This window comes from Peromyscus maniculatus, chromosome 8, assembly GCF_049852395.1.
Source record: "Peromyscus maniculatus bairdii isolate BWxNUB_F1_BW_parent chromosome 8, HU_Pman_BW_mat_3.1, whole genome shotgun sequence".
Classification (NCBI taxonomy): Eukaryota; Metazoa; Chordata; class Mammalia; order Rodentia; family Cricetidae; genus Peromyscus; species Peromyscus maniculatus.
In genome coordinates this window covers 56,625,001-56,769,179 of record NC_134859.1, presented here as the reverse complement: position 1 = coordinate 56,769,179, position 144,179 = coordinate 56,625,001, and the positions used below count along the sequence as shown (strand labels likewise).

General features: G+C 41.2%; 1 protein-coding gene and 1 pseudogene across 1 annotated transcript; one reads left to right on the top strand and one right to left on the bottom strand.

Moving 5' to 3' along the window:
- Positions 1–60,397: 60,397 nt before the first annotated feature.
- On the bottom strand, positions 60,398–60,891 carry LOC121831342 (signal transducer CD24 pseudogene; annotated as a pseudogene).
- A 19,099-nt stretch (positions 60,892–79,990) lies between these two features.
- On the top strand, positions 79,991–138,701 carry LOC102906497 (NACHT, LRR and PYD domains-containing protein 1a-like). Its single transcript, XM_076577751.1, is given in 15 exon segments — positions 79,991–80,282; positions 90,459–90,479; positions 94,942–94,953; positions 104,671–106,321; positions 107,215–107,385; positions 108,136–108,306; positions 113,670–113,759; positions 115,554–115,645; positions 116,866–116,965; positions 118,381–118,604; positions 130,026–130,288; positions 130,774–130,914; positions 131,717–131,858; positions 137,634–137,678; positions 138,409–138,701. Coding segments are annotated over 15 exon segments (3,684 nt in total). The 5' UTR covers positions 79,991–80,014.
- Positions 138,702–144,179: the final 5,478 nt, after the last annotated feature.

Genomic DNA, 144,179 nt, shown 5'->3' with positions numbered 1-144,179 from the left:
GTCTTGGGTATGTGGTACATATCCAGAAAATTGTCCATTTTTTTTTTTTTTAGAATTTTCCAATTTTGTGGAGTACAGGCTTTTGAAGTATGAACTTATGACTCTGATATCCTCATTGTCTGTTGTTATGTCTCCCTTTTCATTTCTGATTTTGTTAATTTGGATGCTCCCTCTCTGCTTTTTAGTTAATTTGGATAAGGGCTTGTCTATCTTGTTGATTTTCTCAAAGAACCAACTCTTTGTTTCATTGATTCTTTGTATTGTTCTATTTGTTTCTATTTTATTGATTTCAGCTCTCAATTTGATTATTTCCTGGCATTTATTTCTCCTGGCTGAGTTTGCTTCTTTTTGTTCTACAGATTTCAGGTGTGCTGTTAAGTCACTAGTGTGAGATTTCTACAACTTCTTTATGTGTGCATTTAGTGCTATGAACTTTCCTCTTAGTACTGCTTTCATGGTGTCCTATAAGTTTAGTTATATTGTACATTTCATTTTCATTGAATTCTAGGGAGTCTTTAATTTCTTTCTTTATTTCCTTAACCCATTGGTGATTCAGTTGAGCACTATACAGTTTCCATGAGTTTGTAGGCTTTCTGTTATTTGTGGTGTTGCTTAATTCTAATGTTAGCCATGGTGATCTGATAAAATACAGGAATTATTCCAATTTTTTTTATCTGTTGAGATTTGCTTTGTGATGAATACATGGTTCATTTTAGGGAAGGTCCCATAGGGTGCTAAGGAGAAGATACATTCTTTTTGTGTTTGGGTGGAATGTTCTGTAGATGTCCATTTGTGTCATAACATCTGTTATTTCCCTTATTGCTATCTGGAAGACCTGTCCATTGGTGAGAATGGGATGTTGAAGTCTCCCACTACTAGTGTGTGGGGTCTGATGTGTGATTTAAGCTTTGGTAATGTTTCTTATACATATGTGGTTGCCCCCATATTTGGGGCATAAATGTTCAGAATTGAGACTTCATCTTGATGAATCTTTCCTGTGATGACTATGTAATGTCTTTCTTGCTCTTTTTTTTATTATTAATTTTAGTTTGAAGTCTATTTTGTTAGATATTAGGATACTTACACCAGCTTGCTTCTTAAGTCCATTTGATTGGAGAGTCTTTTTCCAACCCTTTACTCTGAGGTAGTGTCTGTCTTTGAAGTTAATGTGTGTTTCTTGTATGCTGCAGAAGGATGGACCCTGTTTTCATATCCATTCTGTTATCTTGTGTCTGTTCATAGGTGAATTGAGTCCATTGATATTAAGGGATATTAATTACCAGTGATTGTTAATTACTTTTTTTGGTGGTAGTGTGTTTGTGTTTCCCTTTTTGGGATTTGCTAGTGTGGGATTATCTATTGCCTGTGTTTTCATGGGTACATCTAACTTCCTTAGGTTGGATTATTCCTTCTAGTGCTTTCTGTAGGGATGGATTTGTGGATAGGTATTGTTTAAATCTGGTTTTGTCGTGGAATATCTTGTTTACCCTGCGCATGGTTATTGAAAGGTTTGCTGGGCATAGTAGTCTGGGCTGGCATCCATGGTTTCTTAATGTCAGTGCAACATCTGTCCAAGACCTTCTGACTTTCAGAATCTCCATTGAGGAGTCAGATGTTATCCTGATAGGTCTGCCTTTAAAAGTTACTTGGCTTTTTTCCTTTTTTTTATTCTGCATGCTTAGTGGTTTGATTTTTATGTGGTGAGGGAACTTTGGGGGGGTTACAGTCTATTTGGTGTTCTATAAGCTTCTGTATCTTCATAGGCATTTCCTTCTTTACATTAGGAAAGTTTTTTTCTATAATATTGTTGAATATATTTTCTGTGCCTTTGAGCTGATATTCTTCTCCTTCTTCTATCCCTATTGTTCTTAGGTTTGGCCTTTTCATGTTGTCCCTGATTTCCTGGACATTTTGTGTTATGACTTTGTGGCTTTAATGTTTTCTTTGACTGATGAATCTATTCCCTCTATTGTATCTTTGATGCCAGAGGTTCTCTCTTCCATCTCTTGCATTCTGTTGCTTATGCTTGTATATGTAGTTCCTGTTTCTTTATTCATATTTTTCATTACCACCATTCTTTTGGTTTGTTTCTTCTTTATTGCCTCTATTTAAGTTTTCAAGTCTTGAACTGTTTCCTTCACCTGTTTGACAGCTTTTTCATGATTTTCTTGGATTTTTTTAAGGGATTTATTGATTTCTTCCAATTTTTTGTTTGTCTTTTCCTCTTTTACTTTTCTTTAAAGGAATTTTTCATTTCCTCTTTAAAGGCCTATATCATCTTCCTAAAGTTATTCTTAAGGTTGTTTTCTTCTGCTTCTTCTACATTGAGATGTTCAGGTCTTACTGTTGTAGAGCCACTAGGTTCTGATGGTGCATACTGCTCTTTATGTTGTTGAATGTATTTTTGCACTGGCATCTACCCATCCTCCAATCAATGCAAGCAGTGTCTGTGTCTCAGAGAGCTACTTTTGGTCCAGTTAGAACTCTTAGTCCAATTGGAGCTGGCAGAGTCTGTATCTCAGGGAGCCCCTGAGGTCTTGGGTGATGGCTGGGTTTGGGGGCCTGAGTGGGGCTTGTAGATTATAGGGTGGGTCTGTCTGATGGGAGGTAGTAGTGGGCGGGCCTGCCTGCAGGGATCTTTTTTGCTGGCCTGCAACTGGGACTGCCTCTACCAGACTTTCAAATAAGACTTAATACCAATACTCCTCAAATTATTCCACAAAATAGGAACAAAAGAAACATTCCTCAATTCATTTTATCAGGCCACATTTACCATGATACCCAAACTACAAAAAGACTCCACAAAGAAAGAAAATTACAGACCAATTTTCCTTATGAACATAGATGCAAAAATACTTATAAAATACTTGCAAATCAATGCCACAAACACATCAAAAAGATCATCAATGCTGATCAAGTAGGCTTCATTCCAGAGATGTTGATATAGTTCAATATATGAAAATCAAGACAGGTAATCTACCATATAAACAAACTAAAAGACTTAAAAACACACACAAATAGCATGATCATTTTATTAGATACTGAAAAGGCCTTTGATAAAGTCCAATACCCCTTCATTATAAAAGTCCTGGAGATATTAGGGATACAAGGCACATGCCTAAACATAATAAAGGCAGTTTACAGCAAGCCCATAGCCAATATCAACTTAAGTAGAGAGAAAGTCAAAGCAATTTATGGTGATATTTTATTTGTACCAAAGTGTGATTTGTATGTTAATAAATAAAGTTGCCTGGGGGTCAGAGCTAATAGCAAGCCTTAGCAGAAGCTAGGCGGTGGTGGTGCATGCCTTTAATCCTAGGTCTTGAGAGGCAGAGCTAAGCAGATCTTTGTGTGTTCAAGGATACAGCCAGCATGGAGATACATGCCTTTAATCTCAATACCAACCACAGAAGACCTGGAGGTCTGTACAGACAGGCAGTGACTAGGAGGTCATGTGGTTGAGTTCACAACCAATGAGAAGGCAGAACAGAAACACTATAAAAAGACAGACACACCGGAAGTAGGTCTCTTTTGGAGAGGTAGGGCAACAGCAACAGTGAAGGGTAAGGTTTTTAGCTCTTAGCTATTGCTCTGACCTCTTGGCTTTCATCTCTGTATTGGCTCTGTGTTTCTTATTTAATAAGACAGTTGGTTACATCTACAGCAATTCCACCAAAATCAGTAATAAGACTAGGTTACACACTCTCTCCTTACTTAGTCAATAGCTTGAGCAATAAGACAACTGAAAGAGATCAAAAGGATATAAATTGGAAAGGAAGAATTCAAAATATCTTTATTTGTAGATGATATGATAGTATACATAAGTGACCATAAAAATTACACAGGACATCTTCTACAGCTGATAAACACTTTCATCAAAAGAGCTGGATACAAAATTAGTTCACAAAATCAGTAGCCCTCATATCCACTAATATTAATTGGACTGAGAAACAAATCAGGGAAACAACACCTTAGCCTCAAATGATATAAAATACCTTGAGATAACTCTAACCAAGTAAAGACTTGTATGATAAAAATTTCAAGTCTTTGAAGAAAGAAATTGAAGAAGATATCAAAAGATGGAAAGATCACCCACACTCATGGATCAGTAGGATTAACATAGTAAAAATGGTCATCCTACCAAAAGCAATCTACAGATTCAATGCAATCCCCATCAAACTTCCAACACAAACCTTTGAAAGGACAATTCTCAACTTCATATAAAAAAAAAACATCCAGGATAGCTAAAACAATCCTGAAAAATAAAAGAACTGCTAGAGGTCTCACCATTCCCTAGATGAAACTAGGAAAAAAAAATCATCCTGAATGAGGTAACTCAGACCCAGAAAAATAAATACCATATGTATTCACTTATATGTGGATATTACCTGATTAAAAAAGTGATAACCAACTTACAATCTATAGAAAGGTTACAGCTACAGAGAACCACAGTCAGACATCACACATACACAGAGTTCTTGCAACACAGCTATAAATGGAATGTCTCCATCAAATCCCTTCCCTAAGAGCTGGGGGGAACCCTGAAGAATATGAGTTGGAAAGCATGTAAGACCCAGAAGGGATGGAGGACACCAGGAGAACAGGCCTACTGAATTAACTGACCAAGGCTCATGAACTCACTAAGACTAATGCAGCACGCACAGGGCCCATGTGGGTATGCACCACGTCCTCTGCATATATATTATAGCTTTCATTTTAGTATTTTTATGAGACTCCTGGGTATGTGGATGACTGGGTCACTGATTCTTGTGCTTCTATCAGTACTCGTTTTTTCCTTCTGTTAGTTTAATTTGTTCAACTTTGGTGCAATATGATGCTTTTGTTTTATGTTATTATATTTTTTGTTATGTTTGGTTGTTATCTCTTAGAAGGCTGTCCTTTTCTGATGGGAAAAAGAAAAAGATTTTAATCTGGTGGTGGGGTGGAGAGGAACTGAGAAGAGTACAGGAGGGAAAACCATACACAGGGTATACTGTAAGAGAAAAGAATCTATTTTCAATAAAAGGAAAAATATTCAAACACTTAAAAATATTTTCCAACCTCAATCCCTTACCCCATTTTTAAAACATAATTCTGGGTATGTAGATATATAAAATAGTATATAAATCAAACATTTTAACTGAAAATTAACTTAAAGAAATTTATTTTAAACAACTTTTCATTGTAATATAATTTTACCCTATATAGAATCTAAATATTAACAGTTTAAAAGAAAACAGAATCTAGCATAACTCAAGCAAATCCATTGTTACTTCAGAAAGCAACACTATTACATTATTTCCATTTAGTAATATCTGTTCTAATTTTGTATCCTTCTTCCTTCTGGTATAATCTCAAACTGTGACATCTTCCAACACCATATTGACAAAGTCATCAAATCCTAGAAATGTACCAAAAACTTCTTTATCACTCTCCATCACAGTGTCAACTCTTGATCCTATATACTTGTCCATAAGCTCTAGTGGCAGGAACTGCCATGGGTTTGTGGTTCTGTTAGCCGCCATGGCCAAGCAAGAAGTGTGTTTTACCTTAAAAGCATGCATGCAGTGCTTCCTTCCAGATGTGGCAGACATGCTTGATCTGGACACAGCTGGTGAATGACCCAGACCTCTGAATCCTCCTCATCCCTATCTTGCAGCATATCTAACTATGGCTCCCAACATGCCTGACTGCAGCAAAACAAGTGAGTCTTCCCAAGATAGACAGTGCTTACCCAAACAGCAGAGTCCCTGATAATGGCAAGGGCAGACTATACATGAAAATGTAACTAGCAGTGTGAGCCTGGAGTCACCTCTGCTGCTTTCACAGTAGGTGGTGCTAAGAACCAAAGTTTCTAACAGTTCTGGGGCAGACAGAGCCAAAGGTAAGACCTTGGTGAGAGAGGATGGAGTAACTTCTGGGGAGAGGGTCCATGCAATGTCTGTGGTCATCCATTTGCTCTATGAGTAATTGCTAATAAAGTCATTTCTATTCACTAACATGAGTTTAATGAGTCATTCTTTGAGCAGTGGGAAGGTCAGAAGTTAGGAGCAGACATAATTTTACATCTCCCCAGTAAAATCACATACTTGGTCAACAAATATTAGAGCATATGCAAATGGGACTATACAGTAGATGCAAACTAAGTGTGAAAATCTATATAATGAACTACTATTTAAAACGTATATTATTTAAAGTAAATTTAATTGTATTTATTGTTTCTTTTTTGTCTTAAGTCTAGCAGTTCAAGAGGAATTATGATTCTACAGAGAACATGTAGCTAGTGTGTGGTTTTCAAACTTCTGTGAAGTTTTGATGTGAATCTTATCAAAACAGACTAAGATTTATAAATCCAACCATGATGTTTTATGGTAATCATGTATTCTGAAAGTGTTTTCATCTTATAATAACATAGCTTGAAATTATTTTAACGTATGCTTTGAATAACTTAACACATATGTTCTAGACTAAAGCAAACTATTGAATAAAAATGTTTTAGATGCAAAATATTTTAGATGATTAAAATAAAGGGGTTTTTGTTGTTCCAAAGTAAAATGACAAGCAAAAAGCACTCATTGGTGACAAAAGTGTTTATTCATTGACAAAGAGAAAGCTTTGTTCAAGTGCTATTGAAAAGCTGGATACTTACATGTAGAAGAACGATCCTCTCCTCTCACCCTGCAGAGCACTCAACTCTAAATGCACCAAAGATATTAACACAGGACCTGAAACCCTGAATCTGCTAGAGGGAAAGTAAGGAAAACACTTCCTGATGCAGGCAGAGCTAAGGCCTCTCTGAAGAGGACCTTAGTCATCAAGACACAATAGGACAAATTGACAAATGAGACCACATGAAATCTAAAAGGTGTTATTTGGAGCTCATGGATGGAGTCCATGACCATCATGGCTAGGAGCATGGCAGAAAGCAGGCAGGCATGGTGCTGGAGGAGTAGCTGAGAAATTAACCCCTGATCCATGAGCACAAGGCAGAGAGAGGGCTATGTGGGCTTTTGAATCCTCAAAGCCCACCCCCAGTGACACACCTCCTCCAACAAGGACACACTTCAAATCCTTTTCAAAGAGTTGTGCAAACTGAGGACAAACATTCAAATATATGAGCTATGGGGGCCATTCTCACTCAAAACACCACAGGATCTCAGGACAGTGAACATGACTACTCATAAAAAAGGCAAATGCTGCTGAGGATATGGAGAAGGGGGAATTCTTAATTATTGTGGGTGAGAGGTTTAGTGGCATGAGGACATTTGCTCTGATCACAGCATCCTCACAAATGCATACCTGGCATAGCTACAGGCTTATAATCCCAGAGCTCAGGTGGAGGAAACAGGAAATACCCCTAACTGGATGACTAGCTAGACTAGCCAAATCCATAAGCTGTCCAGTCACACACATGCACATACATGTGAGTCCACATGAACATGCATACACACATGTGACTCTACATGCACATGGACTTGCACACACACCACACACTTACAGAAAAAACAAAAACAAAACAAAACAAAAAAACATTAGAAGGAACCAAATATCAGATTTGAGATTTAAGAAATTCCAGGAGTGAGAAAGGACCCAGAGTTTGAGGCCTGAGAGCCACTTCCTGAAATGAAGAGGCTGTGCCCTGGGCAGGCTATGGAGAGGAGAGGGAGTGCAGAGATCCAGAGCACAAATCTGGGGAGATCCAGGAGCTTTTGCTGAACTGGGACCTGTTGGCAAACCTGGGAGGCCCACATTAGTAGATGAGTGAAGCGAGGCTCAGACATGAGTCCTGCACTCAGGAGGCAGGGCCTCTGCAGGCCTGGATGAAGCTCTCAAGCCCGACTCCTCCTCCAGCCCAGGCGTCTGCAGAAACTTCACAACAGGAAATGAGCTGAACAATGTTGAAACTCCACTCTCACAGCTCAGAGGAAGAGCATCTGCACAGGCTCTCTGATGCTTGGCTTCCTGGAGGAGCCAGAGTCTCTTTCACTTTCAAAGAATACATTGACTTGCTGAGGAGCCTTGGCCAGGGACACACATCAGTGGACCTCGTAGAAGATCAGGGTGAGTAGTGGGACCAACAGAGTCCACCAGACTATTTGAGTTGTGGGAAGATGAGTCCTGGCCTGACTGCACTAAGGCATACTGGGGCAGATATGGGTGACCCATCGTGAGAGCCAGAACCCAGGCTCCAGCCTTCCTGGAGAGTCTGCAGGCCAGCTCTGGTGGGAGGGAGGTTGCTGGTTTCGCCTGTATGCTTCATGTGCCTGTTCCTGTCATAGTCTAACCTATACCCTCTTCTCTCCTGTCTGACCCCAACCTGCAAGAATAAGAGTTATTAATAGTGAGGTATTAAGAGGGAGGACCAGTGTTGAGAAAAGAAAGAAGACAAAAGCAATAGCTACAACCAGTAGGTCTTGCATAAAGCAGATCAATTAACCCAAGCAAGTTTATTGAAAGTATAGCAGTGGGGGATAGAGACAGCCAAGGTCAGCAGAGAGCTAAGTCAGACAATGTTGTCAAAGAGAACATAGGTTCCCTCAGACACGGTTGCCTTAGGACTGATAACCACAGTGCAGGGGGAAGAGTCAGGTCCCCAGAAACCACAATCCTGATTCATGTGAGGCACTGCTCCACTCTCAAACCAGTCTTGCCAAGTCCACTTCTGAACAAGGACACAAAACTAATGTTTCTTTTGTCCTATCAAGGCCTCTGAGAAAGTCATAGATCTGTCTGTTTCCCCACACCTGTCCATGTGGCTCTTTGGTTTTCTCTATGTAATTTGTCCTTGCAGATTAGTTGTCTCTGGATTGCCCCCCCCCCACCATGTGATGCCCAGAGACAAGAGATGTCTAAAGATTCCTTTACAGGACCTAGCCTGAACTCTGACTGAGCTCTTGAATCCTCCTCTATGTTGTCTTTCCCCACCTCATCCTCTGTCACAGTAATGGCTAAAGAATTGATCTCCTTTGAGTGAGACACTAGAAAAGGAAGAACATGAAATAGTGAGTGTCTTGTACATTTCATCCCTGCATCCTCTATCCCTGTCTTTCTATCCTCTTATGCTCCTGTCTCTGTAATCCCAACACCCCTTTTCTCCACCCCCAATCCTTCTCCCTTGATTAGCATCCTAAATCCTCCCAGCTGTCCTACTCCATGTCCTGTATCCTTCTATCTTCTTACTTTCCCATCCCTACAGTTCCCCACCCTCCATTCTCCAGATGCCCATCTTCCCACTCCTCCCTCTCCATCACTTTCCATGGCTAGGCCTGAGCCAAGTCTTTGCTGCTGTGGTTCTCCAAAGTAAAAGAGACCTAGGTCTCCTGTCTGCTGCTAGTGATGGAACGGTGTCCTCCTCCAGGAACAGTGCTGCCTCTGCACCAACAAACCGAAGATGGTTGAGAGAGCCAAAGACTTAATGAAGGATGAAAGGACCAAGCAGACACCATAACAGGCTGCTCAGTCTTCTCTCAGAGATCAGGCCTCAATTTCAGTTTCCTGAGACTTGAGCAAGCAGTTTCTGGGAGGGCTACGAACAAAAGAAATAGTCCTTTCAATAGCTCCCTTTCTGCACGTACTCTGACTGCTCAAGGTTCAGCCAGTTGTTTACTGTCTGGGACTCCTCGCCAACTTAGAGGTACCTACATGGGTCAATGTGACTGTGTGAGGCCAGCCAGCCTCCAAGGCAGTTCAAGGACAGGGCCTAGGACTTGTTTAGGCTTGCCCAAAAATGATAACTGTAACCTCCAACCAGTAAATTCAAAGGTTACATACCCTTACCCAATCATATGATGCAAAGGCTTTTACTACCCTGCTTGAAGTTTTTCCCTTTAAAAACCCCTCACCCTAAGAGTTCAGGGCCATCCTCCTCCACCTGCTGTATTGGAGTGCTGGACACTGACCAAGCCCAGGCTTGCTTGTTTTGCATTGGATATCAGCTCTGTGGTGGTCTTGCTCAGGGGTTTTGTGACATGGACACAACAGGAGCAGAATGAAGGAGAAGGAAACCATTTCTCAAGTCCCATTGTTTTATATTCCAGCCCTGTGTCTGTGAACTTGAATAAGTTAAGCTCTCCCTCTAGACCTTGTGTATTGGAGAGAGGTGGTTACTTTGATGCTTGGGAAGAGAAATTAGCAAAGGTGTGGCCTAGGTAAGAGAGAATGAAATAAGATAGTCAGTAGAAGACACTGGCTGAAGCTTAGGCAAGAACCTACTCTCTTCACAGAGTTCGTCTCAAGAGAATAAACCTTTGAGCTTCAGGACCTCCACAGCCCCAGGATTCCTCAGTTTCTACTCATATTTTGAGTTCAACTCTGAATGCCAGTTGAGCTAGGCTCACTGATGACCCCCATGGGTTCCAGTTTCCTCTTGTGTCAAACTTCAGCAGTGCAGAACCCAGAGGGATCATTTCTTGCCTGTGACTCTTAGGACTCCACCGTGCCTCCTCTGCCCTTCCATTTAAGTCCCCCATCCCAAGTCCCCATACAGGTGGTGGCTCACTTTTGAAGAAACATCTCTATGGACTTGAAGTCCCACCCACAGCTCTAAGCTCAACTTACCTTTGCTTTTGAATCCAGACTCCTCAGGCTCCCATTTAACAAGTTTTTTCTTTAAGATCATAAAATGTCTCTAAGAGTCATGGTCTGAGCTCAATAGTTCCAAGGTTTTTGTCTAGCTAAGGGATATATGCTGCATGTGTTTGTGGTTCTAGGAAATGAAGAAGAATGTGCTATGGGAAGGATACAGTGATTGTGTTTGTCAGAGAAGCAGCTGTAGAAGCCAAACAAGCAAGGCTGGGTCCTTCTTGATCACCCTCCTTCCCTTCTCTATAGTCTCATGGGGAGAAAGGCACTGTCACAAGTGTTGCTGGGAAGTGGCCCTGCTCTGGGACCATGAAGTCCACACACCTGTCCTGGTTCTACACTAGTCCTCCGTGGGAGTCTCTATTCCTTTCTGATCCTTAGCTCCCTCATGTGGGGCTCTGAGCTTCTGTCCCACAGGGTTGCAAACTATAATAATAATAGCAACAGAAATAGCATGGGATTGTACTTATATTTATTGAACATTTGTTAAATATTAGACTATTTAATATCCAGTGTGGATGATCACTTAATCTCACAGCCCAAGGAGACAGCTGTTTACCTTCCCATGTCCCAGATTGAGACATCAAGGAGGGCTGTAATCTGCCTCTGCCCAGCTCCACAGTCTAGGCTTGTAACTTAAGTGTTACCAGGTGTTAATTTTGGTAGCTGACTCAAACTCTGTGCTGACTGCTCTTAAATCTCTTTTTTTTTTTTTTTTTTTTTTTTTTTTTATTTTATTTTATTTTTTTTTTATTTTTTTTTTTTTAACCTTTTAATTTATTTTCAATTTTTTTTTTTTTGTGATATATATTTTTTATTTTACAATACCATTCAGTTCTACATATCAGCCATGGGTTCCCCTATTCTCCCCCCTCCCACACCCTCCCCTTACCCCCAGCCCACCCTCCATTTGGCTATTTTTTTTTTCAATAATTGAGTAAAACTGAAATTGATTATATGCCACAGTCATCCTAGGGACCTCCATGCTATATATATAGCCTCTATGGTTCTATGGGTTGTGGTCTGATTGTTCATTTTATATCTAGAATCCACCAATGAGTGAGTACATACCATAACTGTCTTTCTGGGTTTGGGTTACCTCACTCAGGATGATTTTTTCTAGTTCCATCCATTTGCCTGCAAATTTCATGCTTTCATTGTTTTTCTCTGCTGAGTAGTACTCCATTGTGTATATGTACCACATTTTTTTCATCCATTCTTCCGTTGATGGGCATCTAGGTTGTTTCCAGGTTCTGGCTATTACAAATAGTGCTGCTATGAACATAGCTGAGCATGTATCTTTATGGTATGTATCAGCATTCTTTGGGTATATGCCCAAGAGTGGGATGGCTGGGTCTTGAGGTAGTTCGATTCCTAATTTTCTGAGAAACCGCCATACTGATTTCCACAGTGGTTGTACAAGTTTACATTCCCACCAACAGTGGAGGAGTGTTCCCTTTGCTCCACATCCTCTCCAACATTGGTTGTCATTGGTGTTTTTGATCTTAGCCATTCTAACAGGTGTAAGGTGGTATCTCAGAGTCGTTTTGATTTGCATTTCTCTGATGATTAAGGATGTTGAGCATTTCTTTAAATGTCTTTCAGCCATTTGTAGTTCTTGTTTTGTGAATTCTCTGTTTAGCTCTTTAGCCCATTTTTTAATTGGACTGTTCAGTGCTTTGATGTCTAGTTTCTTGAGTTCTTTATATATTGTGGAGATCAATCCTCTGTCAGATGTGGGGTTGGTGAAGATCTTTTCCCAATCTGTTGGCTGTCTTTTTGTCTTATTGACTGTGTCTTTTGCCCTGCAAAAGCTTCTCAGTTTTGAGAGGTCCCATTTATTAATGGTTGTGCTCAGGGTTTGTGCTGTCGGTGTTTTATTTAGGAAATGGTCTCCAGTGCCAATGCGTTCAAGAGTGCTTCCTATCTTCTTTTCTATTAAGTTTAGTGTAACTGGATTTATGTTTAGGTCTTTGATCCACTTGGACTTGAGTTTTGTGCATGGTGACAGATATGGATCTATTTGTAATCTTTTACATATTGACATCCAGTTATGCCAGCACCATTTGTTGAAGATACTTTCTTTGTTCCATTGTATAGTTTTGGCTCCTTTGTCAAAAACCAGGTGTTCATATGTGCATGGATTAATGTCAGGGTCTTCAATTCGATTCCATTGGTCCGTATGTCGGTTTTTATACCAGTACCAAGCTGTTTTTATTACTATAGCTCTATAGTAGAGTTTGAGGTCCGGGATGGTGATGCCTCCAAGGGTTGCTTTATCGTATAGGATTCTTTTAGCTATCCTGGGTCTTTTGTTTTTCCATATAAAGTTGAGTATTTTTCTTTCCAAGTCTGTGAAGAATTGTGTTGGGATTTTGATGGGGATTGCATTGAATCTGTAGATTGCTTTTGGTAAGATTGCCATTTTTACTATGTTAATCCTGCCTATCCATGAGCATGGGAGATCCTTCCATTTTCTGATATCTTCTTCAATTTCTTTCTTTAGAGATTTAAAGTTCTTATCAAAAAGGTCTTTCACTTGTTTAGTTAGTGTTATCCCAAGGTATTTTATATTATTTGTGGCTATTGTAAAGGGTGATGTTTCTCTGACTTCTTTCTCAGCCCTTTTATCATTTGTGTATAGGAGGGCTACTGATTTTTTTGAGTTGATCTTGTATCCTGCCACTTTACTGAAGGAGTTTATCAGCTGTAGAAGTTCCCTGGTAGAGTTTTTGGGGTCACTTATGTATACTATCATATCATCTGCAAATAGTGAAAGTTTGACTTCTTCCTTGCCAATTTGTATCCCTTTGATCTCCTTTTGTTGTCTTATTGCTCTAGCTAGAACTTCTAGTACTATATTGAATAAATATGGGGAGAGTGGACAGCCTTGTCTTGTTCCTGAATTTAGTGGTATCGCTTTGAGTTTCTCTCCATTTAATTTGATGTTTGCTGTTGGCTTGCTATAAATTGCTTTTATTATGTTTAGAAATGTTCCTTGTATTCCTATTCTTTCTAAGACTTTTATCATGAAGGGGTGTTGGATTTTGTCAAAGGCTTTTTCAGCATCTAGGGAGATGATCATGTGGTTTTTTTCTTTTAGTTTGTTTATATGGTGTATTACATTGACTGATTTCCGTATGTTGAACCATCCTTGCATCCCTGGGATGAATCCTACTTGGTCGTGATGGATGATTGTTTTGATGTATTCTTGGATTCGGTTTGCCAATATTTTGTTGAGTATTTTTGCATCAATGTTCATGAGGGAGATTGGTCTGTAGTTCTCTTTCTTTGTTGCATCTTTGTGTGGTTTGGGTATCAGGGTAATTGTAGCCTCATAAAAAGAGTTTGGTAGTGTTCCTTCTGTTTCTATTGTGTGGAACACTTTGAAGAGGATTGGTATTAGTTCTTCTTTGAAAGTCTGGTAGAATTCTGCACTGAAACCATCTGGTCCTGGGCTTTTTTTAGTTGGGAGACTTTTGATGACTGTTTCTATTTCTTTAGGGGTTATTGGTCTATTTAAATGGTTTATCTGGTCTTGATTTAATTTTGGTATTTGGTATTTATCCAGAAAATTGTCCATTTCTTCCTGGTTTTCCATTTTTGTGGAGTACAGGTTTTTGAAGTATGATCTGATGATTCTCTGGATTTCCTCATTGTCTGTTGTTATGTCTCCCTTTTCATTTCTGATTTTGTGAATTTGGGTGTTCTCTCTTTGCTTTTTGATTAATTTGGCTAGTGGTTTGTCTATCTTGTTGATTTTTTCAAAGAACCAACTCTTTGTTTCATTGATTTTTTGTATTGTTCTCTTGTTTTCTATTTCGTTGATTTCAGCCCTCAATTTGATTATTTCCTGGCGTCTATTTCTCCTGGGTGAGTTTGTTTCTTTTTGTTCTAGAGCTTTCAGTTGTGCTGTTAATTCATTGGTATGGGATTGCTCCATCTTCTTTATGTGTGCATTTAGAGCTATGAATTTTCCTCTTAGCACTGCTTTCATAGTGTCCCATAAGTTTGGGTATGTTGTACTTTCATTTTCATTGAATTCTAGGAACTCTTTAATTTCTGTCTTTATTTCTTCCTTGACCCATTGATGTTTCAGGTGGGTATTATTCAGTTTCCATGAGTTTGTGGGTTTTCTATAATTTTTGTTGTTATTGAGTTCTAACTTTAAGGCATGGTGGTCTGATAAGATACAGGAGGTTATTCCAATTTTTTTGTATCTGTTGAGATTTGTTTTGTGTCCAAGCATGTGGTCAATTTTTGAGAAGGTTCCATGGGGTGCTGAGAAGAAGGTATATTCTTTTGTGTTAGGATGGAATATTCTGTAGATATCTGTTAGGTCCATTTGAGTCATAACATCTGTTAGGTCCTTTATTTCTTTGTTAAGTTTCAGTCTGGTAGATCTATCTTTTGGTGAGAGTGGTGTGTTAAAGTCTCCCACTACTAATGTGTGGGGTTTGATGTGCGTTTTAAACTTTAGTAGTGTTTCTTTTATGAATGTGGGTGCTTTTGTATTTGGAGCATAAATGTTTAGAATCGAGACTTCATCTTGGTGGATTTTTCCTGTGATGAATATGTAATGTCCATCCTGGTCTCTTTTGATTGATTTTAGTTTGAAGTCTATTTTATTAGATATTAGGATAGCTACACCAGCTTGTTTCTTAGGTCCATTTGCTTGGAAAACCTTTTCCCAGCCCTTTACTCGGAGGTAGTGTCTGTCTTTGGAGTTAAGGTGTGTTTCTTGTATGCAGCATATGGATGGGTCCTGTTTTCTAATCCATTCTGTTAGCCTGTGTCTTTTTATAGGTGAGTTGAGACCATTGATATTGATGGATATTAATGACCAGTGATTGTTAATTCCTGTTATTTTTTGGTTGTGTTGTGTTGTCCTTCTGTGGTGTATGTTGGTGTAGGATTATCTATTGCTTGATTTTTCATGGATGTGTTTAGCTTCTTTGGGTTGAATTTTCCCTTCTAGTGCTTTCTGTAGGGCTGGGTTTGTGGACAGGTATTGATTAAATCTGGTTTTATCCTGGAATATTTTGTTTACTCCGCCTATGGTGATTAAGAGTTTTGCTGGGTATAATAGTCTGGGTTGGCATCCATGGTCTCTTAGTGTCTGCATGAGGTTTGTCCATGATCTTCTATCTTTCATAGTCTCTATTGAGTAGTCTGGTGTTATTCTGATTGGTTTGCCTTTATATGTTACTTGGTCCTTTTCCTTTGCAGCTCTTAATATTTTTTCTTTATTCTGTGTGTTTAGTGTTTTGATTATTATGTGGCGAGGGGACTTTTTTTTTGGATCCAGCCTATTCGGTGTTCTGTAAGCTTCTTGTATCTTCATAGGTATTTCTTTCTTTAGATTAGGAAAGTTTTCTTCTATGATTTTGTTGAATATATTTTCTGTGCCTTTGAGTTGGTATTCTTCTCCTTCTTCTATCCCTATTATTCTTAGGTTTGGTCTTTTCATGGTGTCCCAAATTTCCTGGACGTTTTGTGTTAGGACTTTTTTGTCTTTAGTGTTTTCTTTGACTGACGAATCTATTTTCTCTATCGTGTCTTCAGTGTCAGAGATTCTCTGTTCCATCTCTTGCAATCGGTTGTTTATGCTTGTTTCTGTAGTTCCTGTTCGTTTTGTCAGGATTTCTATTTCCAGCATTCCCTCAGCATGTGTTTTCTTTATTGTCTCAAATTCATTTTTCAGATCTTGGAATGTTTCTTTCATCTGTTTAATTGCTTTTTCTTGACTTTCTTTGATTTCTTCCCATTTTTTGTTCGTTTTTTCTTCCATTTCTTTAAGGGAGTTTTTTATTTCCTCTTTAATGGAGTTTTTCATTTCCTCTTTAAGGGAAGTTTTTATTTCCTCTTTAAGGGAGTTTTTTATTTCCTCTTTAAGGAAAGTTTTTATTTCCTCTTTAAGGTAGTTTTTCAATTCCTCTTTAAGGAAAGTTTTTATTTCCTCATTGAGGGAATGTTTTATTTCTTCTTTAAGGGCCTCTATCATCTTCTTAATGTCATTTTTAGGGTTGATTTCTTCTGCTTCTTCTGTCATGGTATGTTTAGGTCTTGCAGGTGTAGAATCACTAGGTTCTGATGTTGCCATATAGGTCTTTATGTTGTTGCCTGTATTTTTGCACTGGCGTCTACTCATCTCTTCCTCTGTGAGGTGCAGGTGGTGTCTGTGTCTGAGAGTGCCTCTCTTGTTCTAATTTTTAGTCTTGGTTTAGTAGTGGTTCTTGGTTAAATTGGTGCTATTGGGCTATTTCTTCAGGGGCAGCTGATTTCGATCGGTGAATTATATACTTATGATTCTGGTGATCTGGTTTGGTGTCTGGGTAGCGCCTTCTTCTGTGTTCTCAGGTCACTTTTTGTTCATTTGTCAACTCCTCAGCTGATCTTGTTTCTTCAGACTTTAAACTGTAGGCATCTGAATCCTCCCCAGATGGGTTTCAGCTGAGCAGGGTAGTCTCACCAACACCTCCAAGTTGTTGGGTTTCACAGGATCAGCAGCTGGGCCCTGGGTTGTCCTCAGATGGAGTGTTCAGATTCGTTCTGGTTCTGACCCACGGAGATAGCTTCTTCCCCAGTTGTTGGGGTTAGGGGCGTCCCTGTTCCAAGCTGTGTCTGCTTGTCTCCGTCCCTGGGCCTGTTTACCTCTGCGGTCCTCCGCCGGGCCTGTGGTCCCTGTCAGCTGCCGCTGGTTCTGTCTGCCTCTGGGGGCCGCCACCGGGCCTGAATGTCTCTGTCGGCTGCTGCCGCCGGGCACGTCTACCTCAGCAGGCTGCCGCTGGGTCCGTCTACCTCCACAGGCCGCCGCCACAGGCCTACCTGCGTCTGCTTGTCTCCGCCGCCGGGCCTGTCTACCTCTGTGGACTGCCGCTGGGCCTGAATGTCTCTGCCGGCTGCCGCCGGGTCTGAATATCCCTGTCGGCTGCCGCCGCTGGGCACGTCTACCTCAGCAGGCTGTTGCTGGGCCCGTCTACCTCCGCGGGCCGCCGCCGCAGGCCTACCTGCGTCTGCTTGTCTCTGCCGCTGGGCCTGTCTACCTCTGTGGGCCGCTGCTGGGCCTGAATGTCTCTGCCGGCTGCCGCCGGGCCCGTTTACCTCAGCGGGCCGCTGCTGGGCCCGTCTACCTCTGTGGGCCGCCGCTGGGCCTGAGTGTCTCTGCCAGCTGCCGCCGGGTCTGAATATCCCTGTCGGCTGCCGCTGGGTCCGTCTACCTCCGCGGGCCGCCGCCGCAGGCCTACCTGCGTCTGCTTGTCTCTGCCGCCGGGCCTGTCTACCTCTGTGGGCCGCCGCTGGGCCTGAATGTCTCTGCCGGCTGCCTCCGGGCCTGAATATCCCTGTCGGCTGCCGCCGCTGGGCACGTCTACCTCAGCGGGCTGTTGCTGGGCCCGTCTACCTCCGCGGGCCGCCGCCGCAGGCCTACCTGCGTCTGCTTGTCTCTGCCGCCGGGCCTGTCTACCTCTGTGGGCCGCTGCTGGGCCTGAATGTCTCTGCCGGCTGCCGCCGGGCCTGAATGTCCCTGTTGGCTGCTGCCGCCGGGCCCGTTTACCTCAGCGGGCCGCTGCTGGGCCCGTCTACCTCCACGGGCCCCCGCCACAGGCCTACCTGCGTCTGCTTGTCTCCACCGCCGGGCCTGTCTACCTCTGTGGAACGCCGCTGGGCCTGGATGTCTCTGCCGGCTGCCGCCGGGTCTGAATATCCCTGTCGGCTGCCGCCGCTGGGCCCGTCTACCTCCACGGGCCCCCGCCACAGGCCTACCTGCGTCTGCTTGTCTCTGCCGCCGGGCCTGTCTACCTCTGTGGGCCGCTGCTGGGCCTGAATGTCTCTGCCGGCTGCCGCCGGGCCTGAATGTCCCTGTTGACTCTTAAATCTCTTTTAAAAGCCATCTTATTCCCACTAAAGCTTTTGAGTTCTGTGAACTCTTTTGACAGGAAGTTAGCCTGCCCATGGAAACCCTGGCAGGAGGGCTTAGTGGTAATGAAGGGGTCACAGTAGTAGTGGGTTGGGGTCCTTGTTGTACTTACTTAGCATCAAGTCATTCTCTGCCTGGGATTTGGTCTACTGTAGCTCCAGGTCCATCTGCTTCCTCCTGTTGATCCTTATGCTGAGCCTCCTTTGTGTCATTTGCCTTCTGGGAATGAGCTGTTTCCTTGGTAATAAATAAACTCCTCATATAACTGGCTATGTAGCTAATCCCATACTATTTCACATATTCCTTCTATTGTAACTCCAAGCAGGAGGCTGGTGAATTCTTGTTTTTGCCAGCCATTTCTGTTCCGGGAAAGGGTGTTTAATCAAAATTGATGCAGAACACCTGAAGGACTCCGGGCTCTCCTGGGGATGGAGACCGTGTATCCAGGTGCAGGAGTTTGTGCTTTATAGGGCAGAAGAGGGAACTCTGGGAGGGAAGTTTATCAGTGGATGTGTTCTTTATAGTTTCATGAATGATACCAGCAGATGTTCTGCTTACTGTGTTGGCTTTCCTGTCAGGCAGGCATGCTTATCATTATGCTGAGTTGGGGGTTCTCAGCTTGTCTAACATTTCTTCTTTTATGTCATTGAGGTCATTTATCTGACCCTGAGAACAGATAAAAATAAGGGGGGGGTACAGTCTCTCCTTGGCTGTTTCCTGTGGGAGGGTTATAATGGAGGTGGAGCTAGGCTCTGTGCCTAGAATTTAAGGGGCATGGGTTTGGTTGACTTCATGAACTAGGAAAAGAGTTTTAACTTGTTCTGCTGAAGTGGATCATGTGACTGTTATTATTCAGTCGTGGAGAAAACTTTGAAAACAGTTATTAGACAGGGGGCTATGATGAGTAAGATGAGACTGAAGACAGGGGACCCAGTAAGCTCCTAGCCAGAGCAGCCATTGTCCTAATGTGGACCTAGTGATGGCAGTGATTTGATCCAGGAGGAACTTGTGTAATCTTTTAAAGAACAGGGGAAAATGAAAGTGTGAAGATAAGGAGGAATGGAGAGATGAAGGGGAAGAGCCAGAGTGGAGGGCACAAAAGCCTGTCCTTAGGAAGATGACTGTCACTGACTCTTCGTCTGCTTCTGTTGTGCCCATGTCGCGAAACCCCTGAGCAAGACCACCACAGAGCCAATATCTGATACAAAACACACAGGGCTTTATTGATAACAAGCAAGCCCAGGCTTGGTCGGTGTCCAGCACTCCAACACAGTGAGTGGGTAGAGGACAACAGCCCTGAGCTCTCAGAGTGGGAGGTTTTTAAAGGGAAAAATCACAAGTAGGGTGGTACAAGCCTTTGCATCATATGATTGGGTGAGCGTGAGTAACCTTTGAATTTACTGGTTGGAGGTTATCATTTTTGGGGCAAGCCTGGACAAGTTCCAGGCTTTGTTCTTGAATTACCATGGAGGCTGGCTGGCTTTGTATGTACTGACTGTGGGGGCTGACTCAGTGGCCCAGACTCTGTCCTTGAGTGCGGAGCGTTTACCCACCAACCCCACAGTTCCCCAGAATTTTCTTGAGTGCGAGCAGTAGGAAATATTAGATAGAAGGATTTAGATTGTGGAGATAAACAGATAGAAAATACAGGATAGCCTCAAGAGGGCCTGGAACCTATTCCTATGGGCCCTGACTGTCTCTGCCTCAGGGTATTTATAGAAACGCCAAGGGGTAGAGCAAAAGAATCCCCCCCCACCCCGCACAGCCAACTGCAGACCATCTCAGACACCTGCACTCATAACCATGGTACTAATCACCCTCTCTATGTGGACCTGCTGGGTAAAGCCACAAGGAACCTGAAAACGGGCTCCCACAGGTCCCCTTTCTTAATATATAAAAAATAACTCATTATTAAGAGTTCATAGCAATCTCCATAGCTGTTACACCTCTCAGTATGGGAGAAGAGGATGATAAAGATGGCATTTCTCTTTTGGATTAGGTCCAAGGTAACTACAGCAGTCTTTAGCTGCATCAAGCACTTTCTAAACCAAAAACTTAATGCAACTGCAAATTTAAAGAATCCCTTAGCTTCATCATTACCATTAACAGGTTAACATAAATATTGCTATACATAGTCACAATTCTCCCAATCTTATAACTCAAAGCAAACTCTTAACAGAACCATTTGAATTTACATATATGGTGCTATATATAGTTAACAATTTTCTCAGTCTTACAACTTTAACTCTTAATAGAATCATTTGAATTTTCTTGCTAACAGAACATAGGAAAAACTGATATATTCACATCAAACTCAAATATTTCCTTAACTTCACAAAACCAGGGTGAATTAATATCAATAGGTTAAACATAATTTCTGCAAACATACATTCAACCTTAATTCACTCATAACTCCTCCTTTTCTTTATAATTTTTTAAACAAAATCTTGAACCTAGTTAGAAAAAAAAACAAACTTATACAATTCCTACAAACCCATATTGAAAAGCAATATTCTCAATCTAACCATTAACAATTTGAAAACTTTTAGAAAAACATCCAAAAGCAGTTTCTTTTTTTTTTTAAGATTTATTTATTTATTATGTATACAGTGTTCTGTTTGTATATATGTCTGCACACCAGAAGAGGGCACCAGATCTCATTACAGATGGTTGTGAGTCACCATGTGGTTGCTAGGAATTGAACTCAGGACCTCTGGAAGAGCATTCAGTGCTCTTAACCTCTGAGCCATCACTCCAGCCCCCAAAAGCAGTTTCTTAATAAAACTCTTTATACTTTAAAAGTAGTCTCTGAGTATACCCCATTTACATTTCTTACAAACAAAACATGACATTAATCCATTCAAACAACAATTTTTTAAATTAATTAGACTAAGGAATATTAACTCTTCCTTTTCTTTATAATTTTTTAAGCCTAGCTAGAAAACCCAAACTTTTCTGTTTAAACAGTTCCATTTGTAACATAAAACCAGTTCCACAAGTAATTCCACTTTTACATAAACAGTTCCATAAAACAATTCATGAATCACCAGTTAATAAAGCATATATCCATACAAAAAATTGCATCTTTAGTCTAGGTAGAAACAATAGATTTCTTCATTTAAACAGTTCCATTTTTAACACAAATAATTCCAGAAAACAGTTCCCAGGTCACTACTATAAGTAAATTCAAAATTATCCAATTGCAATGAAATCACTATTGTTCATTTCATTTCTTAAGTCCCATGTAGCTAGAGTTTTCCTGCCATGCCCACAGTCAGGACAAATCTCTCTCCCCCGCCAGTCCCACAGCCACTCAGACCCAACCAAGTAAACAGAGACTTATTTTGCTTCAAACTATATGGCCATGGCAGGCTTCTTGCTAACTGTTCTTATATCTTAAATTAATCCATTTCTATAAATCTATACCTTGCCACGTGGCTCGTGGCTTACCGGTACTTTACATCTCCCTTGTCCTGGCGGCTGCTGCAGGCAGTGAGTCCTTCTGCCTTCTTGATCTTTTATTTCTCCTCTCTGTTAGTCCCGCCTATACTTCCTGCCTAGCCACGGCCAATCAGGTTTTATTTATTGACCAATCAGCACAACACATTTGCCATATAGACAATCCCCCAGGACAGCCAAGTGCAGACCATCTCAGACACCTGCACTCAGGCCCATGGTCGTAATCATCCTCTATGCGGACCTGCTGGGTAAAGCCACTTGGAACCCAAGAATGGGCTCACACAGGACATACAAAACATCCCACAGCAGTCCCAAAATTCAAATCCATTCTGGTACTAGCCTTCCAAATATGAAGAAATTCATAACAAAAATCTTTTTGTAATTTTATCTCATTTTTTTTTTTAAGTTCAAAAAGTTAAAAAAAAAATAAATTCTGGTATCAGGCTTTCACTTCCAAATATGAAGAGACATTTTACAACCAAAACTTTTTGCAGTTAACAATTTAGTTCCAACAACCGTCTCTGCAACTTTTATTCACAAGCCAGAGACCTTTTTAGGTACAGTAATATTTTAAACTGCACTGGTTTTGCTGTTAGCTCAGGTTTTTCTGTGCTGCGTTGATTTTTCATGAATCTCAGCTGCAGATGCCTTGTTCTGGTTCTGGCCTCCACCATTCTTAGCTTCTTAGCAGCTTCTGGTGCTTTTGAAACCATCCAGACAGCCTATTTGCAGTCTACTATGACATTAACTTCTGTGTCTCAAGTTTTTTCGCCATATATATTAAGCATAGACTCACACTTAACATTCACACTTTTTACAAACTCACATATAACATATTAACATCTACTTATTTATACTTCTTTTTTTTTTTTTTTTTTTTTTTGGTTTTTCGAGACAGGGTTTCTCTGTGTAGCTTTGCGCCTTTCCTGAAACTCACTTGGTAGCCCAGGCTGGCCTTGAACTCACAGAGATCCACCTGGCTCTGCCTCCCGAGTGCTGGGATTAAAGGCGTGCGCCACCACCACCCGGCTATTTATACTTCTTAAAGAAACTATAGATCTACTTTAGCAAATATATTTCTTATTTAATTCTTATTTTCAGCTTTTACAACTAGAATCTCTACCTATTTACTTCTTATATTTTTACTTAAACTTATATTTACAAATTATTATTTAAACTTACATTTACAACTAACATCTTTACTTCTTACAAGCTTATTACTACATGTCTTAAGATTACCTTAGATACTTCTTGCAAGCTTATATTCTTAAAGGAACTCTATAGATCTATTTTACAAACTTATATAGGGCTACCATTAGCATATATCTGACTTAGCAGACACCTAAAGATTTTGTAACACAGAGATCTAACAAGACAGAATAATTTCTACAAACTCATATATCTTATTTTCATCTTTTTTTCTATTTCTTACTCTTAATTATTATCACTATCTCTATTAGAAAGATTCTCTTAACTAGACAGGAAGTACGTACATCATTTCTAAAGTTTAGAGTTTATAGTCAGCTTTGCTATACAACACTGGGATTTAGTGAGTGTTGCTATAGAGTTGTGATACTTGTTGCTAGGGGACTGTAACATTCTCAGGAGGAAGCCACACTCCAAAGTTGCCTAGTTCTCTCAGCCATTCTGGAACCAGCAGAGATGCACTGTCAGCAGTAAATGGTTTTTAACTAGAGTCTGTCCCTTCACCCAAACTCATAATAGTTCCCCTAAGTGCTTCAATTCAGACAAACGTTTCTATTACAGCAGCACTTTTGGTTTGTTCTACCAAAAAACTTCACTTCACGCTGAGGGTGAAATTACTGTATTTAACTGCTGTAAAGCTCTTCTCAAAATACTGCACAGCTATTAGGTGATGTAAAGTAATTTTCTAAAAGAGCTAGTAAAGCCAAAAGCAGCACAGCTCTGGACTCTATTTCCTCACTGTTTGCATTAACCAGTGATGAAACCTCAGAAACACTAATCGAGCCACTTTCATTCTGGTTCCTTTATAAGCACATCATTGGAACTGACCTTAATTCCACACTCCTTACCAAACGCTCTGGTAACCACCAAGCTTCATTCTCCTCTTGTGATAAAACACAAACAAGTCCTCAACCCCATATTAACACAGGGTCGGGACCCTTCCATAATCCCGAGCAGGGATCTTTCCATTTCACTTGAGCAAAAGTCGCTTGGGTGCCACTGTACCAAAATCTATCTGTGGCAGACTGCTCATGGATATCCATATTCAAAAGGTTCAGAACAAAAAGAGCATGATTTAATGCATTATGTGTGATTGAGGGTAAATTTCTTTTTTTCTTTTTCTTTTTTTGAAATTGTATTTTAAGACTGCTATGAGCCGTTTCTATGATAACTTGTCCTTCAGTATTATAAGGATTATCTGTTTTATGTATGATTTCCCATTGGGTGCAAAATTGTTGAAATGCCTTACTACTATATCCAGAACCATTATCAGTTTTAATAATTTTTGGTATACCCATATATGAAAATCACTTCAAGCAGTGCATAATTACATGTTTTGTAGCTTCCCCAGGTTGTGCACTAGCCATTAAAAATCCTGAATAAGTGTCAATGGTCACATGTACGTATTTTAATTTGCCGAATTCTGCAATATGAGTAACATCCATTTGCCATAGATGATTAGGAAGAAGACCTCGAGGGTTTACCCCTAAGTGAGGGACAGAAAAATATTTTGGACATACCCCACATCATTTAACTATTTGATGAGCTGCTTCTTTAGTAAGATTGAATTGATTTCTTAAGCTTTTGCTATTTTAATGATGAAGAGCATGTGACTGTTGAACCATTTCCACTTGGGATAATGCTACTATCTTTGTTAACTTATCAGCCATTGAATTACCCTCAGCTAAAGGACCAGGAAGATTGGAGTGAGCTCTAATATGGCCCACAAAGCATGGCCACTTTCTTTAGTGAATAGCATCTTGAATTTGTTGAAACATTTTGACTTGATTGTTGTTAGTTCCAATATTTTCACCAAAACTGTTACTATTCAAAGGAGTCAAGAACATAGATGTTCTTTCATGAATCATATCCTTCATTAGCTTACTTTGAGAAAAAGCATTTTCAGGATTAGTATTTTCACTTCATTAGCTTTAATTCCTGATATTACTAGCAGCTGTGATATTTATTGATTTCTTATAAGGAACTTCCAGGTGAAGCAACTATTTTTTTAAGACAGATTTTCTGAAGTTTCTTTCCCATCTATAAAGCAGTCATTTCTTTTTTGAATGCCTGTTTCCTTCTCTCCCTTACTAGATTTGCAAAGTAATCATTCATTGCCGGCTGTTTGTTCAACAGGCAAAGAACTTTATTTTCCCATAAGTTTCTTAATATCTAAAACAATGTTCAGTGTATAAACTGCTTTCTCAAGAATTTTAAAGTGGCTTGTTTGCTTTTAAAGGTAGCTTTTTGTCATCCAACTACCGTAAAAACTCTGCACAGCTATTAGGGTAAATAAGGCATTTTACCAATGGAGCCCCAAATCGCGAAGCTCCTAGTTCCATATCATTTCAATTTTTCATTGGAACTGACATTTAACAAACTCTTAGATGATTTTCCTCCTCCTTATTCTTTTGAAAGCTGTATTTTATGTTTACCATGAACGTATTTACGAGCTGACAAAAGTGTTTCAGGGCAATTTCGCCATCTTTAGCGGAAAAACTACTTTTCCCAGAATGCATTTCCCTTATATCAGTCCTTTGTTGCAAGCTAGCTTTTGCACTTCATTTCCCATAGTTCTTTTAGGGTCTGAGAGTCAACTGTTTCTCTTTTACTGGACTTGCTTACAAATTCTTGCCCGAGAGGTTTGAACCAAGATTTTTGCTTTTGCAACAGGAGATTTGAACAAGCATTTTAAGTTTTCAATTATGGGATATTGAGAGATTTCTATTCTCTCCTCAGCTGGCTTTAACAGGTGTCTCTCCTTCATTTGCACCTGCCTTGTTACCATGCATTGAGATGGGCATCCCTGATAGCAACTTTCCTTATCCAGTCAGTGAAAAACAAAAACATTTACAACAGCTTTTCCATAGCTCCTTCAGAGAGATTTTCTCCCACTGATTTTATTCTCATTTTGCTTGTTCCTTTTCCCCCAGATGCAGAGCTTCAGATATCCCAGGCTGCTCTGTTCTTCTGCTAGCTGTCTTTGGAAGGAGGGGCTTCCCCCACCCCTGAACCTGCCTCAAACTCTTAACAGATTTCATAGGTCATGTATTTTCTGGGGAGGAATCTGTCCCTTCTCCGTTTCTTCAGAGAGTCAGTTCCCAGTTTGATCTCAGTTTATTCCTTCTGCCCTAGAAACAGTTTCTGACACTACAGTGGCAGCTTTCCCTGCTACTGAAGGTAGGGATTTTTTGTCCATTTCTGTTTTCAGGGTCTGTGTGGTTTGCATACAGACTGAAAATCAAGCCTCTGCTTTTTAACAAGGGAAGTTTTTGCCATCTCTAAGCTCCCATTAGGACAAGTGCTTTGCCCCATCAGGCCTTCACCTGGCCCAGTCCCCCAGTGGGTTGCAGTTGCTTGTCTGGGTGCTCAAGGACAGAGCTTATGCCAGAGGCAATCACCCCTCAGGGCTACACTCCCTCATCTCACCGGGAGTCAGTTGAAACAAAGCTTTTCTCAAAGAGATGCTTTCTCTGACAGAAAAGAAAGCTTTACTCCTGAATAGTTCTGTTCTGTCCTGGCTGGGCTCTGCCCAGACAGCGTTCTGACTCAGCAACACAACTGCTTCAGACACAGTTCAGCTTTACTGTTTTCCCAGAAAGGTCCTTACTCAGATGAGAAAACTTTTCTCAGATTTTTTTGCAGCTGTGGACTTATCAACCAGGGACTTGTAGGAAAGTGGACAACTGTGCCATTCCCACCGGCTTTAGATTTGTTCATTAGCAGGTTTTCCTTGGGTCCTGCACCTTCTTTCCTTAGCTGTATGCTCCAGGAAGCTTACAACTGCAGGAACTCTAGTATCCTGGAAATTCATTTCAACTCAAGAGATTCTGGCCATTGGCCTCAGAGTTGTTGGTCTGAAGCAAGGATACAATACTAACAGTTTTCATTGCTTCAGGGGACCTTTGCAGTAGGGCAATTAGGAACACATTTTCATTGATGCTCACTCAAACAAAACCCTTGATGCCTCAGCTCAGCTGTAACTGAAAAGCTTGGCTTTTTTGCTTTTCCCAGTAAACAGTTTCCTGCCCTATTGGGGCTTTTTACCTGCACTCTCCCAAGTGTTTCCCTCAGGGGACTTTGACCCACTGTCTTTTACTAGTTTGAAGAGACAGAGCTTAAAAGAGAGGCTTTTAGGAACTCCATCCCTGTCTCCTGCATTGCAGGGAGAATCTTTAAAGCTTGAAAGAGAACTTAAAGAGGTTTTGCAGTCTTAAAAGGTTTGTTTTCCCTTAGAGCTAATCACAGGTGGTCCCATACTAATATCTTCAGGTGATTCTAATTTTTGTCCTTCTGAGAGAGAAAGTTAAAGGCTTAAGGTTTTGTTTGTTTGTTTGTTTGCTTTTTTAAGAGAGCTTTTAGTTTGAGAAAAGATTAAGGCTTTTTAGAGAGATGTTTTCCCCCAAATTTTCCAAGAAAAGCTTTTATTTTAAGAGAAAGATTTTTTTTTTTTCCCAAGAGAGAAAGACCAACTTTTCCCAAAACTTCTGAACTTTAAACTTTTTGGCTTTTTACACCCCCATTTTTGCCTCAGGGAGAAAACACTTTCTCCTGCTGCTTAGACTTAGCATTTCAGCTGTCCGCAGGACAAAAGCTTCCATAGGAAACTTTTTTCTTCCCCATAAGCTCAAAGAAGAGCTTTTTTACTACCCGTAAAGCACAAAGAAAGATTTTTCCCCCAGTTTGCAGTCACAGCCACCAAAGTTAAAAAGCTGAAGAGTTTTTCTGTCCAGTTGCCTTACTTATTACTTTCTACATGATCTTACACTTCTAAGTTTTTCCTATACTATATTACTTCCCTATACCTTATACTTATTTTTCACAGATAGAAATTGAGAAAAGGATAGAAGATAGAAAATTTTGACAGAAGAGAATTTCGTGCTGCATCATTGGACATCCTTCCAGTCCGTTTTTTTTTTTTTTTTTTGTTTTGTTTTCCAATGGGCCCTGACTGTCTCTGCCTAAGGGTATTTATAGAAATAAATACCTGCCAAGGGGTGGAGCAAAAGTGTTTGAAGCACAGGTGTTGGAGAACTAGCTGTTTCTTCCCTGTCATTTCTCATTGGTAGAGCCCTATTCACACCTTCACAGAGCTTTTCCAGCTCAAGCCCCGGACCATGAATTTCCAGGCCAAGGGTCACCCAATATTCCAACATCAGAGGGGATGTCTGAGGACTGGGAATGTCCTTCCAACCCACAGCAATCAGGAAACTCTTGGGATGAGGTGGCCACCAGCTGAAATTCTAAATTCACTGTTCAGGTGAGATGAGCTCCTTAATGTGACACAAAGACCTGAGCAAAGACTCAGTCCCCTGGTGCAGAATGTGCAAGCATAGCACCCCAGACCTAGAGAGCCCTAGAGAGCAGCCTAGAGATCATGCCCATGGAGTCTCACTATTGGGCATGGCACTGCTCTCAGGATCACCACATTTCCTCCTTTTTGTCTAAAATAATAAAAGAAAGTTATAATTAATATAAAAAAACTATATACAATAAATATATACAACATATACAGTCAAGAATTACATTAACAATGTCCATTCCATTAATAATTGAAAAATTCATACAATAAATTTCATTATTTATCCTATTTTGGTGAGTCCAATACAAAATTTGTATACAATATACAAAATTCCACTCCAATGTAAAATATTTAAAACAAATAGTTCCTTTTTAAAAGTAGGTTCAATAACCTACCTTTTTATCTTATCATATCTATATATGGATACCAGGTGATATATTGTGTCCAATATATTGTGCATCCTAATAAACTTATCTTGGGATCAGAGAACAAAATCAGCCACTAGATTAGACATAGAGGCCAGCCAGTGGTGACACACACACACACACACACACACACACACACACACACACACACACACACACCTTTAATTCTAGCATTCCGGAAGCAGAGATCCATCTGGATCTCTGAGTTCAAGGCCACATTGGAAACAGAGCCAGGCAGTGGTGGCACATACCTTTAATCATGGTACTGGGAATCACACATGCCTTTAATCCCAGGAAGTGATGGTAAGAAGCAGAAAGATATATAAGGAATGAGGACCAGGAACTAGAGACTTTTAGCAGCAGTTCAGCTGAGACACTTTTGGGTGAGGGCTCAGGCTTTCAGTCTGGGGAAACAGGAGCTCTTGAGCCTCTTTAGATGAGCATTTTCCAGAGGTAAGACGTGGCTAGCTTGCTCTCTAATCTTTCAACTTTCACCCCAATACTTGGTTCCAGGTTTTTTATTTATAAGACCATTTAGCAATTTGTGTTACAGAGAAAGACAGAGAGAACCCAGGAAAGATCTGGCCATTACCACCACTGCACCTACATATATGTGCATATTAAGCATAGTGTTGTGCACAGTGCTTAAGGTAGAGGTTCCAGCAAGGAAGTCAATCTTCCAACCCTATAAAATGTACTGCATCCACCATATTCTCTTTCTGTGCCCTTTTCTGTCCATTACCAAGAAATCCACAAGCTTCTAGCTTCTGTGTGCCTCATATACAATGAAAGGAAAGGCTCTCAGACTTTCAATAGATAGACTCATCCATGCATTGAAAATTCTCTGCAGACCCACTCTGCATCATTTATTATTTGGATATCCGCTGACCATCAGTGAATAAAACAATCTTCAGGAAAGCAGGAAAATAGCCAGCAGTTCTCCCACAACTCTGTGTAATTGTACCCAGGCATAGTATGTGAATGGTAATGATTAGTCTAACCAAAGTAGCTGAGAAGAGCTGTGAAAGATCGGAAGGCTCAAGAGCTGTGCGGAAAAGTGGCTCATTCCAGGCCAAGGTAGAGGCTGTGAGGTAAGAGGCAGCTCAGCTGCTCTAAAGAATGAGAATCCCAGTTTGTACAGTAATGCTTCTTATGGAGCCATAAGCACTAGCAATACCCAAAAGTTCCATAGAAATGCAGCTTATTGGGCTCACATCATAGCCAATGAGGCAGAAGAAAGCATCTTTGGAGTGGTTCTAGCTTCCTTCAATGGAGTCTGTGCTGATAAGCTGCCCAGAAGATATTTAAGCACATTGACATTGAAAGCCACTGGCCACTAGACAGTTAACAGAAAGACAGTGATGCAATAAGGTTAGAGGGGAACAGGAGCCAGAGCAAGGCCCTTTGAACCATGCTAAGAAATTTATGTTCCCTCCAGAAGCAATGAAGAGATTAGCCCTTTGACAGTAAAGGAATAAGTTGGATTCATATTTTAAGATCACCTACTGAAGTTGGAGAGGTATCTCAGTCATTAGGAATACATGTTGCTCTTCCAGAGGAACCAAGTTCTGTTCCTGGCACCCGTATGAGGCAAACTATAACTGCATGTAACTCCAGATCCAAGGAAATTTTATTCCCTTGGCCTCCCCAGATACCTGCACACATGTGAACACACACACACACACACACACACACAATAATAATAATAATAATAATAATAATAATAATAATAATAATTAAAATCACTTGCTGTGGAGAAAATGAGCTAGCAGACTGTAGATGTAACCAACCGTCTTATTAAATAAAAAACATAGAACCAATGTAAAAGAGAAAGCCAAGAGGTCAGAGCTCAGAGCTAAAATCTCACCCTTCCTCCTGCTGGTCCTAGCTCTCCGAAAAAGAACTACTTCCTGTGTGTATGTCTTTTCATAGTCTTTTTGTTCTGGCTTCTCATTGGTTGTAAACCCAAACACGTGACTGCCTCGTCACTGTCTGTATGTACAGCCCTCTAGGTCTCCAATGCTGGCTGTATCCCTGAACACAGAGATCTATAGGATTAAAGGCGTGCACCACCACCACCATGCTCTGTCTATGGCTCTAATAGCTCTGACTCCCAGGCAACTTTATTTATTAACATACAATTAAAATCACATTTCAGTACAATTAGAATACCACCACAGCAGAGGACAACCAAAAAGCAGAGAAATCATTTCAAAGATTTAGCAGATCACATATACTGGCCTTGGGACTAGAATGGAGGTCATAGAGGTAGAGAGTGGAAAATTGAAAGGAGAGTGTGTTGAGCTGAATTGTCAAGGTGATCATCTACTAGGATGAGTGACTTGAGAATATCAAAGACTGGGCAATCTGTAAAGAAGACAAGTCATTTTCTATAGTTCTAGAGATTGAAAAGTCCAGAGTCTAATGTCTTGTATCTGGAGGGCTGCATTCTGTGTCCTCCCATGGAAGAAGAAGAAATAATATGCATAAGAGAAAAAGACAAATCCAAATTCCCCTTTATACTAATCACACTCTCACCACAAAGAATCTGTTTCTGCAATTATGGCTTTAATACATTCTTAAAGGCAGAGCCTTCATGAATTTGTCACCTCTTAAAATGCTCCTGCCTCTGGACACTGCTGCATTGGATATTATATTTGGGATGCAGTGGCACTGAAGGATGCCTTCAAAACATTGCTGGGGGAGTGAGTTTGATGCTCAGTTGTAGGTTGGATACATGGGTAGAAGGAGGGTCATTCACAGAGAAAGGGAATAAGGAAGACACATAGAGCTCAAATTAAAATAAGTTGACTTTTAAATAGAAATTCTATATAGATATCCCTGGGTTTCTCCCAGTATTTAGAATAAAAAATATTTCTGTGTACAGGAATCAAAATGTGGTGATATCTACTGAAAGCCTGGATAAAAGAGACATGGGTAATAGTAAGACCTCACTTAAATGGCAGAAGCTACCATCAGGTATTTGATGAAATTGTGCTGGATGCACTATGATGGACTAAAGGAAGTGTCTACTTGTACTTGGTGGTTTTGTGTGTCAACTTGACACAAGCTGTAGAGTCATCAGAGGAAGGAGCCTCAGCTTAGAGAATGCCTCCTGGAGATCCAGCTGTATGGCATGTTCTCATTTACTGATCAATAGGGGAGGGCCCAGCCCATAGTGGGTGGTGCCATCCCTGGGCTGCTGATCCTGGGTTCTATAAGAAGGTAGGTTGAGCAAGTCAGGGAAAGCAAGGCAATAAGCAACTCCCCTCCATGGCCTCTCCATGAGCTCCTAACTCCAGGATCCTGCCCTGTTTCAGTTCCTGTCCTGATTTGATGAACAGCAATGCTGAGATATAAGCCAAATAAACCCTTTCCTCCCCAACTTGCTTTTTGGTCATGGTGTTTTGTCACAGCAACTAAGACACCACTACATGCAGTTATCTCTTTCATTTCCCCAACACTACCTCCTAGGTTTCCCAATTAGAAGGGATCACTACATGCATGATCATCTTCTCCTCAACCCTTGTGACATTTCTCTTTCTCTCAACCTCAGGGACTGGTGTCAGCCCTCTCCAGTGTCTATGGGTGTAGCACAAATCTTAAAAGTTCTTATTAATAAAAACAAACCTGAAGCCAGATATTGGGGTGAACGCTGGAAGATAAGAGAAGCAGAACAAGCCACAGCTTCTCCATCTTGCCAATTCCTCAAGTGATCCTGTTTCCTCAGACTGGATGCCTCTCAGCTGAACTGTGCTGCTCAAAAGCCTAAAAGCTTAGTCAGCTAGTTCCTGGTTTTCACACCTTATATACCTTTCTTCTTTCTGCCATCACTTCCTGGGATTAAAGGCTCACTTCCTGGGATGAAAGGCATGAGTCACCATGCCTGACTATTTGCAGTGTGGCCATAAACTCTCAGAGATCCAGATGGACCTCTGCCTTCAGAATACTAGGATTAAAGGTGTGTGTGCCACCATTTTCTGGCCTTTATGTCTGTCTAATGGCTGTTCTGTTCTCTGACCCCAGATAAGTTTATTAGGGTACACAATATTTTGAGGAACACAATATCACCACATATGGGTTCTACCTGACTCTACATAAGGGTTCTATCTTCTCCCTGGGTTCCTGAGTTCTTGAGTGACCTCCTCATCTCCTAGGCTCCTCTCTCACTGGGGACATGCAGGGAAGAGTAACATTCTGGGCCAAGTAGGGATGGGGAGGTGGGACCAGATTGGAACAGGGAGTAATGGTGGGTTTTTTCTTCAGAATCCAGGCAAGAAGTGCTAGGAAAGGAACAGTGAATTCAGAAACACTCCTTGCCAAAGCCCAGGCAGAATAGTGTCAGGAAGAGCCTAGGCCTGGTGATGCCAGTGAAGATAGAGCAGTGTTACACAGTCCTGGAAAACCCAAGCTTCTCCCCAGTGGGAGTTCTACTAAGAATGATCCCAGGTGCCTGGCACTTTATCCCTATCACATCTACCATCTTGCTCTACCATCACCTCCAACTTGAGGAAGTCACTTTCCACCTCTACCTGATCCATGATGACTGGACCATTCAGAAGGTGATACTGAGGACCACAAAGGTGAGCCAAGGCAGGCTGACAGAAACCATGAAATGTAGCTGTCGAGCCGAGCCCACTTACTGAGGGACACTAACCTGGGATAAGAGTGAGGGGAGACCTCTTCTAAACAGAACCCTAATGTGGAAAATTGATCCTGCCCTCTGCTCTGTCTCAGTCTAATCCTCTCATACTTCAAGTTCCCCCAACCATGTTTGCTACTCCTTCACTGATCTTACATAGCGTTCTGCTTACTCTTTCTTGGTATCAGCAAGATGGGAAATCCATGCTCAGTGTGTAGCCCTTCCTTCTCCACTCTTCTATGGCAGTGTTCATAATCCCACCCTGAATATGACAGAAGCTAAGTGTGCCATCTGTGTGGCACAACACACAGGAAAGAATGCAGAGGATATATTTACTTGTCCAATAGGTACCCACACAAACTACTGACCCACCATTTCATCTTATTCTGACCAGATGCCATAAAGTAGATACCATTCTAAGTTATTGTTATGTGTGTTTCTTGGGCCATACATAAAGAAGATGAGAGGTTCCAGTTTGTGAGAATACACAAGCCACCTCCACTGGATCACCTTTACATGGCTCCCACTACATAGTATCTGGTTTGAGAAAGCTGAAAATAAACCCCAAGGTCAGCAGCCAAATGTTTTCCATATTCTAGAATCAGACACGTTGGAAAGACTAATGGATCTGGTCTCAGAGCTTTCCCATTGACCAGGAAATTTTAAGTTGGGGAGAACATGTATGAAATTTAAAATGGGAAGATAGGGACAAAATCAAGATGGAGAAGAATATAAATTTAACTTAGAGCTACTGGATGGTATTTGAATTAGAGGGTATCAATGGTGTTTGAATTAGAGGTAAACATATCAGGAACACACACACCAGGTTTTATGCTGACTGCAATATAACACACATATGGGAAACCTTGGAATACCTAAGTAAAAGAAAGTGCTGGAAAGATTTGGTCAATGGTTGGATAATTATAGGGAAGTTCTAAGAAAATAGATTTACTATAGAATTGATAAAGTCTGAAGCAAAGACAATTCTATTAGTAAAAAATCTCAATAAGTCTTGCCTATAATAAAGAAAAACTAAGGCTAGCAGAAAGTTTTAATTGCTGAATGTATTACAAGCACATATTTGGTATGTGCATATGTGCAGTAGGACAGACTTGATTATCTGTGGGTGTACTGATAATGTGTCTAAAGTGTATACCTACCTCTGTCCAACAGAAAATATGGATGAGCTGCAAGCCTCAGGAAATACCTGAATATTAAGGTCTAGCTGTGAGCCTCAGTGACATTACTGGCCCCCACGGATGCTTTTTCCTTAGCAGCATTATTTCCCTTTATTTGGCCAAGAGTAGATGAGGTTGAGTCACTTGGGCATTAATCCATTATATCTACATTTTCAGCTTTGCCCAGATTCACTGATTATGATCAGAGAAACATCAATGGAAAGAAATCTGTAGTGAATTAAGGTCAGATGAGAGTGAGATGTGTCTAAAGTGTCTAATGTGACAATGGCTATGCAGTAACATTTAACACTTGGAATCAGAGACACCATACAACTCTATCATAGGCAATTGCCAAGATAAAATGACTATCAGTGTTTTTGTAAGAGATCTCAAAAATGGAGTCCCAGGTTATGAAATCTAGCCAGTAAAAACACTAGGAATTATGGGTGAAGAGAGGGTCCAGGAGTTAAAAGCACTGGCTGCTATTTCAGAAGACCTAAGTTTGATTCTCATCACCCACATGGTGGAACAACCATCTGAAACTCAGTCCCAAAGGTCTGATACCCTCCTCTAGCTTCTACAGGCACTAGGTATGCATATTATGCCCAGATGTACTTCCAGACCAAGCACCCATATACATAAATTAAACTAATTAATTAAAAAGTAATCCAGCTTCCCAGGTTCAATCTATACAGCTGGCCCTGGTGTAGAGTTTCACATTTGTTCTAAGTATAATGGAATTGTTACAATTTAAAAATGATGGGCAAGATTAGACAGACACACGATGTGACAGAGCTCATGTGCAGGGTTTATTAAGAGAGAACTGAAGAAAGAGGTGCAAAGACCTTCCTGTCTCTTCAGATAAGTGATGGGACAAAGAGAGAGTGGAGGCAAATGGAGCTTGTCTCTTAAAGAAGGGTATAGCGCTTGTACACAGAGACCACATAGGGAGTAGCAGGTGAGGTTGTCAGGACCCTGAACAGGCCAGAATAGTGCCTGAGCACTGGCAAGTGCATAAGTGTATCCTGCCAGTCCCCAAGGGCAGGGCAATGCAGGTGCCTGAATGCTAACATTCCTCCCTTTGCTTGTTATAAAAATGTGAGGAGTTAGAAAGAGGTAGCAGGTGAGTCAGGATGAGGGCACAGAGTTCTTGAGACTGCTTCCTGCTGACCTGGGGGGTGTTGGTCATCTTTAAGGGACCTGAGAAAGCTGGGATGCTGAGGTGGCCTCCTGAGATAGCTGGTTGTTTTGCTGCTGTCCAGGCTCTGTGGGGACTGTCTGACACCACTTGGACCTGGCAAGATGCTGTCAGAGCAGAGAATAAAATTTAGTTTAAGGGAAAAATTTGTTTCTTGGGTCCTGGTAATTGAGGGAGGGGTGATGGGGGATGTTGCTCTGTATGCTGTGAACCTGTTGCTCTGATTGGTTGATAAATAAAATGCTGATTGGCCAGTAGCCAGGCAGGAAGTATAGTATAGGAAGGATAAAGAGAGAGGAGAATTCTGGGAAGGGAAGGTTGAGACAGGAGATGCTGCCAGCTGCTGCCATGAGAAGCTGTGATTAAAAAAAAAAATACCCTAACAAAAGCAGCTTAAGGGAAAGTGGGCTCATTCTGATACAGTCCATGACAAAGAAGGCATGGCAGCAGGACCATGAGCCTGGATGAGCCTGGATGAGCCTGGATGGTTATATCATATTGGCAGCCAAGATGCACAGGAAGATCAGGTAATAGAGTGGGACTACAAAAGCTAAAGTCTCAGCCTCAGTGATATACTTTCTCCAGTAAGCCTCCACCTCCTAAAGGTTCTATGATCTTCCTATACAGTGCTGCAAGCTAGGACCCATGATCCTATGGGGAATATTTCACATTCAAACTAATGTCCCTCCCTTGGTCCTCACAGGCTCATGGCCATCTCAAATGCAAAATTCATTTAGTCCAACTTCAAAAGTTCTGGCAGTCTCTAATAACCCCATTGTTGTTCCAAAGTTTAAAGTCCAAAGTCTTCTGAAACTCAAGGCAATCTCTTAACTGTAATTTTCTAAAATAATTTAAAACATATTATACACTCTCATCATACACTGACACAGAGTAAACATTTCTGTTTGAAATGGTTATGGGAGGCATCATGGAGAATGCTTGAACTAAAATGCAAAACTAAAATAAACTTACAGAGAAAACACTAGATCTTGTACCTTCATGACTAGCACCTGGGGCATATGATAGAATCAACTCAATTCCGAAGAGATTAGGCAATCTCATTTTCCAGCTTTGCTGCCTATGCCATATCTAGCCTCTCTCTTGGCCTGCTTCCAAAATCTGTACACAGCCCCTTTTGGCAGACATTCTACAGCTCTAAAATTTCTAACATCTTGAAGTTCCTATTACAATGTAAGTTTTACCTTCACAGCTTTACACAATGACCTCCTTGAGGTCTCATTGTAAGGCTGAGGGACATGCTGTACATTGCCTGTCTTCAACAGCTCTCTATTACTGTGGAACAAGATTTCATGACCTCTTCATGTTCTACCTTTCATATCTAAAATGAATGCAGTATAAAAGATTTCACAAAGTTCTGCCATCTTGGGGTGGATACTGGACCCCTTGGATCACAGATGTTGCAGTTTCTGTCTGCTTTTGATAGGAAAAACTTCCTTGGGCAGTTGCTTTCCAGGATCAGGAGATCTCTTTGGCATTTTGAACTTAGTCTCTCTCTATCTCTCTCTTTTTTTTTTTATGAATTTGTATTTTCATGAGTTGGAGCCTTTGGTGGATTCCTGCCCTCAATGCTTCTTTCTCATTGTACTTATCATAACTAAGCTGGTTTGAAAATTTAAAGGTTATTAAAATTCCCAAGGTCAAAATTCAACATTCAAAGATAAAACTGGTGTCTAATTCTCTGTTTACAACCATAAAGTTTTCTTAAATATTAATCTGCTTATAATATCCTTGTCTTTGTACTAGGTAAAATATAAAACATAATAATAATAATACACTTAACTTAGTGCTAAATATGTTTTCATTATTTAAAGGCTGCAGTTGTTGGAGAGCCACTGCTCTAACATTAGGAGAAGTTCTATTTAAAATAATTATTCCTACCTGGGAATGTATGAAAAAAAAAAAGAAATAAAAAGAGAACATGATGGCTACTAAGGGGTTGAAGAGAAGGTTTGTAGATATGAGGGAGAACATAACCAGGGGCATCTGGAATAGTCCAGACTGAAGATGACTGGCCAACTGAACCAGGCTATCTAAGGATAGTGAGGAGGGGAGAGAAGAGAGGCTGAAGCCAAGAGGCCAGGAGAGCAGGAACCAAGAGCAGTGACTAAGAGGCAAAGAGATAAAAGATCAAGTAACCAAAATGGCTAGATTATATAGGGAAGAGCAGCTGGGGGACTGGAAGTGAAGATCCAGGCCTGGAGAGGCTGAGGGTAAGGGTTAGGGTATGCCAGCCAGAATGACTGTAATAAGTTGAGACTGGCTGAGGGAGACTAGTGACCAGAGTCTGCTTTGATATATTAAATAGGCACCTAAGCCATTTGTCCTGAGTTTGAGACCTAACAATTTTGTTGATGGTAAAAGGGCAATGTAGCCTTTTATATAATCATTTACAGATGAAATTGGGATATCACTGTTGGGGGTCCAGGAAAGCTGGGATTATGGTTACTGGATGGATCAGAATATGGGGTAGGGGACATCTATTTTGATCACTGTTTAGTACCCATGTTCTACAGGACCACCTGGAGCTAGGGAGGTGCAGGCCACTGTGGAGCCATCTGTGAGGCTGGACCACCTGTGGCTAGCCACTTTGGAGTATTTTGGGATGCAGAGGCTCAAACAGGACATTCCTACAGAAGCATCTAAGGTTACCACATTTGGAGCAGTGTTGGGGGCCATCCCAGCCCCCACTTCCCCCAGGGTACTCTTGAGTAGGAGCAGCAGGAAATATTAGGTAGAAGTATAGAGGGAGAGAAACAGATAGAAAATACAGGATGGCCTTGGGAGGGCCTGGATCCTAATCCATCAGCCCCAGACTTTCTCTACCAAGGGGTTTTTAAACGAACACCAAGGGGTGGAGCAAAAGCCCCCTCTCACCAGCACAGCCAAGTGCAGACTATGTCAGACACCTGGTACTCAGGCCTGTGGTCCAATCATCTTCTTTATGCAGACCTTCTGGGTAAAGCCACTAGGAAACCTAAATGGTTTCCAACAGAGCAATTTGTAGTCTTCAGTTGATTGGAAATCTGCTGGGACCTATATAGATTAGAGACAGAAGGTAAAGTTAAGGAACTTAGGGGAAAGTTTTTATCTTGAGTATACACTTGAAACTTCCAGGCCCATTGTCCTAGTAGTTGGAGAAGGGGAGTCTCAAGACCAAGGAAAGGGGGAGAGATCCAACCCTCAGGAATAGGCAGGTGGGAAAACTTAGGCTGTTGACAAGAATACTTATCTGGAGTCCATTTGATCTATGAGAGATGGATCCAAGTCAACTCCCTAAAGATTTCATGAACTCTTTGGAGAAGCATTTTAAAGTCTATACTTAGAATACAACCAGAGGAAATTTAAAATTTTAAGCTTGTGAACTCAGTGCTTTAGTGGGGCTAGATTAGCAGTTTATCAAAACTCCATTGGTTAATGTTAAAACTGTGAACTTTGAAGCCAAAGTATAGCATCATAGAGAGGGAAAGAAATCTGAAACATTTATTTCTTATGTATCTTAAATCATTTCCCTAGGCCTTTACAACTTGTATTTACACACCTTAAAACACTTTTTTAGACCCTCAGAATTTACATAAACTTTAAAAAAAATTTGCTAGTCAATTATTTACCATGATACACCACTTAAAGGAATATTAAAAAGTTACTTTGAAACATGTTTTGTGAGTTTATCTTTATCAATGTTAAAAGTCTGGCACCAAGGTAAACTGTCTGTGCCTGCCTTTCTCCACAGGAGACCTAGCAATTCTAGAAAAGTGAGGCTTGATTGATATATGGAATGGACTAACAAGGCAGCCACAGACTTCCAGAAGGAGCTGGTATGCTCTGAGAGATTTTCCTATGGATGAGGTAATTAGGAAGATTGGTCTACCTTGACTTTGGCAGATTATGGCAGTTAATCCAACAGTATCCACAGTTGGTGCAGAATGTTGTTTTAAAAATATATAAGCAGCGCTGTTACCAGGTGAAACCATCATGAGACAGGACAAAACCCAGTATCAGAGTTTTATTAGGAGGAAGTGTGGAACAGAAGAGAGTGTGGCCAGCCCTGGGGGAGACACACATGCAGAAGAGAGAGAGAGTGGGGGAGGAGAGAGCAGAGGGAAGATAGGGAAAGAGTCTGTGTCTGGCTTTTAAGGATTCCCCTGCACATACACAGGTGGGCTTATGGAGCTAAGCCATGCATGTGCTGATTGCATGACTACATTCATGCAATCATGCAATGCACTGATGACATAAAACATAAGACCCCTTGCTTAGCTACTGAACTGCACATGTGCAGTCATGCAGCTGGAGGAGCGGCAGAATTCTAACTTTCCAGAGTTTTTTCTTATTATAAAAAAGTGGGTGAACAGGAATGGGGTGTTATTTCTCCCAGAAAAACTGCCTCTAGCTGACTTGGTTGGTGTTGGTTGACTCTTGGGGGCGGGGTTAGGGATGGGGGCTTCTGAGGTAGACAGGCATCCTGGGGCCATCTGCTGCTTTGGGAATCATCTGACAAGGTGCTATCCAGGTGGATTCAAGCCAGTTCCAGAGCTCACTGACCTGTCCAGGTAGATTTTCTGGAACTCAGAAAAATTTTGAACATAGTAAGTAGCAGCCATGAGAAAAGTGAAGTCTTGGGCTAGTGACCATGACACTGTAGTGTTAAGTGTTTAGTACTCTGCTTACATTGGCTAGTGTTAGTGAGAGAGAGGGAAAGAAGGAGAGAGAGAGAGAGAGAGAGAGAGAGAGAGAGAGAGAGAGAGATTGTAACATGTTTTTAATTTTTACCTGAGATAAGCCTTATCAGAGACAGATTATTTTGAGGCACCTGTTTCCTTTATTAGTTTAGCATCCAGGAGACACAGGTGATTAATTGTTGAGAACATTTAACAGTAATAGATTGTTATATTTAAAGTCTGTTTTTGTTGCAGAGCCCAGACCCTTTTTGTCTGGGGGTGTAAATACCTTTTAACTGTTACTATTCCTTACCACCTGGGTATATCTGATAGTTCTTGGACTCCAGCTCTATGGTGATCCTGTAACAACTAACTGAATAGTTAATTAGAAGAGGGAACCAGGAAAAGAAAAGCTTGTGGGGTGAGATCTCATTTTTCTGAAATTGGTGACAAGGCAGTGGATCCTGGTGTCCTCTGGAACTTGAGAGACAGTAGGGCCCTGTCTGTGCCATTGTACATGAGAAGGAGAAGTACTGCTGACCAGTCTGGAGTAAGGCACATGGAAGGAGCAAATGAAATGAAAGCTCCTACCTTAGCTGGAAAATCTTTTCCCATTAAGTAACCCTGAAAGTACAATTTAGAATGGTGAGGTGAGTAAGGCTGTCCCCTTACCCCAAAAATAGGGAAATGAAAAGGAGAGGTGGTACCACAAAACTCCCTCAGGACGGATTAAGTGGCTCAGTGTCCAACAGGAAGGAAATGGATCGCCCCATGCTGCATCCTGGGTTCCCTCTCAGGCCGTAGCCAAGCCTAGGAGGTCTGCTGGAGGTCTTAGTTTGATGGCCCCATGACACGAGGTGCACTGGGACAGTCAACTGACCAGTTATTTCTCTAGGTGGCACTTTGAACAAGGCTCAATTGATGGCCTGGCGGGGCACACACTAGCCTATGTGGCCTTTTAAAACAGGGACCTAGAAGCCCTTATGCAGCTTCTAGGATAGTGTGTGCCAGCATTTGGCAATTCTGTTCATGGGCTTTCTCATCTCTCCCATGCTACCTTAAATGTCACAGCTGAAACTTCCACCTATGGGGTCAGGAGCCTTGCTATCCAGATGCTTAAGTTTAGCCCTGATGTTGGGAAGCTGTGGGAGACAAGAGAAGAATTTTAGTCCATGTCTTGAATTACTTTTTTTTTTTTTTTAAATAGTTTGTTGGCTTGAGGAAAGATTTAGGAAGACCTGCCAGGAGGCAAGCTGTAAACTGTTCTCTGGCTAAAGAGTCATCTGGATTATTATAATCCCAATGTGGGTCCTGATCATAAACTTATTTGCATGCATCCTAGCCTGATTCCAGACATGTCTGTGCTTCTCAGTGACAGTAAGAGTGAAAGTGGGAGCCAGAGTTGGAGAATTGGAGAGGCCTGCCCAATATCGATACTGGAGAACAGAGTGGAGGTCAGATGACTGGAGATTGTTTGGAGTCAAATATTATTCAGGTTTAGGAATGCATGTGGTTAGGAGAGAAAGAATCAGAAAGGGGGGTTTAGAGCTTAGGTAAAATCGTGGGGATAAGGCAACTTTTTTCATTTGCCCATTTGTTAGCAGAAGTTAGACAATTCCCTTGAAATATTGGAGTACAAGCAGCTGTTATGTGGCCAAATTTACTGGTATCTGGGGATATTTAAGGCATTTCTCAGAAGAAAACTGGGACCAAGAAAAGAAAGCTTCCATGTCCCATGACTGCAGCTGAAAGAAAAAATAAAAAATTAAAATAACAAACAGGCTCCCAGGCTCCCATCTTGGGTGTCCCCAAGGATAGGTAATCTGTGAACCAGCATAAATCATCAGCACTAGTTACCCAACCTGTTGTCATGGGAGGGGCAAGGGCTGGAGGGTATACATACCGGAGGACTCCCCAGGAGTCCAGATAACATTTAATACTTCATCAAGAGAGAATGTGTCATGCTACACAGCCAAGGACCCCCCTGGGGGTCCAGCACAAGAAATATATCTCAGGCTATAGTCATGGGAAATAGCAAGGGGTTGGAAAGGGAAAACTCACCAATCTTGGTAGCCAGTGTGTTGTGAGGAACAGTCCCAGTGACTGAGCAAATGAAAAAAGTGGAGCAGGCAGTTGTAGGTCCAATAAACCTTGCTAAGGGTCCCAGACACAGAGTGCTAGGAGAGCCTGTCTTGTCACAGCACCAATCTTGTTTTAAAAATATATAAATGGTACTTTTACCATGCAAGGAAAGGCACTGTTACCTGGCAAAAAGGTCATGAGACATGACAAAACCCAGTATCAGAGCTTTATTAGGAAGTGGGGGGATGGAAGTGAGTAACCAGGCCTGGGGGAGACACACATGTAGAAAGAGAGAGAAGGAGAAAGAGAGAGAATGGGGAAAAGAGAACAGAAAGAAGAGAGGGGAGGAGTCTGTGCCCAGTTTTTGAGGATTCCCCAGCACATGCACAGGTGTGCTTACAGAATTACAACCACGCATGCACTGATTTCATGACCATGCTGCGTGCATTTGTGCAATCACACAGCACACTGATGACATAAGATGTAAGATCCCTTGCTTAGCTATTGAACTGAGCCTGTGCGGTCATGCAGCTGGAGGAGCAGCAGAATCCTAACACAGAGTCCTGGTGTCAGATGAGGCATGGGGCAGTTTTTTCCAGTGGCCAGCATTTCCACAATCTAGGTGAAGTCATCTAGTCCCATCTATTTTCTTTGAAGACTTTAGGATTGACACTAAAAGTTGGTATTTCTGTCTATAATGGTAAGCTTTGTTATTAAACATTTTAAACATTATGTAGTAACATAGCAAGAGTTTCATGACCATCTTTAGGTACATCTGAGCTAACAAACTTTGTTTTTAGTTACTTAATTTAGGCTTAACTTTTAAAACACATACAGGAGGCTAAATAATGCTTGTCACTAACTGAATTACATAACAGCTTACAAGTTAGTAGTTTTTATAAGAGTTGGATTATATAGCTTTGTCCCTGTTAAGGTTAAGCCTTAAAAATTTAAGTTAAAGATTTAATGAAAGATCCTTTAACATCAAAATAAAGCATTAAACCATAAATGTAGTCCATAGATAGACTGGGAACTTTACAAAACCATAAATATAGTCCACAGAGAGACTGAGAAATGTACCTTTTCAGATCCTTTTATAGCACACATTACAAAATATCACTTTTTTGTATGACTCAGTTACCAAAGACAAACAGGCTAGACATATATTACTGTGAATCTGAGAAGACCATAGGAATTTATAAACATTATTCATCAAACATATATATTTACTAAACATGTGTTGTTACTTAGTTAAATTTTCTAGAAGCCTAGTGTTGATCAGTTAGCAAGGACATAAGTAGTTAGACATACATCTCTAAATCACTTTTTGTTAACATAAGCATATCTTTATAACCTTAGGAAATCATCATCATACAAAACCCCAACCTAATTCAAAATATTTTGGAGACCTGCTGGTACTTTCTTTGGTTTAAAAAGTAAATGTAATAATAAATTAAGGACTCAGTAGGACTAAAGTTTTATAGGTGCTGCCTTAGTTGGTTTTTACCATGTGGTCATCTTAAGATGGTGGTGAAGTCACATGGCACGTACCCTTTACTCTTAGTAAAGACAGCTGTCAACCATGACATTGCTATTTAAAATATCTATTTAAATAAACAAGAGCTGGATCCAAGTTACATTTATAGTAAGTTCTATTTCTTTTTTTTTATTATTATTAGAGATATTTTTCCCTTTTATTTTATTTTACAATACCATTCAGTTCTACATATCAGCCATGGATTCATTTGTTCTCCCCCCTCCTGCCCCCCCTCCCCTTCCCCCCAGCCCACCCCCCATTCCCACCTTCTCTAGGGCAAAGCCTCCCCGGAGGACTGAGATCGACCTGGTAGACTCAGTCCAGGCAGGTCCAGTCCCCTCCTCCCAGGCTGAGCCAAGCGACCCTGCATAAGCCCCAGGTTTCAAACAGCCAATTCATGCAATGAGCACAGAACCCGGTACCACTGCCTGGATGCCTCCCAAACAGATCAAGCCAATCAACTGTTTCACCTATTCAGAGGGACTGATCCAGTTGGGGGCCCCTCAGCCTTTGGTTCATAGTTCATGTGTTTCCATTCATTGGGCTATTTGTCCCTGTGCTTTATCCAACCTTGGTTTCAACAATTCTCACTCATATAAACCCTCCTCTTTCTCGATAATTAGACTCCCGGTGCTCCACCTGGGGCCTAGCTGTGGATCTCTGCATCCAGATTCCTTAGTCGTTGGATGGGGTTTCTGGCATGACTATTAGGGTGTTTGGCCATCCCATCACCAGCATAGGTCAGTTCCAGCTGTCTTTCGACCATTGCCGGAATAAGTAGTTCTATTTCTTTTTTTTGGGGGGGGGGTGGGGAGTTCGAGACAGGGTTTCTCTGTGTAGCTTTGCGCCTTTCCTGGAACTCACTTGGTAGCCCAGGCTGGTCTCGAACTCACAGAGATCTGCCTGCCTCTGCCTCCCAAGTGCTGGGATTAAAGGCATGCACCACCACCGCCCGGCTAGTTCTATTTCTTAAATGAGAGTTCAATTACATATATAATGTTGTATCAAATTAAGATTACCCAGGTATAGATTTTTAACTGTCTTTTTTATAAGTCTTAAGCCAATTTTTGTTACAGATTTTATAGACCTTTTAACCATACTCAATGAATTTATATCCTGAGATAGAGTTTACAGCATAATCTTGAGAAATTTATTCTTGAGAGGAGAGTGCAGAAAAATCACTGATTTTTAAAAGATTTTTTAAGAGTGGGAAGTAGAGAAACCTTAGAGATAAGTGACTTCTGGAAGTGTAAAGTAGAGAAAGTGTACATATAAGAGATTTGGGGATCATTTGTTTGGGCAGAAGTTATCATATGAGAAAATTTAAAATCAAGTGTTTCAAACTTTGTCATTGATCTATACTGAGGCCAAGCTGTTTGTAGTAACATAGCAAGACTGTAATAAAATCTGATTCCATGGAGGAAGAAAGAAAGGGTCACAAAACAAAACACCACCCACGGGGGTGGGAGTGTTCCTATATGCTTTAGGAGGGGGCTGAGGGAGAGCATAGTGACCCAGATGGGCTTAGAGAACCTGTTGGACTGCAGGAGACATCTGAGAGTGATTGGTGTCGCAAAGTATAGGAATTCTGCCTGAGGGAAGAGAGGAAACTTCAGGAGGGAGCTGAGAGCAGAAACTGAGGAACTGCAGGCAGAAACTGAGAGATAGTGTAGTGGCCCTGAAGGGTTTACAGAGGCTTCATGACTGCTGGCAGTTCTGGGGGAGGAGACAAGGAAAGGGTCACAGGTAGCTGCAGGAGGGGACTACAAGGGAAAGGTCCAAGAAGGAGCTGGATTGAGATGGATAAATTGTCCTTCTGACAAGAATTTCCATCCAGGGCATCCCCAAGTGGAATAAGAAACTTGTGAGAGAGGAATGTTCTGAATCATAGAGGATAGGTGTCCCTTTCATGTTATTGGTGGCCCAGAAGAGGCCCTGGTACATGCAATAATAGCAGACAAAGCAGGTGGCTCCAGAGGGACACTTATCCAATAGAGGAGAGGAGAGAACAGCTGAGGCTTTTGGGGAAAGGGAAAGGCCTTAGCCTTTGTCTTTTGTAGAAAGGTATTCCCTCATGGGCATAGATAATTACCCAGATGGGTATAGCAGGCAAAAGCTAAGAGATGCTACACAAGCACCAGGTAGGTACAGAAGGTTTAGAACCTAAGAGACATTTATGGAGTAGATGGATTGGACAAGGAGTAGCAGAAAGAGAGGGGAAGTAGCTGAAGAATCAGACTTTAGAAATTGAATTTAATTTGGTGGGTGGCAGAAGCCAGCAGAAATGAGTGATCCATACATACTTTCAGAGAGTCAAATTTGTATATTGGTTCAGAAGGGCCAAATTTTTTAAAAGGGAACTCAGGGTGCAGTATGCAGCCAGGATAACTCTATAAGAAGTAGAGACTGAGGGAGAGTGGTGGCCAGAGTTGGCTTTGCTATGTTAAATAGGCACCTCAGCCTTTTGTCCAGAGTTTGAGTGCTAACAAGGACATTCTTACCAAAATATATATTTTTTTAAAAAAGCACTTTGAAGCAACATGATTATATTGAGAGAAACAAGGGATGAAGTAAAGGTTTTTGAATGTTCCATATGAAATTTTAAAACAAATATGTAGGGGAAATTATCTGGGTTAGACAGTGGAGTTATTTCTGTTACTTTGGCAGCTTTAGATTGTGTTTGTTTAATTGGAAGAATATCTTACCTTTTATGCCTTGGGTGTGTGGGACAGGGAGTTACTTTGAGTACAATTAAACCCTTGTGTTCCAGGCATGTAAGTACTGGGTGGGGAAGGCAACTGGAACTCCACTCACAGAGAAGAGGGGAGAGAGAAAAACAGCTTTGCTCTGAGAGATGGGTGTGACTCAAGGTATTTTGCTGGCTAGAGAAACAACTTTGGGTTTGCCAATGCAATACAAATAAGATTTTCAAAATGTAATTTGGGGATGATTCAGATGTTGGGATGAGCTATTCAGAATAAGAGAACGTTGTGTTCCCTGCTCTGATGCCTGGGGGGAAAATTGTTTTTCTTTTAATCGCAAATCAATAGTAAGGGGTGGAAAGTCTCACCATTCCAGGAAAGTAAAGAATTTGGCTACTTGCTTTCGTTAAGAAATGTATTTGGCAAGAGAACTGATGGTGGGGGTGAACAATCAGTGGTTAGCCAGCATTCCTGAAGGAAGGTCTGAGAGGGGAAGTAGGCAGACAGGAAACAACCAACAGAGCTCTCTGGTCAGGGAAAGCTAGTGTTAGGATGTAGCCAATGAGAGAGAGAACATCTGATTAAAATCTAAGATTTATTTGGGCCAAGACCGGTTACCCAGAAGGATCCTCAACTAGTCATATTAGAGGGGTTGCTGGGATTGGGAAGTCAACACTGACCAGGCAGGTGAGGAGAGCATGGGAGAAAGCCAGCTCTACAGGTATCGCTTCCAGCATGTCTGGCCCAGTGCAAACAGCTGAGTCTGGCTGAGCTAATAGTAAAAGACCAGGTTCTTCCTGTAGTTTCTGTCAGATTCTATCTTACCCTAAGAAGCTGTTCTTCATCCTGGATGACATAGATGTTAGCATTTCTGGCATCTCTACCTGCCTCCAGAGTCCTACATCCATGCATGCATTACCAGTACTCAGGCAAATACCTAGACAGCCCAGAGTTATGTAGTCTGTGTGCATGCATTCTATGCACAGGCACTAAATCTCATTATTAAAGGCAAATCCCTCCCCTTTTCTCTTCCTCTTCTCTTCCTGTAGCGAGGGGCTGCGGATTAAAAAATAGAGACAAGAGACAGCGAGTCATTCGCCATGGCTGAATGCTGAATGCCAAATGTCAAATGCCGTTTATTGAAAGAGGGAAGAAACCTTAAATACAGGCTTACAACACAAATGGAGGATCCCCGGAGGGCAGAAGTTCGCTACCAATGGTCTACATTCTAGACCCAATGTTCTACATTCTTGCATCTAAGTTGTTTACACCAAAATACAGGATACAGGAACAAAGAACCTCCAGTAAGCTCTCCAGTGATCTTTAGGTGATAAGGAGACAGGCAGGGAATCTGAATAGGGAGGACATCTGGTCAAGGTCAGCAAGCAAGGCTGCAGCCACTCACAGTCAGGGGACCAGGACCCACGGGGCCCACATCTTCCTAGAAGGCAGAGGTGATATCTGTACTTTCTCCTCTCCTCTCCTCTCCTCTCCTCTCCTCTCCTCTCCTCTCCTCTCCTCTCCTCTCCTCTCCTCTCCTCTCCTCTCCTCTCCTCTCCTCTCCTCTCCTCTCCTCTCCTCTCCTCTCCCTTCCCCCCCCTCTCTCTCCCTTCCATTCCCTTTCTCTTTCTCTTTCTCTCTCCCTTCTCCTTTCCCCTAACCCCAATAAAACTCTCCACATGAGTACTGCCTTCATGGTGTATCTCTTTCCATGGCTCCCACTCACTCTGACCACCATGCACCATTTTTAAAATACAACAAATGGTGCTTTGATAACTCGGCATGTTCTTCTGGCAGTTCCTCAGTCTGAGTACACTGGGACCCTGGGCTGCAAGAGGCTCCCCTTCAGGCTCACAGATAGCTTACCACCCCATCCACCAGCAGTAATTGTGTAAGTTTCAACTGAATGCTGTCTACAATCCCACACTCATTGTGACACCATTCCTGACCTTTTCCTATGGATAAGATTCCTCTTAGAGTTTAATTTTTGTCCTTGCCTTCTGGTCTCTATGAAAGACCTGGTACCAGGCACTGAGACTCCCCTTGCTTAGCCAGGCTAAGCTCGACTCCTGTTGAGTGTGGTGACAACCCTCTGAATGGCTTGGTCCTCATTTGGTCCTCCTTATAGTCCTGGGGACACCTATGACTAAAGGTTGTTGTGACTCTTCCCTTTTCCCTCTCTCATCCAGAACCACACAATATTTTTCAGGACATTTATGATTACTGTGAGTTATCAGGGCCTGCCTTTCCCAAGTCCCCATTCTGACATGGTCTTTTACCCTTTTCACTCTTTCACTCTTTTGCTCTCCCCCTCCCTTAAACCTCTTGCACTAACTCTGTTGCATGTGGCATGTTTGTTTAGTAGTATACCTTGACAGGGCCTGTCAAAGGTACTCACTTTGTGCCAGGACCTCACCTGCCTGCTCCACCTGGACCTTTTCTCTTTGAAGCTCATTTTCGTGTTTTTTTTTTTTTTTTTTTTCCGAGACAGGGTTTCTCTATGTAGCTTTGCACCTTTCCTGGAACTCACTTGGTAGCCCAGGCTGGCCTTGAACTCACAGAGATCTGCCTGCCTCTGCCTCCCGAGTGCTGGGATTAAAGGCGTGCACCACCACCGCCTGGCGCTCACTCTTAATATATGGATCTTTATTAAAATAATTTCTATCTCTTAATATGTATCCCTTTTAAATAAATTTATCTTTATTGCATCTTTTATTTTTTATTTTTTCCCTTTATTGAAAATAGATTATTTCTTCTTCCTCATACATTATGTCCCTATTGTAGTTTCCACTCCCTCTATTCCTCCCAGTTCCTCCCCACCCACCCCCCCAACTTTGGGTCCACTCCCTTTCTGTCTCTCATTAGAAAAGAACGGGCTTCTAAGAGCTAACAACCAAACATGACAAAATAAAATATAAGATAAAACAAAAATCATAACATTGTATCAAAGTTGGACAAGGCAAATCGATGTAAGGAAAAGAGTGCCAAGAGAAGACACAAGAATCAGAGACCCACTCATTCACACATTCAGGAATCTCATAAAAATACTAAGCTGAAAGTTATAATATATACACAGAGGACTTGGTGCAAATCCACGTAGGCCCTGTGCTTGCTGCTTCAGTCTCTGTGAGCTCATATGTGCCTTGCTTAGTTGACTAGGGGTTTGTTTTCCTGGTTTTTCCCATCCCCTCTGGTTATTACACTCTTTCCACCTCTTCTTCCACGGGGTTCCCTGAGCTCTGAGGGGAGGGATTTGATGGAAACATCCCATTTAGAGCTGAGTGTTCCGATGACTCACTCTCTGTGTAATATCTGGGTGTGGGTCTCTACATCTGTTCCCATATGCTGCCAGTGGAAGCATCTCTGATGATGACTAGATAAGACACTGAGCAGCAGAATACCATTAAGACTCATTTTATTGATACTTTTTTTCTACCAGTAGTGTTTGGTTTTACTCTACATCTCTAGGCTAGCTAGTCTCTGGTTCTTGGTCACCCAAGCAGTGTCAGGTATAGGTTTAGTCTTGTTGAGTGGGACTTAAGTCAAATAAGACATTGGTTGGCTACTCCCACAAGTTCTATGCCATAATTGTCCTAGCATATTTTTGAAGGCAAGGCAGATAGTTGGTTAAAGGTTTTGAGGCTGAGTTGGTATTTATATTTCTCTTTTGGTAGCCTGCAGAGTACCTTCCTGCACTAAAGACACTAGAGCATAGGGATGAAGGCTCCATGTAGGCACTAGCTAGACATCTCCATGTTCAAAGAGTTGTGTGGGTGTTGTCCTCAGCAATGGGACCCCCTGATGTCAGTTTTTAGAGAACAATTCATTGTCTTAGCAACAGTCTGGATTATTTGGGAAATTCCATTGGACCTCCTTGGCCAACAACTCAATTGAATGCAACCAAGTCCCCCTCCTGGAAGCCCCATTTGGTAACAAGAGATATCTCTTTAACACTCCATATCCTCCATTATTAGGAGACCTCATTAGTATCACTTTCATATATTTTAGGAAGTTTCCACTGCACTAGATTTCCATACCATACCTCAAATGCTCCCTCCCCCGCCCCAATTCAGGCTGTGTTTCCTCATGTTCTCTCCATTGACCCTATTTCCTCTCCCCTCCCAACCTGATCCTTCAGTTCCTGTTCTCACCCATTACCAAGTTCATCCATAATATCTATTCTATGTCTCTTTCCCAGGGAGATCCATCTGTCTCCCTAGACCCTCTATACCTAACCTCTCTGGGTCTATGAATTTTACTTTGGTTATTTACTTAACTGCTAATCTTCACATATAAGCAAATGCATATCATATTTATCTTTCTATGTCTGGGTTATCTCATTCAGATTTTTTTTTCTAGTTCCATCCATTTGCCTACAAATTTCATGATGTCATTTTTAACAGCCGAGTAAGATTTCCATTGTATAAATGTACCACATTTCCTTTTTTCAGTCTTCTGTTGAAGGACTTCTAGGTTGTTCCCAGTTTTTGAATATTATGAATAAAGCCACAAAGAACATGGTTGAGCAAGTGTCCTTCTGCTAGGATGTAGTGTCTTTTGGGTAGATGCCCAAGAGTGGTATTGTAGACTGAAATTTTCCTGTGTCCTACCCGACCTGCAGCAGCTTATAAAATAATCACTCAGAGGCTTATATTAATTACAAACTGTTTGGTCTATGGCTCAGGCTTATTGCTAGCTCACTATTACATCTTAAGTTAACGCATTTCTATTCATCTATATTTTGCCACAAGGCTGTGGCATTACCAGTCTACTGGCATCTTGCTCCTTGGGTGGCTGGTTGTCATCTGTTCTGACTTTGCCCTTCCTTTCCTGTCTCTTTGATTAAATTTCCCACCTGGCTCTTATACTGTCTTACCAAAAGCTAAGGCAGCTTTATTTATTAACCAATGGGAACAACATAGATCCATAACATACAGAAAGACCATCCATAGCAGTGGTGTCTTGAGGTAGATTGAATCCCAATATTCTGAGTAACCACCATATTGATTTCCATGGTGGCTCTACAAAATTGCATTCCCGCCAGCAATAAAGGAGTCTTTCCCTTGCTCCACATACTCACCAGCATGAGCTGTGACTTGTGTTGTTGATCTTAGCCATTCTGACAGGTGTAAGATTGAATCTCAGAGTAGCTTTGATTTGCATTTCCCTGATGGCTAAGGATATTAAATATCTCTTTAGGGTTTTTTTTTTGTTGTTGTTGTTGTTGTCATTTGAGTTTCTTCTATTGAGAATTCTCTTTTTAGATCTGTACACTTTATAAATTAGAGTATTTTTTGATATCTAGTTTCTTGAGTTCTTTATGTATTTTGATATTAGTCCTCTATCAGATGTAAAGTTGGTAAAAGTCTTCTTTTCCATTCTGTAAGCTGACCCTTTCCAATTGACAGTGCGCTTTACCTTACAGACGTTTTTCAGTTTCATGAGGTCCCATTTGTTAATTGTTGATTTTAGTGCCAGAACTATGGTTTTTCTGTTCAAAAATTCTACTCCTGTGCCAATGCATTCACACTTTCTTATCTATGAGGTTCAATGTGTCTGGCTTTATGTTTATGTCTTTGGTCCATTTGGACTTTAGTTTTGTACAGTGTGATAGATATGGATATATTTGTATTCTTATACATGCAGACATCCAGTTTGACCAGCACCATTTGTTAAAGATGCTGTCTATTTTCCAGTATGTGTTTCTGGCTTCTTTATTAAAAAAATAAGGTGTCCATAGGTATGTGGATTTATGTCTGGGTGTTCAATTTGATTCCATTGACAAGTCTGTCTACTGAAAGACCCTAACCCTTCAGGCTTACACCTCCCAAGCCCTAGGAGAATGAGGAACTAAAAAGTTAGTTCCAAGGGCAAACTGACTCAGCCATTACTCAACCACCCCTGCCACAATGTAACAATGTAAAGAGATTTCTGTTAAGAGATGTGCTCAACTGTGACTGGGATAATTGCAAGTGTTCCAGGAAAGACCACTGTAACCTTTGTGTAACCTTCACTCCCACCCTGATACCCCCCCCCACTTGAGGTTTCAGGAAGAATGTGCATGCAGATGTGATTGTACCCACCCTGTGATCAGGCCATGATCTTGTGAAGTTAGCCTCTAGACATAAATAAATCAGAAAGAAATTGTATGGGAATTGTAGTCTTATGGCTTTTGTGGGTTTTTTCCTTTAAAAGTACCCATGTGGCTGCATTAGGGGTGACTCTTGCTCTCAGGACAAGAGGAGCCCGACTGTACAGCTGCATCAATAAACCTCTTCCTGTTTGCATCAACTAGACCGGAGTCTGGGTTCTTGGGGCACCCACCCGAGAAGGTAGTACCCTGGGTCTGAGGTCTATCACTACCTTTGTGCAATACCATGCTGTTTTTATTTCTAGCTATGTAGTATGTCCTTAAATTGGGAATGATGAACCCTCTAGCTATTCTTTTATTGTTCAGAATTGTTTTAGCTATCCTGTTTTTTGTTGTTGTTGTTGTTTCCATATGAGGTCGAGAATTGTCCTTTCAAAATCTGTGAAAAATTGTGCTGTAATTTTGATAGGGATTGCACTGCATCTGTAGATTGGTTTTGTTAGGATGGCCACTTTTACTATGTTAATCTTACCAATCTATGAGCATGGGAGATCATTCTATCTTCTGATATCTTCAATTTCTTTTCTCAAAAATTTGAAGTTTTTATTATACAAGTCCTTCACTGCTTAATTAGAGTTACCCCAAGGTATTTTATATTATTGAGGCTATTGTGAAAGATATGTTTCCTTGATTTCTTTCTCAGTCTATTTTTCATTTGCATATTGGAAGGCTATGGATATTTTTTAGTTAATCATGTATCCAGCTACTTTTTCTTTTAGAGTATGTTTCATATTGTCTTAATGAAGAACACTAGGTTTATTTATTTGTGTGTGTGTATTTTTTTTTGTTTTTGCATCCCAACTGCAGTTTCCCCTCCCTACTATCCTCCCTCTCCCTCCTTACCACTTTCCCTCCCCACCATCCAATCCTCCTCCTGTTTCTCTTCAGAAAATGTCAGGTCTTCCATGAATATTAACCAGCTATGGCACATTAAGTTGCAGTGATATGAGGCACCTTCTTTCCTATTAAAGCTGGACAAGATAACCCAGTGGGAGGAAAGGTACTAAAAGCAGGCAACAGAGTCTACCCAGCTAGTTTACTGAAAGTGTTTTTCAGCTGTAGAAGTTCTCTGGCGGAATTTTTAGGGATATATATATATATATATATATATATATATATATATATATATGATGATATTTCAGGGTTATGTATATATCATGTAATCTGCAAATACTTTAACTTTCTCCTTTCCAATTTATATTCTCCTGATCTCCTTCAGCTGTATTATTGCTCTAGCTAAAACTTCAAGTAATGTACTAAACAGCTATAGAGTGGACAACCTTGTATTATTTTTTATTTTAGTGGAATTGCTTTGAATTTCCTCTCCATTTAAGTTGATGTTGGCTTTGGCTTATTATAAACTATCTTTATTATGTTAGTTATGTCCCTATGTTATGTTATGTTAGTTTGTATCCCTAATATCTCCAGGAATTTTAGTGTGAAGGGGTATGCAAGTTTGTCAAAGGCCTTTTCTTCATCTAATGAGATGATCATTTGGATTTTTTCTTTCATTTTGTTTATATGGTGGATGACATTTATTCATTTTCTTATATTGAACCATTGCATCATCTCTGGAATGATGCCTACTTGATCATAGGAGATGACATTTTTTTAAGTATGTTTTTAGATTTGGTTTGCAAATATTTTATTGAGTATTTTTGCATCTATGTTCATAAAGGAAATCAATCTGTAATCCTCTTTCCTGAATGCGTCTTTATGTAGTTTGAGTATCAGGGTAACTCCACCATGGTTCCTGTCACTTTCCATCTAAATTGCCTGTTCCAGGTCCTTCTGTTCCTTCTGTTCTATTTTGTGGAATAATTTGAGGAGTATTGATGTTAACTCATCTTTGAAAGTCTGGCAGAATTCTGTACTAAAACAGTCTAGCCCTGGGCTTTTTTGTGGTTGGGAGACTTTCAATGCCTGCTTCTGTTTCACTAGGGGATATATGTATATTTAAATTTTTTATCTGGTCTTGATTTAAATTTGGTAGGTGGTAACTATTAAGAAAATTATTCATTTCTTTTAGATTTTCCAATTTTGTGGAGTACATATTTTTAAAATATATCTTTATGATTATCTGGATTTCCTCTGTGTCTGTTGTTCTGTCCCCCTTTTGGGTTTTGATTTTGATAATTTGGATATTCTCTCTCTGCCCTTTATTTAGTTTGTCTATCTTGTTGATTTTCTTAAAGAACCAACTCTTTGTTTCATTGATTCTCTATCTTATTGATTTCAGCCTTAAATTGATCATTTCTTGCCATCAATTCCTTTTGAGTGTGATTACTTATTTGTATTCTTGTGCTTTCAGGTGTGCTGTTAAGTCTAGTATGAGATCTCTCCAGATTTTTATGTAAGCACTTACTGCTATAAACTTGCCTATAGGAATCACTTTCATTGTACCCAATAAGTTTGGGTATGCTATATATTCATTTTCAGTGAATTCTAGAAAGTCTTTAATTTCTTATTTCTGTCTTGATCCACTTTTCATTCGGTAGAAAATTGTTCAGTTTCCATGAGTTTGTAAGTTTTCTGTTGTTGATATTTATCTTTAATCCATGGTGGTCAGTTAGAATGCAGAAAGTTATTTCAATTTTCTTATACCTGTTAGGACTTGCTTTGTGTTTGAGTATGTGGTCAATTTTGGAGAAAGTTCCATAAGATACAAAGAAGAATGTATATTCTTTTGTGTTTAGGTGAAATGTTCTGTAAATATCAGTTAGGTCCATATGGTTTATGACATCTATTAGTTCCAGCATTTCTTTTTGTGTTTGGTAAATTTGGTGGTTTGAAAGAAAATGGCCCCCTAAGGGAGTGGCACTATTAGTAAGTATGTCTTTGTTGGAGCAGGTGTGGCCTTGTTGGATGAACTATGTCACTGTGGGGGTGGGCTTTGAGGTCTCCTATGCTCAAGCTATATAGTGTGGCACTCAGTTCACTTCCTGTTTCCTGCAGATCAAGATGCAGAACTCTCAGGTCCTTCTCCAACACCGTGTCTGACTTCCTGCTGTAATGCTCCCAACCATGATGATAATGTACTAAACCTCTGAAACTGTATGTCACTTATCGGTCTGACTGACAGGTAGGGTAGAGGCAGAACCAGTCCAGTTGGTCTCTCCCTGGGGCTATAAGTGGGATAGTGATTGTCAAATGGCCCAGACCTTCCCATTCCACCAGAGAGAAGCACACTGAGCTGTGAGTCTTGTCAAAGCAGGAACTCACTTTATTGCATCAGGAGTGGACTTATATAGGTTGGGTTGATGGGGAGATGGGGTGAGGGTGGTGTACCAATGAGATGATGCCATCTCAGCAGTTGCTAGCAGAGGCAATTCTAGGTCAGGCAGTGCTGAATCACTCATATGTGGAAGTCATGTCTGAGGATAGGTCACCAAACTCGAGCTAGGCTTGGGAAGTTACACTGGGCCTCACGCCCGGCTCTTATGGGGCCCAACTGTTACCCTCAATTAAATCTTTTCCTTTATAAGAGTTGCCATGGTAATGGTGTCTCTTACAACAATAGAAACCCTAACTAAGACAGAAGTTGGTACCAGGGACTGGGATATTGCTGTGACCATGTTTTTGTTTGGAGGAATGAGTCCGTTGGGTGTTTGGATTAGAATAGCAGTTGAATTCATTAAGTGGAGCTTAATGGGCCATCTTAGTAGGAACATGAAAGATAGCAGTGTTGAGGATGATTTGAACTATGGGGGCCTGGCTCAAGAGGTTCAGAGAAGAACCATAGGCCATGTTAGTGTCAGTGGTCCATGTTGATGTCAGTGGCCCATGTTACCACTGAAGACCATGGGGATGTCCATGGTCTGTGCTGCCACCTGAATCCACTTTGATGACTATGACCCATACTATAGCCAGAAATGGACTTCCACATAATCTGTGCTGCCACTTACTATAAAAGGCAAGGAAGCTTCTTTTGTAGTGATAGCAATGACTGAAGACTCACAGTTGAGAATGAGAGACCTAGAAGGCTTCTGTGACAACCTCTCTCCCAAACCCCTATCCCCCAAAAAGAAACAGTCTAGATTGGAAGCCCTTGAAGAGAACTCTTAAAAATTGTGATAGGGATCCTGAAGTATAGCTCTTTACAGTGGATGGCTTCTGGTGTGGGTGTGGAGGGAGAAGGACTTGGTTTTCTTTAATGGGCTGGCCACTGGGAGTTTGACCATGCTCCAGTGAGTATAGAGTATATGGGCAACACAAATTGAACATGGTTGTTCTTTTCTATCTTTTTTCTTTTTTTGCCAGCCATTTCTCTCCTTTATTTACAGTTTGTGTTCAATGCAAATAAATTCCATAACATGAGAAATTACTATGAATCAAAACATAAATACACAAACACAATATACAGTCAAATAGATGTACAGCATTCAGGTACAAGGCAAGAGTGTTCATTCACATGCACAGTAGCTTTGGGTCTGTGAGGTCTCCTTGTTCCCAGGTAGGTTTCTAAAGGTGGAGAAAATGACTCTGTTACATCTATACTGGTTATCAAGACTATTGTGGCCATGTGAGATCCCAGAATGTGTAAGCATCAGTGTGTGACCATGTGAACAAAAGATTTTTTTCAAGGAATGTCTATGTTTTAAAAGGCATGTGTGTATCAAGGCATTGGAAAAATTTACTGCAGAACCAAGCCCCCTTTCAGGCACAGGACCAATGTCAAACTATCTAAAATATGAACTGATAACCAAAGTATTCCAAATGTGGCTATTCTGATCCAATGTTTTGTTTTTCTCCTTTAAAAAAAGTATTTACAGAAATTGTATAAAAGTCTTTGTGAATTCGATGCAAGTCGTCTTCCGTCTTCATATTCCAACTGCTAGGTTTATGGTTTTGGCTCCTTTGCATATTTGCCTTTAGAATGTCAAGGTTCATAATTTCACCTTCCTAACAGACTACACCTTAAATTATGAAAACCCCTCAACATATGCAGAAATAAAAAGCAGCATTTGACATTGGTGGAGGTCAACGTAATTCTGCTCTCTGGAACCAGTTTACTTAAGGGGATCTGGCAATCTGGTTGAGTGAAAAAAGATGATGGAAAACACCTACTATTTGACTTTTGAAGTACGATTTATTCAGTGATGGCTGGATTTGGGGGTGGGTTCCAATCCATCCTTGCCTGGCACATGTCAATTACTAATAAAAGTCAAATATAATGTCAAGCCTAAAGCCACAGGAGGGGGTATAATGCTCAGTTCCAAAGATAACAGCTTGACAATGTGGAACTTAACTAGAGTTTAGCATATTAAATTAGTAGTAATGAAACAATACACTGAGGATTTAAAGTTCCTTCCAACATATACATAAATAGCTTCAGAGAAGACTTTTAATATCACCTAACTGTGTTATGGCCTTATAGGTTGAATGAGCCAATGAAAACAATCTCTACCCTACATCCCCTCCTTATCTCTACATAAAACCTATGCTTGATTTCAAGTTACAGTTTTAAGTGTCCACATTTCTTTTTTTTAATTTTTCTTCTCCTTTTTATTTGTAAGTTTTTTTAATTTTTAATTTTGTTGTATATATATATATATATATATATATATATATATATATATATATTATTTTACAATACCATTCAGTTCTACATATCAGCCATGGGTTCCCCTATTCTCCCCCTCCCACCCCTTCCCCTTACCCCCAGCCTACCCTCCATTCCCACCTCCTCCAGGACAAGTCCTCCCCCGAGGACTGCTATCAACCTGGTAGACTCAGTCCAGGGAGGTCCAGTCCCTTCCTCGCAGACTGAGCCAAGTGTCCCTGCATAAGTTCCAGGTTTCAAACAGCCAAATCATGCAATGAGCACAGGACTTGGTCCCACTGCCTAGTTGCCTCCCAAACTAATCAAGCCAATCAACTGTCTCACCTATTCAGAGGGCCTGATCCATCTGGGGGCCCCTCAGTCTTTGGTTCATAGTTCATGTGTTTCCATTCATTTGGCTATTTTTTTTCAATAATTGAGTAAAACTGAAATTTATTATATGCCACAGTCATCCTAGGGGCCTCCATGCTATATATATAGCCTCTATGGTTCTATGGGTTGTGGTCTGATTGTTCTTTATTTTATATCTAGAATCCACCTATGAGTGAGTACATACCATAACTGTCTTTCTGGGTTTGGGTTACCTCACTCAGGATGATTTTTTCTAGTTCCATCCATTTGCCTGCAAATTTCATGCTTTCATTGTTTTTCTCTGCTGAGTAGTACTCCATTGTGTATATATGTACCGCATTTTTTCATCCATTCTTCCATTGACGGGCATCTAGGTTGTTTCCAGGTTCTGGCTATTGCAAATAGTGCTGCTATGAACATAGCTGAGCATGTATCTTTATGGTATGAATCAGCATTCCTTGGGTATATGCCCAAGAGTGGGATGGCTGGGTCTTGAGGTAGTTCGATTCCTAATTTTCTGAGAAACCGCCATACTGATTTCCACAGTGGTTGGACAAGTTTACATTCCCACCAACAGTGGAGGAGTGTTCCCTTTGCTCCACATCCTCTCCAACATTGGTTGTCATTGGTGTTTTTGATCGTAGCCATTCTAACAGGTGTAAGGTGGTATCTCAGAGTCGTTTTGATTTGCATTTCTCTGATGATTAAGGATGTTGAGCATTTCTTTAAATGTCTTTCAGTCATTTGTAGTTCTTGTTTTGTGAATTCTCTGTTTAGCTCTTTAGCCCATTTTTTAATTGGACTGTTCAGTACTTTGATGTCTAGTTTCTTGAGTTCTTTATATATTGTGGAGATCAATCCTCTGTCAGATGTGGGGTTGATGAAGATCTTTTCCCAATCTGTTGGCTGTCTTTTTGTGTTATTGGCTGTGTCTTTTGCTCTGCAAAAGCTTCTCAGTTTCGAGAGATCCCATTTATTAATTGTTGTGCTCAAGGTCTGTGCTGTTGGTGTTTAATTTGGAAATGGTCTCCAGTGCCAATGCGTTCAAGAGTGCTTCCTATTTTCTTTTCTATTAAGTTTAGTGTAACTGGATTTATGTTTAGGTCTTTGATCCACTTGGACTTGAGTTTTGTGCATGGTGACAGATATGGATCTATTTGTAATCTTTTGCATATTGACATCCAGTTATGCCAGCACCATTTGTTGAAGATACTTTCTTTGTTCCATTGTATAGTTTTGGCTCCTTTGTCAAAAACCAGGTGTTCATATGTGTATGGATTAATGTCAGGGTCTTCAATTCGATTCCATTGGTCCATATGTTGGTTTTTATACCAGTACCAAGCTGTTTTTATTACTATAGCTCTATAGTAGAGTTTGAGGTCAGGGATGGTGATGCCTTCAAGGGTTGCTTTAAAGTGTCCACATTTCTTAAGTCACATTCAAGGAAATCACGTCAACTTCAGATGTTATCACTCTTCATCTTGAACATAAAACTCTAGCAGATTCAATATTGGCATTCACCATCTGTCACATCCTTCACATGAATTCTCAAGATTTTCTGTTGAGGTATGGTAATAGCAGATTTGATATGAACCTGTTTCTTCCTGGTCACACTGGACTTGTGGTTACCATTGGGGTGGGTCTAGAAGATGGGGAAGTAGAGACGTTTCTTGGTCCGAGTCTCTAACAGTAGAGATGTAGAAGAGAAAGTGAGACCACGAGGAGACCCGCCATTGACTGCAGAGCACTGCCACCTGCTTTGGTGGTGGCATTAGTTGGATTTGGGGCAGTAGAGATAGTCTGGTTACTTGAAAATGGTGCAACAGATGTTTGGTTGCAATAGATCTGCATGGGTAGGAGCAGTGCCAGAAGCAGCAACCCCAGCCCCAGTCTGGTCACCATCGCTCTGCCCATGTCCGCTCCATTGGCGCACAACTCTCTGGATGCTTGGTGCGTGGAGATCTGCTAGTCTAGTGCGGGTGTAGGCAAGGTCTCTATCTTTTTTCATTTCTTCTTCTTTTCTTCTTCTTCTTCTTCTTCTTCTTCTTCTTCTTCTTCTTCTTCTTCTTCTTCTTCTTCTCCTCCTCCTCCTCCTCCTCCTCCTCCTCCTCCTCCTCTTCTTCTTCTTCTTCTTCTTCTTCTTCTTCTTCTTCTTCCTCTTCCTCGTCTTCTTCCTCTTCCTCTTCTTTCTGTTTTGGGAGAGGTCACAAGGCTGTGGGGGGACCTGGGAGTACTGGAAAGTAAATGTGATCATGATGCATTATGTGAAATTTCCAAATAATCAATAAAATATTATGCTAAAAGGTGGGAGGGGTACTTGGTGGCTTAGCTAAACTAGAGACATTTCAAATGACTTTAAAACCATATTATCAAAGGAGGATGGAGAAGAAGCAGAGGAGGGGTGGGAAGGGGAAGGAGAAGGAAAAAAGAAGGAAAAGAAATTTCCTCCTTATTCTCTGAGGCATCATGAAGCAAAAGTAACTTAAGAACTGACCCTCCTTCCATGTCTTCAGGGACTTTTATCTCTATTTTTTTACTTTTTATTTTTATCCTTTGTCCCTTTTGTGTGTTTTGGAGTAGACTGATCAGATTTATGAGTTTGTTGAAATACAATTGAATCATATTTATGTTGTGAATCTTAGGAATCTCTAATCAAATGTCACAGTCCAAACTCATCATGACCCTCATAGACAATACTTTATCTTTAAACAATCACCTATTCATCCCCATATCTTTAAATTTACAGACCCATTTAGGGAACTAAGGGCATACTTTCAGAATCAAGGTAAAGAATTTCACTAAGTGATTTAGCAATAGTCTATAAGAACTAGAATGCAGAATGGAAGGAAACATCTAAAGGGGGGATGTTTTTTAGAATCCAGCTGTCTCATTTTACTCTGAGCTGTTTCAACTCTTTCTTTCTTTTTTAACTTTATTTTACTTATTTACTTACTGTTTTTAAGGGGTCCACTAGTGTAACTCTTCTACCCTGTATATTCATCACAGCTGTATTCACTCTTCATGATTTTCCCTGTACTAGTAACCCATATTAGTTGTAACTTGATCCAAACCTTCAGGAATAAAGGTCCCAAATGGTGAGGTATTGAGTGAGCAGAACAGTGGTGAGAAATAAAGACAACAAAAACAATAGCTTAAACCAGAAAGACTTGCATAGGCTGATGATTTTATGCTAAACAAGTTTATTAAGAAATATTATAGAGTTCAAGACCACCAGGAAAAGACCACAGAGTCAATCCAATTATAATTAAATGGATTTACTGTTATACCTTTAGCAGGACAAAAGCCTTGAATCCAAGTTTAAGGCATGGCATCACAAACGGGTTTAGGGAAGAGTTCTTAAAGGTGAAAATTGTTAAGACCAAGCAAGAAAAGAGCTGACCTGTTTTGGTTATGATGACTTGAAAATAATCCTTGACTATTTGCATGAGGAAGATACAGAAGCCAAAAACAGCAGCTAGTCACATCCTTTTTTATAACAAAGCAGATAGCCACAACTGCACATTTCTGGTTGGGGAGTCACTGAGTCAGGTATGCTTGTGGGGAACTCATCTTCCAGGAATTTGAATCTGAGACAAATGGTTAATCAGGTCCAAAGATGGAGGCCTAGGACAAGATGGAGTTTCTCTGGCCATAAGAAGTACAGTGTCTTATTATTTACCTTGGAGAAAGCACCTAAGGTCAGTAGAGAACCAAGTTAGACAATATTAGCCAAGAAAACATTGATACCTAAGTCACAGCTGCCTTAGGACTGATAACAACCACCCAGGGGAAGAGTTAGGAAGAGTTAGACCTCCAGAAACAGGAACCTTGAGTCTCTAAGGAGGCAGTTGTGTAGATGTAACCAACCGTCTAATTAAATAAGAAACACAAGAGCCAAGGCAAAGACGAAAGCCAAGAGATCAGAGCTAAGAGCCTTCCCCACCTGCTGCAGCTAGCCTCTTCAGCCAAGAGACCTCTCCAAAAGAGACCCACTTCCTGTCTGTTTGTCTTTATATAGCCTTTCTGTTCTGCATTCTCATTGGTTGTAAAGCCATCCACATGACTGCCTCATCATAGTCTGTTGTACAGCCCTCCACATCTTGTATGGTATTGCGATTAAAGGCGTGTGTCTCCAATGCTGGCTGTATCCAAGAACACACAGAGATCTACCTAGCTCTGCCTACCAAGTGCTGGGATTAAAGGTGTGCACCATGAATGCCCAGTTTTGCTATGGCTCTCATAGCTGTGAGACCCAGGCAACTTTATTTATTGACATACAAATAAAATCACATTTCAGTACAATTAAAATATCACCATATTTCCCCTTTTCTATTTTAATAAAAAGAAAAAAGGTTATAACTAACATAAGAAAAACTATATACAAAAGTACAATAACTATATACAATATATACAAGTAATAAATACCTAAACAATCTCTAGTCCATTTGTATTTGACAAATTCAGAGAAAATAATTCCATTATCTATCCTATTTTGGTAAGTCCAAAATGTACCTAATTCACTTTCTATCCTAATTAATCTTCAACTATAACTAACTAATCTTCAACTCCCTCAGAGACCCAAGAAGGAAATAATATTAGTTAACAAAAATAAAAACAGGAAGTGCATGCAAGCAACTTCCAAAAAATTTGTGAGTTGACAGAAACAGCCAGCTGCCTGGACAGTCAACTGAGGTTTTTCCGCAATGTTGGGGCATCATCTTCAGCCTATAGGCTTAGCGTATCTGACAGACTCATTTGTGAAGTAGAATGTACACAAGGTCAACAGGTCAACCTCACATTGGGTGAGAGCAGTCCATGTACCAGAAACACCTGAATTCCACTAGTGTCATGTCATGATTCAGGACTTTAAATTCTGGAACTTGTTGATGGTTTTTTTTCCCCTTTTATTTTATTTTACAATACCATTCAGTTCTACATATCAGCCATGGATTCCCTTGTTCTCCCCCTTCCTACCCCCCTCCCCTTCCCGCCAGCCCACTCCCCATTCCCACCTCCTCCAGGGCAAAGCCTCCCCCGAGGACTGAGATTGACCTGGTAGACACAGTCCAGGCAGGTCCAGTCCCCTCCTCCCAGATTGAGACAAGCATTCCTGAATAAGTCCCAGGTTTCAAACAGCCAACTCATGCAATGAGCACAGGACCCAGTACCACTGCCTTGAGGCCTCCCAAACAGATCAAGCCAATCAACTGTCTCACCTATTCAGAGGGTCTGATCCAGTTGGGGGTCCATCAGCCTTTGGTTCATAGTTCATGTGTTTCCATTCATTTGGCTAATTGTCCCTATGCTTTATCTAACCTTGGTTTCAACAATTCTCACTCATATAAACCCTCCTCTTTCTTGCTAATTAGACTCCCGGTGCTCCACCCAGGGCCTAGCTATGGATGTCAGCATCCAGATTCCTCAGTCATTGGATGGGGTTTCTGGCACAACTATTAGGGTGTTTGGCCATCCCAACACCAGAGTAGGTCAGTTCTGGCAGTCTCTCGACCATTGCCAGCAGTCTACTGGGGGCAGGGGGTTTCTTTGTGGATTTCTGTGGGACTCTTTAGCACTTTGTTTCTACCTTTTCTCATGTGGTCTTCATTTACCATGGTCTCCTATTCCTTTTTCTCCCTCTCTGTTCTTGATCTAGCTGGGATCTCCCCCTCCCGCAGGATCTCTTTTCCTCGACCCTCACCCTTCATTACTCCCACTCATGTTCAGGTTGTTCCTGTAGATCTCAGCTATTTCTCTGTCATTAGGTGATCCCCATGTCTTTCTTGGGGTCCTGTTTTCCAGGTAGCCTCCTTGGTGATGAGAGTAGCAGTCCAGTCATCCTTGTTCTACATCTAGTATCCTCCTATTTGTGAGTATATACCATGTTTGTCTTTCTGAATCTGGGTTACCTCACTCAGGATGATTTTTTCTAGATCCATCCATTTACCTACAAACCTCATGATGTCATTGTTTTTCTCTGCTGAGTAGTATTCCATTGTGTATATGTGCCACAATTTATTTATCCATTCTTCAGTTGAAGGGCATCTAGGTTGTTTCCAGGTTTTGGCTATTACAAACAATGCTGGTATGAACATAGCTGAGCAAGTGCTCTTGTGGTATGATTGGGCATTTCTTGGGTATATGCCCAGAGTGGTATAGCTGGATCTTGGGGGAGATTGATTCCCAATTTTCTAAGAAAGTGCCATATTGATTTCCAAAGTAGTTGCATTTCCACCAGCAGTGGAGGAGAGTTCCACTAGCTCCACATCCTTTCCAGCATATGGTGTTTTCAGTGTTTTTGATCTTAGCCATTCTGACAGGTGTAAGGTGGTATTTCAGAGTTGTTTTGATTTGCATTTCCCTGATGATTAGGGATGTTGAGCAATTCCTTAAATGTCTTTCAGCCATTTGAGTTTCCTCTGTTGTGAATTCTCTGTTTCATTCTATAGCCCATTTCTTAATTGGACTGTTGGTTGTTTTGAGGTCTAATTTCTTGAGTTCCTTATATATTCTGGATATCAATCCTCTGTCACATGTGGGGTTGGTGAAGATCTTTTCCCATTCTGTAGGCTGTCGCTTTGCCTTGTTGACCGTATCCTTTTCTCTACAAAAGCTTCTCAGTTTCAAGAGGTCCCATTGATTGATTGTTTCTCTCAGTGTCTGTGCTACTGGTGTTATATTTAGGAAATGATCTCCTATGCCAATGCGTTCAAGACTACTTCCTACTTTCTCTTCTAGCAGGTTCAGAGTAGTTGATTTTATATTGAGGTCCTTGATCCACTTGGTCTTAAGTTTTGTGCACAGTGATAGATATGGATCTATTTGCAGCCTTCTACTTGTTGATATCCAGTTATGCCAGCACCATTTGTTGAAGATGCTTTCTTTTTTCCATTGTACACTTTTGGCTTCTTTGTCAAAAATTATACGTTCAAGGGGTGCGGGCTAATGTCAACGTCTTCAATTCGATTCCATTGGTCCACATGTCAGTTTTTATGCCAATACCAAGCTGTTTTTATTACAGTAGCTCTACAGTAGAGCTTGAAGGTCAGGGATCGTAATGCCTCCAGAGGTTGTTTTATTGTACAGGATTCTTTTGGCTATCTTGGGTTTTCTGTTTTTCCATATGTAGTTGAGTATTATTCTTTCCAGGTCTGTGAAGAATTGTGTTGGTATTTTGATGGGGATTGCATTGAATCTGTAGATTGTTTTTGGTAAAATTGCCATTTTTCCTATGTTGGTCCTGCCTACATGAGCATGGGAGATCTTTCCATTTTCTGACATCTTCTTCAATTTCTTTTTTCAGGGACTTAAAGTTCTTGTCATATAGATAGGTCCTTCACTTGCTTGGTTAGTGTTACCCCAAGGTATTTTATGTCATTTGTGGCTATTGTAAAGGGTAATGTATCTGATTTCCTTCTCAGCTTCTTTGACCATTGTACATAGGAGGGCTACTGATTTTTTTGAGTTAATCTTGTATCCTGCTATGTTGCTGAAGGTGTTTATAAGCTTTATCAGTTCCTGGGTGGAATATTTGGGGTCACTCAAGTATACTATCATGTCATCTGCAAATAGGGAAAGCTTGACTTCTTCCTTCCCAATTTGTATCCCCTTAATCTCCTTATGTTGTCTTATTGCTCTGGCTAGAACTTCAAGTACTATATTGAATAAGTATGGGGAGAGTGGACAGCCTTGCCTCGTTCCTGATTTTAGTGGAATTGCTTTGAGTTTCTCTCCATTTAATTTGATGTTGGCTGTTGGCTTGCTGTAATTGCGTTTATTATGTTTAGGTATGTTTCCTGTATTCCTGATCGCTCCAAGACCTTTTTAATGAAGGGGTGTTGGATTTTGTCAAATGCCTTTTCTGCATCTAGTGAGATGATCACGTGGTTTTTTTTTTTTCCATTGAGTTTGTTTATATGGTGTATTACATTGACGGACTTTTGTATGTTGAACCACCCTTGCATCCCTGGGATGAAGCCTACTTGATCATGGTGGATAATTGTTTTGATGTGTTCTTGGAGTCTGTTTGCCAGTATTTTATTGAGTATTTTTGCATCAATGTTCATGAGGGAGATCGGTCTGTAGTTCTCTTTCTTTGTTACATCTTTGTTTGGCTTGGGAATCAGGGTATTTGTAGCCTCATAGAAGGAGTTTGGTAATGTTCCTTCTATTTCTATTGTGTGGCATAATTTAAAGAGCATTAGTATTAACTCTTCTTTGAAGATCTGGTAGAATTCTGCACTGAAACCATCTGTTCCTGGGCTTTTTTTGGTTGTGAGACTTTTAATGACTGTTTCTATTATTTCCTTAGGGGTTATTGGACTATTTAAATAGTTTATCTGGTCTTGATTTAACTTAGGTATGTGGTACCAATCCAGAAAATTGTCCATTTCTTTTAGGTTTTCCAGTTTTCTGGAGTAGAGGTTTTTGAAATATGACCTGATAATTCTCTGGATTTCCTCAATGTCTGTTGTTATGTCCCCCTTTTCATTTCTGATTTTGTTGATTTGGATTCTCTCTCTCTCTCTGTCTTTTGGTTAGTTTGGATAAGGGCTTGTCTCTCTTGTTGATTTTCTCAAAGAACCAACTCTTTGTTTCATTCATTTTTTTGTATTGTTCTCTTAGTTTCTATTTTATTGATTTCACCTCTCATTTTGATAATTTCCTGGCATCTATTCTTCCTGGGAGACTTTACTTCTTCTTGTTCTAGAGCTTTCAGATGTGCTGTTAAGTCACTTTTGTGAGATTTCTCCAACTTCTTTATGTGGGCACTTAGTGCTATGAATTTCCCTCTTAGCACTGCTTTCATAGTGTCCCATAAGTTTGGGTATGTGGTGTCTTCATTTTCATTGATCTTTAGGAAGTCTTTAATTTCTTTCTTTATTTCTTCCTTATCCCATTGGTGATTCAGTTGAGCATTATTCAGTTTCAATGAGATTTTAGGTTTTCTGTAGTTTTTGTTGTTGTTGAAATCTAGCTTTAAACCATGGTGGTCTGATAAAACACAGGAGGTTATTCCAATTGTTTTGTATCTGTTGAGATTTGCTTTGTGGCCAAGTATGTGGTTGATTTTAGAGAAGGTTCCATGGGGTGCTGAGAAGAAGGTATATTCTTTTTTGTTAGGATGGAATGTTCTGTAGATATCGATTAAGTCCATTTGGGTCATAACATCAGTTCAGTCCTTTATTTCTCTGTTTAGTTTCGATTTGGGAGATCTCTCCAGTGGTGAAAGTGGGGTGTTGAGATCTCCCACTATTAATGTGTGGGGTTTTATATGTGGTTTAAGCTTTAGTAATGTTTCTTTTACATATGTGGGTGCCCTTGTGTTTGGGGCATAAATGTTCAGAATTGAAACTTCATCTTGGTAGATCTTTCCTGTGATGAGTGTGTAATGCCCTTCTTGATTTCTTTTGATTGATTATAGTTTGAAGTCTATTTTGTTGGATATCAGGATTGCTACACTCGCTTGTTTCTTAAGACCATTTGATTGGAAAGTCTTTTCCCAGCCTTTTATTCTTAGGTAGTGTCTGTCTTTGAATTTGAGATGTGTTTCTTGTATGCAGCAGAAAGATGGGTCCTGCTTTCATATCCATTCTGTAAGCCTATGTCTTTTTTAGGTGAATTAAGTCCATTGATATTAAGGGATATTAATGACCAGTGATTGTTCATCCCTGTTATTTTTGGTGGTAGTGTGTGTGTACTTCTCTTCTTTGGGGTTTACTGCTGTGGCTTTATCTATTGTCTATGTTTTCAAAGGGTGTATCTGTCTTCCTTCGGTTGGAATTTTCCTTCTAGTGTTTTCTGTAGGGCTGGGTTTGTGGATAAGTGTTGTTTAAATCTGGCTTTGTCTTGTAATGTCTTGTTCATTCCATCTATGATAATTGAAAGTTTTGCTGGGTATATTAGTCTGGGCTGACATCCATGGTCTCTTGGTGTCTGCATTACATCTGTCCACGTCCTTCTGGATTTCAAAGTCTCTATTGAGAAATCAGGTGTTATTCTGATGGGTTTGCCTTGATAAGTCACTTTGCCTTTTTCCTTTGCTGCTCTTAATATTCTTTCTTTATTCTGTACATTTAGTTGTTTAATTATTATGTGGCAAGGGGACTTTTTGGGGTGGTCTAGTCTGTTTGGTGTTCTAAAGGCTTCTCATATCTTCATAGGCATTTCCTTCTTTAAGTTGGGAAAGTTTTCTTCTATGATTTTGTTAAATATATTTTCTGTGCCTTTGAGTTGGTATTCTTTTCCTTCTTCTATCCCTATTATTCGTAGGTTTGGTCTTTTCATGGTGTCCCAAATTTCTTGGACATTTTGGGTCATGACTTTGTTGGCTTTAGTGTTTTCTTTGACTGATGAATCTATTTTTTCTACTGTATCCTCAATGCCAGAGATCTTCTCTTCCATCTCTTGCATTCTGTTGGTTATACTTGCATCTGAACTTCCTGACTGTTTACTCAGATTTTCTATTTCCAGCATTCCCTCTTTTGTGTCTTCTTCATTTTTTCTATTTCTCTTTTCAGGTCTTGGACCATTTCCTTTATTTGTTTCATTGCTTTTTCATGATTTTCTTTCAGTACTTTATTGTTTTCTTCCAGGACTTTATTGTTTTCTTCTAATTTGTTTGCCCTTTCCTCTTGTTGTTTATAGCGTTCTTCCCATTTTTTTGTCTTTTCCTCTACACAAGCCTCTACTTTCTTCATGATGTTATTCATAAGGCTGATTTCTTCTGCTTCTTCCAATTTTTGATGTTCAGGTCTAGATGTTGGAGGCAGACTAGGTTCTGGTGATGCTGTATTGCTCTTCATTTTGTTGTATGTACTTCTGCCTTGAAGTCTGCCCTATCCTTGTGGTTCGTTCTTGGTCTTATCAGCGCACTGGGTTCAGACAGAGCTGACAGATTCAGAAAGTCTCTCTCTCTTGTCCAGATGGGAGCTCTCTTATCCAAATGGGAACTCCGGGGCAGGATGGAAGCTCTTACCTAGATGGGAAGTCCAGGGCAGGATAGGAGCTTTTGTCCATACAGGAAGTTCGGGGCAGGATGGGTGCTCTTATCCAGAAGGGAAGTCCAGGTCAGGATGGGAGCTCTCTCTCTCTAGTCCAGTGGGAAGTACAGGGCAGGATAGTAGCTCTTGTCTAGAAGGGAAGTCCCGGGCAGGATGGGAGCCCTCTCTGGTCCAGAAGAGAAGTCCAGGGCAGGATGGGAACGCTCTCTCTCTGGTCCAGAAGGGAAGTCTGGGGCAGGATGGGAGCTGGGGGCCAGTCTCTAAGTCTCAGGAAGTGGCTGGGGTCTTGGGCAGATGGGGGTGGGGCCAGGGCTTAGAGATTGCAGGGTCTGCCGGGGGGGGGGGGGGTGGCTTGGAGAAGGTGATCCTTCCCGGTGGGGCTAGAAGGGTGTTGATGGTTTTTAATTCAGCTGTCCATTCTTCTTGGCTGTGTATATATGGCTTCATCTCAGCATCCCGTTCTTCTCCACATCCCTCTATTAAATGCCACTCTACTATTGAGAGGCGTGAGCTTAGTTACTCTTCAAGAATAACTGTTTCAGCTGCTGTTACATTGCACATCAGAAGTCATTGGCCCACTGCCTGTTCAGCTGCCTTCGAAGAAAAAGGTACTGTACCTTTTCTGGATTGCAAAGGTCACTTCAGGGATGGTGCCATATTGTCCTGGCCTCAGAAGATGCCTTTTGATAAAGCCATAACCACACTTGTTTTGGCAACAATCAGTAGTCCTTCGTTTCATGTCCTATCTGTCCATTTTGTCCTGTTGATTCGAGGATACTTTGTTGTCCAGTGGCTATCTTTTGCCACAATGAAAGTTAACTCCATATGCAGTTTCTTCAATGCCCATATTTTCTCTGAAGTAGATTAGTACTGCCAGGAGCCAATATGTCTCAAAAAAGAAAAATTTTCTAAGTTATTAAAACATTTTAAATGCCATATTCTGTAGATCTCTGAAGGGTTTGAAGATGACCTGTCTATCTAAAATATATCTGCTCAATCTTGAAAACATACTTAATATGACTACAAGTTCTATTGTAATGTCTAACTACTAATCAGAAAATAGGATCAGAAAATTGCATTACATTGTTAATGAATGGTATAAGTACAATTAGAAATATACATAAGAACATTTTCTAACAATATCAATTTCAATATATATAATTTGTATACAATTAAAACAATCCAATCCAATGTAAAGTATTTAAAACTAGTAATTGTCTTTTTCTTTTCTTTTCCTTTCTTTTCTTTTTTTAAAACAGGAACCTTAAATCTAATCTCCTTTGCTTAACCTTTTTCCTAACCCTTGACAACAACTTGTAACTGACCCCCCTAAACAATGAAAATTATCCCAGACCCAAAACCCATTAAAAAGACCAAAAAACCACCTACCCCACACCAACTCTTTGGTAATGTGGGCGTTGTATTCTTAAAATTGCTTCCTGCTGGGTATGGGTGAAGTTATCTTTATCCTGAAAGAAAAATTTTAGGTTAACTGTCAAATTCTAGGAAAGTTAACTGTATCCTTCACTATTATCCAGTCTGTGTATAATGCCAAAGTTCAGGGTTTATCTCAAGTCCTTATTCAAGTAGTCTTTGAGACTGGATCATCTCAGCTAGCCCTCTCAAAATTGCTCTGAGCACCTTGTAGTTCAAGGTTGATCTGCAGATGATGTTTGTCAACTTAGTGGTATTATTATTGTCCATGTGGAATTGTTGTTGTTGTGGGGCCCCATCTTCTTCCTGGAGACTTCAGTTGATGTTAGGCCTGGCCATGATTTCCTGCAGAAAACTGATAAGAGACTCAAAGACAGAGACATATATGCGGCTAATTGCAGCCTTTTTTCTTTCTAGAATTAGTTAGTACTCTATATGACTATTCATATCTTTACAAGGTTTAAAATATATATATATATATATATATATATATATATATACATATTAATCTTGTAAATTTTGATATAAAATTCATACTTTAAGAAAAGTTTAAAGAATCAGAATAGACTCAAAGAGTTGAGATTAGTAATAGAATAGTCCCTTAATTAATTTGGCTTTTCTCCTGTCCCATAGCAGAAGATGGCTCTTTTATTCTGGCATGATACAGGGAGTTTGCATTTTCCTTTTAACAACATGCTTGAGTTTAAAGAAGGAGAGAGCCATTCTCCAACTCCAAAGTCAGCTTTAAATTTTAATTGAACTGAGACTATTAGAAGACCAATAGTGTTAAATCTTTAGAGAAGAGCAGAAACAAACATATAGGAAGACTTATAAAAAATTTTAGATGATATACCCATATGCCATTTCACTCTGTTTCCTGGGATAGATGATTTGTCCCTTTTCTTCAGTTGTCTCATTTGTCTTGTGTTCTTCAGATTCCTTAACCTTCATTCTCCTAAAAGACAAAAACAAAAACCTTTCCCCAAGACTAATTTTGGGGATGTTCCTTTTTGGCACGTTATTTTCTGATTAAATGAAAAGGCATGTGTTACTGGTATAAGTTAGTTTAAATTGGATGTTCATGCTGGTTGATGAACTATCACCTCCTCTAATTAAGAGGTCTCTCTTGCTCAAATCGAACCTTTATCAATTTTGATGGTACCCACAGCTTATCTTCTCCTGTAGAAACAAAAGCAAAACCTCATCCCCAATGTAACACATACCCTGGTGTCCATTCTGAGGTCAGCACATCCTTAAAGTATATAGGCTGATTTAATTCTGTAGTTTTTCTGTTATCCAATGTCTCTCTGCAGCTGTTGTTCCTTTCTCATTGGCATTGAGAAAATTCAAAGTTAATAGAGCATTATGTAGTCTATTTCTGGCGGCTTTTGTTACCCCTTTCTGTTTATTTAGCATATCCTTTAGAGTTCTGTTTGATCTTTCTATAACTGCTTGACCTGTAGGATTATGTAGTATGCCTGTAATATGCTTTATATTGTAAAAAGCAAAAAACTGTTTTCATTTTAACAGAGACATATGATGGAGCATTGTCAGTTTTAATTTGTGTAGGTATACCCAAGATGGCCATAACTTCTAGCAAATGAGTGATTACAGAATCAGCTTTTTCAGAACTCAAAGGAGTTACCCATTGAAATCCTGAATAAGTATCAATGGTATGGTGTACATATTTCAATTTTCCAAATTCTGCAAAGTGAAACACGTCCATCTGCCAGATTTCATTCCTCTGAGTACCCTTTGTGTTACATCCTGTTGGTAATGGTGTTTGATTATAGAAGGAACAAGCAGGGCATTTCTTTACTATTTCTTTGGCTTGTTGCCAGGTTATAGAAAAATCATTTTTTAAACCTTTACTATTGACATGATGTGTTTTATGAAATTCTGAGGCCTCCAGCACATTTCCTATCAATAATTTATCCATCTCATCTTTGCCTTGTGCTAGAGGACCTGGTAGACTAGTATGGGATCGAATGTGAGTTATATATAAAGGATGACTCCGTTTCCTGATTGTATCTTGTAATTGAATAAATATTGAAGTTAATTCTGAAGCATCAGGGATAAATTCTGCAGTCTCAATATGTAATACTACTCTTTCAACATACTGAGAGTGAATTACTATGTTGAGAGGTTCTGAAAAATCCATTAATACCAACAGAATAGCATAGAATTCTGATTTTTGAACTGAATTATAAGGACTTTGAACCACTTTACTTAAATTTTCTGATTTGTAACCTGCCTTTCCTTGTTTGTTCACATCTGTATAAAATGTACAAACCCCAGATATGGGTTTTTCCCGTACAGTTCGAGGCAAGATCCAATTAGCTCTCTTTATAAGATCAATTCTATCGCTTTTTGGATATTTGCTGTTAATTTTTCCCAAAAAATTACTGCAAGCTCTTTGCCAAGGTTCACTTTCTTTCCATAATTTTTCAATGTCCTCCTTAGTTAAAGGTATGACAATTTCTGCTGGGTCTATTCATGTTAATTGATGAAGTCTCAATTTTCCTTTCCAAATCAAGTCAGAGATTTTTTTCCACATAAGTTTTTAATTTTTATTTGGTTTATTTGGTAAAAATATCCATTCCAATATAATATCTTCCCTCTGCATTAATATTCCAGTAGGAGAATGCCTAGAAGGTAAAATAACCAAAATGCAATCCAGCTTTGGATCAATACGATCCATGTGCCATTCCTGTTCTTTCTTTTCTACTAAGGCCAATTCTTTCTCAGCTTCAGGTGATAATTCCCTTGGACTATTTAAGTCCTTGTCACCTTCTAAGGTTTTGAACAAATTATTCAGTTCATCGTTTTTTACCTGAACAATATTTTGTAGATGAGAAATATCTCCAAATAATCTTTGAAAGTCATTAAGAGTCTGTAGTCTATCTCTCCTAATTTGCACCTTTTGGGGTCTAATGTTTTGTAGCTCTATTTTATATCCTAAATAATTAATAGAATCTCCTCTTTGTATCTTTTCTGGAGCAATTTGTAATCCCCAGCAAGGCAAAATTTTCTTTACTTCTTCAAACATTTTTTTTTCTAAAGTATCTGCATTTGAGTCAGCTAGTAAAATATCATCCATAGAAAGATAAATTATAGATTTAGGAAATTTTTTTATGTAGCACTTCCATTGGTTGTTGTACAAAATATTGGCACAGAGTTGGGCTATTCAACTTTCCCTGTGGGAGGACCCTCCATTGAAATCTTTTAACCGGTTGAGAATTATTATTATTATTATTATTATTTATTTTTATTTTTATTTTTTTTTATTTTACAATACTATTCAGTGCTACATAACAGCCACAGATTTCCTTGTTCTTCCCCATCCTGCCCCCTCCCCTTCCCCCCAAGCCATCCCCCTTTCCCACCGCCTCCAGATCAAGGCCACCCCCAAGGACTGAGATCGACCAGATAGACTCAGTCCAGGCAGGTCCAGTCCCCTCCTCCCAGATTGAGCCAAGCATCCCTGTATAAGTCCCAGGTTTCAAACAGCTATCTCATGCAGCAAGCCCAGGACCTGGTACCACTGCCTAGATGCCTCCCAAACAGATCAAGCCAATCAACTGTCTCACCTATTCAGAGTGAGAATTGTTGAAACCAAGGTTGGATAAAGCACAGGGACAAATAGCCAAACGAATGGAAACACATGAACTATGAACCAAAGGCTGAGGGGCCCCCAACTGGATCCAGTTGAGAATTATTATAAGTAGGCACTGTGAAAGCAAATCTTTCTCTGTCTTTTTCTTATAAGGGTATTGAAAAGAAACAGTCTTTTAAATCAATAACTATGAGAGGCCATCCTTTTGGTAACAGAGTAGACAAAGGAATTCCAGACTGTAGAGAGCCCATTGGCTGAATTACTTTGTTAATTGCTCTAAGGTCTGTTACCATTCTCCATTTACCAGATTTCTTTTTAATAACAAATACAGGAGAATTCCAAGGGCTGGTTGATTCTTCAATATGCTGAGCATTTAACTGTTCTTCTACCAGCTCTTCTAAAGCCTGGAGTTTCTCTGTTGTTAAAGGCCATTCCTGAACCCATACTGGCTTGTCTGTTAACCATTTTAAAGGTAGAGCTGTTGGTATCTTCAAAAGATCAGCCGTTTTTGTGCCCCGTTCTTGTATAATATGAATGGCTGGTGACCACTCATTAGAATACTATCTTCTAATATTTCTCTCAGAAACATGTGCTAGTTTATGATTTGTTTCTGAGATTGGAGGGATGTTAATCTGAGTATTCCATTGTTGCAACAAGTCTCGACCCCACAGGTTCATAGCTATGTTAGCTACATATGGTTTTAATTTTCCTCTCTGTCCTTCTGGACCTATACATTCAAGCCATCTTGCACTCTGTTTCACCTGAGATAATGTCCCAATTCCTAATAGTTGAACGTTTACCTCGTGAAGAGGCCAAGTTGGATGCCAAAATTCTGGTGCAATTATGCTAATGTCAGCACCTGTGTCTACCAGACCAGACAACAAAACACCATTTATTTTTATCGTTAGTTTTGGTCTTTGTTCATTAATAGAAGTTTGCCAAAAAATTTTTCTTTATGTTTTCTCCTGAATTTTCTATTCTCTCTGTTTCATCTTCCTTACCAGCATGATTTATTCCAATAGGCATTTGGTTATTTAATTGCTCTGAGTAGGGGTTTCCTCTACAGCTGCAGGAAAGTTTTGAACTGGATTTGCTATGGGGGCCTGCATGAGGCCCCTCTGGGAGTTTCCCAAAGACTGAGGCAAAGGATTACCTTGCCTGTCTCTTGTTGATCTACATTCCTTGGTCCAGTGTTTTCCCTTACCACACCTTCTGCATACTCCAGAAGGAAGGGACATTCTGTTGCCATTGTTCCTTGAAGAAACATTGTTGCTTGGAATGACCTGTTTACAGTCCCTTTTCAAATGTCCTTGCTTTCCACATCCAAAACATCTAACATTCCTCAAACCTTTTGAAATTGCTTCTCCTACCCACATATCATCATGATCATGAGCCTCAACATTAACCATGACTCTAATCCAATCTTCCAAAGGTGCAGATCTTGCCTTTAACAGCCTGATTATTCTTTTGCATGCTGCATTAGCATTCTCAAAGGCCAAAGATTCAATTATTATCTGACTAGCTTCTGAATCTGGGACCATTCTCTTTACTGCTGAAGCCAGTCTTTGTAAAAAAATCTGTGAAAGATTCTTTTGGGCCTTGTATAACCTTTGTAAATGACTCAGTTTTTTTTCCTGGTTCCTCAACTCTGTCCCATGCATTCAAGGCTGCCGTTTGACATAAAATTAGGGTTTGGACATCATATAAACATTGTGTTTGTACTGAAGCATCTTGGCCTTCTCCAATAAGCTGATCCTGGCAGACTTGTATTCCTTTATCCCTCCATTGTTTTTCTATGTTTTTAGTCTCATCCTTGAACCAAGTTAGCCACTGGAGCCTTTGACTGGGTTCCAGAACAGCTTGTGCCAGCTCCCACCAGTCCTGTGGTATAATCCTATTATATGTTGACCAAGAGTTTAACATTTGCTTTACATATGGGGAATGCATACCATAAGATACTATTGCCTCCTTAAACCTTTGTAAATCTAACATTTCAAAATATCTTGTGTAGTCATTTGATTAGGCAACTGCTGTACGGTTACTGGATATTAAGGGTGACTGTGTGAAAACAGGCTTTCTTTCTGTATCCTTATGATCCAATCTTGAAACAACTTCACTGTTAATTTCTTCTGTCTGAATTTGAATTTCTTTATAATTCATTTTTACAGGTTTAACAAGTTTTTCTAAAACTGTTATCCTGGAACTTAAATGGACTATCTTTTTAAACAGTAAAATGAGGATAAGCATAGTAATAAATTGCATAATTCAATCAACATTAATCTTCTCATATAGTTGTTCCATTGTCAGACTGCCTAAAATTTCAAACAAAGCCCTATTTCTTCCAATATACACATAAAACCCATTTTTTTTAAATGTGGAAAAAATTTCTCTTTTAAATAGTTTCCTCTAAAATATCTGATATGTTAAGTGACTTACCAAGTCTGCGTAGGATAGTAGAAATCCAAGGGAATTTCCAAACAGCCACCTAGTATCCGAGGTGTGAATCCAGAGGGGGGGGGTAAGGCAGAGAGGGAGAGAGAGAGAGCAAGAAAGCATAGCCACAAGTTCTGGCTATCCAGCCACGTGTTCCCACTTGAGCTGAGTCAAGGCTTGGCTCTGGCTTCCTTAAGCTCCGACCACATGTGTTGGCTTTATAGGCAGGGGCCCTATTCGGCAGGGCAGGCCTGAGTTGTTTGTAGCACCGTCTTTAACCAAGTAGCTCCACCTGCGTGTAACCACTTAGGACTACAATCAGTCCAGCCTGAGACCAAGCTGACCTGGACCAGGGCTAGGGAGCCGGCCACCCAGGCAGGTAACTGGACCTGCCGCCCAAACAAGTCAAGTGGTTTTTAATGAATTCTTGTCACGTTGGGCACCAAATGTAGATGTAACCAACCATCTTATTAAATAAGAAACACAGAGCCAAGGCAAAGATGAAAGCCAAGAGATCAGAGCTAAGAGCCTTCCCAGCCTGCTGCAGCTAGCCTTTTCAGCCAAGAGACCTCTCTGAAAGAGACCCACTTCCTGTCTGTTTGCCTTTATATAGACTTTCTGTTCTGCCTTCTCATTGGTTGTAAACCCAACCACATGACTGCCTCATCATAGTCTGTTGTACAGCCCTCCACGTCTTGTATGGCATTGAGATTAAAGGCATGTGTCTCCAAATGCTGGCTGTATCCTTGAACACATAGAGATCTACCTAGCTCTGCCTACCAAGTGCTGGGATTAAAGGCGTGCACCACCAACACCCAGCTTTTGCTATGGCTCTAATAGCTCTGACCCCAAGGCAACTTTATATATTGACATACAAATAAAATCACATTTCAGTACAATTAAAATATCACCATACACTTGCTTCATTGTCAGACCAGATTTGCCAAGTCCACTACTGGGCAACAACACAGCACTGAAGTTACCTTTGTCCTTTCATTTGGGGCCTCTGGAAAAGTCCTGAGATTATCTAATGAGCCACACCTGTCTATGTGGCTCTTTGTTTTCTCTGTGTAATTTGTCCTTGCAGCTTTTAGCAGGCACTGGATTGTTTCCCCTGTGTGAAACTCAGGGACAGGATACTTCTAAAGATTCCTTCACAGGGGCTAACCTACTCAGACTGACCTCTTGAATCCCCCTCTGTGATGTCTCTTCCCACATCACCCTCTGTCACAGTAACCAATGGAGGACTGATCTCCTTATATTGGGACACTAGAAAAGGAAGAAGCTGAGGAACAGAATAGTGAGTGTCCTGCACATTCCATCCCTGCATCCTCCATCCCTGTCTTCCTATCCTCTCATGCTCCTGTCCCTGGAATCCCAACACTCCTTTCCTCCATCCCCATACCCTTCTCCCTTGGTTAACATCCTCTAGTCCTCCCAACTGTCCTGTACATGTCCTGCATCCTTCCATTTTCTTGCTTTCCCATCCCTACAGTTCCTACCCTCCATTCTCCAGATGCCCACCTTCCCACTCCTCCCTCTCCACCACTTTCCATGGTAGGCCTGAGCCAAGTCCTTGTTGCTGTGGTTCTCCAAAGTTAGGGACCTAGATCTCCTGTCTGCTGCTAGTGGTGGGAACTGTGTCCTCCTCCAGGAACAGCAATGCTTCTGCAACAAACCCAAGCTGGTAGAGAGGACCAAAGACTTAATTAAAGACCAGACAAAGGTTCAGTGACAGTCATCTTCCTAAGGATGGGCCTTTGGTTCACTTTGACTCTGACTCCTCTCCTTGGTCACTCCATTTCTCCTTATCTTAATACATCATTGTTACCCTGTCTTTTGAAAGTTTTACACAAGCTCCTCCTGGATCAAATCACTGCCATCACTAGGTCTACATTAGGACAATGGCTGCCATGGCTAGGAGCTTACTGAGTCCTCTGTCTTCAGTCTCATCTTACTCACTATAGTCCCTGTCTAATAACTGTTTCCAAAGCTCTCCCCAGGAGTTAATGGCAGCAACCACACAATTTATACCAGCAGTTAAAATTCTTCTCCTACTATATGAAGTCAACCCAACTTATCCTCACTTAAACCCTGTGGACAGAGCCTAGCAACATCTCCATTATAATCCTCCCACAGGAAACAGCCAATGAAAAAGTACATCTCCATTCTTTTTATCTGTCCTCAGGGTCAGATAAATGACCTTAATGACCTAAAAAAACCAAACTTTAGATAAGCTAAGAACCCATGATTCAGCATGACAGCACACCTGCCTGACAGGAAAGCCAACACAGTATGGAGAACATCACTGGCATCATTCATGAAACTATAGAGAGCACATCCTCTGATAAACTTTCCTCACCAGAGTTCCCTCCTCTTCTGTGCTTCACCCAAGCCCTGTACCTGGACACACAGTCTTCATCCCCAGGACAGCCTGGAGTCCTTCAGGTATCCTGACCAGAGGATAATCTGTCCCTGTAGAGGTTACTCTGTTATTTCTTTTATTCCCAGGTCTCCTCCATCAGTTCTGATCAAGAAATCCTTTTCCAATGCAGAAATGGCTGACAGAGACAAGGATACACTGACCTTCTGCTTGGAGCAACAAGAGAAGGGAGATGTGAAGCTATATGGACAAGAGCTGCTTAGTCAGGCATTATCTGAGGGCCCTATCACCATGGAAGCAGCTCAGTCAGAAAAGACAAGTGGCACAGAAGAGGCTCAGAAAAAGGGTGAACAGGACTTGGACCCCACCCACCACAGGAGGAAGCAGATGGAACTGGAGCTGCTACAGCCCAAAATGCAGGCAGAGAAGGACTTGATGCAAAGTACACCAAGTATCCCAACCACTCTACTGTGACCCCTTCATCATGGGCAGGGTAATCTGCCAAAAGAGTTCACAGGCCCAGGAGAGGCTGGAAGGAGAAGGCTTGCAGAAGCCCCTAACTAAACCAGACATACCCTCTTGTATACCACAAATCCTCATCTCCCCCTGGTGGTCATCACAGCCCCTGGGAAGGAATACTCTGAAGCTGTAGTGAGGAGAGTCTGGCATTCACAATGGCTCTGAGAGGGGTGAGCACAGGGTTCAAGTCAACTCTCAAAAGGAGCACTTGGTGACATTGAAGTTAGAAGCCCAGATTTTGTAGCTGTGCAGAGGTATACTCCAATCATGACTCTACCACCCTGGACAAGTCACTTTACAGTCTTCTGCCTCCATGATTACTGTTGGAGACCAACTCTGGACAGCTGTGTCTTGAACCTTGTGTTACCTGCCACGATTTATCAAGCCTCGTGTAAATAAGAGGCTTTTAGTCTAACCTAGGAATGTAGGATTAAATAAACCTCTTTAAATTAGCTAGCTGCAGGGGCCTGGGACCAAAGAGACCTCCTGCTGACCCTCCTTAGGAATTTTCTTTGTCCTCTCCTCACTCCTGCTCCCCCTCCCTACCTGAAGCCCTGTTTATAAGCTCTAACACCAGTCAATAAAGTGAGGCCTTGACGCAACTCAGACTGCTTTGTCTTTCTTCACGTGCTTGGTCTCCTTTCCCTCTCGCCCCACATTGATTCACAGGTGGTCCCTCCTCTAGACCCTTGAATAACCTGGCCTGCTGGACGGGTCAGATTACATGTTGGAAATGGGAGTGTAAACACCTGTCTCCATGGGCTGTGGGATAAAGTGATAATTCACATCAAATATTAAACAGTCTTATATTCAATAAATGTTCAATAATTATAAGTACAAGCCCATGCAATTTCTGTTGTTGTTGTTATTATTATAGTTTGCAACCCTGTGGGACAGAAGCTCAGAGACCCGCATGAGGGAGCTGAGGCTCACAGAGAAGACTAGAGACTCCCACCGAGGACTAGTGTAGAACCAGGACAGATGTGTGAACTTCATGGTTTGAGGGCAGTACTGTTTCCCAGTAACATCTGTGAATGCTTCATTTCCCCCTTGTGACCATAGAGAAGGATATGAGGGTAAGCGGGTATGATGATTCAAGCCTTGCTTCCATGGCTCCTATCACACCATCTATGACAAGCATAGAACCAATGACTCCTTCCCACAGACCATTTCAGGCTCCATAAGGGCAACTATCATGGAGTCCACTAGCCAGCTCAGTTCACTAGAACTGCTGAGCTTAGGTCATGAATCTCAGAGACACCCTACAATGTCGAAGAAGGAATCTGTTAAATGGGAACATGAGGAGTCTGGGTGCAGAAGAAAAGGTAAGCTGAGCTGTGGATGGGAATTCAAGTCCACATAGATGGTGGTTCTTCACAAGTAAGCCTTCACCTGTATGGGGACCTGAGATTGGAGACTTAAATGGTAGAACAGAGGAGACATGCTGGGGTACTAAGAGGCACAGGTTAGAAATGATCCCTCTGGGCTCAGCAGTGCTGAAGTTACATTTGACTCAAGGGGAACCCAGAACCCATGGGGTTAGTAGTGAGCCTAGGCCAGCTGGCATCCAGAGTTCAGCCCAGAATCTGAATGAGCACTGAAGATCCCAGGAATCATGAAGGTCCTGAAGCTCCAAAAAGGTCTCTTCTCTTGAGATGGACCACAAGAAGAGGGTATGCTCCTGCCTCAATTTCAGCCAGGTTCTCCTATTGACTTCCCTTATTTCATTCTCACTTGCCAGGCCACATCCTTGCCTCTTCTTCTTCTCAAGCATCAAAGGAGCCACCTCTCTCCAGTAAACAAGGTCTAGAGAGAGAGGTTAACTTGTCCAGGCTCATAGCACATACAGACAGATGCAGGGCTGGACTCTAGAACAATGGGGGCCTGAGAATGACTTCCTCCTCCTTCGTCCTGCTGCTGCTCTGTGAAATTTCCTGCCCACACCTGACTTTTGTTGCTCCCTTTAAAGTCCATTCTTCCAACTCCATATTAGGCCTTGAAAATGTTGACTACAGGGTCAAACTAGTCTTCACTTGTCACCCTGACTTCACTTACTGTGTGAGGTGTAACAAGCCATTCCATGCATCTGTGTCTCATTTTCATCATCTGAGCCTTCACACTGCTCACCCTTTGGTCCAGTGCCACCTCTACAAGTGCAGATATCATATCTTCATGTTCCATACAAGAAGTTTCTTGCACCTGGGGCTTAGGGAAGACTCCACTGATGATAATGTAGCAGACATTGAACTAACTGTTCATGTCTCTCCCAACAAAGGTTCCTCTTATGTTCCCAACCAGCATTCTTCTCTCTCTCCTTCCCTGTACTGTTCCCAGCTGTTCTGTTTAAAACAAGTCCATTCCATTAACAACTTTGTATGCTCAATTTCATTGCCTATTAAGACTGTTCCTGACAATAAAGATGTTCACCTCCCCCATAGGATACCACTTAGTAACTGCCATATATTATTTGAAATATGTACCTCAAACCCCAGGATGTTTACCATTATCTCTCTGGCTAATGTACACTATTTCTACCTAGAAGTTTTAGATCAATAGTTAGAAAAATAAAATCATATTTCTTCAATACTAAGATAATTAAATGGGCACAGATATATTACTATAGCCCCAGAATCAGAGAAACTGAGCAACAAGAAGCCCAAGTTCAAGGACAACTTGAGGTACATAGTGAGAGCCTATGTATCTGACTCTTTTTCTGTGTTCTGCCGGGCTCCCACTGCCCCACAGTCCCACACCGATTCAAACCCAAGTAAACATACCAAGGCTTATATTATTTTTAAACTTTGTCCATGGCAGGCTTCTTACTAGCTAGCTCTTAATATCTTAAATTAACCCATTTCTATAAATCTATACTTTGCCACGTGGTTTGTGGCTTACCAGTTCTTTACATCTTGCTTCTCCTGGTGGCAGCTAGCAGCATCTTCCTGCTCTGAGTTCTCCTTCCTCTCTCTATAGTTAGAATGTCCTGCCTAACCTTATTCTGCCTCACCATTGGCCAAACAGCTTTATTTATGAACCAATCAGAGCAACACCTATTCACAGCATACAGAGCAACATCACCCATCATTTCCCCTTTTCTTTCTATTTAAAAGGAAGGTTTTAACTTCAACATAGTAAAATTGCATATAACAAAACAGTTATCAAGCAAGAATTATAGTTATGATATCTAGTCTATTTGTATTTGGCAAAATTAAAGAAGATATCCTATCTATCCTATATTTGTGAGTCTAAGGTTTCATATCTACCTTATCTCTTATCATAGCCAAGAAAAACCATAATTATAACCATCTAGTCTTCAACTACATCAAAGACTTCAGAAGGATATAATATCTCCTAAGTAAACAGAAAGAACATTGTAAGCAATTTCCAAAAATCTAGAATGACAGAGACAGCTGGCTACCTGGATATTCACCCAAAGGTCTTCTGCATGTTGGGGCATCCATTCTTCAGCCTACAGGCCTAGAGTCTCTCAGTCACTTTTCTCTGTGTCCTGTAGAATGTGTGGCAGTTTCTTCTGCAAAGCAGGAACCTAAAGGACCATCTCGCTTTGCAAAGTTCAGTGGTCACCTTCCAGTGGGACCTGCATGTCCGGTTTATACAACATATTATCAAGCAGTTGACACAAGGGCACTTTTTTTTAGCCAGTGGCTAACTTTTGCCACAAAGAAAGCAAACTCCAAAATGAGTTTCTTCAATGCCCATTATCTTCTTAAAGTAGATTGGTGCTGCCAGGAGCAGACATGTCTCGATGTCCAGAAAATCAAAGTTCTTAAAACATTTTAAATGCCATATTTTGTAGATCTTTGAAGTTTTGAAGATTACCTACCTAATTGAATTATATCTATGTATACCTTGTAGCAGGAATCTTACAAGGTCTTATTACTAAAATCAAACCTGAGGCCAGTTATTGGGGTGAATGCTGGAAGATCAGAGAAGGAGAATAAGCCACAGCTACCTTGCCAATTCCTCAGCTGATCTTGTTTCCTCGGACTGGATGCCTCTGAGTCCTCATTCAGAATGGATCTCAGCTGAACTGCTGCTCAAAAGCCTAAAAGCTTAACCAGCCAAATGCTTCTAGTTTCTGGTCTTCACGCTTATATATCTTTCTGCTTTCTGCCATCACTTCCTGGGATTAAAGGCTCACTTCTTGGGATTAAAGGCGTGTGTCACCATGCCTGGCTGTTTCCAATGTGGCCTTGAACTCACAGAGATTCCAGAGGGATTTCTGCCTCTGGAATGCTAGGATTAAAGGTGTGTGCTACCACTGCCTATCTTCTATTTTTAATATTGTGACTTTTCTGTTCTCTGACCCCAGATAACTTTATTAGTGTTCACAATATTTCGGGAAACACAATACCACCACAATACCTAGAAAACTTAACATGACTATAAGTTTGATTATCTAATAAACTAATTACTAAACTGTATTTCTTAATTATCCATTATAATTTAAATGAATTACATAAACATAAAACCTTAAAGAAGAGTAGAAATATATACAAAGTATAATAAAATTAACTTCAAATTTGTATCAATAAACTAAAATCTATACCAATGTAAAACATTTTAAACAAGTTGTTCTTTATGTTCAACAATCCACCCTTTTATCCTATCATATCTATATCATATATTTCTATATCATATCTCCCTTTCTTTTTTTAAAAAGAAATTGACTATGACCAATAACGATTTGTAACCAACAACCTAAACAAAGACAAACATTCGTAATCCATTTTTTGGGGAATGTGGGCAGAGTTTTCTAGGCTACTTCCTGCTGATGGGGGAGCTGGTAGTCTTATGGGATCCTAAGAAAATTTGAGATAAGGGTCAAGTCCTGGGAAGACCAGCTATAACCTTTGTTGGTAGGTACCATCTGATAAGGTTCAGGAGGTCTGGCTTGATCAAATCTGATCCATCTTAACCTGTAAGAAATCCATAGCCTCCTCCTTCCTGTGGAAACAAAAACAGAGCCTCCTTTCCAAAGCAACATATCATTAAATCCAAATTTTGAAGTGAAAATACCTTTAAAATATACATATTGGTTTAACTGAGCAGCCTTTACAATCAAATGTCTTTCTGGAGTTAAAAATATCAAACAATACAATCCAGATTTTCTGTGTAATGTCCATCTTTATGTGGCTTATTTTTTATACTACCTTTACTGTCTCTTTAAAGACTTTATTTTTAAAAACTATTTCTTTATATAACTATCTATATTCATTTTTTATTTCTTCCAACCCTACGTACATTTTTACACACACTGTAAACCATTTGAAGTCTTGTTCCATCTGAATCTGCCTTATTGTGAATCTATTGCTTTAAACTTCAGCATTACTAGGACTTAAATGGCAGCTTTGGCTGCTGGCTCTGCCCACCTCAGTTTTCCAGTATGGCAGTGGTATGTTTACTGCCAGCTCTGGCTCTGGGAGCCATGTGTACCACCAACTCCCTTAGAAGCAGTGGGTCTATGCCTCCATTAAAGCAGTGTGTAGCCCAGAAACCTTTTTTTTGTCTGTACTAACAAAGGCCTAAATCCACCATGCACCACACTGTGCAGCTTGGAGATGCCTCTGTACTGTAGAGGAATCCAACCTTCTTTTTTGATTAGATAGAAAAGGGGAAATGTTGGGGATATAGTTGTGTATGCTGTGAATGTGTGTTGCTCTGATTGGTTGATAAATAAAATGCTGATTGGCCAGTAGCCAGGCAGGAAGTATAGGTGGGACAAGCAGAAAAGGAGAATTCTGGGAAGAGGAAGGTTGAGTCAGGAGCCACCAGCCAGACAACCAGAGGAAGCAAGATGGCAAGGCAGAACTGAGAAAAGGTACCAAGCCACATGGCTAAACATAAATAAGAACTATGGGTTAATTTAAATGTAAGAGCTAGTCAGTAATAAGCCTGAGCTAATGGCCATACAGTTCATAATTAGTATAAGCTTCTGTGTGTTTATTGGGGTCTGAGCAGCTGAGGACTGGGCATGACAAAGAAAAACTTCTGACTACAATCATATTAAAATTTATTAACACAGAGGTGTTAGTTACTTGTCATGTTATTGGAACAAAACATCTGACAACAGCTACTTAAAGAAGAAAGGGGTTATTTGGCTCACAGATCAAGAATATAGTCCACCAGGGCAGAAAAGCCATAGATACAAGAGACTGAAACAGCTGGTCATGTTGTGTTTAGTCAGGAAGCAGAAGTGAATGGTCTTTTTCTCACTTTCTCCTTTTTGTTCTGTCCAGGACTCCAGCCCTTGGTTTGGGGCCACCTACTAACAAGGTGGGCCTTCCTAACTCAGTTAACCTAGCCTATCATTCATAAGTATTCTCAGGGACTTGTCTTTTAGGTGATTCTGTGACACTGACAACACTAGCTATCACAACATCTTACAGGATCATTTTAAAGTTCAAAATGTAAGTGTCTGAAGCACCGTCAGTTTTGGGGAACTAGCTGTTTCTTCACTGTCCTTCCTCATTGAGAGAGCTCTATTCATACCTTCACCAAGCTTTTTCAGCAACCCAAGACCATCAGTCTCCAGGCCAATAGTCACCCAATCTTCCAACAGCAGAGGGCGTGTCTGAGGACTGGGAACCTCTTTTTAACCTATAGTACAGTAATTAGGAAACTCCTAAGACAAGGTGGCCTCCGGGTGAAAGTTTAAATTCACTGCTCAGGTGAGATGAGATGAGTTTCTTAAGGTGACACAAAAACATAAGCAAAGATTCAGTCCTTTGGGGCAAAGTGCACAGGCATTGCACCCCAGACATGGAGAGCCCTAGGCAGCACCTTAGAGATCCTATCCCTGGAGTCTCATGTTGTTCATGGCACTGCTCTCAGGAGTCCCTTGGAATTAAGGGCAGTGTCTTTTCCAGCACAAGAACACAGCTGGCTTTCCAGGCAGGGAACTAACAGAACAAACCATTACTACACGATCCTTCCTCACTCACCTTCCCAAGTGGCCAAGGGGTCATCAGGGGTTTGCTGACACCCACTCATGTCAGGCCCTGTGCACAGGCTTCCCTTGCATCTTACTTGCAATTAACTCTCACAGTCACTCTTGTGAGAGAGACTGCTATTGTCCCACCTTGGAGACAAAGAAGAGCAAGGCTTAGAAGAGTGAAGGCTCACAGTTGAAGAACTGTATTCAGCCTTTACTGTTACCATTCACGAACTTAATGCCTCTGTCTTCCTCTCTCTGATATCAGGGCAATTAGGGTAATCACACCAGGGAAATACAGGCTCTGAGTGCCAAGAGCCTGACCTTGAGCAATACTGCCTCTCTGATAGGAGATGCCACCTTTGAAATCTGAGTTACACTCAAAGAAAAGCATTCCTTCTACTGCCAGATTGCAGTAAACTTGTAGAATCTAGGTCTTAAAATATTATCCACACTTAAAGGACATCAACTGACTTAATTAGTCCCAGCACTTCCTATTCAAAATAGAAAGAAAGGGAAGAAGGAAACTAGGAAGGTTTTTAGGTATCTTATAGGAACATGTAAACACAATAACATCCATGGAATGCAGTAACCTTAAAAATGAAAAGAGCAACTATGAAGCTATGAGTACTAAGAAGTTTATGGAACTAAACTGTGTATTAGATTAGAAGATCCTGGCATGTAGGGTGATGGGGAAATGGGTTCTGTATTAGCTTTTATCAACAGCAGAGAAAAGACCAATTGAAGAGAAAGGCACTTTTCATTGATTCTAAGTCCTGATGTAGTATCTAATCTGAGAACTTGAACAATATAATATTAGTCAGGATTCTCAAGAGTCACAGCCCTATCTATCTGGGAATTTATTGGAACGACTTACAGGCTGAAGTCCAGCAATGGCTAGTTATGAATGAATGGAAAGTCTAAGAATCTAGTAGCTTCTCAGGCCCATGAGGCCGTGTGTCTCAGTTTGTCTGCTGGGATCTCAAAGAAGGAAATTAATATGCTGATGGTGGTAAAGGCAAGCAGGCAAAGAACACCCCTTCCTTCCTTCATTGTCCTTATATTATATAGGCTTACAACAGAAGGTGTGGCCCAGATTAAAGGTGTGCCTCCCAGCATCAAGGCCTGGATTGAAGATGTGTGTCATCCAGCCTCAAGATCTGGATCACAAGTGCATCCTCTGTTTCTGAATTATAGTTCATTCTAAAAATAGTCAAGTTCATAACCAAGAATAGCTATCACAAACAGCGTCATAATAAATGTTCCTTCTATATGGCATGCTTTGTAACATATCAAGGGGAAAGTCTGAATAAAAGACATGACATTAGGCTTAGTGGGTCTCTGTCACACCTATATGAATGACAGTCTACTGACAGCACAGACAACAAAACAACAAATGGCCATGCTGTGCTCCAATGATTCTGTGTTTATGAACACTAATTTTCTAATTTTAGTTTCATTTTGATGTTATGCTATGGGGCTGGACAAAGACATGCTATTTCTTTTTTTTCTCTTTTCTTTCTTTCTTTCTTTCTTTCTTTCTTTCTTTCTTTCTTTCTTTCTTTCTTTCTTTCTTTCTTTCTTTCTCTTTTTTTGATTAGCATCAGAGAAGGTTCCCTACTTTCATGACATATGTGCTCTATTATCCTTTCTTGTCTTCTCCCTCTCCCTTCAGATTTCTTCCTTCAGGATCAGTCCTTTTATATCAAACACTACATTTTGAATTTCACTAACTTTCCTGACATAAGATATTCTTCTTCTCATTTTATCTAACTGTTCACACCACAATCACCATTCTCAGCTTATGAAAACAAGTGGCCAGCTGAAGTTGGCAAACCTTGGCCAAATATAGCCACACACACACACACACACACACACACACACACACACACACACACACTGTTGGCGCTCTCTCTCTCTCTCTCTCTCTCTCTCTCTCTCTGTGTGTGTGTGTGTGTATGTGTATGTGTGTGTGTGTATCTCAATAGAGTTTGTTAACCTCTGTTCATGATAATATTAAAACAAAACTCATTAGGAGCATTGGAGCAGAGAGTTTTATAAGGAAAACCAAATTTAAGAAACAAAGTTTCTTTCTCTCATTTTTTAGAATAACTTCACTCTTATGTTCCTACCCTGCTCCTCTCAAATTCATAACCTCTTTTTATTTATTATTGATTTATATATATATATATATATATATATATATATATATATATATATTCAAGTAAATATTAACATGCAACTACTGAGTCCATGTAATGTTACTTGTATGTATATGATTATAGGACTTCTCAAGAGCATCTAATATTGAATAATCATTAGGGGATCATCCCTGGGAAAGACCAATGCTCCTCTGCAGTCATTAAGTGACCACATCTCTTCATCTAGGGATGGGGACCTGTGATACACTCTCAACCACAATGGCATGTCAACTGGTGTGGTCACTGTTCGTGTCTTCTTTAAGCAGCCATACTGTTGAGATTTCATGGCTACAGCTTTCCTGCCATATCTCTAGACACAATCTTAAAGCGGACTTCCTAGTTTTCTGGCTCTTACAATCTTTCTTCCACTTCCACAATGCTCCCTGAACATTAGGGGTAGGGATTGTATTGTAGATGTATCAATTTGAGCTGTTTATCTCACCAGTCAACTATTCTCTGCATTTTTACCAGGTGTGACTTTATGTAATATTCTCCATCAAAAGAAGCTTCTTGATGATGGGGAAGGGCTACACCTATCTCTAGGTATAAGGACAAGTATTTAGAAAGCAGTGAGGGATTAGACTGGTTTAGTATAGTGACAAGAATAGTATCTCTTCTAAGATCCATGACCTCACTAGAATGGGTGGTTGTCTAGGTCTACAGTACAAAGCATTATTTCCTTCTTGTTGAGGACATTTAAATCCAATTAGGCAGCTGTTGGTTACCCCCAAGATATAAGTGCTACCATTGCACCTTTAGTGATATCTTGTCATGCTGATTATCATGATTCATAGGTATTACATCTGGGTAGGTGTCTTCGTTAAGGTTACCGTTACTGTGGCAAAACATCATGATGAAAGAAACTTGGGGAAAAGCATTATTCAGCTTACATTTCCACATCACAGTTCATCATCAAATGAAGTCAGGATAGGAACATAAGCAGGACAGGGACCTGGAGGCAGGAGCTGATGTAGAAGGCCTGGGGAACTGTTAATTACTATGGTGATATTTTATTTGTGCTGAAATGTGATTTTATTTGTATGTTAATAAATAAAGTTGCCTGGGGGACAGAGCTAATTGCAAGCCATAGCAGAAGCTGGGAGGTGGTGACACACACCTTTAATCTGAGTCACATGGCAGGCAGAGTCTGTGTGTTCAAGGACATAGCCAGCTTGGAGACACATGCCTTTAATCTCAATACCAACCATAGAGACCTGGAGGTCTGTACAGACAGGCAGTAATGAGGAGGTCATGTGGTTGTGTTTACAACCAATGAGAAGGCAGAATAGAAGGTCAATAAAAAGACAGACACATAGGAAGTAGGTCTTTTTCTCAGGGGAAGGACAGCAGCGGGTGATAAGAAGGTGGTTTTAGTTTCAGCTCTTAGCTACTGCTCTGACCTCTTGGGCTTTTAACTCTGCATTTGGCTCTGTGCTTCTTATTTAGTAAGACCATTACATCTACATTTAGCACCCAACGTGGGGCCCAAACCCACAACCCTGAGATTAAGAGTTTCACGCTTTACCGACTGGGCTAGCCGGGCTTACTCCTTGTGGTTTGCTCAGCCTGATTTCTTATAGAACCCTCGACCACCAGCCCATGCATGGCACTGCATATAATGTGCCCTCCCTCATCAATCACTAATTAAGAAAATGTCCCACAGGCTTGCCCACCACCTTATCTTATAGAGGCATTTTTCAGGTTTCTCTTCTCTGATGACTATAGCTTATGTCAAATTGACAAAAAACTAGCCAGTACAGTAAAACTACTGTTTGCTTTCTACCCTTGGCAATTTACATAGGGCCTTACAGAATTAAGAAAACTAGCCCTCTTGGAGAAGTCTTCTGGATCAGATATACTTTGAATCTTACAAGTCCTGTGTTCAAGGTGTGAGGTGATCTCAGCACTAAGGTCTTACCTTCAACTTTTAAGAGGGAACCAAAGGCAACTATTGTTTTGGGAGCCCCATTTACTCCCTTGACTAACAACTCAAAAGAAGGCTTCTCATGCCTGTTTTTAGAGTATATATTAGTCTATGGCTTTAGGGAAGTAATATCATCCCAAATGAAATATCTTCATTAATATGTGTGCATGTGTGTATACATATGTGTGCACATACATACACTTAGAAGTACTGTATGTAATTTTAAGTACATATAAAACAATATGATTCCCTAAATAATATAGTGTTTAGTGTTGTTAATAATATATAGTTAGTGTTGTTTAATCCTCATCCCTCTAGTTCTTTATTGTCCTCCCTCCCCTCTTCCCAATTAAAGCCCTCTCACCTCAGTTTTCCCATTTCCCTCTTCATAGAACATGTATCATTCTATTCCACTCTCTAGAGCTACTTCAGACCCCACGGTCCCTTTTCTCTTCCCTGGTTTCTGCAGTGACTCCAGGTTACATAATGACATCTGAAGATGGGAAGCTAGGAACCACAAATGAGAAAGAACACGAGTGTGTCTTCCTAGGTCTGAGTTACCACGCTTAAAATATTTTCTAGTGACATCCATTTACCTGCCAAATTCATGATTTCATTTTCTTTGCAGCTAATAGTATTCCATTATGTGTATGTACAACATTTTCACTATCCATTCATCAGTTGAAACTTTTGCATTGTTTCCATTTCCTAGCTGTTGTGAATAGAGAGACTATGACCACAGCTGAGCAAGTTTCTGAGGAGTACGATGTTTAGTCCTTTGAGCATATGCCAAGGAGTGGTACAGCTGGATCAGATGCTAGATCAGTTTTTAGCTCATTTTTACAATTTCCACACTGATTTCTAGAGCAGTAGGCCAGTTTGCAATCCCACCAACAATGGATAAGGATTCCATTTTCCTCACATTCTCCCCAGCATTTGTTGTTGGTTATTTTCTTAATCTTAGCTGTTCTGACTGGAGTAAAATGAAATTACAAGGTTGTTTTATTTTGCAATTTTCTGATTGCTAAGGAAATGATGAACACTTTTTTAGATATTTCTTGTCCATTTTCATTTCTTTTTATGAGAACTCTCTCAAATCTATAGCCCATTATTTAATTAGACAATTTGCTCTTTAACTCCTTGCCTTGTTTTGAACTTGTTTTGGAGTTCCTTATATATTCTGTATATTAATCCTTTGTCAGATGTATAGATGGCAAAGATTCTCTCCCACTCTGTTGGCTTCCTCTTCATTCAACTTATTGTTTTTAGATGTGCAGAAGTTTTTTTAGTTTGACAAGGTCCCACTTATCACTTGTTGGACTTAATTCCTGGGCAAATGGAATCTCAGAATGTCCTTTCCTACACGTATATCCTGTAGGATACTACCTATGTTTTCTTCTAGCAGTTTCAGTGTTCAAGTTTTACAAGTCTTTGATCCATTTGGATTTCAGTTTTGTCCAGGCTGACATAGGTCTGGTTTCATTTTTCTATACATATGCATCCAGTTTTAGCAGGATCAATCGTTGAAGATGTTATCTTTTATCCAGTGTACATTTTTAGCATTTTGTTAATTATCAGAAGGCTGTAGTTAGGTATATGCATGTTAGGATCTTCTACTTTTTCCAACTGGCTTGCATACCTGTTTTTATGCTGGTATCAAAATATTTTCATCACCACAGCTCTGTAATAATTCTTGAAATCTGGAATGGTAATTCTGCCAACATTGTTTGAGTCAGGGTTGCTATGGCTATCTGGAGTCTTTGGTGGCTCCATATGAATTTTAGGATTTTTTTTTCTATTTCTGTGAGGAATGTTGTGGGGAAGTGGGCATGGCACAGGTCTTTAATCCTCATACTCAGGAGGCAGAGGCTGGCAGATCTCTGAGCGTTCAAGGCCAGCTGGGTCTGCATAGTGAGTTTCTGGACAGCCAGAGCTATATGGAGGGATTCTATCTAAAAAAAAAAACATGAAGAAAGAAAAAAGGAATTTTGTGGTGAGTGCAGAGGCTAGAAATTGCTTTGTGTTTAATGGCTCTTGTTTCTCTTACAGAGGATCCAGGTTTAATTTCCAGCACCCACACAATGCAGTGGCTCACAACCATCTGTATCTCCAGTTCCAGATCAAATGTCCTCTTCTGACCTCCATGGGCTCCAGGCAAAAAAGTAGTACACATACATGCTTGCAGGCAAAATACTCCTACACATGAAATGAAATAACCTTTCTTTAAAAAGGAAAATCTTTTAAATTTTTTAAACAGATGTTGTGACCATTTTGGTTGAGATTTCATTGAATCTGTAAATTGCTTTTGGTAAAAATGGTTATTTTCACAAAATTCTACCAATCTACAAGCATGAGAGTTCTTTCCATTTTCTAGTATCTTCCTCAATCTGTTTATTCAGTAATTTGGAGTTTTTATTTGTGGAAGTCTTTTACCTCTTAGGTTTATTCCTATTTTATTTTCTGTGCAGCTGTTGTGAATGGGAAAGTCTCCACCATCTCTTTCTCAGTGTATTTGTTGGGAGTATGTAGAAAGGCAACTGATTTTTGTTAAGTTGACTTTTTTATCCTGCCACTTTGATGCAATTGGTGATCATTTAAGGAAGTTTTCTGGTGGAATTTTTGGGATCTCTTATGTATAATGTCATATCATGTGTAAATAGAGCTAATTTGAAATCTATTCCTATTTGTATCCATTTTAATTTCATTCTCTTGCCTTATTGCTCCAGCTAGTTCTTTGAGCACGATATTGAAAAGAAATGGGGTACTGGAGAGATAGCTCAGCAGTTGAAAGCACTGGTTGTTCTTTCACAAGATGTAGGTTCAATTCTCAGCACCCACATAGCAGCTCACAACTGTCTGTAACTCTAGTTCCAGGGAATCTGACACCCTCTTCTAACTTTTGAGGGCACTGCACATACATGGTACACAGACATACATACAGGCAAAACACCCATACACATAAAATAAAAAATAAAATGAAAAAATTAGAGCATAATTCTTTATTAATTTTAGGGGGGAATTTCACAACTCCTTTCAGACATCACCCAATCCTGCTCACCTCCCAGTCCCTTCATGTCCTCCTCTCACACCTGCAGCATCTTCCACAAAAGATTTCCCCCACCCAAATTAATTAAAAACAAAGAAAACACAAAACCTACCTCACTCCATCTTTCCCAACTTTCCGACACCTCTTCATTCATCCTAGTGGTATTGGGAACTGTGGTGTGTCACACAGTATACTCTTTTGTCCAATCAGTCCCACCTGTGAATTTTCACTGCAACAAGTTATTGGTCTGTTTTAAGTCCTCTGGCCTCTTGTACACCATCATCACTGGATCCTCACTGAAACTCCTCTCAGATATCCTGCTGCTGTTAAGGGTCATGGAGATCCTTCAGCCATCATTTCACAAGACCAGTCCTTTCACATACTCCAGCAGGTCATAGACAAGGTAGATGTTAAGGTGAGCCAACCCAAGGCCCAGGTTTTGGGCCTGGGTGGTAGCTAAACTGGTCAGTCCCAGATGAGACTGTGACTGGTAAAAAGTGGAGCCAGCTCTCCTATGCACATGGTGTGTGTGTGTGGGGGGGGGGTCAGTTCTCCCATGAGGGGTCAGGATAGCTCTCCTGCTGCAGTGTCCCACAAGGGGCAGGGCCAGCTCTTACAGGGCCAGTGAAGGGTAGGCCTGGCTAACCATGGCTCTCAGATTTCAGCACACATGTTTCCTATGGCCCTCTCTGGTAAAATAAGGCATGGACATTAACACAGACCCCAGCTGCAGTAGGATTATGGACCCAGGCCCCGCCTGCAGGACTTCAACGGGTTCTTGACCACCCTAAGGAGGGAATGTAGGGACAGGAGATACAAAGGAAAAGACACCAAGTCTAGATTCTGATCAAGGTGCCCTTTATTTCTCTTCCAGAAAGGTTTATATAGTTCCACAGGGTGGGGGGGAGCAAGAAGCTGTCATCTGCATAAGGTGGGGCAAGCTAACAGGATGTTTGTATAGGATGTTTACAGGGTGAAAGGGTCAAGGGCTCTGATTCAATGTCCATTTGCTAGGCAACCTGACTGTAAGATGATCTAGTTCCCTGTCTTATTGGGGGTCTGTATTTTTCCACTAACTAGAAATTCTGTCCTTGTCCCTGACATCTCCCCCTTCTTAGTAATAAATCTAAGGGCCACATAAACCAGGTTCGAATGGTCTAAAAGGAGGGCTCTGAAAGAGGCTTTGCATGGAGGATTACAGAGGCTCTATCCCTCTAAAGGTTGTGAAAAGGTCCAAGAGGGATGTCAACACGGACCCCAGTTGTGGTAGGACCATGTACCCAGATATGGCACTTTGCAGTAGGCCAGGCCCGGACATCACTCTGGCCTGGGGGGCAAGCAGGCCACCCACATCAGCCTGTGCCTCTTTGCTTTTGCCTCCTCACTTTTGCCTTTTTCCACAGCGTGTTGATCATTCTATTTCTCTTTCTTTCCCATTTATCCACCACATGTTTGCTCATCATAATGGCGCCTGCCCACCTGATGCACAAGGTGGGCCTATGGACCTATGGGTGTCTTCAGCCAGCCTGGACTGTGAGGGCCAAAAAACTTTTTTTTAAAGAAAAGGAGTAGGAATAGTGGACAACCCCATCTCATTCATGATTTTAATAGGATTACTTTGAGGTTTCTATCCCTTTTGGAAAATGTTGGCTTTGTGTTAGTTATAGAGCCTTCAATATGTTGAGTTATGTTTTCTCTGGTACTACTCTCAAAAACTTTTCTCATGAAGGAATGTTGGGATTTGTCAAAGAATTTTTCTGCATCTATTGAGCTAATAATGTAATTTTTTCTCTTTAAGGCCACTTTATATGACTCCTAATCTTAATTAGTTTACATAAATTTTTTGAACCATCCCTGCATCTCAGTATAAAACCAAATTAAACATGGTGAATGATCTTTTTTATATGTGGCTGAATTCAGTTTTTGAGAGTTTTTGGTGTGTGTGGGGGGGCGGCGTGGGGGGTGGTTTTGGTATTAGAGTTAACCTGGCATAGAAAGAGTTTGGAAGTGGGTTTTTTATTTATTTTGAATAACTTTAAAAGTATTGTAGGTCTTATTTGAGAATCTAGTAGAATTCTGCTGTAAATCCATCTCTGCTTGGCTGATTTTACTCAGAAGTCTTTCTATTACTATCTCAATCTCCTTCTTTGCTAGTTGTCTGTTTAGGTTGTAGATGTCTTCTCGGTTTAACTTTGGGGACTTGGGTGAATCCATATTTTTGTCCAATTTTTTTCAGATCTTCCAATTCAACAGAATACAAGTTTTTAGTGTATTTTCTTATACTATTCTGAATTTTTCTGGCGTCTATTGTAATATTTCCCTTTTCATTTCTGATTCTGTTCATTTGGGTCCTCTCTTTTTTTTTTTTTTTTTTAGTTTGGTTAGTTGGGCCAAGTGTCTGTTGTTTATTTTAGAGAAACTTCCTTCAGCTGCTGAGTAGAAAGTATATTCTTTGTTGTTTTGGTGAAATATTCTGTAGATATCTGTCAATTCCATCTGATGTATGATGTCATTTAATTGTGATGTTTCTCTGTTATTTTTTTTCCAGATGAGCTCTGTTAGAGAAAGTGGAATATGAAATCACCCCTACTCTTCTTAGGTTGATGTTCTACTGTGCTTTTATTCCGGCATTACACTTTTTACAAAATTGGGTGCACCAAAGTTGGTGCATACATTTTTAGAACTGCAATATCTTTGCTAATTGTTCCTTGGTTAAAATGAAGTGTACTTATTTACCTCTTTTGCTTCCTTTTAGTCTATTTTTCAGGTATTAAGATAGCAGCACCTGCTTGCTTCCTAGTCCCATTTGCTTGGAATATGTTTCTATCCTTTCACAATAAGGTACTATCTTTAAAGCTATAAGTAAGTAATTATAGACAACAGAAAGACAGATTTTATTTCTTAATCAATTCCTCCAGCCTTTATTATGGAACAGATGCCATTAACACTATTGAAGTTACTATTAAAATGAGTATATACTGACCACAATAATTTTGTTGTTGTTTGCTGTTGGTGCTCTTAGTCACACTGTGTGTTTTTGTAATTATGTTTTCCTTTTACTGTCTCTTAGCTATGCTGATTCCTCTCTTCAGTAGAAGTATTGCTTCCAATGTTCTCTGCAAGGATGGCTTGGTGGACATGAATTATTTTAGCCTGTGTGTATCATGGAAAGTTGTTTTTTCTCCTTCAACTATGACAGACTGTTTTATTGGGTACAATATTCAAGGTTGTCATCCATGGTCTTTAGGACATGGAGTACATTGTTCCAGGACATTCTGGTTTTCAAAGTTTCCATGGAACAATCTGTTGTTATTCTGATGACTTTGCCTTTATATTCATGGTTTATTTTTTCTCTTATACCTTTCAATATCCTCTCTTTGTTATGTATATTTGGTGTTCTAACTATAATATGTCATGGGAAGGCTTTTTTTTCTGCTCCTTTCTTCTAATAATAGCTGTGCTTCTTGTATCTGTATGGGTTTATCTTTCCTGATTTGGGGGAAGTTCCCTTCTCTGATCTTGTTGAAGCTCTGGTCTATGAATTGACCTGGGAGTCTTCTCCTTCATCTGTACATATAAATAAAATATTTGCTCTTTTCATAGTGTCCCACACTTCCTACATGTTCATCTGTTTTTATTAGTTTGCTTTTTTAATTTTTTAAATACTTTGCTTATGTGATCTAATTCCTCTCCTTAACTTTGAGTCTTGATATTCTATCTTCTACTTGATCCATTTTACTTGTAAGGCTTTCCTTTCAATTTTCTAATTGGGTTATTGAGTTTTTCAATTTCATCTTTATTTCAGCTTGAGTCCTCTTCAATGCTTCTATCTCTTTGTTGAATTCCATTTTCAAATCCTGGATTATCTTTGTTGTGTCATTCAGCCTTGTGTTTTTGTGTTTTCTTGTACAACACTCAGACATTTATTCTCTTTGAGTTCATTCTATTTAAGTTCATTGAGCAAGTTGTTTCTGATATGTTTGAACTCCTTGATTCTTTGAGGTTTATGATTGTTTATGATTTACATAGGTAATTCTCACTGGATAACATTTCTTTGGGACTATTGAATTGAGTGGTGGCAAATACTGGCTTGACCTTCATCTTGTTTTTACAAGACCTGTGCTTCTTTTATTGATTCTGTTTCTGATATGGACACAGCAGGTTGGGTTTACACATAGGATGATCCACACAGCCTGAAACTAGGGTTAGAGAGGATGCAGGTGGACCTCATCAGCTAGGGCTGGCACCTGTTCTAGAGATTAGGGAAAATACAGTTAGGGCAGGGTCAGGCAGATTCCCCAGGCTGGACCCAAGCATAGGATGTGTGGGCCAAGATGAGCCTGAAGGATGGGTGTGATATAAGCAGCCATGGGTTGATGAGAGTTGCTAGGGTGGCCAGTCCAAGGAACACACAGAATATATGCAGCTTACCTGCACCTCTGGGTCACATGCCTAAGCTAGAGGATTCCTAGTGGAGAAGGTTCTGAGATATAGTGAATCTCAAAGGAAGGGAAATGAACCAGGAGAGGTCATGATCCATGGAATGGAACTGCAGGCCTATCAGGAATTGAAAATGGGGGGGTGCTCCAGAGGGTACTGGTAGATTATCAATGTCTTTAAACAACCAGGATAAGTTAAAATATTCCTGGTTGATAAGGTGGGTCCCATGGGGAGAGTCTAGGAGGATATCGGGATCCCTGGCAAACAGCTGTAGAGTGAGTGATGTGGAGGGGTGCAGCATTTGTGAGTGCAGGTCTAGAACAACATTTTTTGATGTTTAAAAATTTATGTATTTATATATTATAGCTTGATCATATCCACTCCCAACTCCCCCCTTCTCTCTCCCCCAGGATAATCTCCCAACACACCCCTGCCCACTTTCATGTCTTCTCAATTTTTTTCATTTTGTTATTGTCATTGTTGATTTGTTTATTTTTTGTTGTTGTTTTTTAAAATCTCTCAGTCCAATGAGTGATGCTTGATAAAATAATGACTGATTTTGTTAGGTTGGTCTTGGCAACTTGTGCACAAGCAACTATAGCTGTAGTGAGTTCATGAGTACAACAGTCATGTAATGTCCAGAAGAACACACTTCACAGAACACACTCCTTCCTGCCCTCCAATTCTTTCATTCTTTCTACCACCTCTTTTGCAATGTTCTCAGATCCTTGGTGACACCACTCAAATATCCCACTTCGAGCCAAGCACTCAACAGACTCAGCAGTTTGACCATGAGTCTCTACATTAATTGCTGCCCACTTCAGAGAGAAGCTTCTGTGGTCAAAGTTGAGAGAAACAGTAATCTATGAGAATAAACATAAATATTCAGGAGGCAGATTAACAATATGCCAGTTTAGCAAAATAATAGTGATAGGTCCACCTTGGAGCTGTATTCTCCTGAGCCATGGACTTTAGACCATGTTTACAGGCATGAATTAACTACTTTGAATTTGAATCTAATTATAAAACAGTTGAATACCCTATAACCTTCATGTCATTATTGCATCAGTGAGCATGTCTTGCCTGGAAGGTCACTATTGCAGCATTCAGGGTTGAGGTCACCACCAGGAAATAACATTGATGGATTTTATCCACCAGTGGCTTCATAACACCTAGCACTATGAAAGCTTGCCAGGATGGAAAATGCTGAATGTCTGTTCCAACTTGATTTCCCTACATCCTGTAACAGAAGGATGTTGTGTCTTTAGTAATAAGGTATTAACTCGAGTTCTGGTAGACTACCAAGAGCAATAGCAACAGGACTTGCTGTTTTTGGAGTCTTTGCATACTCCCTGACTAGTAACTCTTAGGGAGGTACTCTATGCTCGGCACTGGGACTTCCCTTTGATAACTCATGTCTTCTGAGGAAAGCACCATGCACTTATTGCTCACTATTCTACATTTATCTAAGTTACTTTTTGATTAGCTTACAAACTGGTGTGTGTCCATAGTACCTTTCATACACTGTTGGTTTGGGTTTACCCATCCCACCCCCTGCTCTCCCCATTACACAATCCCTATCCTCACTTCAATCTTGACCCACTTAAACCTCACTTAAACATTATATCATAAGAGTTCTACTCTGTCTGCACCCCTTAAGACCCCTTACTCTAGCCCTCTCTTGGGTTCATTAAAGTTTTCTAACCTGTAGAGAATCTCATATGGTTCCACCTCTAGATGAAAAGCTAAAAGGCAATTAATGAATGCTGAGAGGGGGAGAATCAGTCTTCTCCAAAGATGAGTCCTAAGTTATCCAGTCCCAAGAGGTCAGCATTAAACACATAACAGCAATATTAAATAGACTCAACAGAATGTGTGTGTGCATTTATGTATGCAACAATCATCAAGGAAGAAAAGGAGAATTTCGGAGGGAAGGAGAGGACACAGGAGGAGTTTGAGGGGAGACAATGAAGGGTGGAAATGATGTAAAATGGTATATATGTAGAAAATTCTCAAAAATTAACTTAAAAGAAACTTCTAAAATAAAAATTAAACATACAAATCTAAATAAATGAATCATATACATAATATATGATCATATGCCAGATGTTTCACATATGACAAAAAAAGTGTAAGATTTGCCTCTCTGGGTGTGGTTACCTCACTACGTAGGATATTTCCCATTTCCATCCATTTTCTATGAATTTTATTGTCCTTTTCTTCTGTCTATGTATATATGTATGGCATGCATACGTGTGTGCATCTTTGCTTGTTTTGGGGCACACATATGTCAGAGTTTGCACTATGCTTGCTTGTGAGCACCCTAAATTGATGTGTTCAGTCTTTCTCAGTTGTGCTCCTATATTCATTGAGGCAGAGGTTCTCATCCATGCCCAGAGCTTGTCAGTGCAGCAAGTCTAGCTAGCTACCTTGCTCTGTGGGTCCCTTGACTTAGCTTTCTGAGCCTGAAATGACAGGTGCCACAGTGCAAATGCCATATGTACAGGGGATCTCGGGATCAAAATTCTAGTCCATTTGCTTTTCTTCAAACTGGTTAACTTGCTACCTAGCTGCTTTTGAAATGCAACAGAACTGAAGAGAATTTAGATGTTTGCATGGTAACAGATACATCCCAGCTGGAAGGTCTTGGAGAGCCTGGCCTAGGAAGAGTTGAGCCCTCTCTTGATACTTCAGGCAGACATGGCCTGAGCCAGGCAGACCTTGGCCACAGACATGAATGGTCAGCATGCTGCACTAAGGAAATGTTAGAAGTCTTCCTACAGAAGATAATGAGAGCAGACTGATGGAACCAGATTTCAGAAGCAAGTTAGCTCCTGAAGTCATTCTCTTAAGCACTAATTGTGTGAATTGATATTACACTATATGCTCTTATGAAGTTTTCTTCAGTACTTTGTCCATGAAAGGACAAGCAACTGCCTTGTATTTTGGTCAATCAGCAGGTACGGAGGATTTTGGTATATTGGGCATCCTCCTATCTGTCTTATCTTGAGTTCCTTCCAAAGAAGATGCTGAGATAAGACTTGTAATCAGGTACAAACTGGAGAGAAGCCTCCTCAGATGCACTGGTTAGAGGAAAGGGGAGTAGGGCAGGAGGGAGGAAGCTAGCAAAGTGTGCTGTGTCTAGTGGTGGAGCAGGTTACATCAAGAGAAAATGTGTTAGTTTGTTTTCCATTGGCAGGACAGGAACAGAGACTGGGTAACTTTTGTTATTCTTGTTGTTTGTTCAATTGATTGATTGATCGATTGATTGATTGATTGTAGCCCAGATGTTTCCAAACTCACCATATGGAAAAGCTGGTCCTGAGCTCCTGATTCTCCTGCCTCTGTCTTATGAGTGATAAATTATAGGACTAGACCACCATGCTCATTGATTTTGGTTTTTCATTTTGCTTTTATTTTTGGTTTCTTGGGATGGAGGTTAGAATATGTATATTTAATTATGGTTCTGAAGTCTGGAAGTCCAAGATTAGAGATTACCACTGGTCAGCTTAAAAAACAACACCACCAAGAAAAAACATGGTCAATGTTGGTATCTGTGGTCCCTGCTGTTGCCCCAGGCAATGTTGAAGCCTGAGGTTCATGTGGATATCTGTAGTCTTGGCTGTCACTAGAGGACATGATGATGTCTGAGGCTGATGCTACTGCCAGAGGCCAGATGGACCTATGTAGTCCATGCTACCTCAGGAGAACATGTTAATGTCCTTATGGTCCAGGCTTCCCCCAGAGTGCCATGTTGGAGCTCATGGTTCTACTGCATTAGTGGGGCTATATTGATGTCTGTGGCCCATGTTATTACCAAAGTCTGTGCTACCACCTGAATCCATGTTGATGTCTGTGGCCTGTGCTGTTGCCATGAAAGTGTTTGTGTTCTGTACTGCAGTCAAGGGTCATATTGATGTCCAGGGTCTAAGCTGCCATTGCAGACCATGCTGAGGTCTGAGGAGGTCTAAGGTGCCAACAAAGGCCATGTGGATATCCATGGTCTGTGTTCCTGTAGAAGGCCATGTTGATGTCTGTCTTCTGTGTTACCACTGATGATGACATAGATGTCCATAGTCTGTGCTGCTGCCTGGAGCCATTTTGATGTTCATGGCTTGTTCTACCACCTAGGGTCATGATAGTATCCAAATCCTGTGCTTCAGCAGAGGGTTATGCTTATGACTGTAGTCTGTACTGCTACCAGAGATAATGCTGAGGTCTGTGGCACATGCTAATGCCAGAGGCCATGTAAAAGTCCACAGTCTATACTCCTGCTGACGGTAAAGGGCAAGGAAACTACTTTTTAGTGGTATCTATGACTGCAGACTCCCAGTTGAGAAAGAGGGACATAGTAGGCTTCTGTGACAATCCCTATCCCCACCTCCCACCCCCAAATAGTAACAACCTAGACAGGAAGTCATTGAAGAGAACTACTTAAAATTGTGATAAGAATAATAAAGTATAGCTTCCCATAGTTGTTAACTTCTGGTGAGTGTATGGGTGGGGAAGGACCTTTTTTTTAAGAGGCTAGCCCCTGGGAGTTTGACCATGCCCCAGTAAATATATGGACAACCCAAATTGGACTTCTCTCTCTCTCTCTCTCTCTCTCTCTCTCTCTCTCTCTCTCTCTCTCTCTTTCTGACCTTCTTTCTCTCTGGGGAGGAATCAAGGGTGGGGTGGGGTGCAGGGCACAAATATGAGAGGACTGTGGGAAGAAAATGGGAGAATTTAAGATGGAAGTAAGTGTTATTGGGGTACATTATGTGAAAGTCCAAAATAACCAATAAAATATTATGTGGAGGAAAATTATAAATTATAAAGGTAATCAGGTGCCTGCAGGAAAGAAAGGGTACCTGTTACCAGAAGAGTTTACCCATTCCTAGAAGAAAAGTATTAAGGGGCCTGTCCCATGACTAAACACTCACACTGTAAACTTGTCCCCATTCTGCTACAGTGGCAACAAAGTTTCAAAATGAGTTTCAGTGGGTTCAAAAAATATCCAAGCAGTACCCACAAAGCCTGTTGTTAACAATGATATCTAGAAGGGAGTACAAAATACATCTGGTGTATTGCGGGGACAGGTAATCTAACCCATGTCCTGAAACATAAACTCTAAGCATCCCAAGACTATCCCTTCAGACTCAGAATCTTGGGACTTACAGAATGATGTTGTCAGAACTGTAATGGTGGAAGCCAATTTGATCTGTTGGGAGCAGATATTGACTCAACTGTCTATGATCTTCCCAGTACTCCATGGCCTCCTATAGTACAGACCACAGTTGTCAAATTACAGATGGGAAAACTGAGCTCAGTGGAGCTGCTGAATCATCCCATAGACTGAATGAGGACAGATTTGTGTCTCTGAACTTGCCCTCTATTCTCACACCCAAGGGCAGGTCTAGCAGAGATTAAGACATCAATAAATATCAGATGTGTGAATGAACATCATACACCATTATTAGTAGTAGTCAAGTGAAGACTTAAACTAGATTCTTTTTTTTTTTAACTAGATTCTTCTAGCCTAAAGCTCACATATTTTTTTGCACTGCACTGTTCAGAATATCCCAGTGGCCACATCCAGTATGCTATACAGCTCAGACAGATGCCTAAATTCATCCAGTTGTTGAAGGATGGAAGGAAAGAAAGAATGAAAAAAAAAAACAAACAACACTAATGAGTTCACTTATGCTCTGTCTTTCTTCCCTAATTTACAATTCATTTCAGAAATACATCAGAATGAAGGAGAAGAGAATCTTTACCATACTGAATCCTTGAAAACTGTGGATGTGCTGCAAAATTACACACAGCTGCTACTACTACAAAAATCTTGCCCAAGATGCTGGAAGACCTTGGTCAAGAAAAGCTGGCATCAATGTGCAGCAGAAGAGAAGGGACATCTGATTGAGATTCAAGACTTATTTGCACAAAGCCTAGATACCAAGGAAGAGTCTCAGTTAGTCGTGTTGGAAGGGGCTCCTGGGATTGGGAAGTCAACGCTGGCCAGGCAGGTGAGGAGAGCATGGGAGGAAGGCCAGCTCTACAGGGATCGCTTCCAGCATGTCTTCTACCTCAGCTGCAGAGAGCTGGCCCAGTGCAAGCAGCTGAGTCTGGCTGAGCTCATAGCAGAAGACCATGCTCTGCCCACAGTTCCCATCAAGAAGATCCTGTCTCACCCTGAGAAGCTGCTCTTCATCCTGGATGGCATAGATGAGCCAGCATGGGTGTTGGAGGAGCAGAATCCTGAGCTCTGTCTCCACTGGAGCCAGCCACAGCCTGTGTATACACTGTTGGGCAGTTTGCTGGGGAAATCCATCCTGCCTGGGGCTTCCTTGCTGCTTACAACTCGGACCACAGATCTACAGAAGTTCATTCCTTCCTTGGGGCAGCCAAGTTGGGTGGAAGTCCTGGGTTTCTCTAAGTCTGAACGGAAGAAATATTTCTACAAGTATTTTTCAGAGAAAAGAGAAGCAATTATAGCTTTTAGTTTGGTTAAATCAATCCCAGTGCTCTCAACCCTGTGTGTGGTACCATGGGTGTCCTGGCTGGTCTGCACTTGCCTGAAGCAGCAGATGGAACAGGGAGGAGACCTCTCACTGACCTCACAGACCACTACAGACCTCTGCCTGAAATATCTTTCCCAGACTGTCCCAGATCATGTCCTGGGGACCCACCTCAGAGCACTCTGCTCACTGGCTGCTGAGGGGATCTGGAGAAGAAGAACCCTGTTCAGTAAAAGAGATCTCTGGAACAAAGGGTTAGCTGAGGATGTCATTGGCACTTTCCTGAAGATTGGTGTCCTTCAAAAGCATTTTAGCTCTCTGGTATCTCAAAGCTACAGCTTTGCCCACTTGTGTCTCCAGGAGTTCTTTGCAGCAATGTCCTACATCTTGGGAGATAATGAGGAGGAGCATAGTGATATGGAAAACTACAAAATTGTGGAAACACTGATAGAAGTATATGGAAAACATTCTTTGTGTTGGGCACCCACTGTGCGTTTTCTGTTTGGTCTTTAAAATAAACAAAGAACAAGAGAAATGGAGAAGATTTTTGCCTGCAGTTTGCCTTGGAAGACAAAGTTGAGCCTGTTGTGGGGCATCCTAGGACAAACCTTATGCTATCAAACATATTCTCTGGGTTTACTTCATTGTCTATATGAGATTCAACATGAGGAGCTCCTAACACAGGTGATGCACAATTATCAAGAAACAAGTGTACATGCCCATATAGATATAGCACACTCAGTGTTCCAGACAAAAGTAAAGCATCTGGTGGTCCAGACAGACCTGGAGCTCATGGTTGTCACTCTCTGCATTAAGTTCTGCCACCATGTGAAGAGGCTCCAGCTGAATTGGGGTGAACAGCAGGGACAAATGCTAAGGGCCCCCAGGATAGTTCTGTGAGTATCCTGACACAGCCCTCTCTCTCCATGTGGATGCCATGAGCACACATGTTCTGAGCACCAGCAGCACTCTTAGCTGGTTCTAGGGCAGCAGAATTTAGGTCTTCAGTGACATCTAATTGCTGAATCTGACCACCTTTCTCTATTTGCCTCTGTGTGCCTGACTATGGGATTGGGCATTGAACTTTTATCTCTCCCTATGCCTTGGTGAGGAACAACCACTTTCTCTGATTCAAATCATCTTCATCCTTCACAAGGTTCAAATAGCTCAGAGTTATGGATCTTCTCTCTTACCATGCTCAACATCCCATCTCAGAGTTGTCCTTAACCACCTCTCCTGAGCTCTCTTTCCACTTCCCCTTTCCAGTTTTCCTTTATGAGACTCTAGAATTCTTTTCTATATGAAAGCAATTATATTCACATCAAAAAGAAGAAGCTATCTGAATTACCCCCTTTGTGCCAGGTCCTGTGCTGCATACTGTAGATTATAAAGAAAAGATGCTAGCCACCTATTCACACCCCATGGAACACCTAAACAGAGTCAGACAGAAACACAAAAAATGAGCATACAGCATGCTATGATAAGGATATAGACGAGGAACCACCCAGAGGAGAGGATTGGAGCAAAGAGCATGTAGAAGCTGGTGAATCCTGGGGGTGGCTCATTGAGGCCTGGTGCTCAAGCAGAAAGAAACCTAATTTGCTATGTGGGGCTGTGCACCTCAGACCATGCACAGCACACAGGCATCACATCCCTCATGCCGTTCTCTCTCTCTCTCTCTCTCTCTTTCTCTCTCTCCCTCTCTCTCTCTCTCTCTCTCTCTCTCTCTCTCTCTCTCTCTCCCCCTCTCTCTCTCCCTCTCCCTCTCTCCACTCCTACCCTCCCTTAGATCCAGATGGACCCCAACTACTAATGCTAGTTGGCAGATTCTCTTCTCCACTCTTGAGTCCACAGGAAGCCTGGAGGAGCTGGACCTAAGTGGAAATCCACTGAGTTACTATGCACTGCGCGGTCTTTGTAGGACACTAAGAGGCCCTGGATGTCACCTAAAAACAATGTGGTGAGTCTGGCCGGGGTTTCAACTAAAGTAAGGATGGGTGGCAAGAAAGAAAAGGCAAAAACTGGGTCTAGGGTGAGGCTTTATATTCATCAAAATTCACCAAACCCTCTTGACCACACCTGTAACAAATGCCAGACTCGTTATGACAAACAAATGGGTTCTGTTCTTGAGGATCACAAAAAAGCTGACATTCAGCAAGGAGCCCCACTAACTATTGCTAACAACAGGCCCATGAGGTCCACAATGGAGCAAACTTCCTGAGGAAGTGGCTACAAGAGAGCTGAAGAACACAGAAGAGGAGACTAAATGAAGCAGGAAGGGAGAAAGCTCCAGGCCCAGGGAATGGCGTCTCCTCCTGCATCTCCCTCCTGCTCTCTGCCCTTGTAACCAGCCTCCTACCCTGTTTGTATGGACTCCATCTTTACTAGATTTCATATAACAAGTGAGATCATGCCCTATTCAATGGCTGGGGAATTCCACTTCAGATACCTCTTGAAATACACCAGTGAGCTGTTTTGGGCCTCATGGAGCTCTGTCATGGCCAGTCACAGCAGAGTCCGCATCCTGTACTCCATTGTTCCTGCAGCTCAGCTGTGGGAAGCATGGAATTATCCACCCAGACTAGAAAAGGCATTCTGGAGAGCTAAGTACTGCTAACACAGTGTGCCAGGGATTACAAAGGGAGACCTGAGATCAGTTCCCAAGAGCAGTGAGCCCTGGAGAAGCTGACAGTGAACTTCTCCCATGCAGGCTTGTCAACTGTGGCCTCACATCCAGCCACTGTGTGGACCTGGCCTCAGTGCTCAGGGCCAGCTCCAGCCTGGTTGAGTTAGACCTGCAGCTGAATGACCTGGGTGATCATGGTGTGAGGCTGCTCTGTGAGGGGCTCAGGAATCCTGCCTGCAACTTCAGAATCCTTCGGTAAGTAATACCTTGAGATTCCCTTCTGGGCAGGAGGCAGGGGAAAGGACATAATATGGGGTACCAGATGACAGGACATAGAAAAGACTAATAATGCATCTTCAGCCTGGCTCTTGACTAGCTGTGCTTCTTGTACCCTGTGACTTGGGTAAGTCACTGTCTTCTCTGAAATTCAATGTCCTCATCTATTAAATGGGATGTCAGACCCACTTCATGGATTTTAATAACACAAAATGTACATATGTAAAAACAAAAACCAGGTAGGTAGCTCAGCACAGTGGAATCATATGTATTAGCAAGGCTATTATATTAATGGACTTTCAGATTTGCTTTACTCAAGGGCAGTGCTTTAATCAATTATTTATTCATGAATCCATATATGCATTTATATCAGGCCCTCTGTATGTAATCATTAGTGCAGACCCTAGGGATACAATCACAAACATATATAGCTCTGTCCTCCTGAAGCTATGTGGAGACAGACATCACCTGTCAACACATGACTCTGTATTGACAAGCTCTGCTGAATGCCATGGAGTCGACAGTATTGTGAGAATGTCATGCTGTGAGAGATGCAACTTTATTGAGTGGCTCAGGAGGGTTTTCTGAGTCCCAAAGGAGAAGTAGGACTTGGTTAGGTTTCACTACAGGAGCCTGAGATAGTCCTCGGTACCAGAAATGGTACCATTCCCCCTGGACTACAGTTTCACACAACCTCGGAAGCCTCCAAACTATACAGCCCTAAAGAACCTCGTTTTCCAATCAGCTCCTTCATGCTGTCTCTGAGCTTCTCCCTCTCCTGTGTGTAGCTAGAGTTTTCCTGCCTTGCCCACAGTCAGGACAAATCCTTGTCACCTGCCAGTCCCACAGCCGCTCAGACCCAACCAAGTAAACACAGAGACTTATATTGCTTAAAAACTGTATGGCTGTGGCAGGCTTCTTGCTAACTGTTCTTATAGCTTAAATTAATCCATTTCCATAAATCTATACCTTGCCATGTGGCTCGTGGCTTACCAGCATTTTCACATGCTGCTTGTCCTAGAGGCGACTGGCAGTGACTCCTTCTGCCTTCCTGTTCTTTCTTTTCTCCTCTCTGTCCCACCTATACTTCCTGCCTAGCCACTGGCCAATCAGTATTTTATTTATTGGCCAATCAGAGCAACACATTTGCCATACAGAACATCCCACAGCACCTATACCTCCACCTCCCCAGCACAGCCCACAGCCAGTTTCTAGAGGAACTTCCCAGAGGTTGCTGGCCAGTGTCTTTCATGGGTTCAGAGAACCATGGAGGCTCCTGATCCCTGTATCCAGAGTCTTCTGGTTCTTCCAGCCAACAAGAGAAGTCCAGCAGACCTGTGTCATGGGACTTCCCTCTGTCAGACCTTCTGCTTCAACTCTCAAAGCTAAAGGAGCAGTTGGACAGTGAAGAGTCTTCTTTCCACCACTCCGGGAGCTGAAACTGGTCCAGCTGCTTGGCACCTTTGTTCCCCAGCCTGCTTTCAGCCATAACTCTTTCTCATACACTGAAGAACCTGTTCAGAACTGGCCTCTGCTACAGATCTGTTTTCCAGCACAACTCAGTTACATGTAAATTCTTAGCTTCCTCCTTCCCTCCTGGAGACAGAAGCAATCTTGACTTCAAAGGCTTTATCACCAGAAAAAGCACCCAATAAATCAGGAGGGGTGACATGGCACAGACACTCATAAGTGTAGAAGATTTTTCCCTTCCTGTTTTGTCTGTACTCAGAGCAGGCAAAATGATGGTGATGTATCCATACTTAGGAATTGAGGACTTAGAAACTCAGAGAAGGTCACTACCCTAACACCATCCAAAACCCTGGAACTTGAGATTTATAAGAATGAGACCAGAGGACCTTATGTAGTGACTCCTGTGTAAGGATATGGCTTCCAAACCAAGCACTAAAGGGAAAGAGGTGAGGCTAGAACCGATGCTCTTTCCTTCAAGGAAAATTTCCATGATTCAAGCACAATGTTTTAACTTTGATGAGTTGCCTAACATGGACTATTGGGGTCTAGCCCTTGATAGCCCTTTCCCAGGGTCGGTGGAAGAATCTACAGCCAGCTGATAATCTAATCTTAGATGATATGAAATGAATCTGTGTAATGAAACTCTTTAGTCTATACACTTTATTTTTCTGAGTCAGTTCTCTCTCTACACAGCTTCTATTCTGCTCTCTTATTTAGCTCCTTTCTTGCCTGATTTTGCTTTGTTTTTATCTGCTGTAGCCTCCAAGTGCTATCTTAATTTCTTCATCTAGTTCTGCTCCATCTAAGTTCTCATCCATCTAGTTCTTTCCTATCTTTGCTCCTCTCCCATCTCTTTCTCTCTCATCCTGTTCTTCCTCATCTTGTTCTTCCCATCTGGCTGGCTCTTCCTCATCTTCCATCTTGTCCTTCTAGTTCTCTCTTCTAGTCCTCCAACTTCATTCTCCTCCAATCTAGTTCTTTCCAAGTCTCTGAGGTGTATAGTTATATATCCATGCAATAGCAATGCTCTGACTAAGGCAAGGTCACCAGGCTTGAATTCCCTCAGGATCAAAATGGGGGGGGGCAATAACACACAAAAGTGCAGTAATTGCCAGTCATCCTCTGCAACCCAAAAGGGGAGTGGCTAATGGGGAATGAATCAAGTGAGGGCTAAGTTCAGTTAATATCTAAGCAAAGGGATTTTATGTGCTCAAACTATATTCTTAGATGTTAGCTGAAATGTTTAGAACATATAAGTCACTAGGTCATGGGTGAAAATAAAACTGCCTTCTTTATTCCTGGGGCTCTTTATCTGTCAAAGCTCTTTGCCATTTTCTGGCGGGACAAGGGAAGTGTGCTTGGTTGCTAGACAACTTGGCTAGGCAAGTTCTGTCAAACTAGATGCATCTGGTAATTGTTAAAAGTATCATCCTGAGTGAGGTAACCCAGACTCAGAAGGACAAACATAGTATGTACTCACTCATAAGTGGATACCAGATGTGAGGGAAGGCCACCAGATGGCCAGACTGCAACCCACAGCTCCAGAGAGGCTAGCTAACAGGGAAAAACCCTAGGAGGGACACATGGGTGACCCAGCGAAGGAGAAGTGGATGAGATCTACAATGAGCAGACTGGGTGTCGGGGAAAGGGGGTGTCAGAGGGCGAGGACTGGGGAATGAGAACATAGGGAAATGGGAGGGTCGAGCTGGAACAGGGACAGAGTGGGAGGGCAGGGAGGGAGATACCATGATAGATGAGGACATCATGGGAAAAGAAAGAGGCAGGGTGCTGGGGAGGCTCTCAGGAACCCACAAGGATGATACCACCTTGGACTACTGGCAGTGGTCCAGAGAGTACCTGGACTGGTCTACTCTGGTGACTGGTCTAGCGAATATCCTAACTATCATCATAGAGCTTTTGTCCAGTGACTGATGGAGGCAGATGCAGAGATCCATGGCCAGGCACCAGGCTGAGCTCTGGGAATCCAATCGATGAGAGAGAGGAGGGATTCTGCAGGCGGGGAACGTTGAGATCATGAAGGGAAGAAGTGCAGAGATGACCGGCCACACTATTAGAGGTCCATGAACTGTAGGCTGTGAAGTCCCCACAGTACTGGACTAGGCCCTGTGGATACAGAAGATGGATATTTGGCTTGAACTGTTTGGGGAGCACCCAGGCAGGGGGATGGGGATACATCCCTGGTGCATTGGCAGGCTTTTGGGAATCTGGCGCCTGTGGTGTGGCACCTTGTGCAGCCTTGGTGCAGTGGGAAGGGGCTAGGACCTGCCTAGGCTCAGTGTGCCGGGCTCTGCTGACTTCCCATGGGAGACCTTGATTTGGGGGATGTGGGGATGTGGGGTGGCTTGGGAGCGAGGCCTGAGAGACAGGAGGAGGGAGGAGGTGGGATCTGTGGGTGGTATGTAGAGTGAATAGAAAATTTCTTAATAAAGAAAAATAGAAAAAAAAACTAGAGATAAGATTTGAAAAAGGAGAAAGTTAAGCTTAATTAGCACATCCACCAGGCCTTCTCAAATAGATAGTCTAGATGCTTAAGTGTGTTCTTAGAGAATCTATGAGGTATCTCAGACAGGACACTTTTGTCTATCTGGGGATAGTCGTGGCCAGATGCTTCTAATGACAATAATTACAGAACGGCCTGGAATTAGGGATTTTGACTGTGCCTGTTGTAGCACAGTTGGAGAGTGCCTGTTGTAGCACAGTTGGAGAAAGTTATACAAATATTTTAATTGTAGAGGGGAAATTGTGCCCAATGAATGATGGAAAAGCTACAATAGCACATGAGAAATTTATAGCAGGAAATGACTAATAATCAAAAGCCAAAATCACCAAGACTCCTTGAGCCTTGGCCTCATCCTCTGGAAGAGTTCTTAACTCTTCCAGGTATAGCTTTGTCATAATCAGCTGAATTCCTACTTCGATTTTTTTTTTTTTTTTTTTTTTTGCGGCCTGTAGCAGCGGCCCAGATTCTTTTTGGGTTTATGGACATTACCTTCAGCCACTGGGAATGCTAATGGATACAGAGGTACCCTTTGCCCACACGAATCCCCTCATTTATGGCCCTATTCCCTTACCTGTAGACAAATTTCTAAACAGTCTTATTAAATGAAAAACACCAAGCCAAATACAGGGGTGCAAGCTGTAGAAATCAAATCAATAGCGCCAACTAACCTTAGCTTACCACGTTGCCGAAGTTTCCCAAGAGAAGCTTCCTGTCTAACCTGCACCTTCATTGCCTTCCTGTTTTGCCTTCTCATTGGCTCTTAACCCAGCCACCTCACTTCTTCATCACTGCCTGTCCATACAGACCTCCAGATCTCTACGGTTGGTACTGGGATTAAAGATGTGTGTCACCACACTTGGCTGTGTCCTTGAACACACAGAGATTCTGCCTGCCATGTGATCGGATTAAGGGCATGTGCTACCACTGCCTGACTTCTGTTTATGGCTTGCTATGACTTGCAAACTTTATTCATTAACATACAAATAAAATATCACATTTCAGCACAAATAAAATATCACTACACCTGCCTGGGACAGTCTGTCTCCAATGACTGACCTGTGATGGAGGGGCATAAATGACAAGACCCTAATTTCAGCTCTGGAAAGTTCCAAAGGTCCTCATCCTGGCTTCAGATCTAGGCACGCTAACAAGCCCCACTGAGAATGTGTCATGGACACATATCCCTCTGATCAGCCTGATGCTCTCCATCCTGGTTTTGGCTCAAGAATAAGCCTTAAAAAGCCTCCTCACTGATTCCATCTACAGGCAACAGAGTCCAGGATCCTAGACCCTGAGGCCTCATGAACCTGTGGTGGATCACAGAAGAAACATCCCCCTCTTGTGCTTACAGGCTGGACCAGGCCCCTCTCAGTGACCAGGTGATGACGGAGCTCAGGGCTATGGAGGCAGAAAATCCACAGCTACTCATCTCCAGCACATGGTAAGTGGTGGACACAGAACTCCTACTGGTCAACTCAGGCCCTATGTGGCTGCTCCAGAGCTGAGAGGTGGGAAAGGGGTTCTGGGGTGATGTGAAAGACAAATAGATTCAGGAAGAAACCAGGAACCAGAGTAACCAAAGTGAGGAAAGGTTCTGTGTGTCCAAGGTGTTGTATGGTTTTTTTCTTTTCTTAGCAAAAATAGAATCATTTATGCCGCATAAGTTCTCCCATCATAAAAAAAAAAAGAATATGAAAGTTGAGTTAGTGGGTCCTCTGGGCACAGTAAGTATGACAATGGTAGCCACCAGTAAACCAAAACCAATGGAACAATAAAAGCAGAAACCACACTTAAGAAATACACAGAACAACTCTTAGAGAACAAAACCCACTGTATGTATCATTGTCCCAACCCTAATGCTCTCTCTCTGCTCTCTCTCTGTCTCTGTCTCTGTCTCTGCCTCTGTCTCTGTCTCTCTCTCTCTCTCTCTCTCTCTCTCTCTCTCTCACACACACACACACACACACACACACACACACACACATGCACAAGTATGTGCCTACCACTCACTCCCCAACATTCTACTATGAGATACCAAACCTCAGTAGAAAAGTCATTTTCCACCAGCAGGGTCTGTGCTAAAGTCCCATGTTCTCCCAATTTGGTACATTTCAGTTCATGACTATGAATGTCATCTGTCCTCAGTTTCCTAGCTACTGTGCTACACATGAAATGGAGAATGATGCTATAGACTTAGGAGGATCAGCCATTCATTGAACAAACATCCCTGCAGACCCACTATGATTCACACATTATGTCCAGGTGACATTTAAACACAGTAGTGATTTGAGAGCCACTGGTCTAGAGGTCAGTGAGCAGGAAAGGGTGACATAGGAGGCCTGAAAGGGGACAGGAGCCATAGAAAGAAGTCTGAACCAAGCTAAGAAGCTTCTATTTCTCCCTAGAAGAAATGAGAGGCATTCCAGTGCCTCAACCATGAAGGGGCATCTCCACACATTTTTATGGTCAGCTGCTATTTAGAAAACGTTCTAAGAAGGGACCAGATCAGAAGCAGGGATACTTGCCAGAGGATGCTGTGGTGGTTCAGGACAGTGTTTGCTCCATCCTGTGGCAAGGATGGAGTCTGTGGAGGGGGGAGTACAGAACAGAAAGAAGAGAGATTTAGAAGGTACTGTCTAGGTGATTGACATTCAGAGTAAGTGATTATCAGTTTGTTTGATGCAGATGTAACACAATGTCTGACATTAGGCACTTAACAAAAAGAACTTAGATTATTTCTTGTTCTGGTTACAAAAAAGGGAAGGGTATGGACCCTATATCTGGCAAAGTCCTTCTTCATGTTCTATCTGATTGTACAACTGGGAAGGCTGAGAGCGAGAGGCCAAGGTGGCTTTAGTGACAAGTCCTGTCAGGCCACAGGAATCTATTCCTGTGATGAGGACATTAATTCCTCTGTGAAAGCAGAGCACTCATGAATTCATTGTGTCTTACCCTCTGTCCTACCAGCACTGTGACTTTGTGGGTTAACTTTCCAATTAGGAAATACTGGGGGAACACATTCAAATTAAAGCAAAGGAGGCTTTGAGATGATCCCAGTTCTGGCAGCATGGATGCCCAGAAGATGGGGAAATTCATAGAGTTCTGGCCCAGAGAAAAAGCCTGGGACTGAGTTCAAATTCAGATGAGTTGGATTCTGTGTGGGAATATAGTATACACAGCCTTGGTTTCCCCAGTTTCTCCTGACATCTGAGTGAAAGAATGTATCTGTACGTAGGAAGCCACATGTAATGGAGCCTACAAAGAACATACATGGAGAAGAAATGGGTGACAGCCTGACCTCATTCAAGCATCAGAGACTATAGTCAGGTATGTGACAGGTTCAGAACCAGAGCCTCATGAGTATAGGATGAAGAGGCTTCCTTAGAGGGGAAAGTCATCATTTCTTTCTTTTTTCAAATTTATTATATTTTTTTTAGAATTTCTGCCCATTCCAACAACTCTTGTGTCCCACCCACAAACTTTCTCTCAAGTTCATACCTTCTTAAATATCACACACACACACACACACACACACACACACACACACACACACACAACCTAATCAGTCCATTTAGTGTTGGTCATGTATACATGCTTTGGGTTGACCCTTTGGGATTGGATAAATTATTAAGGAATTCTTTCCTGAGGAAGACTGATTTTGTCCCTCTCTTACAAGCTAGTATATATATATATATCTTCATTTAGGAGTGGGGCATTATCAGATTCCTCCATCCACATTAGCTTGTCAACAAGTATGGTCATTGTGTATATCTTGTTGAGGCAGAGATATTGTTAAGATTTCATGGGTGCAACTTCCCTGTCACATGCAGAAGACATTATATGCAACAGATATCCTGAAAGTGGTCATAATTTCTATCCCCATCTCTGACATGGAACAGTACAGGCTCTCCACAAAAGAAGAGTCCCACCCTTTGCAAGACTTTCCACATCTAGAACTCAGAGGGACTACTGCTTCCTCCTCCTTCAGTCTTGGAGGATGCTGATAGTCCTTTCTCAAATCAGTGGCATGCATCAGGCTCTGTACCAAGGCTTGCTGCCTCATTCAGGGCTACTATATCCTGGACTCACCTCCCTATCCCTGCTAATCCTTCTTTTGAGTTAAGTTCTTTTCTCAACATACCCACTTGAGACATGTTAAGAAAAACACTTATAAACCAGCAATAAAGGTGTCATAAAGGCTGGCTTGGGAGCAGATATTGTGGGTGGTAGGGTTGCTCAAAAGGCAAGTAGTGGAAACAAAACAGTACAAAAAGTGTGTGTGTGTGTGTGTGTGTGTGTGTGTGTGTGTGTGTGTGTGTGTGAAAAACATACAGGTAGCCACAGGAAGAGCAATAAAGTCTGTAGACACACTTCACACTTCTTGCTAAGGCCTAGGTTGACCAACCTGGAAAAGAGTTTAGCCTTGGGCCAGTACTAGGGAGGTCTGGGGAGATATAGAGTGGCCACTGACTGGCCTCTTCTAGAGGAGTGGTGCTCACAACTTGCCCCACTAAAGACTTTCCATCCATCTTCTTCTGCATTTCCAGGATTCATGCACCTGGAACCACTGGGGACTGAAGATGACTTCTGGGGCCCTACAGGGCCTGTGACTACTGAGGTGGTTGACAAAGAGAAGAACCTGTACCAGTAGGTAAGCTCTGCCTATCAAAGGGTGGTTTTCCCCAGCACACTTTCCACAAGAGATACCCACAGTTAGCACCCACCTAGTCTCTACTGTGCCACCTACTCACCTCACCAAGGCAGGTCACAAGGCCAGGAGTGGAATAAGAAGTTTGGGCTATTATAAAAATAGGAATCCTTTTCATAAATTTTTTCAAATAATTACAAAACAGAAGAACACCAGAACTTCCCTGTCCAATTATTCACCTCCAGCAATCATTTTTTCAAGTTTGTTTCAACTACTCACATTCCTCCTTTGTCATCAATATCACAGTATTATGAGTCCAGAACATCAGGTGACTTCACACACAAACATTTCATTCACTATGCCTCCCCCACAGTTAAGACAGGATCTGGTCTTCCATGACCAGCACACCATTACCACATCAACAGAACTGATGGAAGTCCTTCATTCCTTCTATACAGTCTGTGCTCAAACTTAGCTTGTTATCTGAATGGTGGTTTTTCTGCTGGATATTTTATTCATGGTGTAAACAGCATCCCTCCCCTCATTATATTTGGGTCCTCCTGTCTCTTAGATTTCCCTTAAGTCCCTGTAGTCTCTGCACTCCTGCTTCACTAACAATCTACTGTGTGCCAAGAACCCACTAGGAGCTGAGAACATGAGGATGAATACACAGTCCTGGCCTCCAAGGGCCATAGTCCCTTGAGTAATGAATAACTATATCCACAGTCAAGGTGTCTTCCATAACCTGTTACCCTCCTCCAACACTGTCATAGTCACTGTCTCAGCTGGAGAAACTATCACTTTTGACTTCCTTCCATACAAACTGACACTTGACCATCTACCAGTCAGCAAACAGGAAACTTTAAGAAAAATCACTGAAGATCTTGGTAAAGCATTGTGTCAGGGCCAAGGATTTATTACTAATATTGGCAGATGGACTCTTATTATTGGGAAATGTATCTTTTAAGAATATGAATACTAAAAGCTAAAGATATACTTCAGTGATAGAGCCCTTGTCTAGCAAGAACAAGCTTCTAGTTTGATCCCCAGAACAACATCACACACACACACACACACACACACACACACACACACACACACACAAATCTATTTCATCACCCTCATCATCATCACAGGCATAGCTAACTGCTCCAGGTGTGTGTTACCTGTAGGTTTGTTCTAGATCACTCAGTACTCACAGGTCTGTAAGATGATGTTGTCATTACCCCTGTGTACATATCAGGAAACATTTGGGGACTAAATGACTTAATTGGGATCTACATACAGACAGCAGAGGAACCAGAACTCAGAGCCATCTGGCTGAAGTCTGCTGTGTCCCCAGCCTTGCACTGGGTCTGCACCCAGCAGAGGAGCAGAGCTGGTGTTCACTGGTGTCTGCCTCTCTCTCTTCTAGAGTTCAGTTCCCTGTGCCTGGTTCCTACCACTGTCCCAACACAGGACTCCGCTTTGTGGTGACAAAGGCTGTGACCATCGAGATTGGATTCTGTTCCTGGAGCCAACACCTGAACAAGACTCCCTTGCAGCACAGTCACATGGTGGCTGGGCCTCTGTTTGACATCAAGACTGAACATGGAGCTGTGACTGCTGTGTACCTCCCTCATTTTGTGGCTCTCCAAGGTAACCAAGGGATGCATAAGGAGTAGGGTGGTACTAATGGATAGATTGACAGGTCATATAGGAAAGTGTAGGATGGTGGTGATGAGGAAAGTTTTCATGGCTTCCTTAATGAGGAAGACCAGATTATAAAGGTGGACACTGAAATATTTTGTTGTCCCTTCTTGTCTAATGTATCTTCTTTGAAGCACATGTCTTCCAGCCTTATGATTTTATTTCTGTTCCACCTGAAGGAGTCCCTAAAGGCAAAGTGATATCCTCAGTAGCAATATTGACTGGCATTTCTTAAGTGTTCTTTCCACACCACGTCCCCAGCAGCACAGCAGAGAACAGAATAAATTGAGCAATGTGAAGAGACTGTTGCAAAGCCAGGCTGAGGAAATCAACAAGGAATATTTGGAACCTAGGGTCTACCAATGTTGTAAGCCATTACACTGCTGTAAGCAGGGAGAAATTTTTTCACTAGATCCATTTGAGAACAAGAATGAAAGAATAGAGACTTTTTAAGAAAAGCAGAAGGCTCATAAAGAGTCTCAACCTCAGTGATCTAGTGATCTCCAAAAATTCCTTCAGAAGATACTCTAATAAATACAAGGTTCCCAATGAAAGAGCTCACACACACACACACACACACACACACACACACACACACACACACAAAGTGTCATTGCTACATGTCTGTAATCCCAACTCTCCAGAGGCTGAGACATGAGAATTTGAATTGAACAACAGCCTAGACTACACAACCAGGCTGTGCCTAAAAAAGGAAGACATTCCACTCAGGCCATGGCAGCCTGACCAACTTGGCAGTCATCCATGCCCAGATCCAACAGATCAAATTGATCAACCCCAACAACTACTTCATCTACAAGCTGCTGGACCACAAGGAGGTGATGGTGCTACATAAACAGATCCAGGAGCACTTCACTGAAGGTAAAAACCTGAAGCATGGCTGTGATCAAAGAAGTCTAGATGATGGTTTGGTATTTGTAGTGCTTCAGAGGCCAGAGGCCTTAAGCCAGACCAAAGACTTGTGGTAATGAGTATTTGCATGTAGAGCTGTCTGGGCAAAATATATACTGAGTGATGTGTTACTGTTTCCAATGCCTCTGTGATCAATTTTTGATGGAGGGAAGGATGAAGGAATGGAGCAGTGCATACATTGTAGAGAGAGGCTGGACCATGTCAGTGTCAGAAGCCTGAGCTACCACAAGAGGCCATCTTGATTTCTGTGATTCATTCTGCCTCCAGAGGATATACTTGGGTCTGTGGTCCTGCAGTGTGTGGCACATGTGGTCTGTGTTACCACTGAAGGCCATGCAGATGTTGATGACCTTTGCTGCTGCCTGAATCCTTGTTGATATCCATGGACCATGCTGCCACTAAGGGCCATGTTGGAGTCCATGACCTGTACTGTCACTGGTGGCCATGCTGAGGGTGATGACACAAGCTGATGCAAGAGGCCAGATGGATGGATGTCTGTGATCTGGACTGTCACAAAGTACCATATGGAGGTGCATGAACCATGTTCCTGCTGACTATAAAGGACAAAGAAGCTTCTTCTACAATGGTATCGACAACTACAGACCTACAGACATGCAGTTGAGAAAGAGAGTTATAGAAGGCTTTTGTAACAATCCCCAACCCCACCCCACCCCAAAAAAGTAGCAACCTAAACAGGAAGGAAGAGAACTCTTAAAAATTGTGATAAGGATGCTGAAGTGAAGTGTAGCTTTCCACAATAGATGGCTACTGGCAGGAGATGGTGATGGACTCATTTTCTTTAAGGATCTGGCCCCCAGGACTTTGACCATGCTCCAGTGACCTTATGGACAACACAATTAGACTTTGTTGTTGTTGTTGTTGTTGTTGTTATTGTTTTATCTTTTTTGGGGGAAGGTCACAAAGGTAGGGGTAGATATGGGAGGACTAGGAATATAAGAGCAACCAGGGTGTATTATGTGAAATTCCCAAATAATCAATAAAAATATTATGAGTAAAGGGAAAAGCAACAATGGAACCAGGTCTGCACAACTGGCTTCTCAAGTCAACTTCCTCTCCTGCTTCAAGGAGCACAGCAATAAGCCACCACAGAAACCAGGAGAATCCGGCCCACAGCAGAGGAAGATGGTGTTTGTTCATGATGATAAAGATGAGAAGTAGCTCCAAGAGGGGTTTTAAGAAGACAGATCTGACAGCTGAAGAAATCATGGAAACTAAAGCAGAAGTAGAGGTTTCTCCAGCTGACAGAAGAACTATGACCAGAAAAAAAAAGTTAAAAATCTCTCAGATTAAAAATATTCATGTATAATGGCAAACCCCAAAGAAGAAGGAAAATGGATATGAAGAAAACAAGCAGTACTCAGTTGAATATAACTCACAAAAGAAATAAAAGCAGTAGTTACATTCATAAATAAAGGAGACCCTGGGCTCAAGACCCTGACACAGAAGTGGTAGTGCCTTTCTACTGGGCCTAATGAGGTCATTCAAGAAGCTTCACGCAGAGCTTCTGGTCTCCCCAACAACACATGCCCTAGTCACCACTCAAGCTCTTCCCTGAAGTCCACAACCTTTCCTGTTTCTTACTTCCACTCTCAGATAAAAATATTACACAGTTGGAATTACACTGTTCATATATTAAAAATATGGGATTCTGTTACAGTTTACAGAAGGAACAATATATATAGGAAGAACAATCACAGGGCCAGGAGGTGGTACATACCTGTGATCTCAGAATTCTAGAGACTGAGAAAGAAGGATTATGATTTCTAGTAAGGATGCATAGTGAATCCCTGTGTCAAAAATTATAAAAGGAGAATAGAAATTAAAGAATTATCAAGTCATCTTAGATGCCTAAGGAAATTTCTGAACTTAACAATGAAAACTCTAGTACCTCATGTTCCCCTCAAGTCCTGGGAACACCAACGACTAGACTAGAGTTTACCCCAGCACTAAGGTAAATTGGAGAGATATAGCATCTCCCAGGATTCTGTGAAAACTGATACAGCACAAAATGTGGGTAAATCCAGGATCTGGTTCTGGGACTGAAACCAGGGTGTCAAGGCACAGAACTGTCTCACAGAGGGCATTTTAGTGCTGGGTAGTTCCATGTGAAACTATTAGTTGGCATGTCATTGATGAAAATTCCAAGTTGAACCACTTCATACAGGGGCAATTTCATTGGCTCATTTCTTGGTGCTTATTGATTCCAAAGTGATCACCCAAGAGAAATAGAAATGCTCTCTGCTAAACAATACACACTGGACAGCTGATCCAAGATGGCGGAGACAAGCAGACGCAGGTAGGCCTGTGGCAGCGGCCCGCGGAGGTGGACGGGCCCAGCGGCAACAGCCGACAGGGACATTTAGACCCGGTGGCAGCTGGCGGAGACATTCAGGCCCAGCGGCGGCCCACAGAGGTGGACAGGCCCTGCGGCGGAGATAAGCAGATGAAGGTGGACAGGACCGGCAGCGGCGACCGACAGAGACATTCAGGCCTGGCGGCGGCCCTCACAAATAAACAGGCCTCGTGGTGGAGACAGGCAGACGCAGGTCGAGAACTCGCGGAGGTGGAAGGGCCCGGTGGCAGCAGCCAACAGGGACATACAGGCCCAGCGGCAACAGGCAGAGACATACAGGCCCCGTGGCAGTTTGCAGAGGTGGATGGGCCCAGCAGCAGTGACAAACAGAGGTAGGTAGGCCCGCGGTGGCAGCCGGCAGAGACATACAGGCCCGTTGGCTGCCCGCAGAGGCAGACAGACCCAGCGGCAGCTGACAGGGACATACAGGCCGGGCGGTGGAGACAAGTGGACGCAGGTGGGCCTGTGGCGGCGGGCCACAGGGGTGGACAGGCCCAGGAATGGAGAGGGGCGGATGCAGCTTGGAACAGGGACGCCCCTAGCCCCAACACCTGGGGAAGAGGCTATCTCCGTGGGTCGGAACCAGGGCGAGTCTGGACACTCAGTCTGGGGACAACCCAGGGCCCAACTGCTGATCCTGTGAAACCCAACAACTTGGAGGTGTTGGTGAGACTACCCTGCTCAGCTGAAACCCATCTCAGAGAGGATTCAGATGCCTACAGTTGGAAGTCTGAAGAAACAAGATCAGCTGAGGAGTTGACAAATGAACAAAACGTGACCTGGGAACACGGAAGAAGGCGCTACCCAGTCACCAAACCAGATCACCAGAATCATAAGTATATAATTCACTGACTGAAATCAGCTGTCCCTGAAGAAACAGCCCAATAGCACCAATTTAACCAAGAACCCCTACTAAACCAAGACTAAAAATTAGAACAAGAGAGGCACTCTCAGACACAGACACCACCTGCACCGCACAGAGGAAAAGATGAGTAGACGCCAGTGCAAAAATACAGGCAACAACATAAAGACCTATATGGCAACATCAGAACCTAGTGATTCTACACCTGCAAGACCTAAACATACCATGACAGAAGAAACAGAAGAAATCAACCCTAAAAATGACTTTAAGAAGATGATAGAGGCCCTTAAAGAAGAAATAAAACATTCCCTCAATGAGGAAATAAAAACTTTCCTTAAAGAGGAAATGAAAAAATGCCTTAAAGAGGAAATAAAAACTTTCCTTAAAGAGGAAATGAAAAACTCTCTTAAAGAGGAAATAAAAACTTCCCTTAAAGAGGAAATGAAAAACTCTCTTAAAGAGGAAATAAAAAACTCCCTTAAAGAAATGGAAGAAAAAATGAACAAAAAATGGGAAGAAATCAAATCAAGCCAAGAAAAAGCAATTAAACAGATGAAAGAAACATTCCAAGACCTGAATGAATTTGAGACAATAAAGAAAACACATGCTGAGGGAATGCTGGAAATAGAAATCCTGACTAAACGAACAGGAACTACAGAAACAAGCATAACCAACCGATTGCAAGAGATGGAACAGAGAATCTCTGATACTGAAGACATGATAGAGAAAATAGATTCGTCAGTCAAAGAAAATACTAAAGACAAAAAAGTCGTAACACAAAACATCCAGGAAATTTGGGACACCATGAAAAGACCAAACCTAAGAATAATAGGGATAGAAGAAGGAGAAGAATGCCAACTCAAAGGCACAGAAAATATATTCAACACAATCATAGAAGAAAACTTTCCTAACCTAAAGAAAGAAATACCTATGAAGATACAAGAAGCTTATAGAACACCGAATAGGCTGGATCCAAAAAAAAAGTCCCCTCGCCACATAATAATCAAAACACTAAACACACAGAACAAAGAAAAAATATTAAGAGCCGCAAAGGAAAAAGACCAAGTAACATATAAAGGTAAACCCATCAGAATAACACCAGACTACTCAATAGAGACTATGAAAGCTAGAAGATCATGGACAAATCTCATGCAGACACTAAGAGACCACGGATGCCAACCCAGACTATTATACCCAGCAAAACTCTTAATCACCATAGGTGGAATAAACAAAATATTCCAGGATAAAACCAAATTTAATCAATACCTCTCTACAAACCCAGCCCTACAGAAAGCACTAGAAGGGAAAATTCAACCCAAAGAAGCTCAACACATCCATGAAAAATCAAGCAATAGATAATCCCACACCAACATACACCACAGAAGGACAACACAACACAACCACAAAAAATAACAGGAATTAACAATCACTGGTCATTAATATCCATCAATATCAATAGTCTCAACTCACCTATACCTGGAGATCTCTGAACAGGCTTCAGATTTTGACAGTTGATGAAAGATACGACAAGCATTAATGTGTGGGTGAAAAGCTTGGTGAAATTCTGAGTGAAGTTTTAGTTAAAGTTGGTTGAACTTGGGATTGACTGGGAGGCCAAAGATTTAAAAAGCAGAAGATTCTCTCAAGACACAAGTTGTGTGATAATAGTGTGTTTTGTGTGTGTGAATGACAATTTGTAAATGTTGAATTCTAGGCTTCGACAATCATTGTCAGTGCAGATCAAGCTGATGTTGAGAAAGATGCATCACAAGCACAGGCTGGAGGCTGGGGGCTAGATGGTTTTGAGGAAGAGGTCTTGGTGGACTCTTTCATGGAGCAAAGGGAAGCAATGCCTTCTGGGAAATGAGCTAAGTTTTAATTTAGTCTTTAAGATTAGAAGTCGAAAACAAAAATATTAAGGAAAGGAAAACCTAATTGATCTTTGAAGTATTGTTATGTGGAATTGAGTGGGACTTTTGAGGCTTTTCTTCCAGAGAACAGGGACTTGGTTGTCAGGCCTATGTTAGGCCTAAACCTTGGTGCCATGTAGTTGTACTTAAATCATTTCAATGGAAAGTATCTTAGTGATTGGAACTTCTAGTGCAGTTTGGAGTTCTTCCATTTGAAAAATGTGATATTTGCATGGGATTGTTTGAATTTTGTTTTCTAGTCCCTCCCCATCACCACCCTCATAGTCTGAAGGTAGATTTTTCTTTCGATAAATGAACAAAAAAAGTGAACATCTTGTTTGTAAATGGGTATCTAGTAGCTAGTGGTAAACTTGAAATGGTAGAATTCTTTAAAGCCTAATTCTAGGTAGTCTTAAGAAAATGTATCTTAATTATTTTTGAACCTGTATTCAACTTGTTTTTTTCAAATATCTTAAGTTATATTTTCTTTTTCAGAGCTGCTTCTTATTTGGGGCTATTTTTTTTAATTGAGGCGTAATTCATAAAAGGGTATATTGTTTTGATGAGACTCTCTACAACTGTGGCTGGATGTCTTTCTTTAGTCTTCCAAGAAGGACCATTTTACTTTTTTAGAGTTACTTTTTAAAGTCATGAGATCAACAACTTGGACTACTATGCATGTAAGTGCTAATGCAAATTAAAGCCCAAGTTGACCTCCAGCAGCAGTTCATTCTATGTTGACAGTGAGAAAACACTTTGCCTGTTAGGATACTGTTACTCATGGACTGAAATGCTGAAGAAACCCCTCCCCCTATTTTGTTTTTTGCAAAAATCAAGGTATATTCTAGGGTTTCCTGGTTGACCTCAACAGATAAACTGAGATGATAGTTTTAGTTCAGAATTGATCTGAATGTAGATTTACAGTCTACGTGTACAGCTGGCTAAGTGAGATCGCTTTCACAGTTCTGCATGTATCCCATCGGCTCCCCATTAGTCACTGAACTCTTAAAACTGGTATTGTAACATTACCACAATGTTTTGCGCCAATTTTATAAACTTTACAGTGCAATATGTGTTCCTTTTCTGAGGCAAACCAAAGGTATATTTCTCAAGGTTCTGCTTCTATCAGCAGCGTTGATGGAGGATTTTTTATACATTTGTAATAGATAGAAATAAACCAGAAAAAAAAAGAAGAAAAAAAAAAGTGGTGGAGGAAAAGGTGAACACTGCAAGAATACTCAAAAGGGCTGAGAGTTGCAAACGCCAAGAATGGCTTTGCATAGTAAATGGAATAGAACAGCTCTGAACTATAGCTTACTTTTCCTGGTTTGGTCTGACAGAATGATTGAATGCTTTTGTACAAAAATCAGAGCCTTAAAAACAAGGATTTGGTGAGATTGTAAAATGGTGTGCCACTTTGGCAAAATAGTTTGGTGGTTGGTCAAAATGCAAAACATTGTTACTCTGTTACTCAACAATTCTACCCTTAGGAATATATCCTCAAACTACTGAAAATGTGCACCTATGAAACATGTACATGAAGGTTTACAGCAGTGTGTTGCTAATAGTAAAAAAGTTAAAACAACGCAAATAGCTATCAAATACTGGAGAGAAATAAAATGTGGCTTATTCATACAATAGAATATTATTAAGACATAAAAATGAATGAGAAACTGACAGATTAAATGACTTTGGTGAACCTTCATAATTTCATTTGTAGATCTTTCCATTTCTAATTTATAAATACATTTGGGGTTATAAATTATAAATGTACTGCCTCCTGTCAAAAAAAAAAAAAACAAAACAAAACAATACACACTGCAACACTATTTGTCTTGGTACAAGTTGGAAGCAAACTCATTGCAGAGAGGACAGGCCAATAGTGGATTGCAGAGTTGGTGCTTCTATTAGCAGGAGTCGCAACAAGCTGACAAGTGACATTCAACATCATGATTCTACCCAGTGTCAACTTGACACTCAAGCATATCACTTTAAATCTTAACTTTTCACCTCATGTCTCCAAAGTTTCAATTTCATCTCATAATGCAAAATACAATCCAGGTTCAAAGGTCCCCAAAGTCCTTAATAATTCCAGCAATTTAAAAGTCTATAAAGTCTGCCTCTCAACAGAGACTGAAGGCAATGTCTTAACTATGAGCTAGTATAAAATAAAAATAAGTCAGATCCCCTGGAAATGGAGTTACAGACAGTTGTGAGCTGCCATGTGGGTTCTGGGAATTGAACCTGCTGAGCCATCTCTCCAGAGCAGGAGGGGAGAGGACAGGGGAATCAGTGGATGGTATGTAAAATGAATAGAAAATCTCTTAATAAAAAATGGGAATTAATAACTAAAAAAAAAAAGTCACATACTTTCAACATAGAATGGCACAGAATAAACAATGGCATACCAAAATGGAAGAATCAGGGCATACAAAGGAATGATCAGACCACAGCAAGATAAATCTCCATCAGCATAAACAGCTACTTCTGCAGCTTCATGTCCAGCTATGGAGATCTTGATGTCATTCACTAGACTCCAAAGGGCATAGGTAGCTCCACCCCTCCAGTTCTACCCCAGGAAGCACACATAGCCTGTCCTTAGGCCATCTCTCTACCCCTTGCCTAAAACTTTGTTTAGCAGAAAATCTGTGGTTCTAGCTTCTACAACATCCTAGGATGTCCATTCCACCTTAGGTTTCATTTTTCAAAGGTTCGTAGAATGAGCTGTCAGGATCCTTGCAGGATCTTTAACTCAGGCACATTGCCTGGCCTCAGCAGCTATCTGAAACTGAACAGCATGACTTGGTAACCCATCAATCAAGCATCTCCCTTACCTAAAAACTATAAGGGTGACACTGCCAAGTTCATTGACTGCTTGAGATGTAGCCTGCCTCTACTCCCCTGAACAACAGTGGTATTATGGATTGACCTTGGGGAAACACTTTCTTGAGCATTAGCATTTGTGTAACAGGGAACACCATCACTTAGGCTTTCTGCCTTTAAATGAATTTGGATCTTCACAAGATAAAAAGTGGAATTTGCCCTCAGGACACCTTTCCTATTGCCACAGTGCAATGCAGCTTTTCCTTCAGTGATGCCAATCTCTTTAACAATTATAGTTGATGTTCTTTAAATCAGGCTGAATGTTTTTTGTTTTGAAATTTCTCCTTCCACATTAGTCCTTTCATCTTTAAATTCATTCACATTCAGGGCATTTACACAATAAAACTAGATTCTTAGCCAAACTGTTGCATAAGTCTGTCATTTTGAAGTTCCCTATAGAAATCTTGCTACTCCTGAAACCCCAGGGAAATGGTCTCTACTGTCTCTCTCATCATTCTTGTCTTTCCTGCTTCCATCAGAATTTCCCAGTAAATTTTGCTCTTGGAATAGTAAGGCTTTTCTAGTCCTATGTACCACACTCATCCACATTCCAGCCACAAAACAGTTTTAAAGGCCTAAGAACCACATGATCAGGTTTTTTACAGCAACAACCCAACTCCTGGTATAAATTTTCTATCCAAGTTACTTTATTTGTAGCTTTAACTGGTACAGTCCTAGAAAAGTCTCATAAAAGACCACCATCCATGTATGCAATCAGCAAGAGACTTTATTATCTCAAGAGTAAGAGTTCCAGAATGCTGGGGCCACACATCTGACACAAAGGCAAAATGGTAACCCCATGAGAAGCTGGCAGGCTCTTTTATACACAGCTAAAGAAATTCTAAAGGCAGTGAGTTCATTGTATAGATATGCTTACATGAGTAGCAATCATATAAGTACATTCCTGATTGGGTAGGGCTAGCAGAGGTTGGCTAAAGCTACAGTTTTACCATTTTGGAGTAAGTCTGGACAAGTCCCAGGCACTGTCCTTATTTGGTTATTGCCTTGAGATACTGTGAGGGCTGGCTCAGGCCTGCTATATGCAGTTCCCCTCATCCTTGCTGTCAAGGGCAGTGGTGATTGATTGCCTCTTATTCATGGTTTCCTCAGAATCTGTTTGTGCAGTTTCAAGAAGCAGGAACTGAGGCCTAGTTCTTAAATGAGTTATTAGAAGTCTGTCATGGTATTTGCCTGGGCTTCTCAAAACAAAATACCTGACCAAAGAAACTTAAGAGATAAAAGGTTTATTTTGCCTCATAATTCAAAAGTACAGTTCACAATGTCAAGAAAATCTGAGAACATGGAGCTTGTGGTGCCTGGTAAACCCGTGTCAACAGATAGGGAGCAGAGAACAGTGAATGCTTGTGCTCAGTTGACCTTCTCCATTTTACACAGCCCTGGATCTTAATCCATAGATCTCACAGTGGGTAGGTCTTCCCAACTCAATTAACCCAATCCACATAATCTCCTTCTACCATTCCCTGAAGTCTATATCCAAGTTGATTCTAAATTTCATCAGTTCATATTTTAGATTAACCACTCCAGAGATCCATCCAGATTTGTTCTCAATTGACAAAGGTAGGTACTCTCAGGTCTCATTCATAATAGCAAACTGCATCCTACAACAAACACATTAGTGAATATTGTCAATTCCAAGACACTGAGGCTGGTAATGGCAGCATCTCAAAGAAACTACCAAGTGTAAAGATTATAACAATAGCCTCTGAGGCTGTATTCTTTATAGCATCCCTGGATGAGACAATCAAAAACCTCCACTCCACTGTGAATGCTCCCCAACAGCTAGCCAGGGCCAAAGCCAAGGCTACTCCAGTGAGAGGCAGTCTGCATGAGTCACCCTTGGCAGCAAGTCATAATCACCTCCCTTGAATGGTGAATCAATGGTGATGAAATGGTTGATTGATCTGCTGTGCTGTCACTGGGGATTGATTAATAAAACTTGAGTTTTTTGCTCATAGTTTTACTTATAAACATAAAAAATAAATAAATTTAAAAAGAAATCATGACCAAGGCAACTTACAGAAGAAAGATTTGGTGAGGGTTAAAATTTCATAGAGTTAGAGTCCATGGCTCTCATGGCAGGGAGCAGGGCAGAAAGTAGGCAGACTTGGCACTGGAGCCATAACTGAGAGCTTACATCTTCATTGTCAAGGAGGAGAGAAAGAAATGAAACTGGAAACAGTACAAGCTTTTAAAAACTCAAGTCCAACCCAGTGACACACCTCCTCCAACAAGACCACACCTCCTACTCCTTTCCAAACAGGTCTACTAACTATAGGGGCCATTCTCATTCAAAGTACCATAGTCATTCTAAATCCTAGAGTACTATTTCCCATCTAACTATGGCTCAATGGAAACACTAGATCAACATCTTTGGATCTGTTCTTTCACAGAGGGACAGGTGGACATCTCCTGGTTCCATGTGGCCCACTTTCAAGAACATGGGATGGTCCTAGAAACTCCAGCCAAGGTGGAGCAGGCCTATACAGTACTGAAAAACCCAAGCTTCTCTCCAATGGGAGTTCTAGTGAGAATGATCCCTGCTGTCAGGCACTTCATCCCCATTACTTCCATCACCCTGATCTACTATCACCACAATCTCGAGGAAGTCACCCTTCATCTCTACCTAATTCCCAATGACTGCACCATTCGGAAGGTAATACTGAGGTCCACAAAAGTGGAGCTAGAGTGGGCTGAGAGAAAACTTGAAATGCAACTAGTGATCCCCTTGAGAGATTTTTAACTGGGAGTGGGGATGCAGGTCTACAAGGAGAACCCTGCTGTGCATGGTTCTGCCTTCTTCTTGGCCCCTTCACACCATACACTCCTACAACTGTCTTTAATTCTATTTTGCCAATCTCTACACAAAGTTCTTTGTCCTCTTCCAGAAGATAGATAAGAATGTTCCACACCCAACCTGTAGCCAACTCCCTTCTTCTCTGGTAGGGACCCGGTCCAACAATGAACATGACAGAGGTCAATAATTCAACAATCTATGTGGAAGAACACAAAGTAGAGGAGTGCCAAGAAATTGTCTCCACCCCATTCCACACAAATGTACTGATCTACCATCTCATTATATTCAAACCAGATGTTGTAGCCCAGATATCTAGCTAAATCCCTGTCTGTAATGTTCCCTAGGCCATAGATGATGAAGAAATGAAGTTCCAGTTTGTGAGAATAAATAAGCCACCCCCACTAGACTCATTTTATATTGGCTCCCGCTACATTGTTTCTAGTTCTGAGAAGCTGGAAATCACTCCCAAAGGTAAGCATCCAGATGTTTGCTACTCTTCAAGGTTGGCTGACAGACTTGGGAAACCTGTGGGGGAGGTTGCATGTCTTTGCAGCAAACTAATACTGGGTAGAAAGCAATTGGGATTGGGATGAGCAAGAATACATCAAAGTTTGGTGGGAAACAAGTTAACAGACCACACAGGAATACAGAAGGCCTGGAGAACTGAGGAATTAGATTCAATATGGCACAGAGAAGGACTCAGCATAACATGGCTTATAGAACAAGCCCTGGCTTAGGCTGTGTAAGCAGGACTTTCAGGCTGAGATCTCACTCATCCATGGGTATTAGGGTTTAAACACTTGGTCTTCAGACAATGTTAGTATTTGTATAAACAAAAGATATGAGGCCTAGCTATCAGAAGATCATTAATGGCAAGCTTTGAGGATTATGGTCATGCCCTGCTCCCCACATTAGACTTGCTGATTCCTAATCCTCTGAGATATAAAGAGACATGCCACAAGCTCCTGCCACAAAAAAAAAGAAGTCCTAGCTTCCATGTGTTCCCTCAACATGAAACTAAGCAACAGCATAAACCCTTTCTTGAGTTGCTTCCTGCCAGGTTTTTGTCAGTGATGAGAAAAGAAATCAGCATAATCGGGGCTCTAGCTAGGTTCTTAACCCTTGGAATAAAGATGTGTGTCCAAAGCAGTGGGTTATCTCAATGCAAAAGATATCCAAAGTCTAATGTGGTGTGCAAGATCAAAAAAGTTTGGGAGTAGGGACAACCCTCTTTTTACAGGATGAGTAGTGGATTCTCACAGTAGAACTTTCTCTCTCTCTCTTCAGGAACTGGTGCTGTGCTACAGGAGCCCCAGGGAATCCCAGATCTTCTCTGAGATCTATGTTGGCCACTTGAGTTCAGGGATTAAGCTGCAAATCAGAGACAAGAAGCATAGGAATCTCGTATGGGAAGCCTTGTTGAAACCAGGTAAAATTCATTTATATCCAGATACCAAAAAGGTTGAAGAAAAGCATTGAGTGGAGGAGATGCTGTCATTTCTTGATGTTGTAAAATAACTAGGTTAGTTATATGAGTTTTTCTTGATCCATAACAGGTGGTCTGACCACGGTTTAAACTCTGATATGTGTTAGTCAGCTTTTCCCAATAGTGACAAAATACATGAGAAACAACTTTAAAAGGATAAAGGTTTGTTTTGATTCATGGTCTTAGAAACAAGTTTCAGTCCATGGTCAGCTGCCTCAATCTCTTTACACCTGATGTGAAACAGGATATCAAGGGACTAAGACCTCCAGAGATAAGGGTTTGTTTGTTTTACTAATTTAATAGTGCTAGGGATGGATTCTATCTTGAGGAGTGGGACTGATATTTATTTAGAGCTACAGGTTGCTTCCATCACAGTTGTGCCACTAACGCAGCCATGTAACATTCTTGCCAAGCAGGTCAGTTTGAAGATCATAGAGTACAGAGCTGGGTTAGACTGTTGATGTCTTTTCTTCCTCAGCAGCCTGCATAACATTATGAAACATTAGCAACAGGAAGGAAGCTTCCAACTCAGTTCCAGCTTGAATTCTCTATACCACATATCTAAGATATGTGGTGTCTTCAACAATAAGGTCTTATCCACTAGTTCTGATAGGGAACAAAGAAGAATGACATGTACCTGTATTTATTGTCTTGGGAACCTCCAGGGCCTCTCTGATCAACAGCTCCTATGAAGATATCCCACTCCTGGAACTGGGTTTTTGTTTAGAAACTCACTACTGCCAAGACCTCCCATTTCAAGCTACATAGGATGTCTTTCATGAAAATTCCTTTATGTTTTCTTATATTGGTTACCAATTATAGGTTTCCTTGCGGTTTTCATATACTGTCTTCATTTTTAATAAAGCATCACACCCATCCCCTCATCTCCCATCCTATGTCCTGTTTGAACATTTCTGACCCTAGTATTCCCTCTCTGCTCTCATCCCCATCATGACAATACTGTCTTCCTTTCTTTCCTAGGCCCTGCCCCATTTCTAGTGTTCTGGTTACCAGGACACACCATGTTAACACCACAAAACTAAAGGCTCCAGGACAGAAAATGATGTGATAGATATGGTGTTTTCTTTCTGGGCCTAGGTTATTTTATTCACTATTTTTTATTTTGCATATTTACCTTTTAAAATGTCATTTTTTTCACACCTGAATAAAATTTCTTGGTATATATGCAGCAAATGTTCATTATCTAATCATCTGTTGATGGATGTCTAGGCTGATTTCATTTCCTAGCTACTGTGAACAGAATATGATTGAATGAGCATGGTAGTGCAGATGTCTTCATGGTAGAAAATAAATTCCCTTAGATATATTACTGACAATGGTAAGGCTGAGTTATATGGTAGTTCTATTTTAAGTACTTAAGAAGACTCCAGATTGATTTTTCACAGAGGCTGCACTAGTTTACACTCCCACAGGCAGTGAATGTGTTCCTCCTTCCCCAAATATACTCCAGCATTCATTATCATTGTATCCTTGATATTGGACATTCTCAAGGTATGAGATGGAGTCATGAGTAATTTAACCTGCATACCCTAATAGCTAAGTGTTTCCTAGCCATGTTTTTCCTCCTTTGAGAATTCTCTGGTTGCTCCTATGGCACACATTATAGTTGGGTTCTTTCCTTAGAATTTAGAGGTTTTTAGTTCCATGTATATTCCTGTTACTAATCTTCTGTTAGATGTCAGTGGAGAAATAATTTCTCCTACTCTTGGCTGTATCTTCACTTAATTAAGTTTCCTTTGCTGTATAGAACTTTTTTATTGTCATGAAATCCAATTTATCAGTTACTGGTCTTACTTCCTGTGATGGCAGAGTCAAACAATCCTTACTTAAGCTGCTATGTTGAAATGTTATCCCTACCTTTTCCACTACCAAATTCAGGGTATTATGTCTCACACTGAGGTCTTTGGTCATTTGGAGTTGATTTGTAAGGGAGAGAGATACAGGCACCTAATTTAATTTTTCCATATGTTGCTATGTAGGTTTTTCAGTATCATTTGTTAAACAGGCTAGCTCAGTTGGTAGAGCATGTAGAGCATGAGACTCTTAATCTCAGGGTCATGGGTTCGTGCCCCACATTGGGCACCATTTGTAGCTAGAGTTTTCCTGCCTTGCCCACAGTCAGGACAAATCTCTCTCACGCGCCAGTCCCACAGCTTCTCAGACCCAACCAAGTAAACACAGAGACTTATATTGCTTACAAACTGTATGGCCATGGCAGGCTTCTTGCTAACTGTTCTTATAGCTTAAATTAATCAATTTCCATAAATCTATACCTTGCCACATGGCTTGTAGCTTACTGGTGTCTTCACATGCGGCTTGTCATTGTGGCAGCTGGCAGTTTCTCTGACTCAGCTTTCCACTTCCCAGAATTCTTTTCCTCCTTGTCCCGCCTATACTTCCTCCTGCCTGGCCACTGGCCAATCAATGTTTTATTTATTGACCAATCAGAGCAACAGATTTGCCATACAGACCATCCCACAGCACTTCCCCTATTTTTTTTTTTTAAAAAGGAAGGTTTTAACTTTTACACATCTCCAAAGCCAGCTTGGTATATTTGGGAATTTGGGCGTAGCTTCTCCTACTACTTCCTGCTGGAGGGGGGCCACTGTATCTTATGGGGGCACAAAGAAAATTTAAGGATCATGGAGTAGTCCATGAGTCTGTATCATCTGAGCCAGTTGCCTTGAAATGATTCTGGATGTTGGATCATCTGGGCCATGGTGTCATCAGAGACATTTCAGGGGGTCTTGGCTGGTCAAACCTGATGTATCTTAATCTGGAACAAATCCATAGCCTCTGGCTTTCTGTGGAAACAAAAGCAGAGCCTCCTTTCCAAAGCAACATATCCTTACATACAAATTTTGAAGTTAAGGTGCCTTTAAAATACACATTTTGGCATAACTCAACAGCTTTTGCAATCACATGTTTTTCTTCAGTTACGAATATCAAAGAGAACATAATCCAGATTCTCTGTTTGGTAGCCATCTTTACATGGATTATTTTTTATATTACCTTGAGCCTATTGCTTTAAACTGCAGCCTTCTGAGCCTGAAACAGCGCTGTGGCTGCTGGCTCTGCCCACTTCAGGTTCCCAACATGGCGGTGGCACATTTTCCGCCATCTCTGGCAGCCATCAACTCTCAGAAATAGTGGGTCTACGCTTCTATCAAGGCAGCATACAGCCCAGAAGCCTCTTTTTTTGTTTTGTACTAGCAAAGGCTAAATCCACCACGCAGCTTAATGTGCCACTTGCAGAGGCCTCATTCCCGCCATACGGCAGATTGAGTGCACACGCTAGGAATGCACCAGTAGCTCAAACCAGCAAGCTGCCACTCATTTGAGAGAGATAATTAGGAAGCTGTTTTTAGCTCCGTTTTAGAATCTTTTTTCAGGTTTTAGGTGGAAACTCTTACCTCACGTTGGGCGCCAGATATTGGTGAAATTATTAAGGCCACTCCACTTAGTTAAAAGGAAGATTTATTTAGTGGGCAACTTACAAAAAGGGAAAGGTAGGTCACAGGGTCAGGGGAAGGTATATCGCAGTCCAGCGGTGTTCTCTGGAGCTCTACTCAGTCCACCTCCACCATTCAGGGTCCTGGCATAGAGAGAGCTCTTGCTCATCCAACTCTTGGGTCTCCAGGCACCTCCCCTGGCCCCGCCTCATAGGCGTGACAGTTGCCAGAGTCTCAATGGGGGTTGGAACTTCCAGACCCAAGCTGGAATGGCTACCCATGACAGGCTGTCTTTTCTCCAGAGTGTATTTTTGGCTTTTTCATCAAAGCTGAGGTAGCTGTGGTTGTGAGGACTTTTATCTAATTTTATCTAGGTCCCCTATTCTATTCTATTCTATTCTATTCTATTCTATTCTATTCTATCCTATTCTATTCTATTCTATTCTATTCTATTCTATTCTATTCTATTCTATTCTATTGACTTGGGGTTTTTGTGTCAAAATTATGTTGTTATAGTGATCATGACTGTAGTATTAATTTAAAATCAGAAGTGCTGATGCTTCCCACAAAATTCATTTTGTTCAGAATTCCTTTAACCATCCTTCATCTCTAGTAGTTCCACATGTATCTCAGAACTTTTTAAATCTCTATTTGTGAAGAATGTCCCTGTCATCTTGATTAGGACCACAATGAGTACGTAACATGCTTTTAGTAGGGTGGTTATTTTCATGTATTGATTCTTCTAAACAATGAGCATTGTGGGGTGTCTTTCCATTTTCTAAGGCTTTCCTTGATGTATTCACATGATGTATATCTTAAAGTTTTAGTTGTAGAGTTCTTTTATTTCCATGGTTATGTTTTTGTAACCAGAATGTGTTTTATTTATTTGTTTGTGTGTTTCTCTATTTATTTATTTATTTGCTTATTGCCCATTGTAAGTCATCCATATTTTCAAGTTGACATGGAGAAGAGAAAGTCAAATAGTGAACTTTCTTTAATGAAGTAACAGTACGGTTTTAGTCCAGTGCCCACAATGCCAAAATCAAGTTCCTCTTATAAGTATCTCTGGGGATTCCCAGCCTTGTCAGCTGTCAAACAGTGGTGGTCCCTGCTCCTGAGCTGCTAGAAACAGGTTACATATTCTGTCAAAGAATAGGCTTTGCTCAGCCTTGACCTGAGTGACTCACAGGTGGAGAACTGACCTGCCCCAGCATCAGGCCAGAGTTTGAATCTCACTCCAGCACTTAATCTGCAGGTGATCTTGGAAAATGACTTAACTCATTGGAGTCTGACCTTCCTCACCTGTAAACTGAAGATGAGAATGAGTAACTAGTAGAATAATTGGAAAGGTTAAATGCTGTTCATACATAGCTCATGACTTGATCCTTAGCTGATGGGAACAATGTAGCTATTTTTTATATATTAAGCCAAACTCTTTCACATGTTTTCCTTAATTCTGTTCTTCAGGACTCATTAAGATTTATTCCCTTCCCTTCTGATACTAGAAGATTATAACCATAGACTTCTTGTGTCCTCAATCTTATATTTTGTTTTTTAAATTCATTGTCACTAAATCACTTTCTCCATTAGATGCTCCAGTCTGTCTATAAGTCAGAATGCACCAAGATGGTCCAGCTAGCATGGAGTGTAAGAAATATCATCCTTCCTTAATACAAATGGAATCATGGCTTCCAATACTACAAACTGGTCTTTGCTGACTTCCCCACTTTGTTAGATGCAGCCAATTTAGGATCTTCTCAAAACCTTCAGGCTTATACATGAGCTGTAATTTATTAATCTCCTTCACTGCTAAAATGAGCTCACTGTTCCCACATGCTCAGTCTTGCTTCTGTGATCAAGAAACACATCTGTGGCATGTGAGTGTAGGAGGTCAAACAAGGACAAGAAAGTAGCTTTCTATCAATAATTAGAGGTCAAACGATTTAGGCCATCTAGCAAGGGACTTGGTTTTATCTCCACAGCAAATTCAATCTAGGATAAAATTGAGAATATCATCATGTGGGGGAAATGTCTATTTATCATTCAATGTCTTCACTGTCAGTGATGATAGGCCTGGTGCCTAGATTCCCTGTATGAATAAGAAAGCATTCATTCACTTTCCAGATTATATCAGAATTACTATAGTACTTTCTCAAAATTTCAGGCATGGTTGGGAATTTCACAAAGGACCCTGAGTATTGGTAACAGGAATCATTAGAGATGCATCATCTCTCCTTTCTTCTAGGGGACCTCAGACCTGCACCACCCATGATCCCTGCAGCCAACAAAGGTCAGTAACAGGTATAAGAATCCAGAGAAGCCAGTAGTGTAGATGTAACCAACCATCTTATTAAATAAGAGACACAGAACCAATGCAAAGAACAAAGCCAAGAAGTCAGAACTAAGAGCTAAAACCTTACCCTTACTCCTGCGTCCTACCTCTCTGAACCAGAGCTACTTCCTATGTTAAAGTCTTTACACAGAGTTTCTGTTCTGCCTTCTCATTGGTTGTAAACCCAACCACATGACTGCCTCATCACAGCCTGTCTGTATAGACCTCCAGGTTTTCTATGGTTGGTATTGAGATTAAAGGCATGTGTATCCAATACTGGCTGTATCCCTGAACACACAGACTTACCTAGCTCTGCCTACCAAGTGCTGGGATTACAATCGTATGCCACCACTGCCCTGCTTTTCTATGTCTTGCTAATAGCTCTGACCCCCATGCAACTTTACTTATTAACACACAAATAACATTTTAATACAAATAAAATACCACCATACAGTAGTATTCTGCTTGTGGTTCATCTGATCCTTGAGAGAAGGGCAGTAAGAAAGGAAATCAGACTAATAACTGGCCTCAAAAAGGGTAAATGTATTTGTTTCAAATGACCTTCCAGAGGAAAAAGGATCCAGGGGTGCAGAAGAGGTACATGAAAAAAACAAAAAGTGGGCAGCCAGTGGGAGAGCCCATGGAGGATCCTTTCTTTGCTCAGTACCAGTCTCATCTTCATCCCTAGATGCTGCTGCCTCACTACACTTTGTGGATCAGTATCGGGAGCAGCTGGTGGCTCGAGTGACATCAGTGGACCCTCTCTTGGACAAGCTGCATAATCTGGTGCTGAATGAAGAGGAGTATGAGATAGTGTGGGCTGAGAACACCAACCAAAACAAGATGAGGAAGCTCTTCAGCCTCAGCAGGTCCTGGAGCTGGGCCAGCAAAAACCGAGTCTACCGAGCTCTGAAGGACACCCATCCTCATCTCATCATGGAGCTTCTTGAAAAGACAGGTGGAATCTCTGTGGGATCCTGACATCTTAGTGGCTGAGAGGCAAGCACTCTCCTTTGAGTCCTGGATCTGCCTGACATTCCTTTGGCACCAACTTTCTACATCTATAAAGCAGTGGACATCTGAGTTGACTTTCTGATGGCATTGTTTCCAGGACACCTCTTGAGGACCCAGATGTTCCTTCTTGGCCTTCTATAGTCAGAAGTTTATATGCAATGAGCATCTCAGAAAACTTCCATTGGAGCTGGCAAGTTGACTCAAGCCTTGTCCAACCTGCTCTCACAGCCTGAGTGGCCAGTCTCAAACCTTCCTGACCTGTCATGATACAGGCAGGACTGGGGAGCATGGGAATGGAGACAATGATATGGTACTTTCCCTGGAAAGTGAATATTTTATGAATAGGAAAGGAAGGGGACTTCTTAACTATTTCCCACCCTCAGCTTGGGTTTTGTTTTATTGACTCTATTTTACTTATTGACACTATTTCCATTTTCAGGTCTTGAAAATTTTATTCATTTTCTTCCACTTTCTGTTTGTTTCCCCCCCCCCTTTGGATTTTTAAGGGATTTATTCATTTCCTCAAACAGTTTGTTTGTATTTTCCTTGATTTCTCTGAGGGATTTATTAATTAATTTTCTGTCTGAGAACCCCTATAATCTTCACACAGGCTTTTAAGTCTTTCATTGTCCTTTAACTATGTTGGAATATTCAGGGCCTGCTGTACTAGGATAGATGGGCTCTAATAGAAACATACTGACCTGACTTTTATTGGTTGTGTTTTTATGCTGTTGTCTAGTCATCAGGAACTGGGATTATTATAGGTCTAGGAGCTGATTTCTGGATTTATTTTTGTTTGGGTGGGTATTTTGTTCCTTGGTTTCTGTTTCTTCTCTGGATTTTAGGAGAGTGTGAAGTATGCTTCATTCTAGAGTTGCAGGGATGGTTTAATATATGAAAACCAATAAAGGTGATCCACCATATAAACAAACTAAAAGATTTAAAAAAAACCCACAAGAATACATCAACAGAAGCAGAAAAGACCTTTGACAAAATCTAACACCCCTTCATGATAAAAGTTCTGGAGACATTAGGGATACAAGGAACATACCTGAACATAATAAAGGCAGTTTACAGCAACCCCATAGCCAACATCAACTTAAATGGAGAGAAATTCAAAGCAACTCCACTAAAATCAGGAACAAATAAAGGCTATCCACTCTCTCCATACTTATTAAATACAGCATTTGAAGCCTTAGCTTGAGCAATAGGACAACTGAAGTAGATCAAGGGGATATAAATTGGAAAGGAAGAATTCAAAGTATCTTTATTTCCAGATGATATGATAGTATACATACATGACCCTAAAAGCTCCACAGGGAAACTCCTACAGTTGATAAACACTTTCATCAAAGTAGATGGATACAAAAATTGGGGAGAGCCATGTGACTTCTTTGAAGAACTTGAAAATAGCACAAATGACTTTTCTTGTAGCAAGGCTCTAGAGACTCTAACCCATTTGACAAAGACTTGTGGTCAGTTCGCTGTGTAATTCTGGGCATGACCACAGGAGCATGTGTGCTATGTACTCTCCTTGCTTTTACTATGGTGGCCATACATCTGTCCAGAAAGAGTCACAGTAGGTCATGAAGTTTAATATTACATATTTGTATAGCTGTTCTGGAAAGAATTATTTTAACCACAAGAGTCTTTGAGAAATTATTAAATAGATGATATCAGGATTTAATGGGAACAGTCTACAAACAGGGAGTGAAGCAGAATCATAGAAACCCACAGCTCTCTCATTTCTAATAACTGTGCCAATACCCTAAGAAGTTAAGGGAGATGTACATAAGAACAAGGGATGGACAATGCATCTGTTAAGAATAAATTTCTAAGTTATGTTGCCTATAGGATAAATGGGAAACCCTGGTATATACCTGGAGGAGGTGGAGGAGTACAGAATGTAGGATGAATTGATCCAGCTTTGGCGGGTGAGTTGATTGTGATAACCTAGACCCTACTGGATGTAAATATTAATCACAAAAGAAAAAATTGTCTCTCACCTTGCATGAGGCTGTAAACCCATATTCTGCCAACTAGGCAAACTATTCTACCTGTAGGTGTGCCTAGTTAGAAAAGTTCCATTGTAGCTTGCAAGACTGCTCATACTTCCATTTTTTTAAATTTTATTTTACAATATAATTTAGTTCTACATATCAGCATGGATTCCCTTGTTTTCCCCCCTCTTGCCACCCTCCCCTTCTCCCCAGCCCATCCCCCATTCCCACCTCCTCCAGGGCAAAGCCTCCCCCGAGGACTGAGATCAACCTGGTAGACTCAGTCCAGGCAGGTCCAATCCCCTCCTCCCAAGCTGAGCCAAGCAACCCTGCATAAGCCCCAGGTTTCAAACACCCAACTCATGCACTGAGCACAGGACCGGGTCCCTCTGCCTGGATGCCTCCCAAACAAATCAAGCCAATCAACTGTCTCACCTATTCAGAGGGCCTGATCCAGTTGGGGGCCCCTCAGCCATTTGTTCCTAGTTCATGTGTTTCCATTCGTTTGACTATTTGTCCCTGTGCTTTATCTAACCTTGGTTTCAACAATTCTCGCTCACATAAACCCTCCTCTTTCTCACAAATTAGACTCCCGGAGCTCCACCCAGGGCCTAGCCATGGATCTCTGCATCCAGTTCCCTCAGTCATTGAATGGGGTTTCTAGCATGACAATTAGGGTGTTTGGCCATCCTATCACCAAAGTAGGTCAGTTTGGGCTGTCTCTTGACCATTGCCAGCAGTCTATTGTGGGAGTATCTTTGTGGATTTCTGTGGGCCTCTCTAGCACTTTGCTTCTTCCTATTCTCATGTGGTCTTCATTTATCATGGTCTCCTATTCCTTGTTCTCCCTCTCTGTTCTTGATCTAGCTGGGATCTCCCGCTCCCCCAAGCTCTCTTTCCTTCGAACCTCACCCTTCATTACTCCCACTCATGTCCAGGCTGTTCATGTGTATCTCATCCATTTTTCTTTCATTGGGCAATCCCTGTGTCTTTCTTGGGGTCCTGTTTTCCAGGTAGCATCACTGGTGAAGTGAGTAGCAGTCCAGTCATCCTTGTTCCACATCTAGTATTCTACTGAGTGAGTACATACCATGTTTGTCTTTCTGAGTCTGGGTAACCTCACTCAGGATGATTTTTTTCTAGATCTATACATTTGCCTGCAAACCTCATGATGTCATTGTTTTTCTCTGCTGAGTAGTACTCCATTGTGTATATGTACCACATTTTATTCATCCAGTCTTCAGTTGAAGGGCATCTAGGTTGTTTCCAGGTTCTGGCTATTGCAAACAATGCTGCTATGAACATAGCTGAGCAAGTACCCTTGTGGTATGATTGAACATTCTTTGGGTATATGCCCAAGAGTGGTATAGCTGGATCTTGGGGGAAATTGATCCCCCATTTTCTAAGAAAATGCCATATTGATTTCCAAAGTGGTTGTACAAGCTGCATTCCCACCAGCATTGGAGGAGAGTTCCCCTAGTTCCACATCCTCTCCAGCATAAAGTGTCTTCAGTGTTTTTGATCTTAGCCATTCTGACAGGCATGAGGTGGTATCTCAGAGTTGTTTTGATTTGCATTTCCCTGATAATTAGGGATGTTGAGCAATTCCTTAAATATCTTTCAGCCATTTGAGTTTCCTCTATTGAGAATTCTCTGTTTAGTTCTATAGCCCATTTCTTAATTGGACTGTTGGGCATTTTGATGTCTAATTTCTTGAGTTCCTTATATATTCTGGATATCAGTCCTCTGTCAGATGTGGGGTTGGTGAAGATCTTTTCCCATTCTTAGGCTATCACTTTGCCTTGTTGACTGTATCCTTTGCTCTACAAAAGCTTCTCAGTATCAAGAGGTCCCATTGATTGATTGTTTCTCTCAGTGTCTGAGCTACTGGTGTTATATTTAGAAAGTGATCTTCTATGCCAATGCATTCAAGACTACTTCCTACTTTCTCTTCTAGCAGGTTCAGAGTAGCTGGATTTATGTTGAGGTCTTTGATCCACTTGGACTTAAGTTTTGTGTACAGTGATTGATATGGATCTATTTGCAGCCTTCTACAGGTTGATATCCAGTTATGCCAGCACCATTTGTTGAAGATGCTTTCTTTTTTCCATTGAACAGTTTTGGCTTTTTTGTCAAAAATTATATTTTCATAGGTGTGCAGATTAATGTCAGGGTCTTCAATTCAATTCCATTGTCCACATGTTGGTTTTCATGCCAGTACCAAGCTATTTTTATTACTGTACCTCTATAGTAGAGCTTGAAGTCAGGGATCATGATGCCTCCAGAGTTTGTTTTATTGTACAGGATTCTTTTGACTATTCTGGGTTTTTTGTTTTTCCATATGAAGTTGAGTATTATTCTTTGCTGGTCTGTGAAGAATTGTGTTGGTATTTTGATGGTAATTGCATTGAATCTGTAGATTGCTTTTGGTAAAATTGCCACTTTTACTATGTTAGTCCTGCCTATCCATGAGTATGGGAGATCTTTCCACTTTCTGACAACTTCTTCAATTTCTTTTTTCAAGGACTTAAAGTTCTTGTTATAGGTCCTTCACTTGCTTGGTTAGTGTTACCCCAAGATATTTTATGTCCTTTGTGGCTATTATAAAGGGTGATGTATCTCTGATTTCCTTCTCAGCCTGTTTGTCAAATGTATATAGGAGGGCTACTGATTTTTTGGAGTTGATCTTGTATCCTGCTATGTTGCTGAAGGTGTTTATAAGTTGTATCAGTTCCTTGCTTGAATCTTTGGGGTCACTCAAGTATATTATCATGTCATCTGTAAATAGGGAGAACTTGACTTCTTCCTTTCCAATTTGTATCCCCTTAATCTCCTTATGTTGTCTTACTGCTCTGGCTAGAACTTCAAGTACTATATTGAATAAGTATGGGGAGAGCTGACAGCCTTGCCTCATTCCTGATTTTAGTGGAATTACTTTGAGTTTCTCTCCATTTAATTTGATGTCGGCTGTTGACTTGCTATAAATTGCCTTTATTATGTTTAGGTATGTTCCCTGTATTCCTGATAGCTCCAAGACCTTTATCATGAAGGGGTGTTGGATTTTGTCAAATGCCTTTTCTGCATCTAGTGAGATGATCATGTGGTTTTTTTCTTTGAGTTTGTTTATATAGTGTATTACATTGACAGACTTTCATATGTTGAACCACCCTTGCATCCCTGGGATGAAGCCTACTTGATCATGGTGGATAATTGTTCTGATGTGTTCTTGGAGTCTGTTTGCCAGTATTTTATTGAGTATTTTTGCATCAATGTTCATGAGGGAGATCGGTCTGTAGTTCTCTTTCTTTTTGTATCCTTGTTTGGTTTAGGAATTAGGGTAATTGTAGCCTCATAGAAGGAGTTTGGTAATGTTCCTTCTGTTTCTATTGTGTGGAACAATTTAGAGAATATTGGTATTAACTCTTCTTTGAAGATCTGGTAGAAT